Consider the following 125,248-nt stretch of genomic DNA (forward strand, 5'->3'; position numbering starts at 1 on the left):
AAACAGCCCCCTACCCTGCCCCCACCGAGTGGTAACGATGACTGCTGGTGGGTTTTCAGCTCGCACACTTTGTTGTAAGGAGTTATAAAGATTGAAGGAGGGAGCTGTAGATGGCCACTCTTTAACAACTCACTGTCTCAGATCTCAACAATATCTCAACCACAAACTGAATCATGCAACTACTCTCTGAAATATCTCCGGCCTGAGAGACCCTATCTGAATGCACTGCTCCTTACTGGGTAATGGTGTTTCTATTGTACCAGATACCTTTTCATCAGCAAAGCATCGTTTGTTTAAAAGCTCATACTTTACTTTTATATGTTCACACAACCCGATTAAACATTAATATTTGGATCATATTAGAAACATAGAACATAGAAGAATACAGCGCAGTACAGGCCCTTTGGCCCTCGATGTTGCGCCGATCCAAGCCCACCTAACCTACACTAGCCCACTATCCTCCATATGCCTATCCAATGCCCGTTTAAATGCCCATAATGAGGGAGAGTCCACCACTGCTACTGGCAGGGCATTCCATGAACTCACGACTCGCTGAGTAAAGAACCTACCCCTAACATCTGTCCTATACCTACCACCCCTTAATTTAAAGCTATGCCCCCTTGTAATAGCTGACTCCATACGTGGAAAAAGGTTCTCACGGTCAACCCTATCTAAACCCCTAATCATCTTGTACACCTCTATCAAGTCACCCCTAAACCTTCTTTTCTCCAATGATATATTCCTTAAAAATAAATCAAATAAGTTAATCAAACACAATTTCTCTTCCTTAAAGCTTCTGATAAAGGCATAACTGCTAATGGTGAAGAAATTTAACACCTAAATTTTCTCAAACTTCACCTCAAAGTGAATTGGACAAAACAGACAGGTGGGAAGGGAGGAGGGAAGCGTGGAAGGGAGGGGGTGAGGGATATCTGCTCTTTTGCTGAGGTTGTCTTATTTTCAAAAGTATTAACTTAGGAACAAATATAACTCTTACTAACATTTCAAAACCTTGGGACCCAGCAGAAAAGAAGTTCTAACTGAACAGATTTTTTAACTCTGCGGCAGTTTTTAGAAAGTTCTGGAACATTATGCTGTAAATCGTGATAATTCTATGTGAATGACGGAATATAAGACAGCTGGCAGCATAGAAATCTCCAGGATGTCAGTGTATTATTGAGGATAGTCCTGGGCCAGTTCCAACACAGGCTGAGATGAGATCAATGACAATAAGGAGCTTAGCCCCTTTCCTGAGTCTCTCTTGAATTACAGACCAGCTGCTTCTAACCCCTCATGTCTGAGTTTCGGTTTAAGATGTGCGTTTTTATTGTTTACTCTGGAAGAGTTGCTCTGCGCTTTGATCACTAACCTCACGACAGCCAAATCAGGTCAAAGCACAGCTGGGTTCTCTTCCCCTCCCCCACCCCCTCCCCCATCTCCCCACCCCCCACTCTCCCCTCATCAATCCTCTGCCCCTCCCCTTTATAATGGCGACAAAAACGCCATGAGTCTGTCTAATGACAGAGCAATTCAGTTGCTGTTGAATCTGCCTGTGTGACCACACTCTCTGGGAAGGCCAGAGTGACTACATTGTAAATCCATTCCATCCAAAGACACTAGGAATGTGTACCCTAGGAAACAGACCTCACTCACCACATTGACTTGGAAATATACCACCGTTTCTTCCATGTTGCTGAGTCAAAATCCTGGAATTCCTTCCCTCAGTGCATTGTGGGTCAACCCACTTCACATGGACTGCAGCGGTTCAAGAAGGCAGCTCACCCCCACCTTCTCAAGGGGCAACTAGGGACGGGCAATAAATGCAGGGCCCAGTGACACCCACATCCCAATAATTAACATTTTGAATTCCAATTCTCAGTAATGTTTCTCAAGTTGAATGCAGTTCAGCAATACCAGGATTATTTAAAATATGCATGGACCCCAGATCTGGAAGCCTTTGGAGAGCTTTTGCAGTCAGTACAGAGTAGAGAAGCCAGCAGTTGTTAACACTCTGCCTCCTGACTAGCTGCTTGTCGATGAGCCTGGCTGGGGTGACAGAGTGTGAGAGGAACTCTCCGTACCGCACGGTACCCACACGGGATGTGAGGGTGGAGATCACAGAGAACCTAAGAGAGAAGCAGCCAGTATAGTTTGCCTTCACGTCACCACTTCCCCATCCCACACAATACACTGATGACACAAGGTTGGGATTGAGAGGCACCAAGTCACAGGAGTGAGGGCTGCCTGTTGTTGGTGACTGAGAATCACAGCTCCTCCTGTGTCTCTGCAGCAGCCACCGATGGCCAATGGTTTGGAAACAGATCGAGAGCTGGAGCTACCTCTGTCTGGAGCTGGGACAGTGTGGCACTGGCCTCCTCTGTCAGGCTCAATGCTGCTTGAGTTCTCTCTCCATCTATCAGACATCTTTAGGACTGAGTTCATGCTGTCATCCCAGAGCCTGTCCAGAAACGTGAACACAAGAGCCGAGGAAACGTCATTCAGAGACAGCAGCAGGAATTTATTAAAGCGATATACACAGATGATCAAAAATAGAGACAGACTGTCTTAACCTGAGACACTGAGTTTGTGATTCTGTCTCCTTGATAAAGAGCATTACCAAACAAACAGCATTTTTTAATACGTTCCTAGTTCACACTGACAGTAACAACTCAAACATTTCTCCGAAGGCTTGGGGACAGACAGCTCACAGTCACAGACTCCATGGAGTTCCCCTGTCTGGAACAGAGAGAGAAAGAGACAGAGAGAGAGATAGAGAAAGGGAGACCCACCATTTCTCACCCTCTCCCTGTTCAGGTACCGCCTTGGTGGGTTGGTTTATTTCACAAGGACCTGTGGCACCCGACCCCAGTGACACCTGATCCCAGTGATTCCCAATCCCAGTGACACCTGATCCCAGTGACTCCCGATCCCAGTGACACCTGATCCCAGTGATTCCCAATCCCAGTGACACCTGATCCCAGTGACTCCCGATCCCAGTGACACCTGATCCCAGTGATTCCCAATCCCAGTGACACCTGATCCCAGTGACTCCCGATCCCAGTGATTCCAATCCCAGTGACACCTGATCCCAGTGATTCCCAATCCCAGTGATACCTGATCCCAGTGACTCCCGATCCCAGTGACTCCTGATCCCAGTGATTCCCAATCCCAGTGACACCTGATCCCAGTGACACCTGATCCCAGTGACTCCCGATCCCAGTGATTCCCAATCCCAGTGATTCCCAATCCCAGTGACACCTGATCCCAGTGACTCCCGATCCCAGTGATTCCCAATCCTAGTGACACCTGATCCCAGTGACTCCCGATCCCAGTGACTCCCGATCCCAGTGATTCCCAATCCCAGTGACACCTGATCCCAGTGACTCCCGATCCCAGTGACTCCCGATCCCAGTGACACCTGATCCCAGTGACTCCCGATCCCAGTGACTCCTGATCCCAGTGATTCCCAATCCCAGTGACCCCTGATCCAGTGACTCCCGATCCCAGTGACTCCCGATCCCAGTGACACCTGATCCCAGTGACTCCTGATCCCAGTGATTCCCAATGCCAGTGACACCTGATCCCAGTGACTCCTGATCCCAGTGATTCCTGATCCCAGTGAGCTGGGATTTTCCCTGAATCTCCACCTGATGATGTGATTGGCTGAAATGTTGGGAAGCGCTGGGGGGAGCACGAACAGAGACTGATTACTGCCGTGATCCAGCTGTTTTGTGACTGGTAGCTGGGGGTTAGACCCTCAGAGAGTGGCTGGGACAGAGCAGGAGTGTGGGCAGTGGAGTGGGGAATGGGGATGAATATAACCCCTCCTGGATTCTCATCCACCCAGCCCTGGCTGTGTTCCTGGATCTCAGGATCCAGTTGATCTCACGGAACCCATCAGGGGATTTCCAGGAGAATCCAATCAGCTTGGGAACATAAACACCCACCCCCCTTCACCTCCTTTCCCCTCTCCTCCAGTCCTCTTACCCTCCCCCCCTTTCTGCCCCACTTCCCACCCCCCCACCCCCCCCCCCCCCCACCCCCCCCCACCCCTCACCTTCCTCCCCCCCTTCCCGGCTCAGTCAGCTTGGCCAGTCGCTGTCATGGTCGAACATGACAGGGATGGGAGCAGATTCATTTCTTGTTCTTGAATTCTAACCGACTGTATTCCTGCCGGCCCGACTGTTCAATTCCCTGGAATCAAAAGGGAAGGAAATTTAAACTCCTGGAATTACAGATCCAGCATGATCCAACTGACCAGTTCTTGGGAATGACCCATTGGAGTCCCTCACCCATAGTCACCGACTCACGTCAGAAGTATCTCACCATCACCACCCCCTCCATCACCTTCCACCCCCCTGCCCCCCTCCCCTACCCCTCCCCATTCCTCAACCATTACTCCCCCTCCCCTACCCCTCCCCATTCCTCAACCATTACTCCCCCTCCCCTACCCCTCCCCATTTACCATCCATGACTCTCAATCCCCTCCCACCATCTTCACCCTCATTCTCCCTCCTCCATCACCTTGCTCCTCCCCAACTTGATTCTCTATCTGGCCTCTGCCCCCACCCCACCCCCAACCTCACCCCCAGCCTCCTTCCTTTCTCACTTTGAATTGAACTCAGTCTTCTTGCCCTGAACTGAAGCCACATTGAATGAAAGAAGTTGCACATTTGATCAGAATCCCCCAAACCTCACAGAAAGGGGATTGAATCTGGGATCTTGCTGCTCCTCTGGACTCAGGACCACAGCCCATTGAAACTTGGGACTTACCATCTTGACTCATCTGAGCTCAGAGTCACATGACCTGCAGTGGAGCTCCCATTGGATGGTTCCTTAGAACACAGAACATAGAACTGTTCAGCCCAGGAACAGGCCCTTCGGCCCCCCGATGCTGTGCCAAACGTGACGCCAAATGAAACTAATCCCTTCCGCCTGCCCTCGGTCCATATCTCTCCATCCGTTGCATATTCATGTGCTTATCTAAAAGCTCTTTAAACACTTCTAACATCCCTGCCTCCTCCATCACTCCCGGCAGCACATCCCAGACTCCTACCGCTCTCTCTGTGCTTTAAAAAGAAACCTGTCCCTCACATCTCGTTTCAACATTCCTCCTCTCACCTTAAAATGCATGTTCCTAGTTTTAGATATTTTGACTCTGGGAAAAAGCTTTTCACCATCAAGCCCTATCTATGCATCTCATAATTTTATAAACTTCTATCAAGTCTCCCCTCAGCCTCTGTTGCTCCAGAGAAAGCAAAGTTTTTCTAGCCTCTCCTTTTGGCTCATACCCTCTGATCCCGACATTATCCTGCACCCTCTCCAAAGCCTCCATATCCTTCCTGTAAGTGGTGACCAGAATTGAATGTGTGGCCTTACCAAAGTTTTATACAGTTGCAATATGACATCGTGACTCTTGTACTCAATTCCCCGCACAATAAAGGCAAGCATGTGATATACCTTCTTTACCCAGTCTCAGGGAACTGTGGACTCGAACCCCAAGATCCCTCTGTACATCAATGCTGTTCAGGGTCCTGTCATTAACTGTATATTTTTCCTTGATATTTGATCTCCCAAAGTGCAGCACCTCACACTTACCCGGATTAAACTCCATCTGCTATTTCTCCACCTATATCTGCAACTGATCCCTATCCTGCTGAATGCTTTGACAACCTTGTACACTATCCACAACTCCACTGACCTTTGTATCGTCTGCAAACGTACATCTACATTTTCATCCAAGTCATTTATATATATATCACAAACAGCAGAGGTCCCAGTGTGGAGCCCTGTGGAACACCTGTAGTCATTGACCTCCAGCCTGAAAAACACCTCCCCCCCTCCCCTGCACCCACTGCCTTCTATGGGCAAGCCGATGCTGAATCCATGTGGCCAGGTCACTGTGGATCTCATGCATCTTAATCCTCTGGATGAGCGTACCATGGGGGACCTTTGTTAAAAGCTTCACTAACTCCATGTAGACAACATCCACTGCTCTACCCTTATCGATCACTTACAGAGTAAACGACACCCATCTCATCACTTGGGACCAGGGCCTGGCGATCAGAGGCTGTGGGGACACAGGAAAAGCCACAGGTCAGAAACACAATACCTGCATTTCAATAGCGCCTTTCCCCATTTCATACCATCCCAACACATGTCAAATGCAATGCATATTCCACTCTAGTACAACTAGGAATCTCACTGAGCAGAGAACACTGCAGGGACCAAGCAGTTTCAGACAGCAGGGTTCTGTACAAGGGTCACAGACTCCCAGATTCTGGGGGGAGTCAGAGCCCCCAAATGAGGCACCAACTCTCCATTCCTTTCCCAACCCCCTGTCCATCCCCTCCAACCCCTTCCCCAGCTCCCTTTCCTTCCAAACCCTCCTTCCCCCTCGCCTTACAAAGACACCCATCTACCCACATACAGGATGGCCCCAGGGGGGTGGGGAGTGGGAATCTGGTTCCTACCTCGGTGCAGCTTCACTTTCCTGGGAGCGGATACACAGTAAACAGCGACTGCGATGAGGATTGTAGCGATTAGATTCCCCAGCGCCATCCCCAGCACAGTCCCAGTGTCAGCCTTGACACAATTCAGACAATCTACAGGCAGAAAGCATCACAACATCTCACCCAGGGCTCACACACTCCCCCACACTCCCCCACCCACACTCCCCCACCACACTCCCCCACACTCCCCCACCCACACTCCCCCACCACACTCCCCCACACTCCCCCACCCACACTCCCCCACCCACACTCTCCCACCACACTCCCCCACACTCCCCCACCCACACTCTCCCACCACACTCCCCCACACTTTCCCACCCATACTCTCCCACCCACACTCCCCCACCCACACTCTCCCACCCATACTCTCCCACCCACACTCCCCCACCCACACTCTCCCACCCACACTCTCCCACCACACTCCCCCACACTTCCCCACCCACACTCCCCCACCCACACTCTCCCACCCACACTCCCCCACCCACACTTTCCCACCCACACTTTCCCACCCACACTCTCCCACCCACACTCCCCCACCCACACTTTCCCACCCACACTCCCCCACCCACACTCTCCCACCCACACTCCCCCACCCACACTTTCCCACCCACACTCCCCCACACTCCCCCACACTCCCCCACCCACACTTTCCCACCCACACTCCCCCACTCTTCCCCACCCACACTCTCCCACCCACACTCCCCCACACTTCCCCACCCACACTCTCCCACCCACACTCCCCCACACTCCCCCACCCACACTTTCCCACCCACACTCTCCCACCCACACTCCCCCACACTCCCCATCCACACTCTCCCACCCACACTCCCCCACACTCCCCCACCCACACTTTCCCACCCACACTCCCCCACACTCCCCCACACTCCCCCACCCACACTTTCCCACCCACACTCCCCCACACTCCCCCACCCACACTTTCCCACCCACACTCTCCCACCCACACTCCCCCACCCACACTCTCCCACCCACACTTCCCCACACTCCCCCACCCACACTCTCCCACCCACACTCCCCCACACTCCCCCACCCACACTTTCCCACCCACACTCCCCCACACTCTCCCACCCACACTTTCCCACCCACACTCTCCCACCCACACTCCCCCACACTTCCCCACCCACACTTTCCCGCCCACACTCCCCCACCCACACTTTCCCACCCACACTCTCCCACCCACACTCCCCCACACTCCCCCACCCACACTCTCCCACCCACACTCCCCCACACTCCCCCACCCACACTTTCCCACCCACACTCCTCCACACTCCCCCACACTCCCCCACCCACACTTTCCCACCCACACTCTCCCACCCACACTCCCCCACACTCCCCCACCCACACTTTCCCACCCACACTCTCCCACCCACACTTCCCCACACTCCCCCACCCACACTCTCCCACCCACACTCCCCCACACTCCCCCACCCACACTTTCCCACCCACACTCCCCCACACTCCCCCACCCACACTTTCCCACCCACACTCCCCCACACTCCCCCACACTCCTCCACCAACACTCTCCCCCCCACATCCACACACCCCCACCCTCACCCACCCACACTCCCTCACCCTCACCCACACTCCCCCACCCACTGTCCCCCCACCCACACACACAGTCCCCCCAACATCCCCACCCATATTCCCCCTACCCCATACACCCCTACCCACCTCATCCTCACCTGCATTCTCTCACACCCCACCTTCACCCATACACCCTACTCTCTCACACACACACACACAGACAAATACACACACACATTTAAAATGCAATGGGGGGACAGAATAAAGTCTTTCCAGGGGGCATTACACACTGAACTGAGAACCCGGAGTAATCTTCTGGTGTTCTAAAGCATTACTTGTTCACAATGAGAGAAGACTTAGTTACATACTTTTGATGAAGATGTGAACCCAGCCGTCAGTGTCTTCCAAACACCGATACTGGGAGTGACTGTCCTCCAGCCTCGATATGTTCCAGACAGATGAGGTTGTACTCGTCCATTGTTTGCCATCGTCTGTACGCTCTATGATACTGGAGATGCAGTTGATCTCAATATGTGTGTTTAAGGTTGTTACCTCTGAGAAAAACAGATTTTCATTTTAATAGCTGCTCACACTCAGAATCTCTCAAAAAGCTTTACAACCAATCAGGTTGTTCTCACTGTTGTCATATCAGAAACAAAGCTGATCATTCACATAATTGTTGCCATGGAGCAAAGGTGAGGGATCAACCCCTCAATCCCAAGCTACCCCACCCCCCACAAAGCGACCACCATCCCATCATCTTGCAGCACTCCCTCACCTCCCTGTCACTCCCCTCCCCAGTGAAGAACTCTGAAATATATTCACTCGCTTACACCCTTTCTCTCTGTCACTCACACTCTTACTCACAATATCACACGCTCACTCACTCACTCACACTCACTCTCTCTCACACACTCACTTCAGTCACATTCCCTTTCCCAGTCTGTGATGGACCCTGAGTAAGGGCAGGATGCTCAAGGGTTCTAGATGGTTCTCTCTCTCTGCCGGAAAGTTGCTGAAGTCAGTGTTGTTCTTCCTGACAGAACGTTCCCTGTCGATTAATGAGTTTAATTCTGAACTTCACCAACAGTGAGACAGGAAATGACACTTACTGATTTCTGCTTTCACGGATCCTGCAAATAAAAGGTAGAGAAACTGTCAGAGATGGGAAATCACACCTTCGAGGACACACGGTGATACCAGCCCAGGGGATTGTCCCTAAGTCAGGAATCCCTAACCCCTGGCTCATATTTTGGGGACTAGGGCTCAAAGCCCAACACAGCAGATGGTGACATTAGAATCTAAACATAGAATGTAGAACTGTACAGAACAGGGACGGGCCCTTTAACGCACAATGTTGTGCCAAACATAATGCCTAATTAAACTAATCCCAGCTGCCTGCCCTTGCTCCATGCCCCTCTAGTCCTTGCATATTCATGTGCTTATCTAAAAGTCTCTTAAACACCCCCCATTGATCTGCCTCCAACATCATCTCTGGCAGTGCTTTCCAGCCTCCTCACACCTCCTTTGAACTTACCCCCTCTCACCTTAAATGCATTCCCCTTGTATTAGACATTTCAACTCTGGGAAAAATGATTCTGACCATCAAGCCCTATCTACGCATCTCATAATTTTATAGACCTCTATCAAGTCTCCCCTCAGCCTCTGCTGCTCCAGAGAAAGCAACCTGAGTTTTTCCAGCCTCTCCTTATAGCTCATATCCTCTAATCAAGGCAGCATCCAGGTAAACCTCTTCAGCACCCTCTCCACAGCCTCCACATCTTTTCTGTAATGTGGTGACCAGAATTGAATGTAAAAGTGTGGCCTAACCAAAGTTTTATAAAGCTGCAACATGACATCCTCACTCTTGTACTTAATTCCTTGACCAATAAAGGCAAGCATGACATATGCCTTCTTTACCACCCTATCTGGTTGCGTGGCCACTTTCAGGGAGCTACAGACTTGAACCCCAAGGTCCCTCTGTATACCAAGCTGTTCAGGGTCCTTCTACACTATCCACAACTCCACCAATCTTTGTATCGTCTCCACTATTCACCCTATCCATGCACCTCATGATTTTATAACCATCTATAAAGTCATCCATCATCCTCTGACACTCAGAGAAAACAGCCCCAGCCTGTTCAGCCTCTCCCTGTAGCTCAAACCCTCCAACCCCGGCAACATCCTTCTAAATCTTTTCTGAACCCTTTCACGTTTCACAACATCCTTCCTATAGCAGGGAGACCAGAATTGCACGCAATATTCCAAACGTGGCCTCACCAATTTCCTGTACTGCTGCAACATGATGTCCTAATTCCTATACTCAATGCTCTGACCAATGAAGGAAAGTAGACCAAACGTATTCTTCACTATCCTATCACTACCCTCTTCTTCACTAAACTAGGAAGTTCACAATATTTGATAGACTGAATTAAAGAATGGAAACCAACAGCCCAAGCATGTGGCTTTCCTTTGTAGTGATTGAATGAAATGCTGCTCATTGGCCCACTTGTGGCAGAGTGGTAATGTCCCTAACCCCTGGTCTGGGAGGTCTGGGTCCAGGTCCTGCCTACTCCAGATGTGAGTAAGAAGATCCCTGAACAGGATGATTAGAAAAATAGGTAAATTAAAAAGAAAAAAAATTTATATTGTTCTTATTCATCAGTACCAGTTCGACAAAATGCTGCCTGCCTGACCTCCTGAAGCATATTGGGAAGAGAAAAGTCCAGCCTTTTGATTGATGATCGCCAATGGCTGGGTAAATGACCTTCCCCAGTTTGTGGCACTCCATATTTAATTACAACATTGAAAAGGCATCTGGATGGGTATATGAATAGGAAAGGTTTAGAGGGATATGGGTCAAATGCTAAATTAGGTTAGGATATCTGGTCAGCATGGAGGAGTCGGGCCGAAATGTCTGTTTCTGTGCTGTACGTCTCTATGACTCTATGTGTCCTGGGTCATATATTCCATTCACCTGTCTCAGACACATGCTCAGACACGTAACGAGGTTGTTTGAAGGGGCAGGAAATGCCCGGTGACAGGTTTGCTGAGGATATCGATCAGCTCTCTCACCTTTTCTTTCAACACTCTCCAAGGTGAAAGGTCCCAGTTACTCTAATCTACCTTTGGGAACTGAAGTCTAACTCTCATAAACCTTTCCCAACACAGTCTCCAGCTTCCTTCAGAAAGAGTTATGGCCAGAACTGGGCTCAGCCCTCCAGCCAAGGACCAGACAGCGTTTTTTTTTTAAAGTCCATCTTCCATTTGTCCTATCCACCTTGAATTGTAAAGCCATGACTCCCTTAGGCCTCAAAATGATTCAATGCAAAGGATAAAATGTACTTCCCACCAACATGTAGTTGATGGACTGAATGGCCATCAGTCATTGGACTCAGTGCTGGTCACAACTACAACAAAAACAATATGTCAAACTGTTTTTTCTCACTTGATTTATATGAGCGTGTAACGGTTAATGGTTCAATCGCAAACTGAGACAGACTAAATGATAACAACAGAAGTGTTCAAAGATTGAGTTCTGGGAAAGTCGAACTGATTTCCTGGACCAATGTGGATTGAAATTTTGGAAAAGGACATCACAGTCACAACGAGGATATGGAAGGAGGGGAAAGGTGGAAGCGAATGGTTTTTTTTTATCATTCAATAAAAGCAAGATCCTATAGATGCTAAAATCTGAAGTAAAATCAGAAAGTGCTGGAGAAATTCAGATGCATCTTTGGACAGAGAAAACCAGAGTTAACATTTCGAGTTTGGGATGAGTCTTTCTCAGAATTTTTGGAAATAAGAGTCATATTGAATTTGAAACATTAATTCTGTTTCAAAGTCCACAAATGCCATTGACTTTCCACAGTGCTGCTTGCTACCATTTCAGGGTTTTACAATCCAAGGTTCAGTCTTTACCAAAATCGACCTTTCAATTCCAAATTTCTAGTTCTCAAATAGCAACAGTGAGATTTGAACTCACATGCTCTTGAACATTAGAACCAGGACACTCCCATGGTCTGAATGGAGGAACAAGACTGTCATTTCTGCAAAATTAAAAATCACAACACCAGGTTATAGTCCAACAGGTTTAACTGGAAGCACTAGCTTTCGGAGCGACGCTCCTTCAGCAGGTGGTTGTGCAGTATAAGATGAAGTTAAACCTGTTGTATTATAGCCTGGTGTTGTGTGATTTTTAACTTTGTACACCCCACATTTCTGCAGTCAGTCTGCCACTCACTTCACAGAGCAAGTGTCAAGTTCCACTATTCCAAGTTCTATTGGTGTGTAGTAACATCTCTGAACTGATTAATTAGAAAATATCTCAAGTTCTTATAGTTACCTTTGCTCTGTGCATTGGACTCTGTGACACATACCCCATGTAGAAACTCCCTGACTCCACGGGACAATTCTGCTTTCCTCGTATCAGTTTCTCATTAATACATTGTCACAATTGTTTCATGAAGAATTTGTAATTAGAAAATATTGGACAGACAGGATACAAAATTTCTCCACAAATTTCTGGTACAATCTACCTGAGTGTTAACTATTCATTTGCCAAATTTGCATTGTGTTCTGGTACGAACACACAATAACCTTTGAGAACAGGAGATCCAACAATCAGTGAACCAGGAGAGAAAATGAAGTTACCCAACAGGAGAGAAAGATTTTTCACAATCTCCAGACAGCCCAAGGTGTTCTACAATTAATGAAGCTTTCTTTTGAAATGTAGTCACTGCAGTTAAACAGGAAATTTCAGTTTAAAAAAATCATTAAAGAATATTTAAAAGTAGCAAACACTTCAACATCTGAGATAATCTGATTAGAGAAAGATTAAACATTCACTTTTAAGTGAAAAGATAGTAGCAAAGGGGATTAACCTTTTCCCTCCTGCCGATGGTAATAATAACGAGCTTAACTTTTCTGAAGGCGGCTAAAGGTGCCCGCTCGGCAACTGCGAGTAGGTAGAGTTTCTAAACTAATGGGTGAGCAGTGTTTGATATTATCTTAATCACTGAGTGAACTGCTCTGGTTAGTGACTATCCCCATCACTCGGTAGAAGCAGGAAGAGGCAGCAATACCCCAATCCCTGCTGAATGGCTTGGAATAAAACATCTATTTAATATTTATTTGGTTAGTATCCAGTGTTTATCTAGTATATGTAAATGTCAATTGTACTCCAAGTTAAATGCCAATAAGATATTGACAAGACAAGCAATCAATATACAGTACCTCTTCTCATGCAGAATCAATAGTTGATTCCTTTGAAATTTGTTATTCTTGCAATATGTCCTGACGGGTTCAACATGGAAATGACAGACAGTTTGTCTCTTTGTTCAGCAATGCTCCAGCTCTGTCAATGCAAACAGCTGTTTATTCCTGTTTAGGTCCTTTCATGATTATTGAGCATCCCAAAGTATTTTACAGCAAATGGAGAATGATTGCAAATGATCTTATAACCTGTTTGAATGCTGTCATTTGACCGACAAATACTGATCAGGGCATCAGGTACACGGTATCCCCAATTTCTTCAACAAATTGCTGTGGGATCATTCACATCAATGAAAGGAAACAGAAACAGCTTCAGTTTCAACTCTCATCCTAAAGGCAACATCTCAGGGAGGGGATGGCCTAGTCACTTCATCACTAAACTAAACTACTAATCCAGAAACCCAGATAATGGTCTAGGGGCCTGGGATATATCACAGATACATGTGAGGTGCTACATTTTGGAAAGGCAAAGCAGGACAGTACTTAACAGAAAGGTCCTAGGGAGTGTTGCTGAACAAAGAGGCCTTGGGGTACAGGTTAATAGCTCCTTGGAAGTAGAGTTACAGAAGACGGGATAATGAAGGCGGTGTTTGGTATGCTTTCCTTTATTGGTCATTGCTTTGAGTACAGGAGTTGGGAGGTCATGTTGCGGCTGTACAGGACATTGGTTAGGCCACTGTTGGAATATTGCGTGCAATTCTGGTCTCCCTGGTATAGGAGGGATGTTGTGAAACTTGTAACACTTCAGCAAAGATTTACAAGGATGTTGCCAGGGTTGGAGGGTTTGAGCTACAGGGAGAGGCTGACTAGACTGGGGCTGTTTTCACTGAGTGTCATGGATGACGTTATAGAAGTGTATAAAATCATGAGGTGCATGGATAGGGTGAATAGTCAAGGTCTTTTCCCAAAGGTAGGGGAGTCCAGAACTAGAGGGCAGAGGTTTAGGGTGAGAGGGGAAAATTTAAAAGGGACCTGAGGGGCAGTTTCTTCACAGAGGGTGGTACGTGTATGGAATGAGCTGCCAGAGGAAGTGGTGGAGGCTGATACAATTGCAGCATTTAAAAGGCATCTGGATGGGGACATGAATAGAAAGGGTTTGGAGGGATATGGGCCGAGTGCTGACAAATGGACTAGATTAATTTCGGACATCTGGTCGGCATGGACAAGTTGGACTGAAAAGTCTATTTTGGTGGTGAACATCTTCAGAATTCCTAGAATAAATGTTGCTCTAACCAATGGCACCCACATCCAGTGAATGACTAAAAAACCTCCGACAGTGCGGCACTCCCTCAGTGCTGACCCTCTGACAGTGCAGCACTCCCTCAGCACAGACCCTACGACAGTGCGGTGCTCCCTCAGCACAGACCCTACGACAGTGCGGTGCTCCCTCAGCACTGACACTCTGACAGCACGGCACTCCCTCAGTGCTGACCCTCTGACTGTGCAGCACTCCCTCAGCACAGACCCTCTGACAGTGCGGCACTCCCTCAGCATTGACCCTCCGACAGTGCGGACCTCAGTACTGACCCTCTGACAGTGTGGGACTCCCTCAGTACTGACCCTCCGACAGTGCGGCGCTCCCTCAGCACTGACCCTCTGACACTGCAGCATTCCCTCATCACTGACACTCCGACAGTGCGGCACTCCCTCAGCGCTGACCCTCCGACAGTGTAGCACTCCCTCAGCACTGAACCTCCGACAGTGCAGCACTCCCTCAGCACTGACTCTCTGACAGTGTGGCATTCCCTCAGCACAGACCGTCCGACAGTGTGGCTCTCCCTCAGCACTGACCCTCCGACAATGTGGAACTCACTCAGCACTGACCCTCCGACAATGTGGTACTCACTCAGCACTGACCCTCCGACAGTGCAGCACTCCCACAGTTCTGACCCTCCGACAGTGCGGCACTCCCTCAGCACTGACTCGCTGACAGCGCGGCGCTACATCAGTGCTGACCCTCTGACAGTGCGGCACTCCCTCAGCACTGACCCTCTGACAATGCAGCACTCCCTCAGCGCTGACACTGTGACAGTGCGGCGCTCCCTCAGCACTGATCCTATGACAGTGCAGCACTCCCTCAGCACGGACCCTCCGACAATGTGGCACTCCCACAGCACTGACCCTCCGACAATGTGGCACTCCCTCAGCACTGACCTTCCGACAGTGCAGCACTCCCTCAGTTCTGACCCTCCGACAGTGCGGCACTTCCTCAGCACTGACTCGCTGACAGCGCGGCGCTACATCAGTGCTGACCCTCTGACAGTGCAGCACTCCCTCAGTACTGACCCACTGACAGTGCAGCACTCCCTCAGCACTGACCCACCGACAGCACAGCATTCCCTCAGCACTGACCTGCTGACAGTGCAGCACTCCCTCAGCACTGACCCTCCGACAGAGCGGCACTCCCTCAGCACTGACCCTCTGACAGAGCGGCATTCCCTCAGCACTGACCCTCTGACAGTGCGGCATTCCCTCAGCACTGACCCTGTGACAGTGCGGCACTCCCTCAGCACTGACCCTCCGACAGTGCGGCATTCCCTCAGCACTGACCCTGTGACAGTGCGGCGCTCCCTCAGCACTGACCCTCTGACAGTGCGGCATTCCCTCAGCACTGACCCTGTGACAGTGCGGCACTCCCTCAGCACTGACCCTCCGACAGTGCGGCATTCCCTCAGCACTGACCCTCTGACAGAGCGGCATTCCCTCAGCACTGACCCTCTGACAGTGCGGCATTCCCTCAGCACTGACCCTGTGACAGTGCGGCACTCCCTCAGCACTGACCCTCCGACAGTGCGGCATTCCCTCAGCACTGACCCTCCGACAGTGCGGCACCCCCTCAGCAATTACCATCTGACAGTGCGGCGCTCCCTCAGCACTGACCCTCCGACAGTGCGGCACTCCCTCAGCACTGACCCTCCGACAGTGCGGCGCTCCCTCAGCACTGACCCTCCGACAGTGCGGCACTCCCTCAGCACTGACCCTCCGACAGTGCGGCACTCCCTCAGCACTGACCCTCCAACAGTGCGGCACTCCCTCAGTCTTGACCCTCCGATGGTACGGCACTCTCTCAGCACTGACCCTCCGACAGTGCGGCACTCCCTCAGCACTGACCCTCCGACAGTGCGGCACTCCCTCCCCACTGACCTTCCGACAGTGCGGCACTCCCTCAGCACTGACCCTCCAACAGTGCGGCACTCCCTCAGTCTTGACCCTCCGATAGTGCGGAACTCCCTCAGCACTGACCCTCCGACAGTGCGGCACTCCCGCAGCACTGACCCTCCGACAGTGCGGCACCCTCTCAGCACTGACCATCTGACAGAGCGGCACTCCCTCAGTCTTGACCCTCCGATAGTGCGGAACTCTCTCAGCACTGACCCTCCGACAGTGCGGCACCCTCTCAGCACTGACCATCTGACAGAGCGGCACTCCCTCAGTCTTGACCCTCCGATAGTGCGGAACTCCCTCAGCACTGACCCTCCGACAGTGCGGCATTCCCGCAGCACTGACCCTCCGAGAGTACGGCACTCCCTCAGCACTGACCCTCCGACAGTGCGGCACCCTCTCAGCACTGACCATCTGACAGAGCGGCACTCCCTCAGTCTTGACCCTCCGATAGTGCGGAACTCCCTCAGCACTGACCCTCCGACAGTGCGGCATTCCCGCAGCACTGACCCTCCGAGAGTACGGCACTCCCTCAGCGCTGACCCTCCGATGGTACGGCACTCTCTCAGCGCTGACCTTCCGACAGTGCAGCACTCCCTCATCGCTGACCTTCCGACAGTGCAGCACTCCCTCAGCACTGACCCTCCGACAGTACGGCACTCTCTCAGCGCTTACCATCCGACAGTACGGCACTCCCTCAGCGCTGACCTCCCGACAGTGCGGCACTCCCTCAGCACTGACCCTCCGACAGTGCGGCACTCTCTCAGCGCTTACCATCCGACAGTACGGCACTCCCTCAGCACTGACCCTCCGACAGTGCGGCACTCCCGCAGCACTGACCCTCCGAGAGTACGGCACTCCCTCAGCGCTGACCCTGTGACAGTGCGGCGCTCCCTCAGCACTGACCCTCCGACAGTGCGGCACCCCCTCAGCACTGACCATCTGACAGAGCGGCACTCCCTCAGCACTGACCCTCCGACAGTGCAGCACTCCCTCAGCACTGACCCTCCGACAGTGCGGCATTCCCGCAGCACTGACCCTCCGAGAGTACGGCACTCCCTCAGCACTGACCTTCTGACAGTGCAGCACTCCCTCAGCACTGACCCTCCGATGGTACGGCACTCTCTCAGCGCTGACCCTCCGACAGTGTGGCACTCCCTCAGCGCTGACCTTCCAACAGTGCAGCACTCCCTCAGCGCTGACCTTCCGACAGTGCAGCACTCCCTCATCGCTGACCTTCCGACAGTGCAGCACTCCCTCAGCACTGACCCTCTGACAGTACGGCACTCCCTCAGCGCTGACCTTCCGACAGTGCGGCACTCCCTCAGCACTGACCCTCCGACAGTGCAGCACTCCCTCAGCACTGACCCTCCGACAGTACGGCACTCCCTCAGCACTGACCCTCCGACAGTGCGGCACTCCCTCCCCACTGACCTTCCGACAGTGCCCTCTCCCTCAGCACTGACCCTCCAACAGTGCGACACGCCCTCAGCACTGACCCGCTGACTGTGCGGCGCTCCCTCAGCACTGACCCTCCGACAGTGCTGCATTCCCTCAGCACCGGCCCACTGACAGTGCGGCACTCCCTCAGCACTGACCCTCCGACAGTGCGGCACTCCCTCAGCACTGACCCTCCGACAGTGCGGCACTCCCTCAGCACTGACCTTCCGACAGTGCGGCACTCTCTCAGCACTGACCCTCCGACAGTGCGGCACTCCCTCAGCACTGACCCTCCGACAGTGTGGCTCTCCCTCAGCACTGACCCTCCGACAATGTGGCACTCCCTCAGCACTGACCCACCGACAGTGCGGCACTCCCTCAGCATGACCCTCCAACAATGCAGCACTCCCTCAGCACTGACCCTCCGACAGTGCAGCACTCCCTCAGTTCGGACGCTCCGACAGTGCGGCACTCCCTCAGCACTGTCCCTCCGACAGTGCAGCACTCCCTCAGCACTGACCCTCCGACAGTGCGGCACTCCCTCAGCACTGACCCTCAGACAGTGCCGTGCTCCCTCAGCACTGACCCTCTGACCGTGCAGCACTCCCTCAGCACTGACCGTCCGACAGTGCAGCACTCCCTCAGCACTGCCTCAGCACTGACCCTCTGACAGTGCAGCACTCCCTCAGCACTGACCCTCTGACAGTGCAGCATTCCCTCAGCACTGACCCTGCGACTGTGTGGCACTGCCACAGCGCTGACCCTCCGACAGTGCGGCACTCCCACAGCGCTGACCCTCCGACAGTGCGGCACTCCCTCAGAGCTGACCCTCCGACAGTGCGGCATTCCCTCAACGCTGACCCTATGACAGTGCAGCACTCCCTCACCACTGACCCTCCAACAGTGCAGCACTCCCTCAGCACTGACCCTCTGACAGTGCGGCACTCCCTCAGCACTGATCCTCCGACAGTGCGGCACTCCCTCAGCACTGACCCTCTGACAGTGCGGCACTCCCTCAGTACTGACCCTCCGACTGTGCGGCACTCCCTCAGCACTGACCCTCTGACAGTGCGGCACTCCCTCAGCACTGACCCACCGACAGTGCGGCGCTCCCTCAGCACTGACCCTCCGACAGTGCGGCATTCCCTCAGCACTGACCCTCCGACAGTGCAGCACTCCCTCAGCACTGACCCTCCGACAGTGCGGCGCTCCCTCAGCACTGACCCTCTGACAGTGCAGCACTCCCTCAGCACTGACCCTCCGACAGTGCGGCACTCCCTCAGCACTGACCCTCCGACAGTATGGCACTCCCTCAGTATTGACGCTCTCATGTGCCCACTATTCATTGGACTGAGTCAGTAATGTCTCAGTCTGTGGCTGAGACTGAGAAACTGACTCCCTCTCTAGTGTCTTGTGTGGCTAACTTGTCAGAAGGGCAACATTTGGGATCTTCCTGCCCCTGTTTCCACACCTCCACATACTGCCTGATACTGCCACTCAGAACGGAGTTCCTGATTGGTCTCTGCCAGAGGTGACAGTCAGCACCTGGTCTACTGATTCTTCCGCTCATTTAATTGAAGTTGCACTGACTCCCCGGGCGGATGGTGTTTGTTGGTGTTTCTGGAGCGGTTTACCTCCCACACAGTCAGGCGTGTCTCGATACTCACTAAACAGCTTCCTGTTTGAGCAGAGATCACTCATTCTTCACTGACTCGATGCAGTGTTTGCTCATATCTCAGCGAAGTTCATATCAAACTTTTGCTAATGCTGGAGATAGGAATTAAAACAGAAAGTGCTGGAGGTACACAGTTGGTTTAGCAGCATCTGTAGAGAGAAAAAGAGCATTAATGTTTCAAGTCCACTGTTCAGTTCTGAAGAAGAGCTGTACCAGACTGGAAACATTAACTGTTTCTCTCTCTACAGGTGCTGCTAGACCTGCTGTGATTCTCCAGCATACCCTGTGTTCATTGAGTGACCTTCATGTTAGAAGCCAATGTTTCAGTGACTCAGTGTCAGAAACTGACCATTCAGAAAGATGCCAGTCTGCTTTCTAACACGGCCAGATACTCAGGAATCTGTTACAAGCAAATCTAATCGAGATTTCGGTGGTTTAAATATCTTCAGCATTTTATGTTATGATTTTGGATTATTTGTGAACAGTTAATGAAATCCGAGGCAACAAGAGCAAGTCCCACATTATTTATTTCAGTGAAGGCGAAATCTACAACTTTACAAAATAACTGCTGCAAATCCATGACAAAGCAGCATAAAATATAAAAGTAGGAAGTGTGGATGGAAATCCACTGCCGGCCTGATCAAATTCAGAAAACCTGATACATAAGAGGATAAACACATCAGGAAAAGACATCAGGCAATTTCAGATCAATTGCTTGTCACACACCTGACTGTGAACACATCCCCACATGGTGTCGTCCATTGCTTTTCAAGGAGCTGGGACCATATCAGATGGGTGTGTATCGGGAGGCGCTTTAATGGATGGGTGTATAACCAGTGTTGAATATAACTATTCAGCCTATCAGCGTTATTTTTGTACAGAAAATATAATTAAATTGTAGATTTAAAGCAGAGATGAGGAGCATTTATTTCCTCAAAGGGTCATGAATCTGTAAATTCACTATGAGACTGTGGTGGGTGCTGGGACATAGAGTAAATTTATAAAAGAGATAGATTTTTAAGCAGTATTGGGTTAAAGGGTTATGGAGAATGGGCAGGAAAGTGAATCGAGGGTAAGATGAGATCAGCCAATAATTGTATTGAAAGGTGGAAAAGGGTCAAGGGACCGAATGGCCTACAGCTGCTCCTAGTCCTTCTGTTTTAACTGGTGAATGAGCAAAGATCTCTGTTTTTAATGAGATGCCCTAGTAGCAATGTTTACTCTTCCCAAAATCGTCCAGGATGATTGCTGAGTTTGTTCCTCATCCCTCTTCAGTTTTTTTTATTCTTTATGGGACCTGACCACAGTCCTGTGTATTTCATTGGCCATTGATGTGCCCCGTGTGGAATCGACAGAGTAATCTTCACTGATTGTCCGTTTCAATCCTGGCCTGCTCCTGCCCGGGGGGGGGGGGGGGAGTTGGGACCTGCACTGTAGGACTTTGGCACAAAAACCATTCTCTCCCAGCCAATGGATTTATGGTTTAAACTAAATAGATTGTTCAAATCCACATGTTCCTCAGCATTTTCAAAGGCCCCAAAAATACAAAATAACTTTTTAAAGTAAAGCTTAGAAACATACACTCCTATTTCAAATCTAATGCTGACTTTGCTTTTGCATACTTCCTGTGCACTGTAATCTTGAATGCCTCACTCTGTCTAAGCATCCTAGATTAGATTAGATTAGATTCTCTACAGTGTGGAAACAAGCCCTTCGGCCCAACAAGTCCACACTGTCCCTCTGAAGAGAAACCCAACCGGATCTTGGGGTGCAGGTACATAGATCCCTTAAAATGGCCACCCAAGTGGACAGGGTTGTTAAGAAAGCATATGGTGTTTTGACTTTCATTAACAGGGGGATTGAGTTTAAGAGCCGTGAAATCTTGTTGCAGCTCTATAAAACTTTGGTTAGATCGCACTTGGAATACTGCGTTCAGTTCTGGTCGCCCTATTATAGGAAAGATGTGGATGCTTTGGAGAGGGTTCAGAGGAGGTTTACCAGGATGCTGCCTGGACTGGAGGGCTTATCTTGCGAAGAGAGGTTGACTGAGCTCGGACTTTTTTCATTGGAAAAAAGAAGGAAGAGAGGGGACCTAATTGAGGTGTACAAGATAATGAGAGGCATAGATAGAGTTGATGGCCAGAGACTTGTTCCCATGGCAGAAATTGTTAACACGAGGGCTCATAGTTTTAAGCTGTTTGGCGGAAAGTATAGAGGGGATGTTAAAGGCGGGTTCTTTATGCAGAGAGTTGTGACAGCATGGAATGTGTTGCCAGCAGCAGTTGTGGAAGTGAGGTCATTGGGAATATTTAAGAGACTGCTGGAAATGCATATGGTCACAGAAATTTGAGGATTCGTACATTAGGTTTACCTTACATGAGGATCAATGGTTGGCACAACATCGTGGGCTGAAGGGCCTGTTCTGTGCTGTACTGTTCTATGTTCAAACAGAAATTTTAGGGTTCATACATTAGGTTTACCTTACATGAGGATCAATGGTTGGCACAACATCATGGGCTGAAGGGCCTGTTCTGTGCTGTACTGTTCTATGTTCTAAACCCATTCCCCTACCCTATATTTACCCCTAACACAGTGGGCAACTTAGCACGGCCAATCCACCCTGACCTGCACATCTTTGGATTGTGGGAGGAAACCAGAGCACCCGGAGCAAACCCGCACAGACACGAGGAGAATGTGCAAACTCCATACAGACAGTGGCCGGAGGCGGGAATCAAACCCGGGTCCCTGGCGCTGTGAGGCAGCAGTGCTAACCACTGAGCCAACGTGCCACCATATGATCTCTATGTCCTTGTTTGTTATGATCTGCCTGTACTCATTGCAAAACAAAGCTTTTCACTGTACTTAGGTACATGTGACTATAATAAATCAAATCAAATCCTAAATGCTGGTAGAGATGGATTGATGCTTATACCAGAAGGAAGTACATATAAGTCATTAGCATGGAAAAGAATTAAACACATTGCCCAACTTCAGAAAGCTGCCTCTCAGCCCATGGAACTAAGTCAATAAAGAGCAGACAGTGTTTATAAAGCAATTAAAAACCAGCACTCAATACAGAAAATCAAAATCCCTAACTGGTCTAGAAAATGAAATGCATCTTTATTGCTGAAAAACACACATATCATTAAGAGTATTTTATCTTGCACTCATCAGGTCAGAATCACAAGAATTCCAAATCCCAAAGGGAACAACAATTTATACTGCATGAGGAGAGGGTGCTGAACAGTTGGCAAATTATCTCAGATTGATTGAAACAGTGCCACAGAAAATGCACCAGAGGACGACTGTCCCATCCTTTTGTAAAAAGCTGCAATGTCTGAACAAAATGTCAGATCAGTGTGTGTGAATAGATGCAGCTTCCAGCATGTATATATGAGTTACAATGTGACCCTTCAATTGGTTGTTAGCATAATTCTTGGCACACTCCAGACTGTCCAGCAAGTGCTATCCTAATGCAGAATCAGAGCTAACTTTGCATTACCTTTGGTTGGTCAAGGCATTGCCAGTGTTGATTTGCAAACCAATCAGCATCTTTTCCTCATCAGTATAAATTGGTGTTCCCTTTGGGATTTTAGTATTCCTGTAATTCTGTCCTGATGAGTGTAAGGCAAGAAGCTTCAACAGCACCACTCTGTTTTAAGCAAGACCCGGGTTCCGTCAAATCATGCGACTAAAAGCATCTGGGGGAAACTGGAGCTAGCAGCTGAGCTGCAACTTGGAGTAGAATCATTTCCTCCAAAAGCCACCCTCTCTAACTCCCCCCACAATCACTGCTCTCCCAGAACTTTACTCCAGTCTCTTGCCAAAGCATTCTATATTCAAAAAATACCGAGTGAATAAATGGAATGAGATATCACTGACAGTGAAACCCAAACAATTTGTTACTCCACAAAATGCTCACAAAAGCTCATTTGTTCATAGCTGATGTTGTGCTAAATGACAACAGTTAACAGGGATAAGACTGTGAGTTGGACCAGTCATTGGAATTGCATTGACCTTATATAGACTCATCAACAACAACCAAAGGTCAGAAAAACATTATCAAATAACAGAAAAGCAGTGAGCAAGGTGGTAGATGTTGCTGCCACGTTCAAAGTCTGTTGTGTCAGTCTCAGGAGAGTGGGTTATATTTTCAGCCGTGGGGAGAGCTGGCTGTATTCACAGCTTCCCCTTCGTGTCCCAAGATCCTGACAAAATAGAGAAGCACAGTGTTACCATTCAGAATTCAATGATAAATGCGAAAGAGTATTTACTGCCTCAACCACACTTTCTCACTGAGGTATAGCCACAGCTTTACACATCTCTTCCTTCACAATCAGCCCATGTTTCTCAACAACAGAGCTCATGCCCTCCCCAGCCAGTTCTCTGTCACAGGGACCATGCTACATCCTCCAAACCAGCAGAGAGATACTGTGCAGGAAGATCAGCCCAGGTCAATCTCTTGTTCTGAAGGGTCATTGGACCCAAAACGTTTCTCTCCACAGACCTGCTGAGGTTCTCCAGCTATGTCTGTGTTTGTTTCAGTCTCTTATTGGCTTGGAAGAAGACACTGCAGTTACCTGGGAACAGTCCTTTCATAACATTAGAGCCCATTGGCTGTATTCACCTGGCCCATTAATTCAAGGCTTGACTGCTTTCCATAGGAAGTGCTCATTAATTTTGGAAGGGTTTAAATGTTCACTTGATTTCCACATGGAAACAATTTGGACCCTCCACTTTGGGAGAAGCAATCCATTAGCGTTGCCCATCAGGCTTCACAGTGACTTTGTTTGTTTTGAGTCTCTATCAGGAACTTGTTATTTGGACAGTAATTTGTGATTTGTATCGACTGACCTCACCATCACTAGATGACGGTGTCTCTGGCACAGCTTTGTGTTCTCACCTATTGGTCAGGTTAGGGAGGAGCAGTTGGTAACAGACAGACCATGTGTTCCACACCTGATGCCAGCTAGTTACCAAAACCTGACTTTATTAATCACTATGGCAACTGGTGCTAACACAGCAAGTGGAAGAACAACCATCAGTTGATCCCATTGACACTGGGTCTCGGTAAATCCAGCAGCCTTTACCATCATATTGGATCAGAATGTTGTGGCAGTGTCGGTGTTAATGGAGTTGGAGGATTTAATTAAAAACAAAACTCAAACTATTTGGGATGGAGACAATTTGAGAAGTTCACAGACAATACTGGGAATGAGACGCTACACTCTAACAGGACAGCAAGGTAGCTCACTGCTGCCTCACAGCACCAGGGACCCAGGTTTGATTCCGCCCTCGGGCAACTGGAGTTTATACATTCTCCCAGTGTCTACAGGGGTTTCCTCTCACAGTCCAAAGAGATGCAGGTTAGATGAATTGACCAGGGGTATGCAGGTTAAACATAGGAAATGCAGGGTTACAGGGAAAGGACGGGGGGTGGGGGATGCTCTTTGGAGGGTCAGTGTAGACTTGATAGGCCAAATGTTCTTCATTGTTGGAATTCTATGACTGTAACAATCTAATTCAAGTGTTTGATTTATAGATTGAAGCTATTCCTGTCCTTACCTGATAAAGGTCATTATGATCATAAGGAACAAGGTTTTGCTTCTCAGACTCTAAGAGAAAAATATAAAAGTGAGAAACATGCACCAGTCTGTGACTGAAACACACTTCAACTTTGCACTTACTGACATCTTAAAAGGCAATTCTTAAAGATTCTGATGTTTCAGGGTCAAGGTCAGGGGCAACTCACTGTCAAATAAACCATGAAATAAATGACCTTTTTCTCAAAGCAACTGTGTTACAGAACAAGTGGAATTTACTTCAGGTTCAACTTGACCAGGAAGTCTGACTGCTGAGGCCTCACATCCTTCAGGAAGGAGGCACTGGCCTTGAGGAGACCACTGAACACAGCCAGGCATGTATGCTGCACAGACTAAATTCCTATTCCTGACTAGTTTGGGACAGGTAAGTGGGTGAGCTAATCAAGATGGTTAAAAAGACCTTGATGGGGCAGGGAGGAGAGAAAGAGAGAGAGAGAGAGAGAGAGAGAAAGAGAGAGAAAGAGAGAGAGAGATCACTCAGGGGTGATGTCAGGAAGCACTACTCCACACTAAGGGCATGAATCAGAAATTCTGGCCCATGTGCTGGGTGAGGGGTAACTGGGGTTTGGGAGACTGAGATGGATACCTTTATGTTGAGTAAGCAAATTCAGGGATGGAGCAAATGGGGTGAATGGATTGAATTAACTTTATTGTCACATGTACTCACATGAGTACAGTGAGAAGTTTACAAGTCGCCACTTACGGTACTGAAGTACAAAGCAGAAAAATAAGGAAAACAAAGTTATTAAGTTAAACATTACAGTCCATCTTATTAATAAGTGGAAAAACAAAGAAACAACCACAGTCTGCAAGTGCCTGGCCACGCTGGGCTCACACTGGCCACGCTAGGCTCACACTGACCACCCTGGGCTCACGCTGGGCTCACACTGGCCACGCTGGGCTCACACTGGCCACGCTGGGCTCACACTGACCACGCTGGGCTCACACTGACCACCCTGGGCTCACACTGGCCACGCTGGGCTCACACTGGCCACGCTGGGCTCACACTGGCCACGCTGGGCTCACACTGGGCTCACACTGGCCACGCTGGGCTCACACTGACCACGCTGGGCTCACACTGGCCACGCTGGGCTCACACTGGCCACGCTGGGCTCACACTGGGCTCACACTGACCACGCTGGGCTCACACTGGCCACGCTGGGCTCACACTGGCCACGCTGGGCTCACACTGACCACGCTGGGCTCACACTGACCACGCTGGGCTCACACTGGCCACGCTGGGCTCACACTGGCCACGCTGGGCTCACGCTGGGCTCACACTGGCCACGCTGGGCTCACACTGGCCACGCTGGGCTCACACTGGCCACGCTGGGCTCACACTGGCCATGCTGGGCTCACACTGACCACATTGGGCTCACACTGGCCACGTTGGGCTCACACTGGGCTCACACTGACCACGCTGGGCTCACACTGACCACGCTGGGCTCACACTGGGCTCACACTGGCCACGCTGGGCTCACACTGGCCACGCTGGGCTCACACTGACCACGCTGGGCTCACACTGACCACGCTGGGCTCACACTGGGCTCACACTGACCACGCTGGGCTCACACTGACCACGCTGGGCTCACACTGGCCACGTTGGGCTCACACTGGGCTCACACTGGCCACGCTGGGCTCACACTGGCCACGCTGGGCTCACACTGGCCACGCTGGGCTCACGCTGGGCTCACACTGGCCACGTTGGGCTCACACTGGCCACGCTGGGCTCACACTGGCCACGCTGGGCTCACACTGGCCACACTGGGCTCACACTGGCCACGCTGGGCTCACACTGGCCACGTTGGGCTCACACTGGGCTCACACTGGCCACGCTGGGCTCACACTGGCCACACTGGGCTCACACTGACCACGCTGGGCTCACACTGGCCACGCTGGGCTCACACTGGCCACGTTGGGCTCACACTGGGCTCACACTGGCCACGCTGGGCTCACACTGGCCACGCTGGGCTCACACTGGCCACGCTGGGCTCACACTGGGCTCACACTGGCCACGCTGGGCTCACACTGGCCACACTGGGCTCACACTGACCACGCTGGGCTCACACTGGGCTCACACTGGCCACGCTGGGCTCACACTGGCCACACTGGGCTCACACTGACCACGCTGGGCTCACACTGACCACGCTGGGCTCACACTGACCACGCTGGGCTCACACTGGCCACGTTGGGCTCACACTGGCCACGCTGGGCTCACACTGACCACGCTGGGCTCACACTGGGCTCACACTGGCCACGTTGGGCTCACACTGACCACGCTGGGCTCACACTGGGCTCACACTGGCCACGTTGGGCTCACACTGACCACGCTGGGCTCACACTGGGCTCACACTGGCCACGCTGGGCTCACACTGGCCACGCTGGGCTCACACTGGGCTCACACTGACCACGCTGGGCTCACACTGGCCACGCTGGGCTCACACTGGCCACGCTGGGCTCACACTGGCCACGCTGGGCTCACACTGGCCACGCTGGGCTCACACTGACCACGCTGGGCTCACACTGACCACGCTGGGCTCACACTGGCCACGCTGGGCTCACACTGGCCACGCTGGGCTCACACTGGCCACGCTGGGCTCACACTGACCACGCTGGGCTCACACTGACCACGCTGGGCTCACACTGGCCACGCTGGGCTCACACTGGCCACGCTGGGCTCACACTGACCACGCTGGGCTCACACTGGGCTCACACTCCTCACAAGGTTTGACCTCTACCACTACTGCCCCCAGCTGCCTGCTCTCAAATGGATTTGTGATATCAATCTGACATCACCTAAATGAATGATCCGACAGGGTCGAGGGGCTGAATGGTCTCCTGCTGTTACTGTGCAATAGAAGGGTTGACTGAAAAATAAAATCATCCAATTGACAAACAGTTTTTTTTTTAAAAAGCTAGAATCTGATGATTTCTTGCAGTCCACCAGGTTTCTCATTGCTGACAGCTATAGACCAAGCAGCCAAATGGAAAACCAACTGGTTTTAAATTGTTGAAAAGTGCTCATGGTTTAGCTTTTCAGGGTTAAGAAGGTGGTCAAAATATTGAGGTATAGAAAATTCATCACGTTCCTAATTATTTCAACCAAAAGAAAGAGAGAGTGACTGGCAATTGTTGAGGTTAACTTCCTTTTAATTCCCTAGGGATTTGAAACAGAAATGACAACCAGAACAGGTTGCTAGGCATCAATACAAGTAACGTACCCACCTCTAATCTCACCAAAACCATTGCTTGGCTGTTTTCCCAAAGTCACTTGACTCTGTATTCAGCAGATGGCTCACAGCTAAATGTTCATTAATAAAACCTTGTCTACTCCAAAAAGTTTTTCACATAAATGTGTATCCAAACATGAGTTCAAATGGGCTAAATAGCCTCCTGATCTTATGCAGGAGATTTGAGGGGCTTAATGGCCTTATCTTGTTCCTGTGGAATAATCTCCAGAAGGTTGAATGGCCTCCTTCTGTACATGTATAACAATCTTAGGAGGAGCTGAATGGCCTCTTCCTGTTGCAGGTTCAATGGACAGAATGGCTTCCGGTTCCTGTTTGCTTTGTGAAGGTGGGGTCGAGGTGTGGGTGGGTGTGGGTGTGGGTGCGTGTGGGTGTGGGTGCGTGTGGGTGTGGGTGTGGGTGCGTGTGGGTGTGGGTGTGGGTGGGTGTGGGTGTGGGTGCGTGTGGGTGTGGGTGTGGGTGCGTGTTGGGAGAGGCGGGTGGGTGGGGGGTTTGTGTGATGTTGGATTCTGTCCAATTGAGAGAATCTGGATTCCGTTGCCCACTGTGCAGTTTTGTCAATCCCAGTGTGACGGGAGGGAGTTACTGAGGTTTCACTCAGTAATGCAGCCAGGTCTCCCATTCCTGATCACCATGAACAGACTCTTTGGGGAAGATCATCAGATCTGTGTGTGAGTGGGTTCTCGTCACTATGGGATACAAGAGTCAATGTCTTCAGTACAGGATTGAGGGAAATTAGAATAATTAATAACAAGATCGTACCATTGGAAACTTTGTCCTTGTTGGAAGAAACCACACAGTAAACAGCCAGAGCGATCAAGATGGTGGCAATGATGTCCCCAACCACAATCCCTGAGATGGTACCGGGTTCCAACTCCACACAGTTCCTACAAACTGAAATCAGCAACAGGCAACACATATCAACCTTACTCCTCTGTTTAGTTTTGTCTGGGGGAGTAATCAGTTCCAGGATTCAGACAATTCTCTCCAACTATTTAATTCCCAAATCCGTTTGAAACTGGGGCTTGGACCTTCACAACAGGAGCCTCTCCCTCCTCACAGAAATGGCGGTTCCCGCACCCACCAACCCCTCCCCAACCCAATCCCCTTTTATGGGGAGTGGAAATGAGGGGCAGATTACACTTCACAGAGGAAGCTGTCTCAGCTTGTGTCTGAAATAGGGAAGTTGGGTGTGAAAGGAGATCAAGTCAGAATGTTCTGGAATCATTTTGATTGCCAGGGTATGACTTGAAGAGGTGAGGTATCCTATTGGATATGGTCCTAGGTCAGCTTTGGGATTGTTATAAATCAGCACGTGTGTGTAGACAGTGCACAGTATCAGGATAGCGTAGTTCAGTAAAACTTAAACGCAACTTTGACAAGTGGCAAAAGGAACTGTCAAGGCATCTAAAACTTCTGCCTTTAAATATTTGGAACATACTTTATAAAATTTTATAAAATGTTTATGAAAATGTTTATGATTGCTGTTTCATTCCTTTGACATTACAGAGAGGATTATTTGGTGAGTGTTGTGACTGATCTCACAACCTTCCATTATCCATAGGATGCCTACTATTTCACAGTTTGATTGACATTTCCACTTAAGAAAGTCTGTAACTTTATGGGCAGCACGGTGGCTCAGTGGTTAGCACTGCTGCTTCACAGCACCAGGGACCCAGGTTTGATCCTAGCCTCTGGTAACTGTGGAGTTTGCATGTACGCCCCATGTCTGTGTGGGTCTCCTCCCACAATCCAAAGATGTACAGGTTGTGAAGTGGCCATGCTAAGTTGCCCATAATGTAGGTTATTAGTCAGGGGTAAATATAGGGTAGGGGAATGGGTCTGGGTGGGTTACTCTTTGGAGGGTCAGTGTGGACTTGTTGGACTGAAGGGCCGTTCCGATACTATAGGCATTCCAATTCTAACTATAAATTCCAAATGTTGGAGAAACTCAGCAGGTCTGGCAGCATCTGTGGAAAGAGAAAGAATTAAGGTTTTGTGGCTGGTGTGACTCTTCACAGAATCAGTTTTGTTTCTCTCACCGTAGATGTTTGCAGACTCCAACACTTTGTGTTTGTTCCAGATTTCCAACATCCGCAGCAATTTGCTTTTATATAAATTCCAAAAATTGTTTTTGTAAGAGATTAGGCAGTCAAACTATATTTGTTGTAATTAAGGATTGTGCGGGTGAAGAAGGGTAAATGTTGTGAATGGGTTTCCATAGTTAATGCTTTTTTAATGAAGACTGCAATAGACATTTGGAACTTCAGCACTGGGTATTCGCAGTCTCCCCAGGCTGGGTAAGGCTGAGTTGGTGTAATCAGTGTAAATGTGATAGGTGGGTGGGTGAGTGGGTAAATGGGCTGTTCTGGAGAGGTATTGGGGCTGTAAAGGTGCATGGTGGCTTTGAAGGGCTACAGGGGAGTGGGGCACAAGGTAATTGGCATCAATGGGTCACAGAGAATGTGTGGGAGGGGAGCGTGTGTGGGAGGGGTGACTGATTGAGTTAATAATTAAAGTGAAGTACAGTGGTGGAGTCTGCAGACACTTTCCATTCAGCTGAGACCCACACATGGCAGCCTCCCCCTTTCATTCAGCAACCCCCACACCCCACAACTAAAACCCCAACTCTTCTAAGGCCTCTCCTACCCTCCAGCCAATGGTTTGTGGAGTCAGGAACTCCTTCATTCTGGGCAATGGTCTCCAAGTGTGGTGATGTAGTCAGTGTGACACAGTGATAAAACAGCACCCCCCACACCTCTTCAAAACACTGCTCAGAAAAAATAACATACAACTTACGTCTGACAAACACAAAAGCTGAAGAACTTCCATGATCATCTGCACAGCTGTATTCTCCGGTATCACTGTCTGACAGCATCGAGAGCCTGACACTCCCATCGTCCGTCACCCGATCGTATACTAACCCATCCTTTCGCCAGTCTTTACCATGTGCACATTTCAAAGTGATTCCATTTGTCTGCTCCTCGATCACTGGAAAACAAAGCACAGCTCCTGAGCAACACAGAGATCCTGAATCTCAGCTCAAGGTTCAGGTTAAATGTGAGGAGGAGGAGAGGTTAAGAACAGAAAGAAAAGGAGGGGACCTCGATGGTTTGCTGTCATTTGGCATTGATTATGGCACTTGTCAAGCTCCTCTGAGGCTGGGAGTTCAAACCCTGAGTCATAGAACATTACAGCGCAGTACAGGCCCTTCGGCCCTCGATGTTGCGTCGACCTGTCATACCAATCTGAAGCCCATCTAACCTACACTATTCCATGTACGTCCATATGCCTGTCCAATGACGACTTAAAGTTGGCGAATCTACTACCGTTGCAGGCAAAGCATTCCATGCCCTTACTACTCTCTGAGTAAAGAAACTACCTCTGACATCTGTCTTATACCTATCTTCCCTCACTTTAAAGTTGTGTTTGCCGCCCCCATACTTGGAAAAAGACTCTCCCTGTCCACCCTATCTAACCCTCTGATTATCTTGTATGTCTCTATTAAGTCACCTCTCAACCTTCTTCTCTCCAACGAAAACAGCATCAAGTCCCTCAGTCTTTCCTCCTAAGACATTCCTTCCATACCAGGCAACATCCTAGTAAGTCTCCTCTGAAGCCTTTCCAAAGCTTCCACATCCTTCTTATAATGCGGTGACCAGAACTGTACACAATACTCCAAGTGCGGCTGCACCAGAGTTTGTACAGCTGTAGCATAACCTCATGGTTCCGGAACTCGATCCCTCTATTAATAAAAGCTAAAATACTGTGCCTTCTTAACAACTCTGTCAACCTGGGTGGCAACTTTCAAGGATCTGTGTACCTGGACACCGAGATCTCTCTGCTCATCTACACTACCAAGAATCTTACCATTAGCCCAGTACTTTGCATTCCGGTTACTCCGACCAAAGTGAATCACCTCACACTTGTCCGCATTAAACTCCATTTGCCACCTCTCAGCCCAGCTCTGCAGCTTATCTACGTCTCTCTGTAACCTACAACATCCTTCGTCACTATCCACAACTCCACCGATCTTAGCGTCATACGCAAATTCACTAACCCATCCTTCTACACCCTCATCCAAGTCGTTTATAAAAATGACGAACAGCAGTGGACCCAACACCGACCCTTGCGGTACACCACTAGTAACTGGACTCCAGGATGAACATTTCCCATCAACCACCACCCTCTGTTTTCTTTCAGCAAGCCAATTACTGATCCAAACTGCTGTCTCTCCCACAATCCCATTCCTCTGCATTTTGTACAGTAGCCTACTGTGGGGAACCTTATCGAACGCCTTGCTGAAATCCATATACACCACATCAACCGGTTTACTCTCATCTACCTGTTTGGTCACCTTCTCAAAGAACTCAATAAGGTTTGTGAGGCACGACCTACCCTTCACAAAACCGTGCTGACTATCCCTAACCAAATTATTCTTTTCTAGATGATTATAAATCCTATCTCTTATAACCTTTTCCAACACTTTACCAACAACTGAAGTAAGGCTCACTGGTCTGTAATTACCAGGATTGTCTCTACTCCCCTTCTTGAACAGGGGAACCACATTTGCTGTCCTCCAGTCTTCTGGCACTATTCCTGTAGACAATCTCCTCCCTGGCTTCCCAGAGGATCCGAGGATAAATCCCATCCGGCCCAGGGGACTTATCTATTTTCACACTCTGCAGGATTTCTAATACCTCTTCCTTGTGAACCTCAATCCCACCCTCAGTCTAGTAGCCTGTATCTCAGTATTCTCCTCGACAACGTTGTCGTTTTCTAGAGTGAATACTGTTGAAAAATATTCATTTAGTGCTTCCCCTATCTCCTCTGACTCCACACACAACTTCTCACTACAATCCTTGATTGGCCCTAATCTTATTCCTTAAATACCTATAGAAAGCCTTAGGGTTTACCCTGATCCTATCCGCCAACAAGTTCTCATGTCTCCTCCTGGTTCTTCTGAGCTCTCTCTTTAGGTCTTTCCTGGTTACCTTGTATTCCTCAAGCGCCCTAACTGAGCCTTCACATCTCATCCAGAGATTCCACTTCCTTCGTAAACCACGGCTCCCGCGCTCTACAGCTTCCTCCCTGCCTGACAGGTACATACTTATCTAGGACACACAGTAGCTTTTCCTTGAATAAGCTCCACATTTCTAATGTGCCCATCCCCTGCAGTTTCCTTCCCCATCCTATGCATCCTAAATTTTGCCTAATCGCATCGTAATTGCCTTTCCCCCAGCTGTAACTCCTGCCCAGTGGTATACACCTATCCCTTTCTATCACTAAAGTAAACATAACTGAATTGTGATTGCTATCACCAAAGTGCTCACCTACTTCCAAGTCTAACACCTGGCCGGGCTCATTACCCAGTACCAAATCTAATGTGGCTTCACCCCTTGTTGGCCTGTCTACATACTGTGTCAGGAAGCCTTCCTGCACACATTGGACAAAAACTGACCCATCTATAGTACTTGCACTATAGTGTTCCCAGTCAATATTTGGAAAGTTGAAGTCCCCCACGACAACTACCCTGCCTCTCTCACTCCTATCGAGAATCATCTTTGCTATCGTTTCCTCTACATCTCTGGAACTATTCGGAGGCTTATAGAAAACTCCCAACAGGGTGACCTCTCCTTCCCTGTTTCTAACCTCAGCCCATACTACCTCAGTTGACGAATCCCCTAACATCCTTTCTGCAACTGCAATACTGTCCTTGACCAACAATGCCACACCTCCCCCTCTTTTATAATCTTCTCTATTCTTGCTGAAACATCTAAATCCCGGAACCTGCAACAACCATTCCTGTCTCTGCTCTATCCATGTCTCCGAAATGGCGACAACATCGAAGTTCCAGGTACCAACCCATGCTGCAAGTTCACCCACCTTATTCCGGATGCTCCTGGCGTTGAAGTAGACACACTTCAAACCAACTTCTTGCTTGCCGGTGCCATCTTGTGTCCCTGAAACTTGATTTCGGACCTCCCTACTCTCAACCTTTTCTATACTTGAACTACAAATTTGGTTCCCATCCCCCTGCTGTATTAGTTTAAACCCACCCCAATAGCCTGAGCGAAATTCCCGCCCCCTGCCCCCACCCCGGCCAGGATATTTGTCCCCCTCTGGTTCAGATGAAGACCATCCTGCTTGTAGAGGTCCCACCTACCCCAGAAAAAGCCCCAATTATCCAAGAATCCAAAACCCTCCCTCCTGCACCATCCCTGTAGCCATGTGTTCAACTCCTCTCTCTCCCTATTCCTCGCCTCGCTAGTACGTGGCACGGGCAACAAACCAGAGATAACAACTCTGTTCGTCCTAGCTCTAAGCTTCCATCTTAGCTCCCTGAATTTCTGCCTTGAATCCCCATCTCTCTTCCTACCTATGTTGTTGGTGCCTGTGTGGACCTCAACTTGGGGCTACTCCCCCTCCCGTTGAGGATCCCGAAAACACGATCAGAGACATCACGACCCAGGCACCTGAGAGGCAACACACCAACCGTGAGTGGCTCTCTTTCCCACAGAACCTCCTATCTGTCCCCCAAAATATGGAGTCCCCAATGACTACTGCTCTGCTCCTCTTCCCCCTTCCCTTCTGAGAGGCAGGGACAGACTCTGTGCCAGAGCTCTGTGCCCCATTGCTTTCCCCTGGTAAGTCGTCCCCCCCAACAGTATCCAAAACGGTATACTTATTGTTGAGGGGAACGGCCCCAGGGGATCCCTGCACTGCCTGCCGGTTCCCTTTCCGTCCCCTGACTGTAACCCATTTGCCTTTTTCTTGTACCTGAGGAGTGACGACCTCCATGTAACTCCTCTCAATAAGTGGGAAGTGCACCCAACTCCAGCTCCAGTTCCCTAATGGGGTTTTCGAGGAGCCGGAGTTGGGTGCACTTCCCACAGATGTAGTCAGCAGGGACACTAGTGGTGACCCTTACCTCCCACATTCTGCAGGAGGAACATTCAACTGCTCTCACCTCCATTCCCAATATTCTAAATTCCCAAACAGACTGTTGAAAAAATAAGGAATAAAAAAAACTCCTTACCTTACCAATCTGGCGCACAGGTCCTTTTTTTTGGTTTTGAGTCAGGACACATTGAGAATTTATTTCATGAAACCTACAGAGGTGATGATGGAATAACCAGCGAAGCTGCTGACGTTATCGTTAATGTCCCACTGCTTCCCCAAATCCCTGGGCCCTGCCTGCATTACTCAGACTAACTCATAACCACCTTTACATCCTAGAATTTTCAAAAGGAAATTCAAATGTCCAGGGAGGTTGGGGGGAATTTAAACTCAGCTTTTTAAAAAAATATTCATGTATGGGACACGTGTGTGGCTGACCGGGGCGGGGTGGATGGTGGGGGTGGGGGTGGGTGGGGGGGGGGGGGGGGGGAGGTGGCGGTTCAGTGATGGACAGGCAAAGTACAGCAAAATTAAACAATAGTTAATGACCAGACTTCCTCATCTATATCCAAACCTTCAGATTTCACATTTCATCAACTTTTCAAATCCTGACACAAAATAAAAATAGCAAAAATAGCGAAAGGTTGCTTACCAAGTGATCCTTGAGAAACCCCTGGATTAAAAAGAAAAAACAAGAAAATCAGGCATTAGATTTGCAAATGCTTTTAGTTGAGGTTTAAATTTTAAAAAAGTAAGTGACCTCTGATGACTGTTTATAGACGCGCTGATGGAATGATAAAGTCAGGAGAGATTACAGCTTTCACAGAATCTCAGCAGGAGCCAATTCCCACACCTTCTGCCCAATGTGACAGCTCCTTGGTAAGGTTCTCACAACCAAAACTGCTGCTTTCCCTGCCTTTTTACTTCTTACTCAGCAATGTTAAAGTGAACGTTAAGAAGTCTTTATAAACTGCACCATTCTGCGGTAAAGCTCCATGAGGTTGGGCTGAGGTTTAGGAAAGAAGCAAAGAATCATGTTGGAGTAAAAAAAAACTCTCCACTAAAGACTAAATCATCACCTGGGCTGAAATATTAGTGGTTAAAAAAACATTAAAAGCAATTGTGATCAACTAATCACATTTTTTATTAGACAATATTTTAGAAGCTGGCACTTTAAGTTTGATACAAGTTTATTAGACGCTCTGCTAGAAGTCTTGGTCATTTTTGTTGTTCATTATCAATTAGATCATCTTCCAGTATTTATCCATCCAATGTCATTATTGCATTGTGTGAATCTGGCAGCAAAACAATGAAAGGTTTATTCACAAAGAGACACCCCAGTAATACAACTGACAACAAAATGCACGTTATGGAGCATGCAGAATTCAGTGATGAATTAATTTTAAATCCTCTGCAATCCAGTAGTCATTGAGTGAGCAGATGCAATGGTCTGAAGAACAAACTCAAAAAGGGCCTCTACTTCAGTCACTGTGGATTATCTGCTGTCTGTTCTTGTCTTGTTAAAAATACACCAGTAACCATGGCCAACACAACACTATTCCTTCCCCAAACCAAAAATAAAGCACAGGCAGAAAATACAACTGCTGTAAATATTATCTCCATTTCGTTAAAGACAATTACAATTAATACATATCAAACACAACCATTCTCAAAGGTCAGTGGTTTACAGCATCCACCCATCTACAGACATGACCCACTAACAATTACTGAGCGTCACTTCCCCCACGTGGGTACAGCATTGAAAAGGAATGGCTGAACAAAGCTTAATATGAGCACGTATACACCACAACAGAGTCACAACAAGACACAACCATTAGGAAATGGCACAGACCGCCTGCTAGAAATTCAAATACCTTTGCAAACAAAGAACAGGTCACCCTGTCGGAGACAGTGACAAAGGGCTGAATGTTTCTCAGGGGAAATGACTGCAAGTTGCTGCAGTTACCATCTACAATTGAGCAAAACCCTGGAGGGCTTCTCACCTCCAATCGCACGAACCGATCAAACTGACTTTTCAATACAATTTGTTTAGCTAAATTTTAGATGAAAATATTTGAAGAAAAACAATTCTTAAATCCCAACATAATCCAGGAAATTCATTTGGAATTTCTAGAGAATCCAGTTCAATCCTGGATAAATGCAAAATCCTGCTAATACTTGAAATCAGAAATTAGGAAGTGCTGGAGAAACTCAGTGGATCTGGGATCATCCGTGAGAGAAACAGTCTTATATGACTCGACTTTGGATCTAGGATTCTGGAGTTTGTTAAGGCAGAGACTGATGGTAGTTGCTGAAACAGCTGACCCTGCAGAGTGGAGTTTCACAGAATTCACACTGAAATGATGTTTCCACCGATCTCCCGGACGCAGTCTTGCGTTTGTGCTTCGAACACTGACGGCACACTTTCTTACGGCCCTGAATTTTCACCAGATTGTGTACACTCGGATTACAGAAGGTCACTGGGTATCTGGTGCCTGACGATGATGACAATCTGCCTTTCCTACTGGCTCCTGCTGAATAATCACCTCGCAACAATTTGGCAAGGCTTGTTCTGAAGTTGAGGTGATCATAGCGACTTGGAAGCGGAGGGTCATGAGATGACCTTTTGAAAATCAGCCAAGCATTCACGATGCTGATGTTCATTAAATACCACAAAGCACACCTCCACCATTTTTTCGAAGGACGGCCCACCGGGTAGTAGCTTCTCATTTGATCAGAAAGGTCAACACCTCCCATATATTTATTGTACTCAACTACAGCTTGAGGTTTGACTGTCCCACCAGACTCAACCATTGTGGCACTTTGATTTGTTGAGAGTGTTGCTACTTGTCTTTTGTCTTTCCAAATGGTTAATAATAGAGAGCCTTTCTGAAAGAAGCAGGTAGCTCCCTGTTTGGTTAGTTGGATTTTCCTGGCCACTGAGGGTAGTCCTTTGCGGTTCAGGTGAATGGTGGAACATGCTCTCGTGTCATGGAGCTGTAGATATTGCAGGAGGGCAGGGCTGCTGAAAAACCGATCAAAGTAAATGTGGTGATTGCGGTGAAGGTACGGTTGGCACAGCTCAGTCACCACGTCATAGCCTAGGCTGTGCCCTGATGCCACCCGCCGCCGTCCAGTGTAGATGTCAAAGTTCAGGCAGTAACCACTTGCTGCCTCACACAACATCCAGACTTTCAGGCCCCACTTTGTCGGTTTGGCAGGAGAATACTGTTTGAAATACAGCCTCCCTTTGTAAGCGACCATCCCCTCGTCCGCACTGAGCTCACGGCTCGGCAGGTAACTTTGACCAAAGTGGCTGCGCACTGTCTCCATCAGAGTTCGCACTTTGAATATCGGGTCGTGGTCGGGGTGGGATTTCTCGAGTGCCCCCATGTTGTCTCGCAAATGCAGATATCGGTTCACTTTCCAAAACCTATCCCTGGACATAGCCGAGGAAATCCAGGGGCAGCGCAGGGCAGTGTCCTGGCTCCAGTACAAGGAGATGCGAGGCAGCTGCTTGATGCCCATCATTATGTTGATAGCCAGGAAAGCTTTGATTTCACGGGAATCAGTGGGAATCCAGGAGGAATCCTGTTTGCCATCTCGGGCCTGGCATTGAACAGCGTAACGGTTGGTCTCCTGGGCGATGGTATCAAACACACTGTCAGGCCAGAGTAAAGTGAAGTAATCGAGGGGATCAGCTGTGCTGGCAAGCTGATGCTGAGGACCTGTCCTCTCTGTGAAGGTGGGGACCTGAATCTTTGTAACAGCTTCGGTCCAATCTCCATCGTGCTGCCTCTCAGCTTCACTCCCATTCACTGAGGGCCGCCTCTTAACCACAGAGTCCCCAAATACATCCTCATCGCTCTCAGATCCCATTGGGATGCAACTGGGCACCTGCAAAACCTTCCCCAAGCCCCAAACCGTCTCCTTCACTGAGTCAATAACAATGTGCTGTGGAAAACAAGAATGTATAATCGAATGTTAGCTGTGCCTTTTTAACATCCCCACATTCCTCCTTTGACTAGTGATAAGCTTAAATATTTTTTATGGAATCACTTTTTTGTTGAGAGTTGGTGGCATCCAATCCCAGATTCCACATGGAAAAAAATCCACACGTCACTATCTGGAAAATGTCAATTGTTTCCACGTGACATTGTCCAGTTGAATCTGTTAGAACCTGAATTCAGCTGGAAGCTGGCAGGGAGGAGGAAGATGGAGACTTCAAGCCTTCCCTCCGGCCGTCTCTTGCCCCAGCCCCCCAAGGATGCCCATGGAGCCTGTTCTTTAGCCTGGGCTATCATACCCTCTCTACCCGCTCCCCTTTCAGCCTTTATAACTTCCAGTTTTCAAATTACCACAAACTGGTAAGACCCAAAACCCTTTCCTTCTCCCTCAGGCTGACAAAAATTGTTCAATTTTACTCAAGATTCCACAGACGCCCCACATCCCACTGGCCCAAGTGAACAGGAGATGGAGTGGGATTGTGTGGGAAATGGGATTGCAGGAGCAATGGGCTCAGTCAGGGTACTGCATCAGGACTGGGCACTGGGGAGTGGGGTGGGGGTAGGGGCTGAGGGTGAGGGTAGTGGGGATGGTGATGGGGGGGGGGGGGGGGGGGTGGTGCTTAGCCCGGTGTCAGTGACATCCCGACAGCAGTTTCAATTTCCCCCTTTGCAGAAACATCTTCAGTTCCACCTCCGCCTGGTGTGTGGGCGGGCACCGGGCGGGCGGCCGGCCGGCCGGCTTCAGGAGCGCGCACAGGCTCGGGGGCGCGGCCGGAGCCGCAGTGCGCGCGGTGGGGCGGCGTGGGGCGCGTGCGCGGGGAAAGGGTTAGGGGCTTGGGGCCGAGCTGGCGCAGTCCCTGAAGTGAAACTCCTGAAAACTTGAGAAGGATTTCAATTCCTGTTCTTTTATATTATTTAAACTTTAAAGCGCTAGATGTAACCAACATCCAGAACCTCAACTTGGGCCAGTAACCTTCTCAAAACTCGCTAACTGTAAAACTGTTGGGAACAACTTTAACCCCTTTTCCAATTTGGAAAGTGATGGATTTATCATTTTCAGAATTTCATGCAGACTTTAATCAAGTCCTTGCTTTAATTTAGTATAAAATATTATTATTGAACGTGTCTGGGTTGGACAGTAACTGGGAGCTGCTGAATTTCCAGCATTAATGCCCGGCAAGGATTAGATTTCCAGCAAATCGTTTCATTTGTTGAGAACCGTCATTTCCCTTGGATTGAAATTGTCCCGAATGTTAAATCCCAGGCCGCCGAATATTCCGGAGTCCAACAGTCGGGATCTAACCCCAGTCTCAAACTCCAGGCATTCTTTGTAGAAAATGTTTATCCCCGTTCATCAAATAAAATGTTAGAGATACAAATGCGGGACTTTGCAAACCCTGCAGCGCCTGGGGTTAGTTTCTACAAAGTGGCCGTATTTGGAAGGGTTTCTTTAATCCCATTCGGAATTTATTTATTTATTTTTTTAAAACACAAATTTTCAGGTCAGAATGGACTCCGACGTATTTTGCTAAATCATTAAAAATTGTAACTTTTCGGGTGTTATTTTCCTCAGCGTTATCGCTACTGTACTGAAGCCAATAACTAAAGAAACGGCGCAATTTGTCACATTTTAACGAAAGAATGTAAAAGCCATCGCTGAGAGATATTTGACTCACCGAACAAGTGCAGAGCCACAGCTGTGACCGTTATCAGGAGAATGTGACACTTCATCTTCGGGACCCTTTTGGGGGAGATTTCAAATAAAAAATGTTAGTTTATTTTATTTTTCAAAAGCTGAGACTATCTTCAATTGAGGAAGGCAGGTGAATTTTGGTTAAAAAAAAACAGACTGACGCGATTTTTCCGCTGGGTTCAGAAAGAGCTCCGAGACAGAGAAACAGGAAAAAGCGGTTACGATGATTCTCATCTCCACCCAACGTCACGGCCCCTCTCAGAGCCGCAGGTTGTTTCTCCGCAGCTACAGGGCTCGGTTTAACCCCCACAAACTACATTTTTAATCTACAAGGAGTTGAAATAAAGTATAAAGTCTTACCAACAAAAAAACAGAAATAGCTGGAGAAACTCTGCAGGTCTGGCAGCATCCGTGCAGAGGAGCAGTGACCCCCTCTTCATTCTCATAAACATTAACTCTGCTTTCTTCCCGCAGATGCTGCTGGACCTGCTGAGTTTCTCCAGCTATTTTTGTGTTTGATTCAGATTTCTAGCATCCGCAGTTCCTTGCTTTATTTTAGTATAGAATCCCTACAGTGTGGAAACAGACCCTTCGGCCCAACAACTCCACGCTGACCCTCCACAGATTAACCCACCCAGAGCCATTCCCCTACCCTATCACTTTATATTTTCCCCTAACTCATTGATCACTGGATTATTAAACACGGACCGCAGCCTGTGGTGGACAATGACTGGGAGCTGCTGGATTTACAACATGAAGCCCCCAGCATGGGTTAGAGAGGACATTGTCCTGTTGAATGAGGTTTAAAATGCTGCACCTTTTTAACATAGTTCCTTGGGGAGTGTTGACAGTTTAACATTCAAACAGCAAAAACACAGCCTCTGGGGCCTCCTACCGATCAGGGCTGGAACTGCAGTGTCACCCACTTCTTTCATTCCCGCTTATTTCCACAGAATAATCCAACAGTCAGTGAAATGAAACTGTACTCACGTGTTACATCAGCATTGACTCATTCACTTACAACAGTGACAGCATTTTGCAAGTACTGTAACTGGTTATAGAGTCAGGCCATTTGGGCCCTCAGCATGGTACTGGGCTTTCCACTCCACATGTGACTTCACCCCACACACCCTCCCACTTTATCTCACCTCTGCTTGTATTCCTGCTTCCCTCATTTGTACACTCTGCCCCTCAGTTACTCTTTCCTCATTGTTCACCTGGGCCTCTCCGTGTGGGGGTCTCTGGGTGAAGAGGTTTCTCTTTAATTCCTGACTGGATTTGTTAGAGACTCTCCTATTTGTGGCCCAGGATTGGTCTGCCCTGCATGTGGGTTCACTTCCTCCACAGCAATCCAAAAGACTCTCTGCCTTTTGTTTCAAGAGGATAAATCCAGTGTGGATATTTGAGATCTGAGTAAAAGTCCTTAACCCTGTTACCCTCCCCGTATATACTGCCGGATCTGCTGGGACTCTCCAGCAGTTTCTCTTTTTGGTTGTACCCTGCCTGGTCTGTTTGAATTTTATAGGTTTCTAGGAGACACTCCTCATCCTTCTAAACTCCACTGAACACAATCCTAACCGACTCAATCTCTCTCATATGGAGAAAGTGAGGACTGGAGATCAGAGTGGAGAGTGTGGAGCTGGAAAAGCCCAGCAGGTCAGGCAGCATCCGAAGAGCAGGAGAATCGACGTTTCGGGCATAAGCCCTTCGTCAGGAATGAGGTTTGTGGGCTGGGGGGGGGGGGGGGCTGAGAGATAAATGGGAGGGGGCTGGGGTTGGGGGGAAGGTAGCTGAGAACACGATAGGTGGATGAAGGTGGGGGTGAAGGTGATAGGTCGGAGGGAGGGTGGAGTGGATAGATGGGAAGGGTGATGGATAGGTCAAGTGGGTGGGGCTGAGTTGGAGGCTTGGGACTGGGATAAGGTGGGGGCGAGGGGAAATGAGGAAACTAGTGGAATCCACATTAATTCTGTGCGGTTGCAGGGTCTCTCATATGTCAGTCACAGAGTCATAGAGATGTACAACATGGAAACTGACCCTTCAGTCCAACCCGTGCATGCCGACCAGATATCCCAACCTAATCTAGTCCCACCTACCAGCACCCAGCCCATATCCCTCCAAACCCTTCCTATTCATATACCCATCCAAATGCCTCTTAAATGTTGTAATTGTACCAGCCTCCACCACTTCCTCTGGCAGTTCATTCCATACACGTACCACCCTGTGCATAAAAACATTGCCCCTTAGGTCCCTTTTATATCTTTCCCCTCTCAGGAATTAATTTGATAAAACTTTGCTGCCCTCTCTCTATCACCAACAGCTTTCCTCAGATATGGATACCAAAGCCACACACAATATTCCAGGTGTGACCTCGCAAATGCCTTATATAATTGCAGCAAGGTATTCCCATTGCTCTTGTTAGGAAGGCTAATGTACAGTTTGCTTTCTTTGCTGCCCACTGCGCCCATCCCCTTTTAGTAACTAGTACATGAGGACACCCCAGTCTCATCGCACATTCCCATCTTTCAATTTACAGCCATTCAAATAATAATTTGCCTTTATCACGTTTATCTATATTATAGTCCATCTGTCATGCATTTGCCCACTCACTCAGCCTGTCCAATTCACCCTGATGTATCTCTGCGTCTCCTCACAGCTCACCCTCCACGCTGCTTTGTGTCATTTGAAAATTTGGAGATATTACATTTCATTCCCTCATCCAAATCATTAACACGTTGTGAATAGCTGGGATCCTGGCACTGATTCTTCCAGTATCACACTTGTCACCAGCTGCCATTCACTAAAACAGACAGGCAGGAGGGTGGGAGATCACAGCAAGGCAGCAGCATCAGGAGGTGCAGAAGCCAATATTTTGGGTGTAACCCTTCTTTCAGACTGGGGGTAGGTGTGGGGCGGAGCTGCAGATAAAGGGGGTGGTGGGGTCAGGTCAGTGAAGTGGCGATAGGTGGAGACGGGTAGAAGGTACGACCTGGTTGGTCAATGGGAGGAATGAATGCAGTTGGTGCCAGGGAGGAATGGAAGGGAGGGGGTTGGGCTGGGAAGAGAGTTGAGGGATGGGAAGGGAGGTTATTTGAAATTGGAGAACTCAACGCTGAGTCGTCTGGGCTGCCCAGGCGGAAGATGAGGCGTTATCCCTTCAACTTCCGCTGTGGTTCGTTGTGGCAATGGAGGAGGCCAAGAATGATCATGTCAGAAAGGGAATAGGAAGGGGAATTAAAATGGGCAGTGACTGGAAGGTCTGGTGAGCCCCCATGGACCCTGCTGAGATGCTCGGTGAGCCGTTCCCTAAGTTAACGTTCGGTCTCCCCGATGTAGAGAAGACCACACTGGGAGCACTGATGCAGTAAACTAGGTTGGAGGAGAGGCAGGTGAGCCTCTGCGTCACCTGGAAGGACTGTTTGGAGCCCTGGATGGAAGTGAGGGGAGTGGGGTACCAGCTGGTTTTGCATCTTTTCCAGATGCAGAGGAAGGTAGCTGGGAGGTCAGCTGGGTCGGTGGGGAGAGTGGCACAAACAAAGGACTGTCAAAGGGAATGGTCCTTGAGGAAGGCAGGGAGGGGTGGGGAGGGGAAGATGTTCTTGGTGGTTGCAGAGTTGGAGAAAGTGTGTAAGGATGATGTGTTGGATGTGGAGACTGCTGGGGTTGTAGGTGAGGACAGGGGGGACTCTGTCTTTGTTGCGGGGGAGTTTAGAGCAGTGGAATGAGGAGTGGAGGTGGTGCAGTGGAGGGCTGTCTGGATGACAGAGGGAGGAAAAGCATGTTGTTTGAAATAGGTGGACATCTGGGATGCTTGGGAATGGAAGGTCTCCTCATCTGAGCAGATGCTGCAGAGATGGAGGAATTGGGAGAATGGGATGGAGTTCTTGCAGGATACTGGGTGGGAGGAGGTGTAGTCCAGGTAGTTTTGAGTCTGTGGGTTTGTAGTAAACATCCGTCTGGAGACTGTCACTGGAGCTGGAAATGGAGAAATGGGAAAGGGGAGGGAGGTGCCCGAGATGAAACAAGTGAATTTGAGGGCGGGGTGGAAGTTGTGGGTGAAGTTGATGAACTGTTCCAGTTCAGCCTGGGTGTAGGACACTGCACCGGTGCAGTCATCGATGTAATGGCGGAAGAGCTGGGGCACAGTGCCTGTGTAGGTACTGAAGAGGGACTGTTCAATATAACCAACAAAGAGGCAGGTGTAGCTAAGGCCCATCCGGGTGCCCATGGCCACCCCCTGGATATGGAGGGTTTGGGAGGAGTTAAAGGGAAAGTTGAGGGTGAGGACCTGTTCAGCGAGGCAGAGGAAGGTATTGGTGGAGGGGGACTGAATGGGTCTGTTGGAGAGGAAGAAGGGGAGAGTCTGGAGGCCATCCTTGTGGGGTATGGACGTGTATAGGGACTGCACATCTGTAGTGAAGATAAAGTGCTGGGGGCCGGGGAAGTGGAAGATGCTGCAGAGGTGGACGATATGTTCGGTGTGGCAGGTATAGGTGGGAAGGAGGAGAGGATGGAGTTGAGGTAGGACGAGGTGAGTTTGGTGGGGCAAGAGCATGCCGAGACGATGGGTCTGCCAGAGTAGTTGGGCTTGTGGATCCTGGGAGTAGGTAGAACTGAGTCAGAGCGGGGCTGGGGGACTATGAGTTTGGAGGCTGAGGAAGGGAGATCACCGGAGACAATGAGGGCACAGACAGTGCGGGAGATTTTGGCCTGATGGGTCGTGGTGGGGTCATGGGCAAGGGAGAGGTAGGACGAGGTGTCGGAGAGTTGTCGTTCGGCCTCTGTGACATAGAGGTCCATTCTCCAGACTACGACCATCCCGCCTTTGTCAGCGGGTTTGACGGTGAACCAGGGGTTGTTGCACAGGGAGGGAGCACTGCACATTCAGAGGGGAGGAGGTTGGAGTGGGTGAGGGGGTGTGGAGAAATTGAGGTGGCTGATGTTAGATCAGCAGTCAGCAATGAAGGGGTCTAGAGCAAGTATAAGGCCTTCAGGGGGTGACCAGGTGGAGGAGGAAGGTTGGAGGTGGGAGAAGGGGTCATCGGAGGGAGGTTGGGAGTTTCTGTCAAAGAACAAAGCACAGAGGTGGAGGCAGCGGAAGAGCTTCACGTGGCGACAGATCCAGAATTCATTGACGTGGAGCTGGAAGAAAACAAACGTGAGCCTTTTCCTGAGGACAGACCGTTCGGCCTCAGAGAGTTCAAGGTCAGGGGTGATAGTGGGGTCCCATGGTGGCTGATGGGCTAGGGGAGGGCGGAAAGGTGATGACATGTGGTGGGGAGTGGGAGAGAAAGGAGATTGGGAGGGGGTTGGGCTGCGGAGTGGGATGGGGGTCTGAGAAGGAGTATGGGGGTGGTGAAGGGGGTGAGGTGAGGGAGAGGTGGAGGGGTAGGGTACGTTGCTGGATAGGGGATGGGTGAGGAGGAAGAGCTGGTGTTTTGTGGTGGTGGATGGGGGATAGGTGGGGGAGAGAGAGGTGGTGTGTTGTGAAGTTGGATGGGGGATGGGTGAGGAGGTAAGAGATTGCGCGCCTTTGGTGATGATCTTTGTGTCCTCACCGTCCACTGGAGTACTGCCAGATGACTGGAGGGTGGCAGTTCGAGAAAGGGAATAGGGATAATCCTGGGAATTACAGACCAGTCAGTCTTACGTTGGTGGTGGGCAAATTATTGGAAAGGATCCTGAGAGACAGGATTTGTGGAGAAGCATAGTTTGATTAGAGATAGTTAGCATGGCTTTGTGAGGGGCAGATCATGCCTCACAAGCATAACTGAATTCTTTGTGGATGTGACAAAATACATTGAAGGTAGAGCAGTAGATGTGGTGTACATGGATTTTACCAAGGCTTTTGATAAGGTTCCCCATGGTAGGCTCATGTGGAAAGTAAGGAGCCATGGGATACAGGGAAATCTGGCTGTCTGGATACAGAATTGGCTGGGTCATAGAAGATAGAGGGTGGTAGTAGATGGAAAGTATTCCGCCTGGAGCTCGGTGACCAGTGATGTTCCGCAGGGATCAGTTTTGAGACGTCTGCTCTTTGTGATTTTTATAAATGACCTGGATGAGGAAGTGGAAGGGTGAGTTAGTAAAGTTTGTGGATGACACAAAGGTTGGTGGAGTGGTAGATAGTGTGGAGGGCTATTGTAGGTTGCAACGGGACATTAACAGGATGCAGAACTGAGCTGGTAAGTGGCAGATGGAGTTGAAGCTGGAAAAGTGTGAAGTGATTCATTTTGGAAAGTTGAATTTGAATGCAGAATACAGGGTTAAAGGCAGGATTCTTGGCAGTGTGGAGGAACAGAGGGATCTTGGGGTCCATGTCCATAGATCTCTTAAAGTTGCCACCCAAGTTGATAGGGTTGTTCAGGTGTATGGAATGTTGAGTTTCATTAGCAGATGGATTAAGTTTAAGAGCCGCGAGGTTATGCTGCAGTCCTGGTTAGACCACACTTGGAATGTTGTGTTCAGTTCTGGTTACCTCATTATTGGAAGGATGTGGAAGCTTTAGAGAGAGTGCAGAGGAGATTTACCAGGATGCTGCCTGGACTGGAGGGCATGTCTTATGAAGAAAGATTGAGGGAGCTAGAGCTTTTCTCATTGGAGTGAAGAAGGATGAGAGGTGATTTCATAGAAGATGATAAGAGGCATAGATAGAGTGGAAAGCCAGAGACTTTTTCCCAGAGTGGAAATGTCTCTCATGAAGGGGCATAATTTTATGGTGATTAGAGGAAGGTTTAGGGGAGATGTCAGAGGTAGGTTCTTTACACAGAGAGTGGTGGGTGTGTGAAGTGCACTGCCAGTGGTGGTGATAGAGTCAGAGACATTAGAGACATTTAAGCGACTCTTGGATAGGCACATGGATGATAGTACAATGAAGAGTATATAGGTTAGTCTGATCTTAGAGTAGCATAAAAGGTTGGCACAACATTGAAGACCGAAGGGCCTGCTCTGTGTTGTACTGTTCTATGTTCTATGTTAACAGCAATCTAGGTTTGTCTAATACACTGCATCAGTTGTAATGACACTTTGATCTTTCACTTATAAATTCTGTTTCCTATGATCATGCCCAACAGCTACCTGACGAAGGAACAGCGCTCCAAAAGCTTGTACTTCCAATTAAACCTGTTGGACTATAACCTGGTGTTGTGTGATTTTTAACTTTGTCCACCCCAGTCCAACAGTGTTTCTCAGAGCAGCAGTAAATACAATGTATACAATAACTCCTATCTCAGGCGAGTACTGAATAAACTCCACCTACTCACTTGTTCAGCCAGGATTTGGGTGTGTACTGATTCCAGTTTCATATGAAAATAATTGCTCAGCTTGGGGCAGATCTGTACCTTACAGAGTGCCATGGTTACAGCTGTACACTAACCCGAGCATGGGGATAGTGTGATCGAATACACACAGGAGGAGGCTGCCTCTGTAACACACTGAAAAGGATCTCTCCATTTCTGATTGTTTGTGAGAAATATTTTAAAACAAACTTCTTGATTTAAAATGGCTCTGGAAGATTTGGAACATCTGGAAAAGCTGGAATTCCCTGTGTTTTCATGTCTTTGTGAGCTGTGTGACTGTGGGTAAGGATGGTTCTAAAATCCTCTTTGTTACATTGACAAGTTCACAAGGAGCATTCCTATATTCCCCTCATGTCTGGACTTACTGGCACTTCCCCCGCTATCCCCTTCCCTCCCCATTCCCACTCCCACATACCCATTTATCCCAATTCAACTCTAAACCCCATCCCACCTGCTCTGTCACCAAAGCATTTCCCTAACACTGCCATTGACCGCTAACCTTGGTTAACTGGTTACTGGTAACTAGTTAACTAGCTGATGCCATCACAATGACAGTGACATCGCAGAACAATTACCCCCAACCCCTGACAGGGGCTGGGGTAAATTGAGCTGGGATTCCTGCTCCTGAGCAGCCAATGGTCCCGACTGGAAAGTGCACACTGGTTTTAACGTTGACTGTGATCTCCCCCCACGGTTGAATGTCCTGCAGATCTCAGTTGAGTCGTCCTGCATTGGAACAATAGCTGTTTGAGTGAGTGTCAGACAGAATCCAAGCCAATTCCTTCAGGAGAGGAGGACTGAGAATTTAGAAACTGTAACACATTGGGACATCACTTTAGGTTATCCTGCAGGACGGGACAAGTGCTATATGAAGACAAGTTTTCATTATTTTAGGAATATTACCTCAGACTGTGGATTCCCAGATAAAAACAGCAATAATTCAGATCTGAAACTGAGGGAATACAGACTCTTCCTGGAGATGTTTGAAAACCTTGCTGTTAAACTGTGGGAGAAGATTCTATAACAGTTTTCAGCCAATGTTATTTTGGTGCTCCAGCCTATCCTTTATGATGTTGGAAATTAAGGTTTGTGAACTTGTATTTGAGGTTTATAATTTTATAAAATCCTTTCCTGAGATGTTGCCTGGGCCAATATTGTTACTTGTCCCAGTTGCCCTGGTAGTGAGCTGTAGTCACGTGCTGTAAGTGGACCCAGTGGACCCATAAGGTGTCGTTAGGGAGAAAGTTCTAAACTTACAAACACCTTTTAGAGTTTCCATTCAATGAGTTCCCTGCAGGGTTCCCATTCCCCCCTCTCTCTCTCTAACTCTCTCTCTGTCTTTGTCTCTCGCTAACAGAGGAACTAACAGAGATTATCTTTAATCTAAAGCTCAAGGAAGTTGAATCATATGTCAGTTGAAAGCCTCTGACATCATCTGTGGATTAGATGAATTCAGGATCCATTATCCCTTCCGTCTTGCATAGGAAGAGGGCACATTAAACTGTTGCTTCTGGGTAATCCAAGAGGGAGGACAGGAAAAATTTCTGTCTGTAACAGGCTGCTCCTTTTTTGAGGTATTTTAGGTCCTGGAGGTGATTTCCTTGAATTCCAGGAGCAACAATTACTGTTTTATATGCTGTTGCATTGTTTTCGAACTTTGGAAACAAAAAGTCAAAACAACAGCAGTTTTAAAAGGGAGAAGAGCAGACAAAGGAAGCACATGGGGAGGTCAGTGCAGGAGAGAAAGAGAGAGAGAAACTGACACTGCCTTTGCTGTTTGAATTCATGGATCACTGGACATCGGAGTGCATCCGGGAAAATTAACAAATAGTGAAATTCAAAACTGATCTTTGAGGGACTGTTGGGCAAAGTTCACAGCACAGAATCAAATAAGTTAATCATTGTTTTAAATGTGATCTACAGAAAGTCTGCAGTAGTGAGTAGAGTGGGTTCTTTCTTGATTATATGTTTTTGGAGATATATCTGTTGATTAAACTTAAAATATAAGTCATGACTATTAATTTAACCTGGGGCAGTGTTTGTAGAGGAATGAGACGGTGTTATTTTCTGGGTCTGTAGATTGTGAAGGAGCAAAAATGGCCTTTAGTACAGTGAAATGTGCTTCTTGTCAGATGTGGGAGTTTAAAGAGAGTTTAAGGGTTACTGCAGATTATATCTGCCATAAATGCTGCTGGCTGCGAATCTTATCAGATTGAGTGGATCGGTTGGAGAGACAGATAGAAGCGATGAGGAATTTGCAACAACAACAGCATGTGATGGATGGCAGTTATAGGAAGGGGGGAAAGTCTCAGATACAGTCACATAGATGGGTTAACTCAGGAAGGGTGAGAGAGGTTGGCACCTAGGGCAGGAGTCTTTTGTGAATATACCCATTTCAAACAGGTAAGCTGTTTTGGAAAATGTAGGGGGTGATGGATTCTCAGGGGAACGTAGCACAAACAACCAAGTTTCTGGTATTGAGACTGGCTCTAATGCAACGAGGGATACGTCCATAAGACCATAAGACATAGGAGCGGAAATAAGGCCATTCGGCCCATTGAGTCCACTCCGCCATTCAATCATGGCTGATGGGCATTTCAACTCCACTTACCCGCATTCTCCCCGTAGCCCTTAATTCCTTATGACATCAAGAATTTATCAATTTCTGCCTTGAAGACATTTAGCGCCTCTAATTCTAAGGCTGTGTCCATGGGTCCTAGTCTTCTCGCCTAATGGAAACATTTTCCTAGCGTCCACCCTCTCCAAGCCACGTCGGGTTCCAAGAGATCAATTGTGTTAGGGGATTCTCTAGTCCGAGGTACAGACAGACGTTTCTGTGGCCAGCAGCGAAAAATCAGAATGGTGTGTTGTTTCCCTGGTGCCAGGATCAAGGATGTCTCAGAGAGGGTGCAGAATGTTCTCACGGGGGAGAGGGGCCAGCAGGAGGTCATTGTCCACATTGGAACCAATGATATAGGAAGGGAAATGGTTGAGATTCTGAAGGGAGATTACAGAGAGCTAGGCAGAAATTTAAAAAGGAGGTCCTCGAGAATAGTAATATCTGGATTACTCCCAGGGCTACGAGCTAGTGAGGGCAGGAATAGGAGGATAGAGCAGATGAAGGCATGGCTGAGGAGCTGGTTTATGGAAGAAGGATTCACCATTTTTGGATCATTGGAATCTCTTTTGGGGTAGAAGTGACCTGTACAAGAATGACGGATTGCACCTAAATTGGAAGGGGACTAATATACTGGCAGGGGGATTTGCTAGAGCTGCTTGGGAGGATTTAAACTAGTAAGGTGGGGGTGGGGTGGGGTGTGGCCCAGGGAGATAGTGAGTAAATAGATCGATCTGAGATGGGTACAGCTGAGAACAGAAGTGAGTCAAACAGTCAGGGCAGGCAGGGACAAGGTAGGACTAATAAATTAAACTGCATTTATTTCAATGCAAGGGGCCTAACAGGGAAGGCAGATGAACTCAGGGCATGGTTAGGAACATGGGACTGGGATATCATAGCAATTACGGAAACGTGGCTCAGGGATGGGCAGGACTGGCAGCTTAATGTTCCAGGATACAAATGCTACAGGAGAGATAGAAAGGGAGGCAAGAGAGGAGGGGGAGTGGCATTTTTGATAAGGGATAGCATTACAGCTGTGCTGAGGGAGGATATTCCCGGAAGTACATCCAGGGAAGTTATTTGGGTGGAACTGAGAAATAAGAAAGGGATGATCACCTTATTGGGATTGTAATATAAACCCCCTAATAGTCAGAGGGAAATTGAGAAACAAACTTGCAAGGAGACCTCAGTTATCTGTAAGAATAATAGGGTAGTTATGGTAGGGGATTTTCCAAACATCGACTGGAACTGCTATAGTGTTAAGGGTTTAGATGGAGAGGAAATTGTTAAGTGTGTACAAGAAAATTTTCTGATTCAGTTTGTGGATGAACCTACTAGAGAAGGTGTAAAACTTGACCTACTCTTGGGAAATAAGGCAGGGCAGGTGACGGAGGTGTCAGTGGGGGAGCACTTTGGGGCCAGCGACCATAATTCTATTCGTTTTAAAATAGTGATGGAAAAGGATAGACCAGATCTAAAAGTTGAAGTTCTAAATTGGAGAAAGACCAGTTTTGACGATATTAGGTGAGAACTTTTGAAAGCTGATTGGAGGCAGATGTTCGCAGGTAAAGGGACGGCTGAAAAATGGGAAGCCTTCAGAAATGAGATAACAAGAATCCAGAGAAAGTATATTCCTGTCAGGGTGAAAGGGAAGGCTGGTAGGTATAGGGAATGCTGGATGACTAAAGAAATTGAGGGTTTGGTTAAGAAAAAGAAGGAAGCATATGTCAGGTATAGACAGGATAGATCGAGTGAATCCTTAGAAGAGTATAAAGGAAGTAGGAGTATACTTAAGAGGGCAATCAGGAGGGTAAAAAGGAGACATGAGATAGCTTTGGCAAATAGGGTTAAGGAGAATCCAAAGAGTTTTTACAAATACATTAAGGACAAAAAGGTAATTAGGGAGAGAATAGGGCCCCTCAAAGATCAGCAAGGCGGCCTTTATGTGGAGCCACAGGAGATGGGGGAGATATTAAATGAGTATTTTCCATCAGTATTTACTGTGGAAAAGGATATGGAAGATATAGACTACAGAAATATAGATGATGACATCTTGCAAAAAGACCAGATTACAGAGGAGGAAGTGCTGGATGCCTTGAAATGGGTAAAGGTGTATAAATCGCCAAGACCTGATCAGGGGTACCCTAGAACTCTGTGGGAAGCTAGGGAAGTGATTGCTGGGCCTCTTGCTGAGATATTTGTATCATCGATAGTCACAGATGAGGTGCTGGAAGACCTGGAGGTTGGCAAACGTGGTGCCACTGTTTAAGAAATGTGGTAAAGACAAGCCAGGGAACTATAGACCAGTGAGCCTGATGTCAGTGGTGGGCAAGTTGTTTGAGGGAATCATGAGGGACAGGATGTACATGTATTTGGAAAGGCAAGGACTAATTTGGGATAGTCAACATGGCTTTGTGCGTGGGAAATCATGTCTCACAAACTTGATTGGGTTTTTTGATGAAGTAACAAAGAGGATTGATGAGGGCAGAGCAGTAAATGTGATCTATATGGACTTCAGTAAGGCGTTCGACAAGATTCCCCATGGGAGACTGATTAGCAAGGTTAGATCTCACGGAATACAGGGAGAACTAGCCATTTGGATACAGAACTGGCTCAAAGGTGGAAGACAGAGGGTGGTGGTGGAGGGTTGTTTTTCAGACTGGAGGCCTATGACCAGTGGAGTGCCACAAGGATCGATGCTGGGTCCTCTACCTTTTGTCATTTACATAAATGATTTGGATGTGAGCATAAGAGGTACAGTTAATAAGTTTGAAGATGACACCAAAATTAGAGGTGTAGTGGACAGCGAAGAGGGTTACCTCAGATTACAACAGGATCTTGACCAGATGGGCCAATGGGCTGAGAAGTGGCAGATGGAGTTTAATTCAGATAAATGCAAGGTGCTGCATTTTGGGAAAGCAAATCTTAGCAGGACTTATACACTTAATGGTAAGGTCCTAGGGAGTGTTGCTGAACAAAGAGACCTTGGAGTGAAGGTTCATAACTCCTTGAAAGTAGAGTTGCAGATAGATAAGAAGAAGGCGTTTGGTATGCTTTCCTTTCTTGGTCCAGAGTATTGAGTACAGGAGTTGAGAGGTCATATTGCAGCTGTACAGGACATTGGTTAGGCCACTGTTGGAATATTGTGTGCAATTCTGGTCTCCTTTCTATCGGAAAGGTGTTGTGAAACTTGAAAGGGTTCAGAAAAGATTTACAAGAATGTTGTCAGGGTTGGAGGATCTGAGCTACAGGGAGAGGCTGAACAGGCTGGGGCTGTTTTCTCTGGAGCGTCGGAGGCTGAGGGGTGACCTTATAGAGGTTTATAGAATCATGAGGGGCATGGACAGGGTAAATAGACAAAGTCTATTTGGGGAGTCCAGAAATAGATGGCATAGGTTTAGGGTGAAAGGGGAAAGATATAAAAGAGACCTAAGGGGCAACATTTTCACACAGAGGGTGGTACATGTATGGAATGAGCTGCCAGAGGATGTGTTGGAGGCTGGTACAATTGCGACATTTAAGGGGCATTTGGATGGGTATATGAATAGGAAGGGTTTGGAGGGATATGGGCCGGGTGCTGGCAGGTGGGACTAGATTGTGTTGGGATATCTGGTCGGCATAGACGGGTTGGACCGAAGGGTCTGTTTCCATGCTGTACATCTCTATGACTCTATGACTCTCACCATAGCCCTGTACCAATCCCCAAACTCATCCCCGCTCTCCCCTCATAGCTCTATATCAATAAAATATTATAATTTTTATTTGAAAACGTACAATGGTCTTTGCTTCACTCATTGGCTGCAAACCATGAACAGAGATTTCTCCAATGAGCTGGTGCTGGGGTCTAATCAATGAATCTGATTGGCTGATAGTATGCCACTGATTTGACAACGCCATAATGAATGACATGGTGTGGGGAAGTTGAAGGTGATTAAACCAAAAGAACACACAATCAGTTCTAAAAAACTATCCTTCACTCAAACACTCGCTGTCCCTCAGTTTAATCTGAGGTGATTTTAATATGAGGAATTGGTTGCGAAGCTATTCCAATTACAGAGGAACCTCGATTATCCGAATATCAATAATCCAAATATCGGGTTACCCGAAGGTCCTGATAGAAACGTTACATCAAAGATGTGTTTCCAACACTGATTGCACCTTTTGTTTACAGTGAACTCAGCTTACTGAAATGCTGCTGAGAACAGTCCTAGACATCGATGAGAGATCAGACTCCATCTCCAAATGACTGACCTCCCGCCCTCTCTCGCTCTCCCCCACAACACTTTCCCTGGAGTTCTACACAGGGGTGTACCCTGAACCCCCCTCTTCCCCAGATAATCTCTCCAACGTTGTCCAGGGCAAAGGTGGAACTTGACAAAAAGTTGCAGTAAAAAGTTGTGTGTGTGTGCATGCATGTGCGTGTGCGTGCGTGTGTGTGTGTGCATATGCGTGCATGTGCGCGTGTGCATGCATGTGTGTGTGTAACTGTGTGTTTGTGCGTGAGTGTGCGTGAGTGTGTGTATGTGTGTGTGTGCATGCGTGTGTGTGTGTGTGTACGTGTGTAACTGTGTGTGAGTGTGTGTATATGTGTGAGTGTGTGTGATTGGGTGTATGTGTGTGTGTGTGAGTGTGACTATGTATGTGTGTGAGAGCGTGCGGGTGTGAGTGTGTGTGTGTATGTGTGAATGTGTGTGTGTGTATGTGAGAGTGTGTGTGTAAATGTGTGTATGTGTGTGTGCGTGCATGTGTGTGTGTGAGTGTGTGTGTGTAAATGTGTGTGTGTGTGTGTGTGTGCGTGGATGTGTGTGTGCGAGTGTGTGTTTGTGCGTGTGTGTGTTGTGCATGAATGTGTGCATGTGCATGTGTGTGTGAGTGTGTACGCGTGTGTGCATGCGCGTGTGTGTGAGTGTGTGTGTGTGTATGAGTGTGTGTGTGTGTATGAGTGTGTGTGTGTGACTGTGTGTGCATGTGTGTGCGAGTGTGAGTGTGTGTGTGTATGTGCGAGTGTGTGTGAATGTGTGTAAATGTGTGTGTGTGTATGTGTGTGTATGTGTGAGTGTCTGTGTCAGTGAGTGTGAGTGTTTGTGCGTGAGTGTGTGTGAGTGAGTGAGTGTGTGTATGTGTGTGTGTGTGTGTCAGTGAGTGTGTGTTTGTGTGAGTGTGTGTGTGAGTGTCTGTCAGTGTGAGTCTGTGTGTGTCTGTGTGAGTGACTGAGAGTGTGTACGTGTGTGAGTATGTGAGTGTGAATGTGTGTGAACGTGTGTGTGTATGTATGTGTGTGTGTGTGTCAGTGTGCGTGAGTGTATGTGTGTGTGTGTGAGTGTGTGCATGTGTGTGAGTGTGTGTATGTGTGAGTGTGCGTGTGTGTGAGTGCGTGTGAGTGTGTGTGTGAGCGTGTGTGTGTGTGTGTCAGTGTGTGTGTGTGTGTGTGAGTATGTGTGTGTGTGAGTGTATGTGTGTGAGTGTGTGTGTGTATGTGTTTGTGTGTGTGTGAGTGTATGTATGTGAGTGTGTGTGTATGTGTGAGTATGCATGTGTGTGTGAGTGTGAGCATGTGTGTGTATGTGTGTGTGAGTATGTATGTGTGTGAGTGTGTGTGAGTGAGTGTGAGTGTGTATGTGTGTGTGAGTATGTATGTATGTGTGTGTGTGATTGTGTATGTGTGTGTATGTGTGTGCGTGAGTGTGTGTATATGTGTGTGCGTGCGTGTGTATGTGAGTGTGTGTGTGTATGTGTGTGTGTGTGTGAGTATGTATGTGTGTGTGTGTGAGTGAGTGTGAGTGTGTATGTGAGTGAGTGTGAGTGTGTGTGTGTATGTGTTTCTGTGTGTGTGTGAGTGTGAATGTATGTATGTGAGTGTGTGTGTTTGTGTGTGTATGTGTGAGTATGCGTGTGTGAGAATGAGTGTGAGTGTTTATGTGTGTGTGTATGTGTGAGTGTGAGCATGTGTGTGTGTGTGTGTATGTGAGTATGTGTGTGTGAGTGTGTATGTGTGAGTGTGAGCATGTGTGTTTGTGAGTGTGTGTGTGAGTATGTATGTGTGTGAGTGAGTGTGCGTGTGTATGTGTGTGTATGAGTGTGAGTATGTGTGTATGTGTGAGTGTGTGTGTGAGTGTGAGTGAGTGTGTGTGTATGTGTTTCCGTGTGTGTGTGGGTGAGTGTGAGAGTGTATGTATGTGAGTGTGTGTGTGTATGTGTATGTGTGAGCATGCGTGTGTGTGTGAGTGTGAAAGTGTGAGCATGTGTGTGTGTGAGTGTGTGTATGTGTGTGTGTATGTATGTGTGTTTGAGTGTGAGTGTGTGTGAGTGTATGTATGTATGTGTGTGTGATTGTGTATGTGTGTGTATGTGTGCGTGAGTGTGTGTATATGTGTGTGTGCGTGTGTATGTGTGTGTGTGTGAGAGTGAGTGTGTATGTGTGTGTGTGTGAGTATGTATGTGTGTGAGTGTGTATGTGAGTGTGCGTGTGTATGTATGTGTGTGTGAGTGTGTATGTACGTGTGTGTGTTTGAGAGTGTGTGTGTGTATGTGTGTGAATGTGTGTATGTGTGTGAGTGTGTGTATGTGTGTGAGTGTGTGTATATGTGTCTGTGTGTGTGTATGTGTGAGTGTGTGTGTCTGTGTCAGTGAGTGTGTGTGCGTGTGTCTGTGTGAGTGACTGAGTCTGTGTGTATGAGTGAGTGTGAGTGTGTATGTGTGTGAGTGTGTGTGAGAGTGTGTGTGAGAGTGTGTGTGAATGTGTGAGTGTGTGTGTGTATGTTTTTGTGTGTGTGTGAGAGTGTGTGTGTGTGTATGAGTTTCTGTGTGAGTATGTGTGTGTGTGAGATTGTGTGTGAGTGTGTATGTGTGTGTGAGTGTATGTAGGTGTGTGTATGTGTGTGTGTAAGGGTGTGTGTGTGCATGTGTATGTGTGTGTGTAAGTGTGTGTGAGTGTGTGTATGAGTGGGAGAGTGTGTACTTGTGTGTGTGAGTGAGTGAGTGAGTGTGAGTGTGTATGTGTGTGTGTTTGAGTGTGTGTGTGTGTATGCATGTGTATGTGTGTGCGTGAGTGTGTGTATATGTGTGTGCGTGTGTATGTGTGTGAGTGAGTGTGAGTGTGTGAGTGTGTATGCGTGTGTGTGTATGTGAGTGTGTATGGATGTGTGTGTGTTTGAGTGTGTATGTGTGTGAGCATGTGTGTGTGTGTGAGTATGTATGTGTGTGTGTGTGTATGTGTGTGTGAGTGTGTATGGGTGTGTGTGTGTGTATAGGAGTGTATGTGTGTGTGTATGTGTGTGTAAGTGTGTGTGTGTTTATGTGTGTATGAATGGGAGAGTGTGAGTGTGCATGTGTTTGAGTGTGAGTGTGCATTTGTGTGTGTGTGTGTGTATGTGTGTATGTTTGAGTGTGTGAGTGTGTATGTGTGTGCGTGAGTGTGTGAATATGTGTGTGTGTGCGTGTGTGTGTGTGAGTGAGTATGTGTGAGTGTGTGTGTATGTGAATGTGTGAGCATGTGTGTATGTGTATGTATGTGTGTGTGAGTGAGTGTGTATGTGTGAGTGTGAGTGTGTATGTATGTGTGTGTGTGTAAGTGTGTATGTATGTGTGTGTTTGAGTGTGTGTATGTGTGTGTGTGTGAGTGAGTGTGCATGAGTGTGTGTGAGTGTGTATGTGTGTGTGAGTGTGTATGTGTGTGAGTGAGTGTGTGTGCGAGTTTGTATGTGTGTGAGTGTGTGTGTGTATGTGTGTGTGAGTGTGAGTATAAGTGTGTGTGTGAGTGTGTTTGCGTGAGTGAGTGTGTATGTGAGTGTGGGGGTAGTGGGGGGTTTGGGGGCACAGGGGGCGGAATGTGGATGGGGGCAGACATGGGTGGGGTTGAACCGGGCAGGGTGGGGTGTCGCACGGGGGGGGGGGCGGTCTCGGGCATGGTGTGGTGCTGCCTAGTCTCCTAAATGGGGAGCAGACTTAGCTAGTGAACTGATTTGGTGGGGGAGTGAGGGGGGCTTCAGCAATGCTGCAGGTCCCTTACACACAACTGTGTATCTCTGCTCAGAAATACACCCTGAGACAGAGAGAGGGAGCAAGGCAGGCAGAGCAAGGAAACAGGAAACTTCCCAAAACTCCAAGCCCCAGAGGAGAGGCATTGAATCAATTAACCGAATAATCAGTTATCCAAACAAAATAGTGCCTGCCCATCTCGTTCGGGATAATCAAAGTTCCTCTGTGGTGAGTTTTGAGAAGGTTTGTAGCTCAGGTTGAGATTCTGGATGTAGGTTTGCTCGCTAAGCTGGAAAGTTTGTTTTCAGATATTTTGTCACCATACTCGGTAACATCATCAGTGAGCCTCTGGATGAAGCACTGGTGGTCTGGCCCTCTTTCTATTTGTATGTTTAGGTTTCCTTGGGTTGGTGATGTCATTTCCTGTTATTTTTCTCAGGTAGTGGTATATAGGATCCAAGTCAATATGTTTGTTGACAGAGTTCCGGTTGGAGTGCCATGCTTCTAGGAATTCTCACACGTGTCTCTGTTTGGTTTGTCTTAGAATAGATGTGTTGTCCCAGTAGAAGTGGTGTCCTTCCTCATCTATATGTAAAGATACTAGTGTGCGTGGGTCATGTCTTTTTGTGGCTAGTTGATGTTTATGTACTTTGGTGGCTAGTTTTACTGCCTGTTTGTCTGATGTAATGTTTGTTACAGTCCTTGCACAGTATTTTGTAAGATGACAGACTTCTCAGACCTCTTGGCATCATGGTAGCCCACAAACCCACCCACACACTAAAACAGCAGCTAATGAACTTGAAAGACCCTATACAGACAACAAGTTAAACTATTGTCATTTACAAAATAAGTTGCAAGAAAAGTTAGCCACCAAGATACATGAACATCAATTAGCCACAAAAAGACATGACTCTCTCTCATTAGTATCCTTACATACAGATAAGGAAGGACACCACTTTGACTGCGACAACACATCCATCCTAGGACAAGCCAAAAAGATATAGCGAAAAGTGTTTTGTTGCCACAATCCGATGCCATTTTGAGTTACAAAAAGAATAGAAAGAAATTACATAAATAGAGGTCATCTTCTGTACAAGTGTCTTCAAACCCAGCCCAGCAGGGTGTCCCAGGCCTCCAACAGTCCCCACTCCAGGTATAGCTACAATGACCCTGCCAAGAGTCCATGCCTCGGGCCTACCACAGTCAGGAGCCCTCATTCCAGGCCCCCGCTCTGGGCACTGCCACTTGCTGCAGGAAATGACCCACCGAGCACTGCTCTGCCTTCCCCATGATGTCAGACGATGAAGAAAGAAAGAAGGAAAGAAAGGAAGGAAGAAAAAGATGAGAAAGGAGAGAAGGAGAAGGATGCGGGCGGTGATGCCAGTGCCATCACCATGGAGATGATAACTCTAATGATACAAAGCCTGGTTAGACCCCATTTGGAGTACTATGGGCAGATCTGGGCACCAAGCCATAGGAAGGACAGATTGGCCTTGCAGGAATACAATGTAGGTTTCCAAGAAATGAGACCTGGACTTCAGGGATGAAGTTGCGAAGAGCGATTATATAAATTATGTCTGCTTTCTCTATATTTTAGAAGGTTAAGGAGTGATCTGATCAAAATCTTCACGATATTAACAGGTGAAGACAGAGTAAAGATTTGGGGATTCCAGACTGAGGGCATCATCTGAGAATTAGGGCCAGACTGTTCAGGAGAGATGTTGGAATGCACTTACACACACAAAGGTTGGGAGAGATTTTGAAATCTTTTCCATAAATGGAAGTGGATGCTGGATCACTTGTTAATTTTAGAGAGAGATAATTTGCTGTCAGCAGAGACATTAGGGGTATGGGCCAAAGGTAACATGGAGTTGGGCCACAGATCCGCAATAATCTCACTGAATGGTCGGACAGGCTCAAGAGGCTGAATGGTCTACTCCTGAACACAAATGTAGAGAACTTGGGTTAGACTCTGTCTTGATTCCTCTGTTCAGTTCTGGACTCCATATCTCAGGTGGAGTATATCTCCATATACTTCCCCAAATCAAATTCTTAAAGATTAATTGGACATAGAAATAAAAAAAAATTGAAGGAAAATACATGAAAACAGACTTAGTGTGAAAGCTGGGTTCTGAGGAAGGGTTATTAGATCTGAAACATTAACTCTGATTTCTCTCCACAGATGCTGCCAGACCGGCTGAGCTTTTCCAGCAATTTCTATTTCTGTTAGCGTAAAAGCAGCCTGTTTTTGCTGGAAGGTAACTTTAATGGCCTTCTATTGGGAACAGGCTGTTTTGCAGTGACACCTGAATTTGCTTATGACCAACAAGCACTTAGGAATACTTGGGAAAAATACTCTGAGATGGCAATATCAGATTCAGAATGGTATTCATACGGGGAGCTTTCACCCTCGGACTGACGCCCTGGAAACTGAGACAGAGCTCCAATAGGCAGATGTCATCCAGGCTCCCTGGATGCCAGGAGGCAGTGAGGATCACTTGGTGAACATGTCTAAAGTACTTCAAGCTGATAGATTCACTCATTCATTTGCTTTTATGCAAATTAGATTAAGCTAATAAATTTACTTTCTAGCAAAGCACACATCGTGTTGTAATCATTCTGATCAGATCTTCAAAAACTCATTAGGCACTTTCAGCCTGAGGATTCAGAGATGGTAATGCCATTGAATGTCAAAGGGCAATGGCTAGATTTTCTTGTCTTGGAGGTGGTTATTGCTTGGTGTGGGATAAGTAAGAATGTTTTTGGGCACATTTTGGCCTAAGCCTGTGTAACATCTAGATCTTGTTGCATCCGAACATGGACTGCTTCAGTAGCTGAGGAGTCACGAATGATGCTGAACATTGTGCAATCATCAGTGAACATCCCCACTTCTGTCCTTATGATGGAGGGAATGTCATTGATGAAGCAGCTGAAGATGGTTGGGCCTAGGACACTACCCTGAGGGGCTCCTGCAGAGATGTCAGGAGCTGAGATAACTGACTTTCAACAACTACAACCACCTTCCTATGTGCTGGGTATGACTCCAGCTAATAGAGAGATCCCATCCCTTCCCTTAATGTCAAAGGCAGTCACTCTCCCCTCCCCTCTATGTTCCAGTCAGTGATAACCATGAGGAAGTAATGACATTATAGATCCACTTGTTTGGTTTTATGAGTCTTTGTTTTTGTTGGATTAATGAGTCTTTTGCGAGATGAATGATGATTTAACAATGTCAGGTGATTAGATAATGACAATACATCTAGAACAATGCACAGGGTTACCGATTTGTACCGGATATATTCCTGGAGATTTTATTGCACGACCACTGGCTCATCCAGTCAAACAGCAATTTCCCAACTCCCCAATATTTTCATCAACAAATTGTTCACACAAAGTGGAAAGATATTCCGTAATTTGTTGTTGATGTGATTTTCCTCTGAGTTGCAGAGTCCAGGAAAATAATCTTCAATTTGTGGACATTGCAGGAGATTCCAGAGGGTTGGTGCCAGGAATATAAAACCTCGGGACTATATGATGGAACTGTGCCCGGGTAGCACTAGTTAAGGTATGTCCAAGTTACAACTCACTAATTAACGCTTCCCTTTCTTCTGCAGTGAACACAAACACCATCAGAACTGTCGGAAGAACACATCAGCTGGAGTCACAGACCCTCTCCTGAGCCATTATCAGTCCACCTTCATTCAGCCTCTGCGTAAGAATCCTGATTTCCAGCTGCTTCTAAACTATACCTGGTCTTGGGAAAATGACATCTGCTTTGTCTCTTGCCTTTAGCTTGATGTTGGGTGACAGTGGGAAGTGCAGTGAAGGAGGAAGACTGTTCTCAACAGATTTTGAGAATCTTGGAGATGAGACTGTGATGGAGGGTGGGTGTTTTGGGGTCTCCACACACACTATTTCTGGATTCAGCTCGATTGGATAAACATATGGAGGTTAGATGGGCTTCAGTTTGGTTTCACTGGTCAGTGCAACATCAAGGGCTGAAGGGCCTCTGCGCTGTAATGTTCTATGTCCTGCCAACACTGTCAGTGACCTCCAAGTCCAGTTATTTTCACCTGAGATGAGAAGGCCGTAGTTCCTCTGCTGTGTCTGATCCACTCTGTCTGAGATTGGTAACTCTAGCACAGCATCCTCAGTAGCCAGCTGGTCTGAGAGGTACCAATTCTTCAGGACTCTACAGTTTAATCATTAATTATCTGGATACTGCAGGAGAGGGAGACAATAGGGAGAGTTGTGAGTTTCAAAATTTTCTTTAACCTAAGTAGTATTGTCAAAAGTCCCATGCATTATAGTAAACAATTTGATTCTAAAGTCCAGCTCACATTGCTGCTTTACAACTAAATACATTTAGGTAGCACCACACTTCAAGGCAATAGGCTAGAACATTGACAGAGTCATTGTAAGGTGTTATTGTGGCAGATATTGAAAATCTCAGAATATGAAGTAGGTTTTAAGGAGGGAGAGAGGGTTAGGAAGGTGTTAATAGCCTTTAGTGCCTATGCAGTCAAAGATATAGCCACTGATAAAGCATCAAGAACTCAAAGAGCCCAGGGTTGGAGGACAGCTGATATAATGGTGAGCTTACAGGATTGAAGGAGTTTACAGAGAGAACTACTGGTACCAGAGCTGAGAGAGTCAGGTCTTTCTCCCTCCAACAACATTGTGAGGACTGCAGCAAGTTTATAACTTAACAGACTATCTGCTCATTATCATGTACTTGTTTATGGAATCTCGTTTTGGATGAACTGCCTGCTATGTTTCCTGAAAAATGGGTCTTTGCTGTAAAATGCTTTGGAACATCCTGACAGTTAGATGCTACAGAATTGAAAATCAAACTCCATTTCTGTCACCCCGTTAACTGGAGCAGAGCAGGATTTAATGAGTGACAATGGAGATTCAAGCCCTTTCTGATCCTTTTCAGATCCCCAACCCCGGAGCAGCAAGAGGCCATTACGCACACCCCCGTATCAGAACCCACCCGCCATGCAGGTGGAAACCACACAGAGATCCGCTTTCAAACAGAAACCACTGGGACAACAAGGACAGCTCTGTGCCAAGGTCAGTCATTCCAGCAGCTCATTCAGTGCCTTCACTCTGCAGTCTGTTACCCAGGACAGGGGGCGGGGGAGGGGGGGAGGGACAGCTCCCCAGGACAGGGGGTGGGGGGGAGGGACAGTTCCCCCAGGTGGGGTGGGGGAGGAGGGGAGGGACAGTTCCCCAGGGCGTGGTGGGGGGAGGGGGTAGAGGGACAGTTCATCGCCACCATCACCACTACCATCACCACCACCATCGCCACAACTATCACCACTACCATCACCACCACCATCGCCACCACCATCACCACCATCACCACAACCATCTCCACAACCATCGCCACCACCATCACCACAACCATCACCACCACCATCGCCACCACCATCACCACTACCATCACCACCACCATCGCCACAACTATCACCACTACCATCACCACCACCATCGCCACAACCATCTCCACAACCATCTCCACAACCATCTCCACAACCATCGCCACCACCATCGCCACAATCATCACCACCATCGCCACAACCATCACCACCACCATCGCCACCACCATCACCACCGCCACAACCATCGCCATAACCATCACCACCACCATCGCCACAACTATCGCCACCACCATCGCCACCACCATCGCCACCACCATCGCCACCACCATCGCCACCACGACCATCACCACTACCATCACCACCACCATCGCCACCACCATCACCACAACCAACACCACAACCAACACCACAACCATCGCCACCACCATCACCACAACCATCACCACCACCATCGCCACAACCATCGCCACCACCATCGCTACAACCATTGCTACAACCATCACCACAACCATCACAACCATCACCACCACAACCATCACCACCACCACCATCGCCACAACCGTCACCACAACCATCACCACCACCATCGCCACAACCATCGCCACCACCATCGCTACAACCATTGCTACAACCATCACCACAACCATCACAACCACAACCATCACCACCACCACCATCGCCACAACCATCGCCACAACCATCGCCACCACCATCACCACAACCATTGCTACAACCATCACCACAACCATCACAACCATCACCACCACAAACATCACCACCACCACCATCGCCACAACCGTCACCACAACCGTCACCACAACCATCGCCACCACCATCACCACAACCATCGAGTATAGTAATGGGGCTCAGCACTGGGGCGACGCTGATCTCAAAACTCCGTGACCTTGGTCTCAGCTCCACCCTCTGTAACTGGATCCTCAGCTTCCTGACCCACAGATCGCAATCAGTGAAGATAGACAACTGCATCTCCTCCATGATAACACTCAACACTGGAGACCCCCAAGGATGCGTCCTCAGCCCCCTACTGTACTCCCTGTATTGCCAAATTCCAAATGAACATCATCTACAAGTTCTTTGATGAAACCACCGTGGTAAGACAGCTATCTAACAACAATGAGTCAAAACACAGAAAGGAGATAGAGAGCTTGGTGACATGGCGCAATGATAATATTTTCTCTCAATGCTGCCAAAACGAAAGAACTGATCAGTGACTTCAGAAAGAAAGGAGGAGAATACGTCCCCATCTACATCAATGGAGAGGAGGGTGAGAGGGTGGAGAGTGTCAGGTTACCAGGAGTGGTGCTAACTGGCAATCTGTCCTGCACTTCCCAAGTAGATGTGATGGTCAAGAAGGCACAACAACGTCTCTTCTTCCTCAGGCAGCTGAGGAAATTCAGCCTGTTCCTGAGCTATACTGTTCCTTGCACAATTCTACAGAAATCTATTGTATTATAAGTTAAACTTTGATAATGTTTCTTCCTGTTTATTCTCTGCTGATTTGAGTTATTTTACAGAAGAAACATTCAGCAGTAGGGCAGGAATCCGCCCGCGGTAAAGCAGTAATGCTGAAATGTTCAAGAAGCAGCAGCCTCCACTCCAGCAGCTCAGCTTCCTGTCACAGCAACAAGAAAGCAACATTTCCAGCAAGGCCTCCTGCGACTGCAGGTGAAACGCTCCAATATTCCTTTAATGTTTCTCTCTCTCCTTCACTGAAGAAGTCCTCTCCCCAGAAAGCCAAATGCACTCCGATCCTCACTCCCTGTGCTCCTAGAGCTGAGGGTTGGACAGTTCCGCAGAAACAGGTGACCTGATGTGTCAGGGCATGTACAGAACAGGAAGGGGTGAGAGATCAGGTTTAATGTAACACTGAAGCAGCATCAACTGATCAGAGACTAATAAGGCAGGTGAGGACTCCCTTTGTAAATGTGAACATCCAGAAGATTCTGCATCAGGATCATTCATAAAAATGAGATCATGTGGGTTCAGGAAGTGGAGAGGACATTGGGGTTGATGGGAACCTACTCTGATTGATGGGAGATGACAGCTGGATTATGGCTTGGATGAAAGATATAGGAGATTGGATGCCTTTGCCAATTGCATACACAATTGGTTGAACAGCAGGAGACAGAGAGTGCTGGTCGAGGTTAGTTTTCGAATTGGAGGTCTGTCACCAGCGATGTTCCACAGGGATCAGTTCTGGGTCCTTTTTTGTTTGTCATTTATATTAATGATTTGGATGAGAATATAGAAAGCATGGTTAGTAAGTTTGTGGATGACACCAAAATTGGTGGCATTGGAGAGAGAGAAGAAGGTTTTCTAAAATTACAAAAAGATCTTGATCAAATGGTTCAATGGGCTGAAAAATAGCAGATGGAATTCAGTTTAGATAAATGTGAAGTATTGCATTTTGATACAACAAAGGTGCAGGACTTAGACAATTAATGGCAGGGCCTTAGGTAGTGTCTCAGCCTGCTCCTGCCCCACCGAACCCATCTCTGCATACCTCGACACGGTCCTGTCCCCCTTAGTCCAAGAACTCCCCACCTACGTTCAGGACACCACCCACGCCCTCCACGATTTTCGCTTCCCTGGTCCCCAACGCCTTATCTTCACCATGGACATCAATCCCTATACACCTCCATCCCCCGTCACGAGGGACTCAAAGCCCTCCACTTCTTCCTTTACTGCCGTACCAACCAGGACCCTTCCACTGACACCCTCCTTCGACTGACTGAACTGGTCCTCACCCAGAACAACTTCTCTTTCCAATCCTCCCACTTCCTCCAAACCAAAGGAGTAGCCATGGGCACCCGCATGGGCCCCAGCTATGCCTGCCTCTTCGTAGGATATGTGAAACAGTCCATCTTCCGCAGCTACACTGGCACCACCCCCCACCTTTTCCTCCGCTACATCGATGGCTGTATTGGCACTGCCTCGTGCTCCCACGAGGAAGTTGAACAGTTCATCCACTTTACCAACATCTTCCACCCTGACCTCAAATTCACCTGGACCGTCTCAGACTCCTCCCTCCCCTTCCTAGACCTTTCCATTTCTATCTCGGGCGACCGAATCAACACGGACATTTACTATAAACTGACCGACTCCCACAGCTACCCAGACTACACCTCCTCCCACCCTGTCCCCTGTAAAAACGCCATCCCATATTCCCAATTCCTTCGACTCCACCACATCTGCTCCCAGGAGGACCAATTCCAATACCGTACAACCCAGATGGCCTCCTTCTTCAAGGACCGCAATTTCCCCCCAGACGTGGTCGACGATGCCCTCCACCGCATCTCCTCCACTTCCTGCTCCTCCGCCCTTGAGCCCCGCCCCCCAACCGCCACCAGGACAGAACCCCACTGGTCCTCACCTACCACCCCACCAACCTCCATATACAGCGTATCATGCACTGTCATTTCCGCCACCTCCAAGCAGACCCCACCACCAGGGATATATTTCCCTCCCCTCCCCTATCAGCATTCCGAAAAGACCACTCCCTCCGTGACTCCCTTGTCAGGTCCACACCCCCAACCAACCCAACCTCCACTCCCGGCACCTTCCCCTGCAACCGCAAGAAAACTTGCGCCCACACCTTCCCCCTTACTTCCCTCCAAGGCCCCAAGGGATACTTCCATATCCGCCACAAATTCACCTGCACCTCCACACGCATCATTTATTGCATCCGCTGCACCCGATGTGGCCTCCTCTATATTGGGGGACAGGCCGCCTACTTGCGGAACGTTTTAGAGAACACCTCTGGGACACCCGGACCAACCAACCCAACCACCCCGTGGCTCAACACTTCAACTCTCCCTCCCACTCCACCAAGGACATGCAGGTCCTTGGACTCCTCCATCGCCAGACCATAGCAACACGACAGCTAGAGGAAGAGCGCCTCATCTTCCGCCTAGGAACCTTCCAACCACAAGGGATGAACTCAGATTTCTCCAGTTTCCTCATTTCCCCTCCCCCCACCTTGTCTCAGTCAAATCCCTCGAACTCAGCACCGCCTTCCTAACCTGCAATCTTCTTCCTGACCTCTCCGCCCCCACCCCACTCCGGCCTATCACCCTCACCTTGACCTCCTTCCACCTATCGCATTTCCAACGCCCCTCCCCCAAGTCCCTCCTCCCTACCTTTTATCTTAGCCTGCTGGACACACGTTCCTCATTCCTGAAGAAGGGCTCATGCCCGAAACGTCGATTCTCCTGCTCCTTGGATGCTGCCTGACCTGCTGCGCTTTTCCAGCAACACATTTTCAGCCTTAGGTAGTGTTGCAGAACAGAGGAATCTAGAGGTTCACAGACATGACCCCTTGAAGCTTGCGTCACATATGAACAGGGTGGTTAAAAAGGTGTTTAGTACGCTTGCCTTCATTGCTTAGTCTTTTGAGTATAGAAGTTGGGAATCATGTTGAGGTTGTACAGTACGTTGGTGAGGCCCCTCCCAGAATACTGTGTCCAGTTCTGGTCATCCAGTTATAGGAAGGATAGTTTTAAGCTGGAGAGGGTTCAGGAATGATTTACCAGGATGTTTTTGGGTATGGAAGGTTTGCATTATAAAGAAAGGCTGAATAGGCTGTGATTTTTTTCACTGGAGCGTAGGAAGTAGAGCGGTGAGCTCATAGCCGTTTATAAAATAATGAAAGGCATAGATTGCATTAATGGTGGTTGACTTTTCCCTAGGGAGGGGGATTTCAAGATGGGGGCACATTTTTAAGGAGAGAGATTTGAAAAAGACATGGGGGGGGGGGGCAAAGTTTTTTCACAACTGTTAGTTTGTGTGAGGAATGATCTTTGGGAGGAAATGGTGGATGTGGGTATAGTTACAGTATTTAAAAGATATTTGGATAAGCGTATGGATAGGAAAGGTTTGAAGGGATATAGGCCAGGAGCAGGCAGGTGGGACTAGCTTAGTTTGGGATATGCTCGGTCTGGACTGATTGGACTGAAAGGTCTGTTTGCGTGCTGTATGACTCTATGATGCAAAATGAGGAGGTTACAATGGGGAAAAATGACACAATAATGGAAGATGGAGAGATACACCAAACTATAAAAATGAGGTTTGATGCAGGAAAATGTGAAATCATCTCTTTGAAACTTAGTGAATATTTTAATAATAATGAGAGACCAGAAACCAAAAAGAAGTAGAGCTTTAGCAAGTGACTACCGGCGAGCAGGGAGAAGGTTAACAAAGGTCATTGGAATGTTAATCTCATTCCAAAGTGAAACTGGTTGTGCACAGCCTTGATAAGAAACTCTCTGGAGACAGCAATATTCTATCTACTGTATATATTTGTAATAACTGCTTCAAAGTTACACACACAGCACAGAACCGAGATCACAAACATACTAGAAAATAAGACTTTTAATGTTCTATTTCCATCCTCCAGGATCTCAATGTTCCAAATACCAGAAACAAAAGCAGCTAAGTACCACACCAGCGGAAATTGCTGAGAATTCATGCTACAGGGTAGAACGAGGAAAGGCAATGCCAGACAACTTAAAGTTTCAAGGTATGGTGACTCAGAGTCACCAAAAAGAGCAGGATGCCCAGGGACCCTCGGGAAAGATTGAGAAGGTCAAGCTGCCAGAGTCTGTAATGAGTCAAGCTGAGAAATATCCAAGGGGAACACAACTGCATCAGTTTTCATGTAACCTCATATAGTCACATCTGTCTGACTTCATGCAGCTTTCATTCCAACACAGCCAATTATTGACTTAGTCCCTCAATTCTTCTCAACAATGAACCCATCCTCCTGAATGACAAAAGAATTTTCCAGGTCAGCTGCACAGGGGGGTTTGATACAGAGTAAAACTCTCTCCACTCCTTTAAACTGAAGGTAAAGCTTCCTCTACACTGTTCCCATCAAATAGTCCCAGGGCAGGTACAGTCCGCGGTTAGGTACAGCGTAAAGCTCCCTCCCTAAAGCCAGGAGGTCAGAGAGAAATAGTTTGAGCATTTTTTCAGGAGTTTGTGCTGTTGCTGCGAATCAAATGAATATTCACATTGTTTTACTCTGTTATTCAAGGTGTTCATGATCTGAATACCACTTACAAAATCACATATCAGCCTTTACCTATTGAGAAAGGGAACCCACCCAGCAAGAAACGAGCCAAGCCAAAGTCTGCTCCCATTGAGTCGATCAGCACCTATCGCAAAGACTATCCCATCTACACAACTCAGGCTTTGAGACGCCGACCACTAATCTTCCAGGTGGACAACCTGCACATCAACCGGCATTTACCGTAAGACATGTACCGTCCGCACTGGGTTACACAGTCACACACACGCACCTGAGTCCTCACTCTGGGGATCTGTCTCATCAGTAATTTTGTGACAAATTCTTGATGCTTTGATTCTTTAATTTCCTGTATTGTTCTTTGTCATTTTGATGATTTGTCTCGTGTCTGTTTTCCCCACTTCCCAAAAAACCTACCTGTGATCACTGCTTCCTCCTGGGAAGGTGTATAAGGATAAGGCTCAGGAATGAGGCACCCCATGGTTGCATGGCTTGTTGACACTTTTGAGGGGATGAATATGATGTAGTTTTAATTGTCTGGGCTAATAATCCATAAGCCCAGTCTACTGCTGTAGGACTCACTATGGGAGGTTGTAAACTTAAATTCCTTTCATAACTAAGTGTCATGAAGGTGTAAAAGTGTACTGTACCTTTAAGCAAGTTCAAGTGTTCTGAACAAGGGAACAATGTAACCTCTTGGTCCAGCAGCCAGTGTAGCTGGTTGCCTGGAAACAAAAAACAAGGTTGAATTGGGCCAACCAGTTTAAATTATCTCCCGAAAAATACCAAACTCCAATCAAGTTTGAATTTAGAATATTGACAATATTAAAAGCCAATGACACACTCCGATGCTTTGAGAGTGTAAGACCGGGGAAAATTGAACAGTTGAGAGAGAACTGCCAAAAGACCAACAGTACCTGTCCAGAGGAGGAGTTTGAACAGGAAAACCATCAACATCAACCTGGAGTACAAATCTACAGAGGAAGATATAAAGAGAAGATTCGACAGTTGGCTGATTTGAAATTTGAAAGTTTCAGTAAATCTTAATCGAGGGTTTTATTGGACAAGTATTATAAAAGGGAAAGTAAAAGATAGGTTAGAAGAAGGAGTTGTAAATAGTTGTTAGTTAATTATTCTCTGTTATACTTTAAGAAATAAAGTTGTTAATTTTTAAGTCGTTCTTGGCCTCTCGAATTTTCACAGATTACTGCACAGGATAAATCTTTTCTGGGTTGCTTGTTTAAATTAAGCAGGAGGGTTTGCCCTGTGAGGTAACGCTAAGTTGGAAATTGAAAGCTGTGACTGTGACTATTGTTTGTGGTTAAAAGCCCATCTGGTTCACTAATGCACTTCAGGGAATGAAATCTGCCTTCCTTACCTTGTCTAGCTGACATACAGCTTTAACCCTACTGCCATGTGGGTGACTCCTGTTACCCTCCGAGAGTGCCCAGAGAGTCCCTCAGTTCAGGGGCAGTTAGGGATGGGCTCAATGTGACTCTACCAGCAATGCACATATTCCATTCAGCTCTATGCTGTTAAGTCAGCAACCAAAGTGAGGTACTTCACTATCCCGCAGCGTGGTTACGGAGCTGGTGAATTCAATCATTTGGAGCCAGAATTCTGAGGAACTGAGTGGCGTGTGATTGTAAAGGCCAGGATCAGACCATGTTTACAACAGAATCAAAAAGGTTAGCATCAATCTGTCCCAACATGATCATGTCAGAATATTAATTCAAAACCTGATCATATTCAGAAATGTGCTTCCTCCACAATACACAGTCATCCCAAACATTCTGACAGAATCCCAGTAATGTGGAAACAGGCCATTCAGCCCATTAGTCCACACTGACCTTCCAAAGAACATCCCACCAAGCCCACATTCTACCCTATCCCTGTAACCCTGCATTTCCCATGGCCAATCCACCTAACCTGCACATCCTTGGACTGTGGGAGGAAGCTAGAATATCCAGAGGAAACCCACATAGACACAGAGAAACTGTAACTCCACACAGAGAGTTGCCCAAAGGTGGAATTGAACTTGGATCCCTGGCGCTGTGAGGCAGCAGTGCTAACCACTGAGCCACTATTCCTCCACCTTCCTAAGGCAAACACCCCATCCTCAACTCACAGCTCTAAGCCAGCAATTCCAATCAACACAGATAGATGTAATGAAAGTCTCACACTGCTGAGGAGTTTAGAGGTCTTCATACATGAATCTCATAAAGTAAGCTCCCAAATTCAGTGGGTAATAGAGAAGGAAAACAGAATTTAGGTCTTTGGTTCAAAAGGAATGGATTAAGATGTAAGGAGTAAAATAAAACAAAGAACTGCAGATGCTGGAGATCTGAAACAAAAGCAGAAATTGCTGGAGAAATTCAACAGCAGCTGTGAAAAGAAAGCAGAGGTAACATTTTGGGTCCAGTATCCCTTCTTCAGAACACTTCTCTGAGGTTGGCAATAGATTTTTATTTGTGCTTCCAAGGGTGCAGCAATACCGATGGTTCAGAAACACAAGACACAAGGTTACTTCCTAAAATTTGTACATGGGATGTGGGGGTCGTTGATGAGCCTGGCGTTTGTTACCCATGTGTAGTTGCTCTTTTGCTGCAGTCCATGGGCTGCGGGTTGACCCACAATGTCCTTAGAGAGGGACTTCCAGGATTTTGACCCAGTAACAGTGAAGGAACAGTGATACAGGTCGTTCTGCTAGAATGAGCGTTTTGTTAATGCAAATTCACTATAACACAATTGACAAATTGGGGACGGTGTTTCTAAAGCACAAACTTTTAAAGCATGTATTGGTTAAAACACGATTCTGGGCCCATTAGTTTCAACAGTGTCGCTATTACACAATTTTCTTATAACACAGGATTGCACAAGATGGAACTACTGCATTATAGCAGAACCAATTGCATATTTCCAAGTTAGGGTGCAGGGGAACTTGCAGATGATGGTGTACCTATGTATCGGCTGTCCTGTCCTTTGAGGTGGAAGTGGTTTTGCTTTAGAAGACGCTATCTAAGGAGTTTTGGTGAATTTCTGCAGTGTATCTTGTAGATGGTACACACTGCTGCTACTGAGTGTCTGGTGGGAGGGGGTGATGTGGAAGGTGGTGGATATGACCCCTGTCAAACCAGTGGCCTTACTTCTCTCTGTTAATTGATGTATTTCCAGTCTGAAGGTGCAATGTAAATGCAAGTTGTTGGTATAGAAAAGCAACAGACCTGACATCCTCAACTCCAACACGTCTTTTCCCTTCTCTCCTCAGTGCGGACTTCAACACGATTCAGCGAGATTCATACATTGGCTGGGACACTAACAAATACCCCCGACGTGATCCAATCATATTAAAGAACCAGTTGAAACTGGAAGGGACCATTGATACCAACACAGTGACAAAAGTAATTATAAACCAATTATATTTGTACACAATTCACTGAAGAGATATTCATAGAATTTGCAATAAGCAATGATCATTCTGCCTATAAATCTCATGCATTCCATAATATGTACAAAATCTCCGAGGTCATGAACTCAATCCCATCCTTTTAATCCTGGTGGATAGATAGAAACATGGAAACTAGGAGCAGGAGTAGGTCATTCGTCCTTCAAGTCTTCTCCACCAGTTAATAGGACTGTGGAAGATCCCATGATTCCTTTATATATAAAAATGTACCTACCTCTTTCTTGAAGATATTCAGTGACTGAGCCTCTAGAACCTTCTGTGGTACAGAATTATCCAGGTTCACTATCATCTAAGTGAACAGATTTTCCCTCATCTTTGTCCTCAGTGGTCTAACCCATATTCTGAGGCTGTGTCCCTCAGATCTGGACACACAACCAGGGGAAACAGGCTCCAGGATCTAGTCTGAAGTGTGTACTGCAGATGCTGGAGATTAGAGTCAAGATTAGAGTGGTGCTGGAAAGGCACAGCAGGTCAGGCAGCATCCTAATGAAGGGCTTTTGCCCGAAATGTTGGTTTTCCTGCTCCTTAAATGCTGCTTGACCTGTTGTGCTTTTCCAGCACCACTCTAATCTTGACTCCAGGATGTAGTCTGTCCACCCCTGTTAAACTTTTATATCTTTCAATCCGATCCCCTCTCATCCTTCTAAACTCCATCGAAAACAGGCCCGGTCGATCCAATCTTGCCTCATTGGACAGTCCTGCCATCCCCAGTATCAGTCTGGTGAACCTCCACAGAAAGCAAATATATCCTTTCTTCAACAGGGAGACCAAACCTGCACTCAATACTCCAGGAATAGTGGCAGATTCTTGTTAGGCAAAGGAATCAAATGTTATTGGAAAGGGGATGTGAATGTGGATTTCAAAACACAAACAGATTGAATGTTGGAGCCAAATGACTTTCTTCTGATCCTGTTCTGAGCATTCACACATTGATCCAAGATTCAACCCCGATAATGAACATCCTGAACTCTCACTCCTTGCACATCGATGAAGATTAGTTCAATCCATTCATTGTCACCTTCACTGCCTGGTCTCTACCCTGCTCCTCTTTAATCCTTCATTTGCAGTCCCTGACAATCTACTTCCCTCCCCACTTTGTACTACAATGCTTTTGTGAATCCAACTATAACTGCTGATATTTATCTCTTCCTCAGCTAACATATACAGGGGAACCATTCAATGACGTGCAAGATCTGAACCGACCCATGACGATGCAGAGTGCTTGTGGTGGTAAATTCCATAGTGGAACAGCTTATACAAACTCCTTCAGGCCTTGGGAGATGCGCTCCAGGGTTCGCCACGGCGACGTTCATGATGGAGCCTATGTGCCTCCTCCAGTAAGCAGCCTCTTGGTTTAATTATAGGATAAAGCTTTCTATATGCTGTCCGGCCAAATGTTCCGAAGGCATGTTCAGCCTGGATTAGGTACAAAGTACACAAGGAATTAATCACCTAGTGGACTGACGGTACTCTTACATTTCCTACTTGGGATATACCTTTCTCTCGAGGGAAATTTCTGATCTTCACCAGTGTCCTTTTCATACTGCTCTCTGTTCTGCTGTCACAAAACAATTTCCAGTCAGAAACAAAAACAGAAATTGCTGATAAAGCTCTGGCAGGGTCAGTGAAAAGAAATCAGAGTTACCATTTCAGGAGCAGGGAGCCTGTCTCAGAACTGATGGGAGCGAGGAAAATGTCCATTTTTATGCAGAAGGTAGGGTGGGGGGAGGGGGTAAGGAGTAAACAATGGGTTGGCATAGAGCCCAAAGAGAGAGAAGAACAGTTGGACAGACAAGAAGGTGGATAACAATCAGGCCAGGAGCTGATAATGGCAACTGTTAGTGGCTAATAATGGGCATAACCTCCAATCAGACTTTGTCTTTGAGATGAACCTTGATGATTTTGAGCAAATAAATTTTGCTATTCTTCTATTTCTTGATTTTAAAAGGATATTTAATAACTTCCAGCAGTGGGAAAGAAAAATTATTTTTGAAGGATGTATTAACTGTGATTAAATAGGGAAGCCATGAATTACCACAAAAATAGAGGGATAAAGCGGGGTAATGGAAAACTATCTAATAATATAAAAAGACAATAAAAGTTTCTATAGAGAAAGAGTAATTGAAGCTAATGAGGGAGTTTGGGAATCTCCGATCAGAAAACAAAGGGATTATGAGGGCATTTAACAGGAATTTTGTGTCAGCCTTCACAGTAACAAACTTTGAATACTTCCCAAAGATACTTCAAAATCATGAGGTAAACAAGAGAAAGGGATTTAAAATAAATACCTCTCACCAGGGAAAAGTTGCTGGAAAAGTTATTAGACTTAAAGACTGACAAATCCCAGAACCTGATGGCTTGCATCTTATGCTCAGACAACGAGAGGCTGCAGAGGTTGTTAAAGCATTGACATAATCTTATGTCCATTCTTTTATCCACATTACTTCCTGAACCATCCTGTGTAGCACAACCTTTGATAGACCACCTCATCAAACGTCTTTTTGAGATCTAAGCACATTACATCCACAGGCTCTCCTTTCTTCAACTTGTGTCACCTGACAGGCCGCAGTCACGCAAGGCTGACTCGATCATGCAACCCAGACCTTACACTTATGCAAATCCCACCATGTAGGGGAGATTTCATATAATACACTCACTTTATTTTGTAGTTATTTACTCATATTTACCATACTTGCCGGTTAGTTTCACAAAACATTCTAATACATCAATGAAACACATCTTCCCTTCCACAAAGCCACGTTGACTCCACCTCATTATGCTAGATTTTCTAAATATCCGACTATAACCTTCTTAATAAGATTCCAACATTGCCCCTACAACAGGGAGAAAAAGCACAAACTACATTCTGGTTACTGGAATACGGGGTAGTTTCAGAACAACTGTTGTAAAGGTAAGTGCTGGAATCTTATTAAGGAGTTTATAGTTGGATTCTCGGAAATCATTGTATGATGAGGCACAGTCAACATGGCTTTATGAAAGGCAGAATGTGTTTGAGGTCTCGGCTACTTACAATCTATATAAATGACTTGGACGAGGAGAATAAATGTACGGTAGGCAAATCAGTAGAGGGAGGAAAGGAAGGAGGAGCTGGGGAGTCTGAAAAGGGATGTAGACAAGTTCAGTAAGTGGTGAAAGAATATAATGTGGTAAATGTGAACTTGTCCACTTGGGCAGAAAGAACAGAAAATGTGTATTAATTAAATGGAGAACTCAGTGATGTATAGAGAAATTTGAATATCGTGATATTGTTTTTTCATGCACATGTGGGCCCAGCATTTATTGCCCACCTCGCTGACATTGAGGATTTGCTAGTGAGCTGCATGAAATACAAAATGTTAGCGCTCAGGTACAATAAATATTCCTGATGAAGGGCTTTTGCCCGAAACGTCGAATTTACTGCTCCTCAGATGCTGCCTGAATTGCTGTGCTTTTCCAGCCCCATTAATCCAGAATCTGGTTTCTAGCATCTGCAGTCATTATTTTTACCTACAATAAATTATTAGAAAGGCAAACAGAATACTGATATTTATTCTAATGAGACTGGAATATAAAATGAGGGAAGTTTTACCGCAAATGTACAGGACCTCAGTGAGACCACATCTGGAAATCTGTGTACGGTTTTGGTCTATTTATTTGAAGAAAGGTATAATTGTGTTCGTCATTCAGAGAATGTCCACCCATGGGATGAGAAGGTTACCCTGTGAGGAAGGGTTGACAGGCTGGAAGAACGAGAGGTAGTTTTATCAAAACTTTTAACATTTTGAAGTGACTTGATGGGATGGACCTCGGGAGGACGTTGCCACTTGAAGGGGTGGGCAGACCCTGAGGACTCAGTTTCAGATTAAGGGGGTCTCTCCCTTTTAAGATGGAGATGAAGAGGAACCTTTTCTTGAACAGTTGTTAGTGTGTGGAATTCTCTTCCCCAGACATTAGTGGAGACTTTGTCACTGAATTTATTCAGGCAGAATGAGAGAGAGTTTTGATGGATAAGGGAGTCAAGGGATATGGGGAGTGGACAGGAATAAGACCACAAACAGATCAGCCAAGATCTTATCAAATGACAGGTCAGTCTCAAAGGACCAAATAGCCTAATCCTGTTCCTAAATCTGAGATTTATTTGTTCCTTTATGGTTATTATTGTGAAGACCACCCCGCTCTCCTTAGCTATTGCCCTAACCACCACCAAGAAGGTTGTGGTGAATAACCTTCTTGAACACAATGCAGTATCTTGCTCAGCCATTTCATGGATCAGTTCAGAGTCGACACCAACTGGGTCCAGAGTCACAAATATACCAAAAACGCCAGCTCGCAGATACCTCCTCCTACTGCCCCCTTGACCATGACCCCACCCCTCACCACCAAACCATCATCTCCCAGACCATCCATAACCTCATCACCTCAGGGGATCTCCCATCCACCGCCTCCAACCTCATAGTCCCACAACCCCGCACCGCCCGTTTCTACCTCCTGCCCAAAATCCACAAACCTGACTGCCCCGGACGACCCATTGTCTCAGCCTGCTCCTGCCCCACCGAACTCATCTCCGCATACCTCGACACGGTCCTGTCCCCCTTAGTCCAAGAACTCCCCACCTACGTTTGGGACACCACCCATGCCCTCCACCTCCTCCATGATTTTCGCTTCCCCGGTCCCCAATGCCTTATCTTCACCATGGACATCCAGTCCATGTACACCTCCATCCCCCATCACGAAGGACTCAAAGCCCTCCGCTTCTTCCTTTCCCGCCGTACCAACCAGTACCCTTCCACTGACACCCTCCTTCGACTGACTGAACTGGTCCTCACCCTGAACAACTTCTCTTTCCAATCCTCCCACTTCCTCCAAACTAAAGGAGTAGCCATGGGCACCCGCATGGGCCCCAGCTATGCCTGCCTCTTCGTAGGATATGTGGAACAGTCCATCTTCCGCAACTACACTGGCCCCACCCCCCACCTTTTCCTCCGTTACATCGATGACTGTATCGGCGCCGCCTCGTGCTCCCACGAGGAGGTTGAACAGTTCATCCACTTCACCAACACCTTCCACCCCGCAGGTCTTTGGACTCCTCCATCGCCAGACCACAACAACACAACGGTTGGAGGAAGAGCGCCTCATCTTCCGCCTAGGAACCCTCCAACCACAAGGGATGAACTCGGATTTCACCAGTTTCCTCATTTCCCCTCCCCCCAGCCTGTCTCAGTCAAATCCATCAAATTCAGCACCGCCTTCCTAACCTGCAATCTTCTTCCTGACCTCTCCGCCCCCACCCCAGTCTGACCTATCACCCTCACCTTGACCTCTTTCCACCTATCACATTTCTGACGCCCCTCCCCCAAGTCCCTCCTCCCTACCTTTTATCTTAGCCTGCTGGACACACTTTCCTCATTCCTGAAGAAGGGCTTATGCCCGAAATGTCGATTCTCCTGTTCCCTGGATGCTGCCTGACCTGCTGCGCTTTTCCAGCAACACATTTTCAGCACAAATATACCAGACCCTAATGGAAATTGGTGAATCAGATTTGGTTGTTACACACTCACCATTACTGATACTAACTGTCTTTTAATTCCAGATTTAATTAACTCATTGAATTTAAATTTTCCACCTATTATGATTTGTTTTGAATTTGTCTCCCTCGTTCATCAATCCTGCCCCAGTTTATGATTCTGCTAACATAACCACAATCTTACAGTAGGGCTTTACTCAAAATATCAATGCTTCTGCTAACAGGGAAAGATTGACAATACAACAATCACCAAACAAGACTTCACTCCAAAAAATGTCTGTGAGCCAAAGGACTCAACTGGCCAGAAAACCAACAGCTGGACTGTCCGGAAGGAGGCGTCCAGGTAACAAGGAGACACCAATCTCTTGGCATTTATCTGTGTCTTGCTTCAGTCTCACAGATGCACAGAGTTGTTTAAAGGAAGGTTGTGTCTCAATAATTTGTTTGAAACATTTGAGGAGGATTGATGAGATTCACACGTTTGATGTAGACCATTTGATTTTAATTAAGCTGTTAACATGGTCCGACACTTCAGACAGGGCCTGTGGCATCCAAACGAAAGTGGCAAGTTGGATCTTAAACTGCATCAAGAAGCCAAGGAGAATGATGAATTAGATGTTTCCAGTAGGATTGTTTTTGTGGTGTGGAAAAATGATTTGGACTCAATTGTAGAGAACCTGATTACAAAGTTTGCAGACAATTCAGTAAAAAGGTCTATCAATGTGATTAAGAGTGAGATTAAAAAACAGCAGATTGCAGGAAGATATTGATGGACTCGTCAGGGCTTAAAACTGATAAAATGGAATGTAGTCCTGAGAAATGTGAGGGTTTGCATTGGGGAGAGCGAAGAAGGTAAGACTCTTGAGTGTACAGAGCATCAGAAGTGTATTTCCATAGGATCCCTGAAGATAGTAGGACACATGGTTAAGGAAGCGTGTAGCATACTTGTATTCATTAGCCAAGGCACAGAATATGAGAGGAGGGTGGTTGTGCTGTACTATTTAGGCTGCAGCTTGAGTACTGTCTACAGTAGTGGTTACTGCATTACGCTGGGTTCCCTATTATTCAGGACTGGCTTATTTGTGGAGCCGCCTCCTCCAGTGAGTTGTTTAATCATCCACCACCATTCACAACTAGATGTGGCAGGACTGTGGAGCTAGATCTGACCCATTGGCTGTGGGATTGCTTAGCTCTGTCTATCACTTGCTGCTTACTCTGTTTGGATGCAGCTAGTCCTGTTTGGTGTCTTTACCAGGTTAACACCTCATCTTCTGCTCCTGGCATGTCCTCCTGTAGTCTCCATTCAGCTGGGGTTTAACCCTAACTGGGGATCGTTGGGGGTGGGGATTCATTCCTTCTGAGAGTGGACACCAGGCTGTAAGGTTCCAGATTGTGGTTGAATATAATTTTATTGCTAATGGCCCACAGTGCCTCAGGGATGCCCAATGTGAGTATCCTCAATGCAAAGATGAGATTTTGTCTCCACAAGGATTTTGCAATGGTCACAGATTCAGTCATGGAAGGTTGCACCTGAGACAGGTAAATTTAGATTAGATTTAGATTACCTACAGTGTGGAAACAGGCCCTTCAGCCCAACTAATCCACACCAACCCTCTGAAGAGTAACCCACCCAGACCCATTCCCCTTAACTAATGCACCTAACTCTATAGGCAACTTAGCCTAACCAATTCACCTGACCTGCATATTTTTGGACTGTGGGAGGAAACCCGAGCACCCGGAGGAAACCCACGCAGACACGGGGAGAATGTGCAAACTCCACACAGAGTTGCCTGAGGCAGGAATTGAACTCGGGTCCCGAGCACTGTGAGGTAGCAGTGCTAACCACTGAGTCACCGTGCTGTGGTAAGGGTGAGGACAAGTTGACATTCCTTCTTGTTGTTTCTCTCTCTCACCACCTGCCATAGGCCCAGGCTAGCAGCTTTGTCCTTTAGACTTAACCAGCTCGGTCAGTGTGGAGCTGCCAAGTCACTCACGTGATGAACACTGAATCCCCCTTTGAACATAGAACATAGAACAATACAGCACAGAACAGGCCCTTCGGCCCACGATGTTGTGCCGAACATTGTCCTAGCTTAAGCACCCATCCATGTACATATCCAATTGCCGCTTAAAGGTCACCAAAGATTCTGACTCTACCACTCCCACAGGCAGCGCATTCCATGCCCCCACCACTCTCTGGGTAAAGAACCCACCCCTGACATCTCCCCTATACCTTCCACCCTTCACCTTAAATTTATGTCCCCTTGTAACACCCTATTGTACCCGGGGAAAAAGTTTCTGACTGTCTACTCTATCTATTCCTCTGATCATCTTATAAACCTCTATCAAGTCACCCCTCATCCTTCGCCGTTCCAACGAGAAAAGGCCTAGCACTCTCAACCTATCCTCGTACGACCTATTCTCCATTCCAGGCAACATCCTGGTAAATCTTCTCTGCACCCTCTCCAAAGCTTCCACATCTTTCCTAAAGTGAGGCGACCAGAACTGCACACAGTACTCCAAATGTGGCCTAACCAAAGTCCTGTACAGTTGCAACATCACTTCATGACTCTTGAATTCAATCCCTCTGCTAATGAACGCTAATACACCATAGGCCTTCTTACAAGCTCTATCCACCTGAGTGGCAACTTTCAAAGATCTATGAACATAGACCCCAAGATCCCTCTATTCCTCCACCTCACTAAGAACCCTACCGTTAACCCTGTATTCCGCATTCTTATTTGTCTTTCCAAAATGGACAACCTCACACTTGGCAGGGTTGAACTCCATCTGCCACTCCTCAGCCCAGCTCTGCATCATATCTAAGTCCCTTTGCAGCCGACAACAGCCCTCCTCACTATCCACAACTCCACCAATCTTCGTATCATCTGCAAATTTACTGACCCACCCTTCGACTCCCTCTTCCAAGTCATTAATAAAAATTACAAACAGCAGAGGACCCAGAACTGATCCCTGCGGAACTCCACTTGTAACTGGGCTCCAGGCTGAATATTTACCATCTACCACCACTCTCTGACTTCGACTGGTTAGCCAGTTTTCTATCCAATTGGCCAAATTTCCCTCTATCCCATGCCTCCTGACTTTCCGCATAAGCCTACCATGGGGAACTTTATCAAATGCCTTACTAAAATCCATGTATACTACATCCACTGCTCTACCCTCATCCACATGCTTGGTCACCTCCTCAAAGAATTCAATCAGACTTGTAAGGCAAGACCTACCCTTCACAAATCCATGCTGGCTGTCCCTAATCAAGCAGTGCCTTTCCAGATACTCATAAATCCTATCCCTCAGTACCCTTTCCATTACTTTACCTACTACCGAAGTAAGACTAACTGGCCTGTAATTCCTGGGGTTATCCCTATTCCCTTTTTTGAACAGGGGCACAACATTCGCCACTCTCCAGTCCCCTGGTACCACCCCCGTTGACAGTGAAGATGAAAAGATCATTGCCAACAGTACTGCAATTTCCTCTCTTGCTTCCCACATAATCCTAGGATATATCCCGTCAGGCCCGGGGGACTTGTCTATCATCGAGTTTTTCAAAATGCCCAACACATCTTCCTTGCTAACAAGTATCTCCTCTAGCTTACCAGTCCGTTTCACACTCTCCTCTTCATCAATACGGTCCCTCTCATTCGTAAATACTGAAGGAAAGTACTCATTCAAGACCTCTCCTATCTCTTCCGACTCAATACACAGTCTCCCACTACTGTCCTTGATTGGACCTACCCTCGTTCTCGTCATTCTCATGTTTCTCACATACGCATAAAATGCCGTTGGGTTATCCTTGATCCTATCCGCCAAAGGTTTTTCATACCCTCTCTTAGCTCTCCTAATCCCTTTCTTCAGGTCCCTTCTGGCTATCCTGTATCCCTCCACTGCTCTGTCTGAATCCTGTTTCCTCAGCCTTATGTAAGCCTCCTTCTTCCTCTTTACTAGACATTCAACCTCCCTCGTCAACCAAGGTTCCCTCACACGACCATTTCTTTCCTGCCTGACAGGTACATACATATCAAGGACACGTCGTATCTGTTCCATGAAAAAGTTCCACATTTCCACGACATCCTTCCCCGACAGCCTATGCTCCCAATTTATGCTCCTTTGGTTCCTACTCCAAGTGTTGTTCAACTTGGGGTGGTGGTGCCTGTGTGTGTGTGCGCGTGTTGAAGATAGGTTACATGATTGGACAAAAGCCTGGCCAATGAGATATAATGTGGGAAAATGTAAAATGGTTCATTTTGTCAGGAAGAATAAAAAAGATTAAACCGTGAAAGATTGCAGAGCTGAGATGCAGAGGGATCTGGGAGTCCTTGTATACAAATCACAAAAGCTTAGTATGTGGGACAACAAGTGATCAGGAAAGTTAATACAATACAATATTCAATTCCTCCTGCACCAAATGATAACAGATACACAGCATTAAGGGAGACCACAACTGGAATACCATGTGTGCAAGTCTCCTTCTTTAAGAGCAAAGTTTTATGCATTTTGATAGTTTAAGGATAAGAGAAAAATGAAAAGATGTAGCTTAAAGAGACTATATACATGGAGTCAGCTCAGAGCCACCAGCGCCTGACCAGACACAACTAACATCAGAGTCACTGATTCTCAGGCTCCCTCTTTCACCACAGGGTCTACCTCGCTGTCATCAACTCAGGCTCACCTTCCTCCCCGCCAGACTCCCTCCCTCTCCCCTATGCCAGGGCTCATTCTCCCCATTCCCTGCTCCCTTCCTCCATGTTGGGCTTACCGCTCACCCCCTCCCCACCAGGGCTCGGCCGCACCCCCCCCTCAGGCCAGGGAGGAGTAGCTCTGTTGCTGCTGCACATCCTCAGGAGGCCACCCCAGCCCTGCAGAAGATGCCGATAAAGGCTTTAAAAGAGGAAAGAAAAGACAAAGGAAAAGGAGCAAAAGTAAAAAGATTAAAAAAAACACAAAGAGAGCAGTCAGCAGCAGGTGAGCCCCAGACCGGGAGCTGGACCACAGTGTTGTGAGAGGGTCGATAAACTGAGCAGAGATTTAATATAATTGGCACGAACTAGGTTTGATGGGAATCCTTACTATCTGTTGATTTTTATCTACAATGTGTCGGTTAAAAGAGGTGGAAGTGGATTCAGTGAAAAGTTTCTAAATGTGGCTATAGGTAGAGTGGGGAAGGAGGACTAAAGATTTTCAGCATGGGACCATCTGATGGGCTGATTGGTCTTGTTTCACTTTCTTATAAAAATGCTTCATGATTTTGAATAATGCATCTCTTCTTCTTCTCCAGTCCAGCCCGTCTCCCCATGTGTCGACTCGAAGCCTACCTACTTTACCAGCGCCTCAAGGGTATGAAGATCTCACGACCCCCATCTGTCGCTATGCAATGACACCAAGACTAGCCCTCAATACCATGATATAGAGACATCCAGCACCAAAACAGCTCTCGAGCCACCAAGGCATATTGAAACAAAAAATAAAAATGAAGAAGAACCAAATGCCTTCAGTGTCATCACTAGCTGAGTCCGAGAACACTCTCCAGTTCTTGAACAGCATTGATAGGGGAGCCTCACCTACAGATTGCTGCTGTCAGGCCAACAGCTCACAACACCACCTTAGGCTAACAGTGACGTTCCCAGCTGAACCCCATTATTTCTTCCTGAGAGTAATGAAGAATGTTTATTTGGTGTTGACTTTTTGAATGCCCATTAGTGCTGCAAAGTTCCTTCAAAACAGACGTGGTGACTGTACCTGCTGATTTAGGGCCAATATTATGTACATTTGATCTTTATCCAAAGACTAGCAGCTCTGCTGTGGTGCTGCAGAAGCTGAGCTCAGTGTGTTTTTGTCATATTGGCTCACTCTCTGATGTGTCATTAAAATAACTCATCAATTTGTGTCACTGAAAAACTCACTCTTTAGTTTTCTAGCCCACTCTGTGAGTGAATCTGAAAACTACTCAGTGCCTCAATACTCAAGCACTGATCTGAACTTAATCTGTTCTGGGCTGAAACTGTAACAGCAGAACTGCTGAAATATTTTGTTAATCCTTGTCAGGTACTCAGATAATAATACAAGATACAGTACCTTGGAGTTCAGGTGCATGGTTCTCTGAAAGTGGAGTCCCATGTGGACAGGGCATTGAAGGCGGCTTTTTGGCACAGTGGCCTTCATCAGTCAGGGCATTGAGTGCAGAAGTTGGGAAGTTATGTTGCATTATACAGGACATTGGTGAGTCCACACTTGGAGTTGTGTGTTCAGTTTTGGTCACCTTGCTATAGGAAGTGTGTCATTAAACTGGAAAAAGTGCAGAGGAATTTACAAGAATGTTGTCAGGACTCAACAATGAATTATAGGGAGTGGTTGGACAAGCTAGGACATTTTTCTTTCGAACATAGGAGACTGAGGGGGCATCTTTTTCCCAGGGTTGGGGAATTGAGGACTAGAGGGCAACAGTTTAAGGTCAGAAGGAAAAGAATAAAAGAGAACCTGGAGGGCAACTTTTATTTTAAACACAGAGGGTGGTACGCATATGGAATGAGCTGCCAGCGGAAGTGGTTGAGGCGGGTACATTAACAACATTTAAAAGGCACTTGGACAAATACATGGATAGGAAAGGATCAGAAGGAGATGGGCCAAGTGCAGGGAAAGGGGGTTAGTGTGGATGGACATTTTGGTTGGTATGGACCAGGTTGGGCCGAAGGGTCTGTCTCCTGCTATAAAACTCTGACTCTAGCACTCTAGAGGATGCTTGGTTGGGGTAGTTGGGATTATTTGCACAATTTGACCCTTTGACTAATCTTGCTGGAAGAGAGACATCAAAACTACAGGAACTCAAGCCAAATATTTGGAAGAAAGCTTAAACTGTTTCACCCAATCAAATGGAATGTTGCTAAGTGCATGGCATGAAGTCACAGGGTCATAGAGCTGTACAGCACAGAAACAAACCCTTTGGTCCAACTCATCCATGCTGACCAGACATCCTACATAAGTCTAATCCCATTTGCAAGGATTTGGCCCATATTCCTTTAAATCCTCCCTACTCACGTACCCATCCAGATGCCTTTCAAATGTTGTAATCATACCAGCCTCCACCATTTCCTCTGGTAGCTCATTCCATACATGCACCATCCACTGCATGAAAAGGTTGTGCCTCAAGTCTCTTTTGCAACTTTCCCCTCTCACCTTACATCGATGCCCTCTAATTCTGGACTCCACCATGCCAGGAAAAAGACTTTGTCTATTTACCCTATCCATGCCCCTGTATTAACCTCCAAAAGGTCATCCCGCAGCCTCCCACGCTCCAGGGAGAACAGCCCCAGCCTATTCAGCTTCTCCCTATAGCTCAAATCCTCCAACCCTGGCAACATCCTTGTAAACCTTTTCTGAACCCTTTCAAATTTCACAACATCCTTCCTCTAGCAGGGAACCAGAACTGCACACAATAATCCAAAAGTAGGTGAATCAATGTCCTGTACAGCCGCAACTCCTGTACTCAATGCACTGACCAATAAAGGAAAACATACCAAACTCTTTCTTCACTATCCTATCTGCCTGTGTCTCTACTTTCAAGGAGCTATGAACCTGCACTCAAAGGTCTCTGTTCAGCAACACTCCCCAGGACCTTAACAGTAAGTGAGTAAGCCCTGCCCTGTTTTGCTTTTCCAAAATGCGGCACATCATATTTATCTAAATTAAACTACATCTGCCACTCCTCAGCCCATAGATCCTGTTGTACTCTGATGTAACCTTCTTCACTGCCCAATTCACCTCCAATTTTAGGGTCAATGCAAACTTACTTACCTCTTATGTACACATCCAAACCATTTATATAAATGACAAAAAGCATGACCCAGCACCGATCCTTGTGACACACCACTGGTCACAGACCTGCAGTCTGAAAAGCAACCCTGCACCAACATCCTCTTATCTTCGAGCCAGTTCTGTAAATAAATGGCTCATTCTTCCTGTATTCCGTGTGATATAACCATAAGACATAGGAGTGGAAGTAAGGCCATTCGGCCCATCGAGTCCACTCCGCTAACCTTGCTAACCAGTCTCTCGAGTCTACCACTCGGAACTTTGTCCTATGACTTACAAGTCTTCTCAAGGGGGGTATGTAAATGCTGACAGAGATGGTGGGCAGGTGGAGCTAATTTACTAAAACTGTTGGCGTTACCCTGAAAATTTTTAAAATGCCTTCCATGTATTTAAGGATATCACAGAATGGGTAATTGTAAATAGTATACACTGCCTTCAATGTGACTTAGAACATAGAACATAGAACAATACAGCACAGAACAGGCCCTTCAGCCCATGATGTTGTGCCGAACATTTGTCCTAGCTTAAGCACCCATCCATGTACCTTTCCAAGTGCCGCTTAAAGGTCATCAATGGTTCTGACTCTGCCACTCCTGCAGGCAGCGCATTCCATGCCCCCACCACTCTCTGGGTAAAGAACCTACCCCTGACATCCCCCCTTATACCTTCTACCCTTCACCTTAAATTTATGTCCCCTTGTAACACTCTGTTGTACCCGAGAAAAAGTCTCTGACTGTCTACTCTATTCCCTGATCATCTTATAAACCTCTATCAAGTCACCCCCTCATCCTTCGCCGTTCCAATGAGAAAAGGCCTAGCACTCTCAACCTATCTTCGTACGACCTATTCTCCATTCCAGGCAACATCCTGGTAAATCTCCTCTGCACCCTCTCCAAAGCTTCCACATCTTTCCTACAATGAGGCGACCAGAACTGCACACAGTACTGCATCATATCTAAGTCCCTTTGCAGCCAACAACAGCCCTCCTCACTATCCACAACTCCAATCTTCGTATCGTCTGCAAATTTACTGACCCACCCTTCGACTCCCTCTTCCAAGTCATTAATAAAAATTACAAACAGCAGAGGACCCAGAACTGATCCCTGCGGAACTCCACTTGTCACTGGGCTCCAGGCTGAATATTTACCATCTACCACCACTCTCTGACTGTGACCAGTTAGCCAGTTCTCTATCCAACTGGCCAAACGTCCCACTATCCCATGCCTCCTGACTTTCCGCATAAGCCTACCATGGGGAACCTTATCAAATGCCTTACTAAAATCCATGTACACTACATCCACTGCTCTACACTCATCCACATGCTTGGTCACCTCCTCAAAGAATTCAATCAGATTTGTAAGGCAAGACCTACCCCTCACGAATCCGTGCTGGCTGTCCCTAATCAAGCAGTGTCTTTCCAGATACTCATAAATCCTATCCCTCAGTACCCTTTCCGTTACTTTGCCTGCCACCGAAGTAAGACTACCTGGCCTGTAATTCCCGGGGTTATCCCTATTCCCTTTTTTGAACAGGGGCACAACATTCGCCACTCTCCAGTCCCCTGGCACCACCCCCATTGACAGTGAAGACGAAAAGATCATTGCCAACGGCTCTGCAATTTCTTCTCTTGCTTCCCACATAATCCTAGGATATATCCCATCAGGCCCGGGGGACTTGTCTATCCTCAAGTTTTTCAAAATGCCCAACACATCTTCCTTGCTAACAAGTATCTGCTCTAGCTTACCAGTCCATTTCATACTCTCCTCTTCAACAATACGGTCCCTCTCATTTGTAAATACTGAATAAAAGTACTCATTCAAGACCTCTCCTATCTCTTCCGACTCAATACACAGTCTCCCACTACTGTCCTTGATCGGACCTACCCTCTGTCTCGTCATTCTCATGTTTCTCACATACGCATAAAAGGCCTTGGGGTTATCCTTAATCCTACCCACCAAAGATTTTTCATGCCCTCTCTTAGCTCTCCTAATCCCTTTCTTCAGCTCCCTCCTGGCTATCCTGTATCCCTCCAACGCTCTGTCTGAACCTTGTTTCCTCAACCTTATGTAAGCCTCCTTCTTCCTCCTTACAAGACATTCAACCTCCCTCGTCAACCAAGGTTCCCTCACACGACCATCTCTTTCCTGCCTGACAGGTACATACATATCAAGGACACGTCGTATCTAATCCTTGAAAAAGTTCCACATTTCAACGACATCCTTCCCTGACAGCCTATGCTCCCAATTTATGCTCCTCAGTCCTGTCTTGCAGCATCGTATTTACCCTTCCCCCAATTGTAAAACCTACCCTGTTGCACGCACCTATCTCTCTTCATAATCAAGGTGAAAGTCACAGAATTGTGATCACCATCACCAAAATGCTCATCCACTAACAAGCCCATCACTTGTCCCGGTTCGTTACCAAGTACCAAATCCAATATGGCCTCCCCTCTGGTCGGACAATCTACATACTGAGTTAGAAAAGCTTCCTGGACACACTGCACAAACACCGCCCCATCCAATCTACTTGATCTAAAGAGCTTCCAATCAATATTTGGGAAGTTGAAATCGCCCATGACTATTACCCTGTGGCTTCTGCACCTTTCCAAAATCTGTTTCCCAATCTGTTTTTCCACATCTCTGCTGCTATTGGGGGGCCTATAGTAAAGACCCAACAAGGTGACTGCTCCTTTCCTATTTCTGACTTCAGCCCATACTACCTCCAAAGGCAGATCCCCCTCGAACTGCCTTTCTGCAGCCGTTATACTATTTCTAATTAGCAACGCCACCCCCCTCCTTTTTTTACCATCCCCCCTAATCTTACTGAAACATCTGTAACCAGGAACCTCCAACAACCATTCCTGTCCCTCTTCTATCCATGTTTCCGTGATGGCCACAACATCGTAGTCCCAAGTACCGATGCACGCCTTAAGTTCACCCACCTTATTTCTGATACTCCTTACGTTGAACTATACACACTTGAGCCCATCTCTGTGTCCGCAAGTATTCCCTGTCAGTGCTACCTTCTCCACAGCCTCCCTATATTCTTGGACATCCTGACAAACAGCTAACCTATTTGCTGGACTACAACTCCGGATCCCATCCCCCTGCCAAATTAGTTTAAACCCCCCCGAAGAGTGCTAGCAAACCTACCTCCCAGGATATTGGTGCCCTTCTGGTTCAGGTGCAACCCATCCTGCTTGTACAGGTCCCACCTTCCCCAGAATGCAGTCCAGTTGTCCAAATACCTGAAGCCCTCCCTCGTACACCATCCTTGCAGCCACGTGTTCAACTGCACTCTCTCCCTATTCCTTGCCTCATTGTCACGTGGCACCGGCAACAACCCAGAGATGACGACTCTGTCCATCCTAGCTTTTAGCTTCCAGCCTATCTCCTGGAGCTCCTGAATTACCTCCCCACCCCTCTTCCTACCTATGTTGCTGGTGCCAATGTGCACACCCTCCCCCTTAAGGATTCTGAAGACACGGTCCGAGACGTCTCGGACCCTGGCACCCAGGAGGCAACAAACCATCCGAGAGTCTCGCCCATGTCCACAGAACCGCTTGTCTGTCTCTTTAACTAAAGAGTCTCCTATAACGAGCGCTCTCCTCCTCTCCCCCTTTCCCTTCTGGGCCTCAGAGCCGGACCTTGTGCCAGAGACCCGGTCACTGCAGCTTACCCCTGCTAGACTGTCCCCCCCCCCCAACAGTATCCAAAGCGGTATACTTATTGTTGAGGGGAACGACCACAGGGGATCCCTGCACTGCCTGCTTCCTCCCCTTCCCACCTCTAACTGTTACCCAGCTACCTCTGTTCTCTGGCGTAACTATGTCCCTGTAGCTTCTGTCTATCACCCTCTCAGCCTCTCGAATAATCCTCAGTTCATCCAGCTCCAGTTCCCTAACGCGGTCTGTGAGGAGCTGGAGCGGGTTGCACTCCCTGCAGATGAAGTCGGCAGGAGCATCGGTGGTCAGCCCTACCTCAAACATCCTGCAGGAGGAACATTCCACCGCCTGCGCTGCCATTACTCTACACTTAGTCTCCAAAACAAGAACACTAAGTAACTTACCTGTTCAGCCGACTGAGTCCTTTTTTTTAGGTTAGAGGAGGAGGGAGGGTGGGAGACACGACACGTGTAGTGTCTCGGGTTCCTTCTCCACTCAAACTTCTCACCTTCCCAGACGCCTCTGTTGACGACTTCCGGGTTCCTGCTCCTAGTTGGAAAAAAACACAGACTGCGAATAGAAAAACGTTAATTTAAACTGGTCTCCGCTTACCTTCCGGCTCCCCTCTCTGTGCGCCTGCTGTAGCACTGTAGCACTTGGTAAGAGTTAGTTCCTGTCTAATTCCTCCGTTGAAGTGCATCAGTTGTTATTGGCAAAGTTGCTCCAAAACAGATTCGCTAAGAAATTTGTGCATTAATTAGATTACTCAGCCCTCAAGAATTTAGGTTGATTTGACTCAGTCTCCCAAGGATACAATAAAAGTGTTTGTGCCTGGCAGGTAGATCATTTATATCTTAGTGGCAAAAAAAAGGTTCAAGATGTTGAATGATTTCCTCCTGTAAACTGTTAAAACCTGTTGCTGCAGGCATTCAGGGCTCAGTCACCGCTGAGAGAACCTACCTGAGTCAACAGGAGAGGTCCAGTATTTGTACAGCCAGTTCAGTTCGATTTCTAGTCCACACTAGACCTGGAGTTTTGATGGTAGGGAATTTGGAAATAGTTATGCCATTGAAATTCAAAAGCACAGGGTTACATTCTCTCTTGCTAGAAATTATATTTCCCTGATACTTGTGACATAGTATTACCACTACACATCAGCCCAACATTGAAGGTCATCCAAGTCTTGAAGTATTACAGAGAACAAAGTAAATTACAGCACAGGAACAGGCCCTTCAGCACTCTAAACCTGCGCTGATCCAGATCCTCTATCTAAACCTCTCACCTATTTTCTAAGGATCTGTATCGCTCTGTTCCCGGCCCATTCATGTATCTGCCTAGATATATTTTAAATGACACTATCATGCCCACCACTATTACCTCCACTGGCAACACATTCCAGACACCCACCACCCTCTGCATAAAGAACTTTCCATGCATATCTCCCTTAAATTTTTCCCCTTGAACTCATGACCCCAGTAATTGAATCCCCCACTATGGGGAAAACGCTTCTTGCAATCCACCCTGTCTATACGTCTCATGATTTTGTAGACCTCAATCAGGCTCCCCCCCAACCTCTGTCTTTCTAATGAAAATAATCCTAATCTACTCAACCTCTCTTCATAGCTAGCACCCTCCATACCAGGCAACATCTTGGTGAACCTCCTCTGCACCCTCTCCAAAGCACCCACATCCTTTTGGTAATTAGATTAGATTACTTACAGTGTGGAAACAGGCCCTTCGGCCCAACAAGCCCCGCCGAAGCGCAACCCACCCATTCCCCTACATCTACCCCTTACCTAACACTACGGGCAATTTAGCATGGCCAATTCACCTGACCTGCACATCTTTGGACTGTGGGAGGAAACCGGAGCACCCGGAGGAAACCCATGCAGACACGGGGAGAATGTGCAAACTCCACACAGTCAGTCGCCTGAGGCGGGAATTGAACCCGGGTCTCTGGCGCTGTGAGGCAGCAGTGCTAACCACTGTGCCACCGTGCCGCCCACCAGAACTGTATACAGTGTTCTAAATGTGACCGAACCGAAGTCCTATGTAATTATAACTTGTCCTGCCAATTCTTGTACTCAATACCCCATCCGATGAAAGAAAGCGTGCTATATACCTTCCTGACCACTCCATTGACCTACGTTGCCATCTTCAGGGTACAACTGACCAAAACCCAGATCTCTCTGTACATCAATTATCCCCAGGGCTTTTCCATTTGCTGTATGGTTCGCTCTTGAATTCAATCTTCCAAAATGCATCACCTCATATTTGCCCAGATTGAACCCATCTGCTACTTCTCTGCTCAACTCTCCAATCTATCTATATTCTGCTGCATTCTCTGACATTCCCCTTCACTATCTGCTACTCCACCAATCTTAGTATCATCTGCAAACTTGCTCATCAGACCACTTATACCTTCCTCCAAACCATTTATGTATATTGCTAACAACAGTGGTCCCCACACAGATCCCTGTGGACCACCACTGGTCACAGTTCTCCATTTTGAGAAACTCCCTTCCACTACTCTCAGTCTCCTGTTGTCCAGCCAGTTCTCTACCCATCTAGCTAGTACACCCCAGACCCCTTGCGACTTCACTTTCTCCATGGGGAACCTTATCAAATGCCTTACTGAAGTCCATGTATATGACATCCTCAGCCCTTGCCTCATCAATCAACTTTGTCACTTCAAGTTGTTAAGACATGACCTTCCCTGCATAAAACCATGTTGCCTATCACTGATGAGCCCATTTTCTTCCAAATGGGAATAAATCCTATCCCTCAGTATCTTCTCCAGCAGCTAACATCAGGCTCACCGGTCTATAACTACCTGGCTTATCCCTGCTACTCTTCTTAAACAAGAGGAGACATGAGCAATTCTCCAGTCCTCTAGGACCTCACCAGTGTTGAAAGATGCTGCAAAGATATCAGTTAAGGCCCCAGCTATTTCCTCTCTGCTTCCCTCAGTAACCTGGGATAGATCCCATCCGGACCTGGGGACTTGTCCACCTTAATGCCTTTTAGAATGCCCAATACTTCCTCCCTCCTTATGCTGACTTGACCAAGAGTACTCAAACATCTATCCCTCACCTCAACATCCATTGTGTCCCTCTCCTTGGTGAATACCAATGCAAAGTACTGATTAAGAATCCCACCCATTTTTTCTGACTCCACACATATCTTTCCTCCTTTGTCCTTGAGCGGGCCAACCCTTTCTCTAGTTACCCTCTTGCTCCTGATATATGAATAAAAGACTTTGGACTTTTCTTTAACCCTGTTTACTCAAGGTATATGGTGTGTCAGGTTTTATTGGTAGACGGGTTGAGTTCCAGAGCCAACTCTCAAGTCACTCATTCATCCTGCCTATTATTTTATTCCTACTCTGACTAGCACGTGGCACTGGTCGCAATCCTGAGATTACTACCGGAGGTCCTACTTTTTAAACTTGACTCTGAATTCCCTCATCCCTTTTTTTTAACCTATATCACTGGTGCGTACATGCAGGGCGTCAGCTGGCTGTTCACCCTCCCCCTTCAGAATGTTCTATAGTCGATCTGAGACATCCCTGACCAGTGCACCTTGGAGGCAACATACCACATTTCGCACCCATAAGCAGCAGCAGAGGCACTATGAACAATTCTACTGCAATCAATAAATAAGCATCCTCAATTCTGATAGAGGAAAGGTCATTGATGAAGCAGCTGAATGCGACACTACCCTGAGGAGCTCCTGCAGATCAAAACTCAAACCCTGCCACATCCACTGGGTAGTGGAACATTAAACAGCTCACTGGAGGGGGGGAGGGAGAGCGCGAGTGAGAGAGAGAGAGAGAGAAGACAGGTCCCAGGGCAGCAGGCAGAATGGGTGGGGCTTGGTGCAGAGTAGGGATAGTTGTTGGACTCGGGTCTGACACAGGAGGTCACACCTCATGTAGAAGCTCCTGGGCTGATCTACTGTAATGTAATGTTTATTTAAATATTTTTAAAAATCTGACTGTAATATCAATCCTTTAACTATGTCTTCTAACTTATTCTTTAAACATTGCAAAGTAATGCAACTACTTTTCTTTTTATTTCTGTTTTGTATCTAAGATCTGTACCTACGTACTTGTACCTAAGATGGTGCCACAAGAGATGACATTGTTCCCTTTTCACTGTACTCCTATACTTCAGTACCTGTACATGTGAATAAAGGATATTGTATATTAGTTGTTTTTCAATCTAAAGGAACTTTTCCTGACTTTGCTAAGTATTAAAACTAACACATCCATTATTTCTTTTAAGATCCTAGGATTAAGTCCATCAGGACCCAGGGACTTGTCAGCCTGCAGTTTCAACAGTGTACCCCCTGCACTCAGCACTCCTTCCAATTTTTAAGTTACTTGTTCACTTTCAATTCCTGATTTACAGCTGTTTCCAGTTGCTTGGATCCTCTCTAGTGAAGACCAACAACATATTTGTTCATTTCATCTGCCAACTCTAATGCTCCATTACCAATTCCTCAGACTCACTTTCTAGGGACCTACATTTACTTTAAATATCTGAAGAAACTTTTCATGTTTTTTTCTCATTCTACACATTTTCGCTCATTAATCTTTTACTAAGTTTTTGCTTTATGTTCCATCCAATCTGTCACCTGTCTTTGCACAATGATGTCTTTTTTGAATTTATCGAAGTCATACAACATGGAGACAGACCCTTTGGTCCAATCGACCATAATCCCAACTAAACTAATCCCACCTGCCTGCTCCTGACTCATATCCCTCCAAATGTTTCCAATTCATGTATTTATCCAAATGTCTTTTAAACGTTGTAACTGTATCACATTCCCCACTTCCTTTGGCAGTTCATTTCATACACAGGTGTGTATATAATTACCCTCATGTCTTTTAAAAAGCTTTCTCCTCTCACCTTAAAACATGTCCGAATCTTGAAATCCCCACCATAGGGAAAAGACATCTGCCACTCATCTTATCTTTGCCCCTCATGATTTTATAACTTTCTGTAAGGTCACCCCTCAACCTCCTACGTTCCAGTGATATTATCAAACTAGAGAGGGCTCAGAAGAGATTTACTAGGATGGAGGATTCAAGTTATAAAGAATCTCTTTATAACTTGAATCCTCCATCCTAGTAAATCTCTTCTGAGCCCTCTCTAGTTTGATAATATCCTTTCCATAACAGGGTTACCAGAATTGGACACAGTATCCAGAAGAGGCCTTACCAACCTTGCGTACCACCTCAACATAACATCCCAACTCTCATACTCAGACACCTGAGCAGTGAAGGCTAGTATGCTAAATGCTTTCTTAATCACCCAGTCCACGTGTGATGCAAATGTCAAAGAATTCTGGACCTGAACCCCTAGGTCTCTGTTCTATATCACTACCCAAGGAATTACTTTTAATTGTCTAAGTCCTGCCCTTGTTTATTTCACCAAAATGCAACACTTCACATTTATCCAAATTAAACTCCATCTGCATGCCTCAGCCCATTGACCTGATTGATCAAGATTTCTTTGTAATCTTAGATAACCTCCTTCACTTTCAACCAATTTTGGTGTCATTCACAAACTTACTAACCATGCTTTCTATATTCTCATTTAAACTATTTATATAAATGATAAACGTTGACCCAGCACCAACCCCTGTGGAACACCACTGGTCACTGGCCTCCTGTCCAAAAAACAACCATCCACCACCACCCTCTGTCTCCTGCTGCGAAGCCAGTTTTATATCCAACTGGCAAGCTCACCTTGAATCCCATATAATCCTAACGTCAAAGTTGGATACCTACTTTTTTTTGTTAATTGACCACAGATGTACGTTCAACTTTCTTCCCAGAAGTCAATTTCTAAATCACAAAAACTCCAGGCCATAATAAAATGCATGGCAAGTATGGGGACTATCTTCCAGAAGAGGTGGGATGTGCACCTGCTGGATTGAGACGTTGATAATGATGGGTGCAGCACAGTAGCCTCTCAAACTGGGACACTTGGCTATGGTAAAGGTAATCTAAGTGCTATTAAACAAAATCCAAAACGGAATCACAAATGGATATATTGGGACAGATGGTCAGAGTGTGGTTACTGCACAAGACATTAGCCCATCATGACTATCTTCATCCACAAGATTAAGATGCATAGAATCCAGAGTAATTTGGTCGCTTGGAGTCAGAGTTGGCTTGCCCATAGAAGTCAGAGGGTAGAGATAGAAGGGAGTTTTTCTGATTGGAGGTCTGTGACTAGTAACATTCTGCAGGGATCAGTACTGGGACCTCTGCTGTTTGAGATTTACGTAAATGACTTGGATGAAAATATAGCTGGGTGGGTTAGTAGGTTTGCAGACAATACAAAGATCGTTGGAGTTGTGGATAGTGTAGAAGATTGTCAAAGGATGCAGCGGGATACAGATTAGCTGCAGATATGAGCAGAGAAGTAGCAGACGTGAGGGGCAAGTCTTTTTACACAGAGTGGTAGGATTCAGCAATGCGCTGGTGGTGGTGGAAGCAGATACGATAAAGTCCATTTAAGGGACTTTAATACAAACACATGACTATGTAAAGAATGGAGGGATATGGACCAAGGGCAGGCAGAAGAGATTAGTTTAATGTGGCGTCATACTCAGCATCAGCTCTCTGTAGGTACAATTCATCCCTTTCCCCAGTCTCCGACCTCTTCCTGTGGCTCTTCAGATAAACATCACACTCACTTGAAAGAGCCAGGACTGAATCTATCACCTTCACTGTGAAGAGGGGCTTTTCCTCATTCACCTTAACTCATTGGTCTCTGACTTTCAACCCTACCACCAAAGGAAAGTTTCCCCTCGTTTAGAACCCTCAATTTTGAGCACTTCTGTCAAACCTCTCAAACAGTAGCAGCTTCTCCAAACTATCAACATAACAAATTTCAACCCTGGGACTATTCACATTAATCTTTTCTACACCCCTGTCCAACATCCTAATCCTTCCTGAAGTGTGGTCTGCAGAACTGGATGCAAATTACTAACTGACATTGACCCAGTGTTTTATAAACATTCAATATAACTTATTTCGTACTGTACTCTCTGCTTATCTTTATAAAGCTAGGGCCCCAAAGCACCTTATGCATCAATTTCTCAACCTGTCCTGCTACTTTAAACCATTTCTGCATTTGGTCCCTGAATTCGCACAATTCTCAATGAGAATTCCCTTGAGAATTACACCCTTTGTTTGATAAAGCCTCTTCAAAATAAATCACTTAATTCTCCTCAAATTAAGTTTTATCTGCCACATTTCTACCCATCCCACCATACTGCCGATGCAGTTTTGAAATCTATCACTATCCCTCACAGTTCAAAATATTTCCAAGTTGTGTCACCTACAAATTTTGAAACTATGCGCTGAACAACTCAGACTAGAACATCAGTATAGACCAGGAAAAGTAATGGCTACACTTAGCACTGGGGTCAATAAAGATTATTTTGAGAAAAATCTTAAGTAGTGCAGAAAAAAGAAAGGTTTACAAAGGGAACTTCAGAGTGTAGGGCCCAGAGAGCTGATGATGTAGCCACAAATGAGGAGTAATAAAAACTGACAATGACCAAGGGATTATTCTGAGAAATTGGGATCTTTCAGAGTTACTGGAGGACGTTACAATGACACAAAGAGGTGAGGCAACAAATGGATATAGAAACAGGCATAAGGATTTCAACTGGGTGCCAACACAGGACAGTAAATAGAACCTGTTTAGTTAGACAGCAGACCTTTGGTTAATATTAAGTTTAAGTGAGCTGTTGGTATAGTCGAGTCTTGAGATAACAAAGACAATGGTGGATTTTCAACAGCAGCTAAGAGGAAGCGGGGAGCATGTTCTGGAAGTAGAATCAAGTGTCCTCATTGATAGTACAAGTCATCAAGTTATATCGAAACATGGCGAACAGTCTAATGTCCTTGTTTTCAAACATACTTCCAAAAAACATTTTACTGATTTGCTTCCACTTATTAAAATGGAACAAAATTGATCTCAGCATTCAAGAGAATGACTAGAGAATGTTAAAACATTCAGATTTTCAGCCACAAAATATTAAAAACTTAAATTCAAATAAATTCCAAAGTAAATTCAGATTTGGAAATAATGGCAGCAGAGTATCGAATAGGGTATTGGTGACAGGGGAAGGAGAAGAGAGAGCGAGCATCTGACATGAATTGCCTACTCAATTAGAACCACAGGTATTCGCTGTCTGAATGATAGATGATCAAAATGACAAATCTCAGAACAGACTTTACCCATACAGTACAAACTTTGTATTCAAAAAGAACAGAATGTTAACAAGAGTAAAAAGATTTTCATCATAATTGTTCCCAGATATTCGGACCCCACAGTTTCAGTGAAGGTTTTGTATATCTTATTCTGCAGAGAGCCTCAGGAGACGCCGAATCTCAATCAGCAGTTTACATGTCCTCCACACTCCATTTGTATGCAATCTCCTGCACAGCCTTCTTGTCTGCCAATCTCGCATAACGTTTCTGTTCAAAGCCATTTGATCTGAAAGTTTAAAACAAATGTTCTTTTAGGGGTGTAGTGTGATCAGATACGTTATAACGCATGACTAAATATAATTTTTCACACTAAAGTAAAGGACTGCAAATGCTGTAAATTTGAAAAAACCAAATTGCTGCAGAAAGTCAGCAGGTCTGGCAGCATCTATGGTGAGAGAAGCAGAGAATATTTTGGGTCCAGCACTGGAGGGTCATTGGACCCGAAACACTAACTCTGCTTTCTCTCCATAGATACTGCCAGACCCACTGAGTTTCTCCAGCAATTCCAGTTTTTATGTATCATTTTTACAGTTAGGTTATTTAGATGCAAAGTCTGGACAAGTTCCTCTTACCTAGAGAGACCTGGGCCGTGTGTGAGAATATTCACAGCTTCCAGGATCGTCCTTCAACTGAACTCAATCAGCATGATCATTTTCAAGGATCCACAATACTCCTTACCAACAGTAAAGGTTTTTTGTGTTACTTTCCACACTCTGGATCACTTTTTGTATCTCTTGGCACCTGTTTTGTCAACCGCTGCTGCTCTTTAAATTTGTTCTATTTTCTAAAATCTATCTTTGCGTGTTTTTTTTTGGTTTTGGCTTTTTCTTTGGTACGTAGTGCCCTTGCCCTTGAGGGATATAGATTTGTTTCAATTGATTCAAACTGTATTTTGAACTCTTCCAACTGGTCTTTTTTTAAAAACCCATAAACAGATTTGCTCGGTTTATTGTAGACAAGCTGTGTGATTATTACACTGACAGCAATTTTACCTACATCTGAATCAGTAGTTGCTTCACAATTCTCCTCGTTAAGCATACTGAACATGATCACACTTTGGTTACTATTTGATAAAGGTCACTGCACACATTTAGGTTGTTAATTAAATTACACATTACAAAATCAGGAAACAACTGAAATTATAAATCATGCTGAACTAGAGACATTTCTTGTTGTAAGCTCATTACAAACTGAAATGAGATGAGCTAGAGATTTTAGCTCCTGATAAACATTATCAACTGCTGCCCTGCCAATGTTTCAGATAGAGTCATTCCTACACCCTATAGGTCACTATAATGGGCTGTTAAGCTGGCTAAGACTATGGATCATCAGTGACAACTCAGTGATTTCATGTATGTTTCCAACTGAAGTTGTGTCTAGATCAAGATTAAAACAAGCTCATGCCATGGTTAACTAGGCTGCTGAATGAACAGTTAGTGTGTTTAAACCAAGCTTAAAGTGTAACCTGCAGGCAGGATCAGATGAATAACTATTCCCCAACTCCCAACTTACACATTTTTGGCAGTACATTGAAATGAAATGTCTTAGTCACAGGTTCAACACTACCCAGCCGCGGCTGCAGATAATCCCTTTCAAAACTGAGATTGAATTTGAGCTCAGAGGTCACCTTGACGAACATGTCACAAGGCAGACATCTGCAACATTGTGAAGAAGTGCAGCAGTCCCTGGGACTAGGTGCTGCAGAGGAACTGCCTGCTTCGTAGTTTACGGACACATACAAAACACTGACCCACTCTCTCCCACATTCTGAAAACACTGACCCACTCTCTCTCACATTCTGCTTTCCATTGTTCTCAACTTCCATGGGTGATCCAATCTGTGTACCACAAATGATGGTGGAATCAAGCTTAAATGAATTGAATTAGTGGAATGGAAAAATGGTAACCATGATAACTACTGATGATGACCATAAAAACCTATCTGGGTCACTAACATCCTCGAGAGGAAATTGTCAGTCTACATGCAACCCCAGACCTAAGGAAGGTAGTTAACTCTTTACTGCCGTTCAGTTCAAGGGCAGTAAGATGTGAGCAATGAATGCTGACCTTGCGAGCAACCTCCATCCTCCTGACATTTCCTGTCATTGTGTTGCATTCTGAGGTCTGTACACTGCAGCAGCATCAGGAACCGGACGTCAGGATATGCTCGGTCGATCACTGAGCACGGACAGGGCCATGCAGCTTACAGTGAACATTACCATGACAGGCACATCCTGTGGAAGGCTAAATCAAAACCTCGACTCTATTGACCTCCTCCGTGCCTGATCCCTTGCTATTTCAGTCGATCTTTGCCATTTTTATCATTACCCTTCTAATTCAGTAACTTCCAGTTACACTCTGATCCTTCAACCCATCAGGCATTTCTGGAGCAATTCCTGCTGAACCTGTTCAGAAAGACTGACCACAACAATTTGTTTAATTTGGAATGATACAATTACTCCATCCTACATTTTACTGTACTTTTAAAATTTGAAGTTGTACTGTTACCTGTCGACACCATCCCAGCGATATCCAGGTTGGAGATTAAACCTGTTTGGAGGGGGCGCAGGGCCACTATACACTGGTCTCGCTGTAAAGTAATTAGACTCATTTAGCAAGAAACTGTCCCAGCCCTGTACTCAGTAAAAGTACCATGCCTAAAATTCAGCCCCCCACCACCCTTGGACAGTACCATGTCTAACACCTCCAGTCTTCTCCATATCTACAGACTGCATCATGTCTAAACCTATCCTCCACTCCAACCCCAAGCCCTTGGACAGTACTATGTCTAAAACCGCCAGCCCTCCCTGCACTGTCAGACTGCACCATGTCCAAATCCACCCCACCCCACATGCTTGGACAATACCATGTCCAAAAGCCCACCTCCACATCCTTTGATTACACCACATCCTGCCCCACACCCTGAGACAGTACAATGTGGCAGCCATGTTGGCAATGTGTTTACCTGTTGACACCATCCTAGCGATATGCAGATTGGAGATTAAATCTGTGTGGAGGGGTTGCAGGGCCACGATACAGTGGTCAGGGGAAGGCAATGGCCTAGCAGTATTATCACGGGACTGTAAATCTAGAGGCGCAAACGTGAGGACTGCAGATGCTGGAAATAAGAGTCTCGATTAGAGTGGTGCTGGAAAAGACCTTCACCAGGGCTTTTGCTCGAAATGTCGATTTTCCAACTCCTCTGATGCTGCCTGACCTGCTGTGCTTTTCCAGCACCACACTAATCTAGACTGTGTTAATCCAGAGACCCAAGTAATGTTCTAGGGACCTAGGTTCGAATTCCATCACGGTAGATGATGGCGGTAGGTGGGCGGCACGGTGGCACAGTGGTTAGCACTGCTGCCTCACAGTGCCAGAGACCCGGGTTCAATTCCCGCCTCAGGCGACTGACTGTGTGGAGTTTGCACATTCTCCCCGTGTCTGTGTGGGTTTCCTCCAGGTGCTCTGGTTTCCTCCCACAGTCCAAAGATGTGCAGGTCAGGTGAATTGGCCATGCTAAATTGCCCGTAGTGTTAGGTAAGGGGTAAATGTAGGGGAATGGGTGGGTTGCGCTTCGGCGGGTCGGTGTGGGCCGAAGGGCCTGTTTCCACACTGTAAGTAATCTAAAAAAAAATCTAGATGGTGTAATTTGAACTCAGTAAAATCTGGAATTAAGAATCTAATGATGACCGTGAATCCATTGATGATTGTTGGAAAAACCCATCTGGTTCACTGATGTCCTTGAGGAAGGAAAGTGTCATCCTTACCCAGTCTAGCCTACACACATGACTCCAGACCCACAGCAATGTGGTTGACTCTTAACTGCCCCCTGGGCAACTAAGGATGGGCAATAAATGCTGGCCTGGCCAGTGATACCCTCATCCCATGAGTGAATAACCAAAACACCTATGCACCATTTTTATTTTTGGCTTCTTTCTCCTTCTTCTTCCCGAGTAGGCCAGCCATTGGGTCTCCATCTCGCAGTTTCTCACGGAGGAAGCGATCCAGGTCCTCGTCATCGATGTGCCGAGCAAGCGGTTTCTGCATCTCGTGAAGAGCATCCTGGACATTCTTTCTCTGCTGCTCTTCCTGAGCCACTCTGAAACAGAGATCAGAGAGTGAGGGCGGGAGGGGTGGGAGAACAGAGAGCGAAGGGGGAGGGGACAGAGAGCACGAGGTGGGGGAGGGGGACAGAGCGAGCGAGGGGGACAGAACGAGCGAGGGTGGGGAGGGGTCAGAGACAGCGAGGGTGGTGAGGGGGACAGAGAGCACAAGGAGGGGGGAGATAGTGCCAGATTTAGGGGAAAGATCAGGGCATTGCTCTTTGGCTGAGGTGGATAAACAGCAAAATGAAATGGTTTGAAAGGGGTTGAGGTGTGAATGAATTGGGAAGAGGGAGGATCCAGGAAGAAACCCAACATTACAAATTGAGTGTGTGACAGAGAATAAACCAGAGGGGAAAGTTGGGTAGAATGTTAAAATGTAGAATGGTGAAGAGAGTGAAGCAATTATTTTCCAGAGAAAGCTAAATAGAGCAAACAAAAATGAAAAATGGTGGCCAATGTAAAATTTTAAAAACTGAAGGCATACAGACTCCTCGAAGAATAAAAAGCAAGCAAGAAAGAAATTAAACAACGAATTAGAGGAGCTAAAAGGGCCATGAATTGTCCTTGGCTAACCGGATTAAGGAAAATCCCAAAGTACCATATACATATGTAAAGAGCAAGAGGGTAGCTACAGAATGGATTAGCTCACCCAAGGACAAAAGGAAACGTATGATGGGAGCCAGAGGAAGAGGATGAGGTCCTTAATGAATATTTTGCATTGTAATTCACAAAGGGCATGGTGGATGGGGAATCCAGAGAGTGTATGTTAATATTCTGGGACATGTTGATGTATTTAGAAAACAAAAATGGCAACAGTGGGTAACTTGAAAAGTATTTAGGTAGGCAGATCCCAAGGACCTGATGGGATCTATCCAGGGAGGGGAGGGAGGAAATTGATGGGGTCTTCTATAAAATCTTTGCATTCTCTTTAGTCACAAGAGTTGCCAGAGGACTGGAGAACAACCAAGATTGTTCCTTTGTTTAAGTAGGACAACAGGGATAATTCGAGTAACTTCAGGCCAACGAGCCTTAAGTCAGTGGTAGAAGAATTATTGGAAAAGGTTCTTAGAGACAGAATTTATTCACATTTGGAACAATATGGGCTTATTAGCAATACATAGCATGGCTTTGTGTGGGGAAGATGTATGCCACAGACTTGATTGAGTTTTTTAAGGACGTGACAAAGACAATTGATGAGAGCAGGGTGGCAGATGTTATCTATATAAACCTAAAATCCTTTGACAAAGTTCCTCATGGCAGGCTGATACAAAAGGCAAAGTCACAGGGGATCCTCAGTGAGCTGCTCAGATGGATACAGAACTGGCTTGGTCAGAGAAGACAGAGTAGCAGTTGGCACTTCTCTGATTGGACCAGTGGTGTTCTGTCTGTAACAGAAAACTCTATCACAGTTAAATTTTCCCAGAGTCGCCCACAGCTCAGGTAGTGGCCATTGCTCAGATTACGTGCTCTCTTACTCTCACCCTTTGCCCCACTGGGCATATTTTTCTTGCTTTGCTGCTTTCTCCTCTTCTTTCTTCTTACGCTGAATTCTCTCCTGGTCTAAGTCCCTCTTTTTTCCTGATTTGTCTCGAAAGACAGTAGTAGCATGCCTAGAATCATCTTCAAAAGCAGAAGAAGAAAAGATTTCAGCATCATCAGACAGTGGCCCTAGCAAATATCCAAAACCCTCATTCCGAGGGATTTCACATTGTTAACTACTGTCATGGGATGAAGCAGAAGCAGCAGTGAAATGGTTCAATGGGCGTAGGGAAAATATAGCCCAGGTTGTTCTGGAGTAACAGGGGTGGCAGCTGTCCATCGCTCCCCTTTTTAGGGGCATTATCAACACACACAATCACATTTTCCCACAGCAGCTAGTGTGAAGCAACAACGTAAAGTCACGAGTAGACAGGACTGGTCAACTTCCAGCAAATACACACTTACTTCATTACCACAAGTTTAACTTGCCTATGAAAATTTCAGGTCTTTTCCTGCAACCCTTGTGTAAAACAACTTTCAGATCTCCCATTATTCACATTACTCCTGAACAGGTATTTGACTTCACTTAGCTAAAATGACCTCTCCAATTTTCTCATAAAAGACCCTGCCTCATTCTGTGAAATATTGAACGCTCCTGTGTATATAAATGTCTTACAACTTCCTTTCCATTCCTTTTTAAAAGCATAAAATGGATACAGAATAAGAGGCGGCCATTTGGCCTATCAAAACCTTGTCCAGCCACTCGTATAGTCCCATCCCAACCCTTTCCTCAAAATGGTGGACATTCTTGGGTTTTTAGAAAATTATCCAATTCTCTCTTGAAAGCCATGATGAAATCTGCCTCCATTGAAGCTCAGTCAGTACATTCCTGGGCCTAATTACTGGTTGCATTAAAAAGCTTTTCCCCTTTGGTGCTTTTACCAATTAGCTTTCATTGCTGTATTGTGGTTTACATTCTACCAATGGGAACTGGTTATCTCTATCTTCTCTGACAGAACCCTGATGATTAGGAATATCTCTATTTAATTTCCTCTTCTCTTGTGTTCTCCATAGAGAACAGCTCCATCCTCACCAATCTAGCCACATGCTTCACTCCCCAAACTATTCTGGTGTATCCTTCCTCCACTAGTCAAAGTCTTGCCAAAACTCTGCGCCATAACTTTACATAATATTCAGGTGAGGTGAAAGTAATGCATTAAGAAGGTACTAAGACATAAGCCCCTTGTTTTTTGTATTTAATTGCCCCTCTATTTCTAAAGCCCAGGATCCCATATACCTTATTAAACTCACAGTACAGACGGTTTTACACAAGTCAACCCTCACTACTGATTTCCCCCACCTGAGGAGAAACTTAATTTACTAATGCAATCCTCTTCAGTTTCAGACCCATTTTTAAATCTCCTCATTCCTCTGCTCCTGTGAGAACAGTCTTCAGGGCTGCAAACTAACTGTATCCTATTCATGGTTTGTACAAGATTTTTTATTACCTCAATCTTCTTGAATATAAGGTACACATTGCATTGGTTTTTTGCAAGACTTCAAGCTGCATTCACACTTTCAAAAACATTACTGATTTAAATCAGTAAAGTTCTTTGTCCTTCCAATCCCTCAGCTTATTTCGTCCATGCACACATTCCTGTTCTCCCTCTCACACTTTTGCCACTTTAAATTGCAACTGCTTCCTCTCTGACCATTCCACAAACCTGGTCGTGTCCTTCTGATGTCTTTAATTGTTCTCACAATTGTTATTTAATGATTCAGTAAACTTCTAAAAACTGCTTAAACCCCTATGCAAGATTTGCCTAACCAATAGTGTTATTGGGTTAGGCAAAATTACTGAGCTGTATACTAGGTGATATCAGCAGTCTCACCCAGTCTGTGCTGTCAGGGAAGGAAAATTATTGAACAGACGAGCTGGAAAGGTCAGAAAAACAAACGGATTTTGGGGTGCCTGTCCACAGGTCCCCGATGTAACAGGACAGGTTAATAGGGTACTTAAGAAGGTGTTTAAGACACTGTCATTATCAATCAGGGCACAGATCATAAATGCATGGAGGTTATAATGGAGCTGTACAAAACTTTGGTTTGGCCAACTTTGAAATACCGCATGCAATTCTGGTCACTGTAGTACAGGATGTGATTGCATTAGACGGGGTGTAAAGGAGGTTCACCAGAAGTTGCCTGGGATGAAGTAGCTTGGCTACAAAGAGATGCTGGATAAACGGAGGTTTTTTTTCTTTCGAGCAAGAAGTTTGAGAGGGAACTGATTGAAGATTAGGAGGGGCACAGGCAGGGTGGCCAGAAAGCAGCTGTTCCCCTTAGTTGAAGGGTCAATAACAAGGCAGCATAATTTTAAGGGGAAAGGCAGGAGGTTTCAAGGGAACTTGAGCAAAGGTTCTCACAGTGAGGGTGTGGAATACACTGGCTGAGTGGATAGATGAGGCATGCAATCTCCCAACCTTTAAAAAAAATACATGGACAAGCATTTAAAATGTCATCACACTTACGCCCACCTGACTGCAGAGTTAGTGTATCTTTGGCAGTACAAACCCAACAGGTTGAAGGGTCTCTTCTGTACAGTATGATTCTATACTGGAGCTATAGTTAGTCTTAATTATGACTACGCAGGATGATTACTTCCAGGGTTGAATATTCAGCAGATACTAATCAGCTTCAAACATAAAAAGTAAGAATCCAAGAGGATGAGATAGGTGTTGAATGCTGGGGGAGGGGGTCATGCAGAGATAGGGAGATCCAGACAGGAAGAATCATCAGGGGAAAGAAGAACACAGGAGGGTGTAACTGTGTGCCTGTGGGGATGGCCTTGAGCTCAGTCAATACCTGCGAAACAATCTGCTGCTCGCTCCCTTTGCCTTCGGTGTTCTTTCTCTTTCCTCAGAATCTCTGTTGATATCAGACCAGTCTGACCCCCCGAAAGCATCTCATTCCCTTGTGACTGAAACACATTTTAAAAAATTGTCAGTCCATCAAAATTTCACAAATCTGTTTTTGTGTTTATTTATCAAACACAAGACCAAGACCGTCGTGTCTTAACAATCAGCCACTGATTCAATGCCAGCACCTCCATGCTCCATCAACTCCCTGATCTTCATTTGCAAATGACACAAAAATATGTGGAAAGTCAAGTTGTGAGATGGATACAAGGCGTTCCCAGAGAGTTATTGATAGATTAAGTGAATGGGCAAGAAGTTGGCAAGTGGAGTATAATGTGGGAAAATGTGAAGTTGCTCATTTTGGAAGGAAGAACAGAAGAAAATGGAAGAAAACTGGAGAAAGCTGCAACACAAGGTGACTTGGGGAGAATTGTACACAAAACTAGCGTACAGGTGCAGCAGGTAATCAAGAAGGCGCACGGAATGTTGGCTCTTATTTCAAGAGGTTTAGAATACAGTGGTAGGGAAGACTTACTGCAACTTGTACTAGGTGCTGGTGAGACCACATGTAGAGTACTGCGAGAGTTTTGGTCCCCCTATTTAAGGGAAGATCGTATTTCACTGGAGGTAATTCAGAGAAAGTTCACTGGGATGATCCCCAGTACAGAGGCACTGTCTTATGAGCAAAGATTTAACAGGTTGGACTTTAGAAGAATGAGAGGTGATTTCATTGAAAAAGTTTGATTAAGGGGCTTGACAGTAAATGCAGAAAGGATATTTCACTTCAGTAAAGAGTCTAGGACAAGAAGTCATAGTTTCAGAATAAAGGGATACTAATTTAAGACTAAAGTGATGAGAAATTTCTTCTGAGAGTGAAATGCCTTTGGAACTCCTTATCACAGAGAGCTGCGGGGGCAAATTCCTTATGTATATTTAAGATTCTTGATCAGTTGAGGAATCAAGGGTTATAGGGAAAGGGCAGGAAGGTAGACGTGAAGAATGTCAGATCAATCTTCATCTTACAGAATGGTGGGGCAATCTTGCAGGGCAAAATGACCTATACCTGCCCTATTTCTTCTAGTCCTACAGTCACTAGAAGTACCTTGTTTGAGAGTAATGGACATAAACAAGAAACTCAATTAATTTATGAGGGTAACTTGGCATCATAAAGCATCTTTGATTTGATCTGAAACCCTTATAAACTTTTTAAGTCTACTTTGCAAAAATGTACCGAAATCAACCACTTGGCTTGGCAGATCCTTGCTGGTGTTTATTCAGCTATACTGCACTGGTTTTTTAATGTCAGCCCAACAACATACCTTTATATTTATGTAGCTTCTCCTTACAGGTACTGAAACAATTCAGCTCACATAGGAGCGGGTTCCATATTCTCATCAGTCTCTGGGTAAAGATGTTTCTACTAAACACATTATTGGATATATTAGTGACTGACTTATTTACGGCCCGTGGCTTTGGCCTTGTACACAAGTGGAACCTCACCACTCAGTCTCCCTTAGCAACCACTTTGGTAATTGTGGTCAGGTCACCCTTCTCTTTCCGAAACAGGAGTGTTTAATCTTCCAAAAAGCAGCTTTAACTGTCATGAACAGTCTTCAGGATGGATAAACTAAGGACTGGGAGCATGGAGAAATGAACTGGGCCTATAAGGTTTAATGTAGTAATCCCTCTTAATCCCCAGTTATTGACAATAATAGAGCTTAGCTTCCAGACCGAGGGAGAATCCAACAACGAACCAATAGCATTCTATCTAAATTGTCAACCACACAACATTTAAACAGTACAAAAAAGCAAATGACAAATACAACAATTCACAAACCTCGCAACAACAACAATTTTGACTGCATTGTCACAGCCTTGAGGATGCGTCGTCATCCTTGAGGTTTTATATACCTGTTCCTGTGTGTCACCGAGGGATCAGGGCGAAGTGCAGCATAAATATATTTTAAATGTTTCACCCCTGAATCTAGTGACCATCACTCAAATTCTTTATTTTCTGCTTGTAACTAAGATTCAGTACCTAGGTATCTTTGTACTCAAGATGGACTCGTAAATCTCATTCAATTAAATGAGAAACAGGTACATGGCAATGGAGAGTCCCTAAGTTAAGGGAAGAGCACCAGTCATATGAAGAATAGTTCTTACAAAGTAAGGAGGAAAACTAAAAGCAACTAGACAAATATTTATGAACACAGTCCTTTTGTTGATAAATAAACCTCTGCCTCAGTAAAATACACTGATGGCATCAGCACTGATCTATTAAGGATCAAATCTATCTACCCCACAGGAACTTTATGGGCGGCATGGTGGCACAGTGGTTAGCACTGTTGCCTCACAGCGCCAGAGACCCAGGTTCAATTCCCGCCTCAGGCGACTGACTGTGTGGAGTTTGCACATTCTCCCCGTGTCTGCGTGGGTTTCCTCTGGGTGCTCCAGTTTCATCCCACAGTCCAAAGATGTGCAGGTCAGGTGAACTGGCCATGCTGAATTGCCCGTAGTGTTAGGTGAAGGGGTAAATGTAGGGGAATGGGTCTGGGTGGGTTGTGCTTCGGCGGGTCCGTGTGGACTTATTGGGCCGAAGGGCCTGCTTCTACACTGTAAGTAATCTATATCTTTGCCTCCAAATCCCATCAGTTTGATAAAACACCCCAAGATACTTCACAGAAAACATCTTGAGAATGCGAAGGTCTAATGCTAACAGACCACGTTTGCAGTTTCTGTTTACAGTGGTTTTCCTCACAATTTCCTGTGAAACCTCAACTCTTCAGAGTGACCTTGAAGTTTATAAAATCATGAGGGGCATGGATATAATGAATGACAAAGGTCTTTTCCTTAGGGTGGGGTTCAAATCTAGGGGGCATATTTTTAAGTGAGTGAAGAATTTATAAAGGACATGAGGGGAAACATTTTTATTTTTAAAAAAAGTGGCTCGTGTGTGGAATGAACTGCCAGAGGAAGTGGATGCAGGGATAGTTACATTTAAACTCAAAAGGATTGGAGGAATATGGGCCAAACACAGGTGGGTAGGAGTAGTTTAGTTTGGGAATATGGTCAACGTGGACTGGTTGGACTGAAGGGTCTGTTTCCATGCTGCATGACTCTAACGGCTCATCAGTTGACAAGTTGCTCGCTACTTCCAACCACTTACCTTTCTGCTTGGACTCATGTCCCAACTGGCCCCTTGTCCCCTTGAGGAAGCCAGCTTACTGGAAGGCAGGCCGTGCCGAGCAGGTGACAGCTCAGAGCTGTCTGAGCAGAGCGTATATTCCGTATCAGCTGCCCCTGGCCTCTTCCTCCGTGGTGGTGACAAGTCAGAGTCAGAAGAACGCTGACCCCTCTTTCGTGGAGGTGAAAGGTCAGAATCAGGGTGCTGCCATCTCCTTGGAGACCCAGTGGTTCTCCTATTCTTTTGTTTTCTGGGGGACAAACCTGGGCAGGAAAATTTGCCAAAGAATAAATGTTTTAAGTCCTTTACTTAGAAATACTGCTAAAGCAGCAAGCAGATTAACCGCACCCCGCATCATCAACACAAAGTATTTCATTTCCAATTTCATTTCTATAGAACATTTGTATAATTTTTAACAACATATGTGATCTAAGTAGGGTCAAGATGTTGAAATGTCTATTCCTACTCCAATTTTGGATGTTTTATAAAACTGTCAAGATTATGAAACTAATAGAATAGCCCTTGCACAGAGTCCTCATAGGCACAACAGACTGAATAACCTCCCTCTGCAACAATCAATGATGCAGCACCCCAAACTTTCCAAACAATTATTGCCAAGTCAGAAAGCCTCACCAGGGACTTGCTAATACTCAGATACCTTGTGCGTTAGCTCCCCTCCTTCCTGCAGCTGTTTGCAAATCCAAGGAACCACTTTGTCTTTTCCGAGGAGGAGACAAGTCAGAGTCAGAACAGTGTGCAGCATTCCCAGCTGACGAGGAATCTGAGGAATCATGACGTTTACATCGAGCTGGTGATAAGTCAGGGGAACTACTACGAGTTCTTCTAGGAGGCAAGTCCGTAGATTTGATGTATTTCTCTGTGTTTTTAGAAAGTTTTCTGGGAGGTGAAAGGTCAGGAGAACCGTGGCGACGCCTCCTGGGAGGTGAAAGGTCAGGAGAATCGTGGCGACCCCTCCTGGGAAGTGAAAGGTCAGGAGAATCATGGCGACCCCTCCTGGGAGGTGAAAGGTCAGGAGAATCGTGGCGACCCCTCCTGGGAGGTGAAAGGTCAGGAGAATCGTGGCGACCCCTCCTGGGAGGTGAAAGGTCAGGAGAATCGTGGCGACCCCTCCTGGGAGGTGAAAGGTCAGGAGAATCGTGGCGACCCCTCCTGGGAGGTGAAAGGTCAGGAGAATCGTGGCGACCCCTCCTGGGAGGTGAAAGGTCAGGAGAATCGTGGCGACCCCTCCTGGGAGGTGAAAGGTCAAGGGAATTTCTCCTTGTTTTTCTCTCAGGAACCTGAGGATCAGTTTCAATCTTTTTTCTTTGTGCAGACTCAGAACCTGTTATCAAGCTAAAGAAAATAAAGAACACGTCAGTTTATCAAAATAAAAAGCACAAAATAAAAACTACAAGTTCAATAACCAGAAATATTATTGCTTTTATTTTAGCTTCCCTCAATCTGGTAAAATTAGTTGGGAAAGATTCCAAATAGAAACTACAAGGCACATCCACACAGAGACCAGAAACAATAGATTAATCACCCCAAACACAGAATTTGCTAAACTCTACAATACAACCTGAAGGATTCTCGTGATACAGTGGTGGTGTCCTTACTGCTTGCCCATGAGATCTGGGTTCAAGCCCTACTTGCTCCAGAGTTGTGTAATTATCTGTCTGAACAGTTTGATTAAAAGTATATATATATATAATACAACTGGCCACTTGGTCCCACTAGTCAATGCCAATATTGATATTCCATTTCTTCTCACCCCTCTTCATCAAACCGCATCAAATATCCTTCTATTCCTCTCTCCATTACCCAGCTTCCCTTTAGACATTCCCTGCTTTTCATCTCAGCCAGTCCAAGTTTCACATTCGCACCACTCACTGAGTAAAGAAATTTCTTCTGACTTCTCATTTGGAAATTTTAGTGACTGTTTTTAAATTATACTCCCCCTGGTTCTAGTATGCCCTACAACTGAAAACATTTTCTTGATATAGCCTGTAACCAACTTCCTTCATACAGATGCAAAGACGACAGTGAGCACCTGAATCTTCAAACACAGATAACATAGCGACAGTTATACAGTACTCACCCATCTTGACTTGCGTGTAGGAATACATCAGGATCTTGGAATTCTTCATTTGCATCTTTAAAGAAAATAAATCACAAAGCTAATGATGAATGCAACAATGCACTTTTCTGTATTTTGTTTTAAAGAAATCAAAAGATCACTAAAAAGGTGTGATTGGGCTGGTTTCCATCTTTTTCTCTTATGTAGTGGGAAGAACTGGTCTTAGCTACCAATTCAATTATCACGGAATTAGACTGAACTTCATTCCAGTGAGAACAGGCACAACAAATTGCTCAAACTACGGGCAGCAGAGGAAACAGCATGTTACTAAATGCTGAAACAACCCGAAAAGCATGTTGCTGACCCACAGAGTTAAAGCTTCCAGCTGCAGAAGCAGTGCTGTGTTAACTGATAACAGCATCAAACTGCTGTTTAAGTATCTCTGCCCTAATAATGTTCAGCCATGTTGCTTCTGCTTATTACTGAAGCAGCATTCCAAAGACTTGCAAACCGCTGTGAGAAAAAGATTCTCATCACTACCTTAAGTGGATGATTATTTTCAAACAGTGATCCCTCATTTTAGAATCTCCTACAAGCTGCCTGTTCACAATTTGTTTCCTCTCTAATTGACCAGGAGAAGGAGTTGGTGGGACTCCTTCTGGCACTTCTTTAATCCTTGTGCTAGAGTTACATGCATAGTGGCGCCAGGGAGATTGTTACAAGATTTGGCACAATTGCTGCCCCACAACTGGACGTATTGATGGTCATCTTTCAAATCTCCATAAACTTCTGGAGCACTTTTTATAGAATGGAGGGTGGAAAATGTAACCCACTATTCAAGAAAGGAGGGAGAAATAAAGCAAAATAACTGACCAGTGAGCCTGACATTAATAGTGGGGAAAATGCTCGAGTCTATATAAAAAGACAAGATAACAGAACATTTGGTAAGCATTAACTGGATTGGCCAAAGCCAGCATTGGTTTATGAAAGGCAAATTATGCTTAGCAAATCTAACTGACATTTTTTGATGATGTAACTAACAGAATTGATAAAGGAGGGCAAGTGGATGAGATGTATTTGAATTTTCTGAAGGCTTTTCATAAAGTCCCTTGTAAGAGGTCAGTGGGCAAAGTTAATACACTTGGCATAGGGGGTAATATATTGATGTGGATTGAAACTGGCTGGCAGGCAGGAATCAGAGTGTGAAAATACATGGGTCTTTTGTTTCGAGTGGCAGGCAGTGGTGACTGGTGTACTGCAGGGTCAATGTCTGGGCCCCAGCTATTCATAACATATATAACTAACCTGGATGCTTTGCCACATAGATTAGATTCACTACAGTGTGGAAACAGGCCCTTTGGCCCAACAAGTCCACACCAACCCTCCGAAGAATAATCCACCCAGACCCATTTCCCTCTGACTAATGCACCTAACACTGAGCAATTTAGCATGGCCAATTCACCTGAACTGCACATCTTTGGATTGTGGGAGGAAACCAGACCACCTGGAGGAAACCCACGCAGACACGGGGAGAATGTGCAAACTCCACACAGACAGTCACCCGAGTCTGGAATTGAACTTGGGTCCCTGACGCTGTGAGGCAGCAGTGCTAACCACTGAGCCACTGTGCCGCCATCACTGTATCTCAATACATGTGTCAATAATAAATCAAATCAAAATTGTTTCTCTTGTAGGCTGTCATGTCTCATTATACAGTTATTTGGGCTGCTTTACACTGTTCAGCTTTTGCTTTGGCATTTCTCATTGCTTCCTTATTTCTAGGACTTTACATGTAGATTTGGCTCAGTTTGAAACACTCTTCTGTGTATCAGAAGTTAATTAGTTCAAACCCAAATACAGGCATCAGTGCCATTTTGACAGCTTCACTGTCACAGATGCTACCTTTCTGAACAGATATTAAACAAAGGCCTTTCATGTATGTTTAAGTGGAAGGAAAATCATTCCTGATACTTGCATTCCCTCAATGTTCTGCAAGACATTTGTCTCTCATGCAATGTCACAAAACAAGTAATGTTCAATTCCTCTTCACTGTCAACACTCACTTCATTCATTATTAAATAGTGGGAGCAAGGATACCGGAAACTCTTCACTCTTGGTCTTAATAAACCAACAGCAATGAAAAAAGCAATTTGGAATAAAAAAAACTAACATTGGCTGATTATGGGCACTGCAAACTTCATCTCTTCTGAGGAAACATGACAAAAGACAAGCAACTGGGACTTGGGTTTCACTCTTACAACTCAGATACACTAGTAAACTGTAAACTGCAAGTGCCTTTATCTTCTTGTCTGTATGACATACACCCCCAGCCTCTTTGTAAAATGTGGAGCTTGAGAAAGTACAGCAGGTCAAGCAGCATCAGAGTCGATGTTTCGGGCAGGAGCCTTCATCAGGACCGAGGAAGGGGAAGTTCATTGTGTGTCTTGCGCACGTTTCTTGTAACTTTCTTTTGGCGGGGGGGGGGGGGGGTGGCATTGGTAATAAAACTCCACCCTCTTTACTCAAGAAAATCTTGGAAATGGCTCTCTTCCGTTTTTGATCTTGTTAGCTATTGTACTTCAATTAAAATTAGTTAACTGTTTAAAAAAAACACTTGTTGCAACTGACCAACAGGGTATGAAGACAAAAGAGCCATGCCCCTCCTCACCTTGCTGCAGTGGGGGAAATGGGGGTTTGGGGGAAGGAGTAGCCTCTTAGAGGAGAAGAGAGAGACGGCTATGAACGTGAGGCGATAGATCTCACTTTCACACTTCTAACTTATTTTATTTATGTATGTGATTTCCCAACCCTTACTTTTAAATATTTTTATATCTTAAAACCCTCCTCCTGGGTCTGACTTAAGTTTCAAATTATTGCTTAAACAACATCAAAAGAAAGAAGTTAAATCCTTTCCAATGGTTTTCTTCCTCCTACACTATATCCTACTGTAAGTAGATACTGGACAACACACTTTAACACAAATATATATGCTATGAGGAAAGATTGGTAGTCACTTGAGCTTAGAAGGATGAGGGGGAATCTGATTGAAACATAAAAACATTTTAACAGGGCTGGTCAGACTAATGGAAGGGAGGGCATTTTCCCCTGGTTGAGGAGTCCAGAGCTAAGGGACAGGACTGAGAAGAAACATTTCTACATTCAGAGGGTACTGTACCCGTGGAACACTATCTTAGAAGGCTGTCGAGGCCAAATCACTGAATATATTCAAGAAAGAGATAAACTTTTATATTTTAAAGGCATCAAGGAGTAGGGAAAAAGTGTGAATATGGCATTGAGATAGAGGATCAGTCATGATCATACTGAATGCTGGAACAAGCTCAAAGGGCTGAATGGCCCGGTGCCGCTTTTTTCTTTGTTTCTGTACTTAAGCTCCTATGTAAGAGGATGCTTCATTGCCACATCCAGGTCTTTCAGTCAAGTCACTTTTTACTTTTCTAAAATTTAGCCTATTCAATCATTCCTCATAATATGGCTGCCCATTCCAAATCTTAGTCTGGCAAACTCTCTGAACTGTATCCAGTGGCTTTACTCTCTTCCTAAAATAAGGAGAATATAAGAACAGGAGTGGGTCATTCAGCCCATCGAGAATGCCCCACCATTTAATATAATCACAGCTGATCGAACACATCAGTGCCTTTACCCACTTGCACCGTAACCCAAGACGCCACTATTAAGCATAAACCTTTCTCTACATTAAACATGCTCAAAAACCAAGTTTTCACAGTCCTTGTGGTAGTTAATTCCAAAGTTTTACAATCCGGAGTTTAAAAAAAAACTTTTAATATGTGACTCCTAAGTTGCATGACCCTTCCTTGTAAATTGTGCCTCTGGTGCTGGAATCCCCAACCAGAGGAACCATCGTACCTGCATGTACCCGGTCTATCAAAAGAATGTGGTATGCTTCAGTGAAATCACCCTTCACTATTCAAAAACTCTAGACAATGTACAGACCCAGTTTGGCATCTCTCTCTTTAGGACATTCTCACCATCTCAGGAACAATCTGGTGAACCTTCACTGCACTTCCTTTCTGGCAATATCTTTCATGAGCTAAGGAGACAAAACTGCACACATGGTCAAACCAAATTCCGACACAAGTGAAGCAAGACTTTACCACTCCAGCACTCAAATCCTCTTGCAGTGAAGGCTAACATTCCACTGGCCTTGCTAATAGCTTCTGTACCTCCACATCAGCCTTCAGTGACATATTGACGAGGATGCTTAGGTTCCTTTGTACATCTATACTTTATAACTTCTTACCATTTCAGAAAACTTACATGTGTTTCTCCTGCCAAACTGGAGGGTTTCACAGTTTTTCTTCATTATATCCCATCTGCCATTCTCCACCCCCCCCGCCCACCCGCTCCATTCGCTAAACCTGTTCAAATCCTCCTGAAACTATTTTCCATCTTCCTCACAACACACATTCACACTAAACTTTGTATCATCTGCAAATTTGGAAATATTACATTTGGTGCCTACTCCTAAATCATTGATATATAGTGAACAGCTGAGCCCAAGTACTGTTCCTTGTGGTACCCCACCACACAGCCTGCCAACGAGAGAATGATCTATTTATTCTTACTCTGCACGTTAGCCAATCCTTTAGCCATGTGTCTTAATTTTGTTAACTGACCTTGTCTTATCATTTTCCATTCACAAATCCATGCTGACTGCCATCTCAGATTATCACAACCTTTATAACAGATTCCAGCATTTTCCCACCTTGAGATGTAATACAAACAGGCCTGCATTTCTCTATTGCCCCTCGCTCTCTTCTTAACTACAGTGTCATTTGCTAACTTCCAATCTGCAGGAACCAAAGTAATACTGTACACAGTATTCTATACCTGATCTCCCCAGTGCTCTGTATAACTGATGCATAATTTCCATGCTTTTGCATTCATTTTGTCTTGTCATAACTGAGAACATTCTCGCTAATGTTTTCAGATTCATGTACTAGGACACTCAGATCCTTGTGCATCTCAGCTCTGCAATCTCGTAATATTTACATAATTAAGTTTTTTTTATTCTTCATCCCAAAATAGGCATCTTCTTGTGTCCCCATATTATACTTCACTTGCCAGATGACTGTCAAGTGGATTAGAGCTCTGTGCCAAAACCCAACAAGGCAACTGACAATTACTTTTTTTGTACTAAATTGTAAATGAAAGTGGTGGATTATTGCAAAAGCCCAATTGGCGAATGCCCTTTTGAGAAGGAAACCTGCCATTCTCACCCAGTTTAGGCCTCAAAGCAGCTCTAGTTCTTCACCAACATAGTGGACTCCAAACTGCCTTGTGAAGTAACCCAGTCAGAGTGAATATATCAAACCACTTGCATCAGCTCAAAGGGGCAGCTCACTACCAGCTTGTCAGGGAAATGAGATGAATGACAATGCTAGCCTATCCAACTATGTTCACATCCAATTAATGTATTGATAATACAATAGCCAATTCAAAATTCAATGCATAGAATGAAACCCAAGTCTTTTTAAAAATGGCACCTCACTACTTACCTCCTAAGATTTTCCACTTATTGCTCAGACGGAATTCCTCCATTTGTTGAACAATTTCAGGCCTTTCATCAATGAACTCTGCCACCTGAAGCAACAGGCTGGAGATCAACACAGAAGTATAATACAACAACAATCTGCATTAACATAGCATCTATCATGTAGTAAAAGAGCCCCAAATTGTTCTCAGGAATGTGATCAAATAAATCCTGACACAAGACATTAGGTCAAATTACCAAAAGCCTCATAAAATTTAGGTACAAAGCTGGACCCAAACAGTTCAAAGCACAGCATTATGGAGTGAATGTACACAGTGATAATTTTAAACATCCGCTGTCATCCAATACATCAAACAGCATATGGGCAAGTTCAGAGAATAAGACTCCTTCTCCACTGTACCTATCAAAAAGCCAAAGATTACATACAGTGATGCTCCATCTACACTGTTCCCACTAAACACACTGAGCAAAGCATTCAAACTCAGTCCTAAGGTCAGTTGTTTCCTAATACACAGCAAGACATTTTCCACAGCAGTCTCTCACAGAATCTAAGAGTACAGATAGAAGCTTTTATTTCATTCTACCTGTATTGGGTCTATTAAAAACTTATCTAATTTGTCTTGCATCCTCACTCTTTCCCTCATTATCCTGTAAAACCTTCCCCTTTGAATATTTATAAAACTTCCAATGGAAAGTCACTTCTAAATCTGTGCCCACCACCCATTTTAAAGTACAACAACTTTCTGTATTAAAAGAAATTCTCCTGTCACTTCTGCTCTTAAGTGAGAGTTATCGAATTGGTTATAAGCAAATGTTCAGCAAGCTTTAGAGAAACTGGGATTAGCTTTAGAGACTGGTCAGATGGACCATAAACCTTTTCCAGCTTTGTACTTCCTCCTTTCCCAATCTTGCAGGATATTGGCAATTGAATTTAAAAAGTCTCATCATTATTGAAGTAGCTTCAGCAGCATTAACAGTAGTCACAGTGTTGAGTCCTTAGTTATTTGCTGTCAAGCTCTGCAGTCAGTTAGTCCTCTGAATAACCTGTTCCACCTACCACAGGGGCTTCATCATCCTCATCCTCTGCTGCCTCTTTCTCCTTCTCCTTTGCAAGGCTCTTCCAGGTCACATCATCATCCACAATCCGCATTCTGTAATATAACAAAACAGAGGCTTTCAACTGACAGACCTAGGCCCAACACTGTCCCTGATCTAGGGCAGGCAGAGTACAAGTAACACCTAACATGAGGAGAACAAGGGGAAGCTGACAACACCAGATTACAAAACCAACAAGCAGTGCGTATACAGCCCCGCTCAGACACGAGCTGCAGCATCTGCTGATAGTTTACTGTTGGATACGGATGAAGATCAGACCCGGCCCCTGGCTCCCTCCGCCTGTGGCGTGAGGGACAGTGGCCTCACCCACAGGTGAGAACCAGGCCTCAGGCCTCAGGCCTATCCCGGTCAGACCGGCCGCTTGCGCTGCTCCCTCTGCGGGCCTCACCCTCCGCCTTTAATCTTCACTTTCCGCTTTCTCCTGGTCCGCTTGTGGCCCGGCTCCGCGCCGCTCAGGTACCGCTTCAGGTATTCCTCCTTACTCAGGCCGGCCATGGCCGCCCACACCGAGGCCCGGGCCCGGGCCCCGCGGTAACTAACCCCGAGGCTCCCCAGGCCCCGCTCTAACGGCACTAGGCCTCAATCTTGATCACTCTCTCCTTGAGCTCCCCCGACACTAACGGCCCCACCCCCACGCGCTGCCGGCCCCACCCCCACGCGCTGCGGCCCCACCCCCGACACTAACGGCCCCACCCCCACGCGCTGCCGGCCCCACCCCCACGCGCTGCCGGCCCCACCCCCACGCGCTGCGGCCCCACCCCCGACACTAACGGCCCCACCCCCACGCGCTGCCGGCCCCACCCCCACGCGCTGCGGCCCCACCCCCGACACTAACGGCCCCTCCCCCACGCGCTGCGGCCCCGCCCCCACGCGCTGCCGGCCCCACCCCCACCCGCTAACGACCCCTCCCCCACGCGCTGCCGGCCCCTCCCCCACGCGCTGCCGGCCCCTCCCGCGCTGCCGGCACCGCCCCCATGCTCTAACGGCGCCCCTCCCCCCTCGCTCTACCGGCCCCTCCCCCTCATGCGCGACCGGCCCCTCTTCCCCAAGCGCTGCCGGCCCCTCCTCCCACGCCTTGCCGGCCCCTCCCCCCACGCCTTGCCGGCCCCTCCCCCCACGCGCTGCCGGCCCCTCCCCCCACGCCTTGCCGGCCCCTCCCCCCACGCCTTGCCGGCCCCTCCCCCCACGCCTTGCCGGCCCCTCCCCCCACGCCTTGCCGGCCCCTCCCCCCACGCCTTGCCGGCCCCTCCCCCCACGCCTTGCCGGCCCGCCGCCGCCATCTTGCTGCCTCATGCCCCGCCCCCTCCGCCGTGAGGAAGCTGCCGATGGTGTAATGGCCGCCGCGTCCCGCTCTCTGTTTAAATTACAACAATAACAGCAGCTCCTCCACATCGGGAATATTGTTGTGAGGGATACATCCCTGTCCATGGACACCTTCCGCGGGTGATCACAGAGACCTTGGGATCGATGGCACTGTTTGTTTACTATGTTCAACTGCATTTATATAGCGCACTTTATAGAATTCAACAACCGTCTGTCTCCAACAAGGAAAGGAAGACAAACTGAGCAGATTGAAAAACTCAAACTGGGCGTTCATAAACTGGGACATTAGCAGGAGAATTACTTTTAGTCATTTTATTAATTCATAACACCTTCAGGGTAAGGGGCTTCGACGTTTCGGGCATAAACCCTTCATTAAGTAGGAGCCTCATTCCTGACGAAGGGTTTATGCCTGAAATACCCATTCTCCTGCTCCTGGGATGCTGCCTGACCTGCTGCGCTTTTCCAGCACCACACGCTCCACTCTGATCCCCAGTATCCGCACTCCTCACTTTCTCCTAATGTCAGGGTAAGTAGTACCAGAGGTACGGACACCATCACTGTGCCACAAGGTGCTAGAAGAGAAATTAGATGTCAGCATCATTTGTAACTTTATTTCCAGGTGTGTATCTCAGTCCCTGATCAGCACCACACCCACACATCAACCATGAATCAATTACCGCAGGATATCTGAATGCCAACACAGCTAGTGGACACACCTCTGGTAGTGCACTCAAGTCAAAACATGTGGGGCTGGAAAAGCACAGCAAGTCAGGCATCACCCCAGGAGCACAACAGTCAAACAGTTGGGTATAAGCCCTTCATCAACAATTTGGGGGAAAGAGGGCTGAGAGATAAATAGGGGATTGGGTGGAGGTAGCTAGGAAGGCAGGTGGGTGGGGGGGTGATAGTGATAGGTCAGATGAGAAGAAAGATGGACAGATTGTACAGTTGGATCTTGGATGAGGTAGGAACTGGGGAGATTTGGAAACTAGTGAAAGCAATGTTGATGCCATGTGGTTGAAGGCTCCCATGATGGAAGATGAGACGTTCTTCGTCCAGGAGTCAGGTGGTTTGGATTTGGCAATGGAGTCGGCCTAGAACTTGCATTTCCTTAGCAGAGTAGAAGGGGGATTTGAAGTGGTCGGCCACAGGACGGTGAGGTTGTTTGGCGTGTTCAAAGTTTGTGAGAAGATTTGTAGCTCGGGTGCTCGTTGTTGTGGCTCTGTTCACCGAGCTGGGAATTTGTGTTGCAGACATTTCGTCCCCTGTCTAGGTAACATCCTAAGGGAGCCTCCTGTGAATACTGGCCAAGGGACTCAACTATAACCACAGGGACGCTATTCCCTCACCACCAGACGCCTGGAGGAAGAACGCCTCATCTTCCGCCTTCAACCCCAGGGCATCAGTGTGGACTTCAACAGTTTCCTCATTTCCCCTTCCCCCACCTCACCCTAGTTCCAAACTTCCAGCTCAGCACTGTCCCCATGACTTGTCTGGACTTGTCCTACCTGCCTATCTCCTTTTCCACCTATCCACTCCCCCCTCTCCTCCCTGACCTATCACCTTCATCCCCTATCACAATGCATTACCCCCCATCTGCATCTACCTCTTGCCTTGCCAGCTGCCTTCCTCCCAACCCCACCCTCCAATTCATTTTTAAGCCCCCTTTCGCCCCCTCCCCATTCCTGATGAAGGGCTTATGCCTGAAACATTGACTCTACTGATTCTCGGATGTTGCCTGTCCTGCTGTGCTTTTCCAGCATCTGCAGTCCACACTTTCTCCTACTGCAGTTGAGTGTCAGCCTTGCTTTTTAAGCTCAGGTCATTGGGTCAGGCTTAAACTCACAACTTGGACAAAGGCAAAGGCAAGAGACACCATCCAAACAAAGGTTATAAAATGAACAAATTTTGCCATTGCTGCCATGAATACCATAGCTACATTGAGCAATAGCAGATGGAAAAAGGAGACAGGTGATTGAGTCTATTTGGAGCACTTTAGAATTTCCAGTGTAATTGTGCAAGTGCTGCCATTTCCCATATTGGCTCTTACCAAGAATTCACATTCTTCACGATGTCGAGTTTCAGGTGTTAGTTACACTATGTGCCATTTTCTTTTGCATGGTAAATTATAGCATGTTTTAGAAAAAACATAAAATAGAGGAGTTTGCAAGAAGTAACAAGTGAAAATTAGAGATGTTAGCAAAATAGCTTGCGAAGTGGAGGATATATGTTTTTTGATTGTCCACATAAGCATTTTCCATTAAAGAACTTATGTCATCACAGTGCAGGATTCTGGGGTCTAGCCCAGAATGCACAGAGAAAGGTTAATTGTACAAGATACATGCTTGAATCCAGGCTACATAGAAAAGCAAGTGTATCAGCAAGCCTGCTTAAAAATAGAGTAGATGAATTTATTACAGCGTTGCCCATTGAGAGTTAGCATACTTTGTGCTATTTCTCTTCACGGGACTGGAATAAATTAAGCATATCAATTTTATTTTGTGTATCTTTCCCAAATTTTCATACACCCACCTAACTAGATGTAAAAACATTGCATTTAGCCAAAGATAAGGGATAATTTTCTGCAACCAACATCAAATCAGTATATTATGTTTCAGTTGTTGCTTCTACTTTTCAAAGGTAGTTAACTCACTATGAAGTCATACAGTCATGGAGTTGTACAGCATGGAAACAGACCCTTCGGCCCAACCCAATCTAGTCCCACCTGCCAGCACCCGGCCCATATCCCTCCAAACCCTTCCTATTCATATACCCATCCAAATGCCTCTTAAATGAGTTGTTGCAATTGTACCAGACTCCACCACTTCCTCTGGCAGCTCATTCCATACACGTAACATCCTCTGCGTGAAAAAGTTGTCCCTTAGGTCTCTTCTATATCTTTCCTCTCTCACCCAAAACCTATGCCCTCCAGTTCTGGACTCCCCAGCCCAGGAAAAAGACTTGCATATTTACCTTATCCATGCCCCTCAATTTTGTAAACCTCTATAAAGGTCACCCCTCAGCTTCCGACGCTCCAGGGAAAACAGCCCCAGCCTGTTCAGCCTCTCCCTATAGCTCTAATCCTCCAACCCTGGTAACATTCTTGTAAAGTTTTTCTGAACCCTTTAAAGTTTCACAACATCTTTCCGATAGGAAGGAGACCAGAATTACATGCAATATTTCAACAGTGGCCTAACCAATGTCCTGTACAGCCGCAACATGACCTCCCAACTCCTGTACTCAATACTCTGACCAATAAAGAAAAGCATACCAAACGCCTTCTTCACTGTCCTATCTACCTGCGACTCCACTTTCAAAGAGCTATGAACTTGCACTCCAAGTTCTCTTTGTTCAGCAACACTCCCTAGGACCTTACCATTAAGTGTATAAGTCCTGCTAAGATTTGCTTTCCCAAAACGCAGCACCTCGCATTTATCTGAATTAAACTCCATCTGCTACTTCTCAGTCGATTGGCCCATCTGGTCAAGATCCCGTTGTAATCTGAGGTAACCCTCTTCGCTGTCCACTACACCTCCAATTTTGGTGTCATCTGCAAACTTACTAACTGTACCTCTTATGCTCGCATCCGAATCATTTATGTAAATGACAAAAAGTAGAGAACCCAGCACCGATCCTTGTGGCACTACACTGGTCACAGGCCTCCAGTCTGAAAAACAACCCTCCACCACCACCCTCTGTATAATACCTTTGAGCCAGTTCTGTATCCAAATGGCTAGTTCTCCCTGTATTCCGTGAGATCTAACATTGAAAATCAGTATCCCATGGGGAACTTTGTCGAATGCCTTACTGAAGTCCAAATAGATCACATCTACTGTTCTGCCCTCATCAATCTTCTTTGTTACTTCTTCAAAAAACTCAACCAAGTTTGTGAGACATGATTTCCCACGCACAAAGCCATGTTGACTATCCCTCATCAGTCCTTGCCTTTCCAAATACATGTACATCCTGTCCCTCAGGATTCCCTCCAACAACTTGCCCACCACCGAGGTCAGGCTCACCGGTCTATAGTTCCCTGGCTCGTCTTTACCGCCCTTCTTAAACAGTGGCATCACGTTTGCCAACCTCCAGTCTTCCGGCACCTCACCTGTGACAATCGATGATAAAAATATCTCAGCAAGAGGCCCAGCAATCACTTCTCTACCTTCCCACAGAGTTCTCGGGTACACCTGATCAGGTCCTGGGGATTTATCCATCTTTACCCGTTTCAAGACATCCAGCACTTCCTCCTCTGTAATCTGGACATTTTGCAAGATGTCACCATCTATTTTCCTACTGTCTATATTTTCCATATCCTTTTCCACAGTAAATACTGGTGCAAAATATTCATTCAGTATCTC

At 46.5% G+C, this 125,248-nt stretch overlaps 3 protein-coding genes and 1 long non-coding RNA gene across 16 annotated transcripts; 1 reads left to right on the forward strand and 3 right to left on the reverse strand.

Annotated features, from left to right (window-relative positions):
- Positions 1 to 4,058: 4,058 nt before the first annotated feature.
- On the reverse strand, positions 4,059 to 41,812 carry LOC122540561 (T-cell surface glycoprotein CD3 delta chain). 8 transcript variants are annotated; one of them, XM_087976284.1, is made up of 7 exons: positions 41,765 to 41,812; positions 41,040 to 41,104; positions 9,167 to 9,187; positions 8,423 to 8,608; positions 6,474 to 6,605; positions 6,018 to 6,070; positions 4,059 to 4,194 (listed from the first exon to the last, which is right to left on the reverse strand). In XM_087976284.1, exons 2-7 carry the CDS (start codon positions 41,092 to 41,094, stop codon positions 4,135 to 4,137), a joined length of 507 nt encoding a protein of 168 aa, XP_087832410.1. In that variant the 5' UTR covers positions 41,095 to 41,104; positions 41,765 to 41,812; the 3' UTR covers positions 4,059 to 4,134. The 8 variants fall into 8 exon arrangements, with proteins under 8 accessions (XP_087832410.1, XP_087832409.1, XP_087832408.1 ...); XM_087976283.1 differs by lacking the exon at positions 41,765 to 41,812 and adding an exon at positions 41,218 to 41,343; XM_043676428.2 differs by lacking the exons at positions 4,059 to 4,194; positions 6,018 to 6,070; positions 6,474 to 6,605; positions 8,423 to 8,608; positions 9,167 to 9,187 and adding exons at positions 20,115 to 23,813; positions 25,171 to 25,220; positions 29,219 to 29,350; positions 31,256 to 31,447; positions 36,009 to 36,029 and having other exon boundaries at positions 41,765 to 41,783.
- A 6,630-nt stretch (positions 41,813 to 48,442) lies between these two features.
- Positions 48,443 to 85,266, forward strand: LOC122540566 (uncharacterized). 4 transcript variants are annotated; one of them, XM_043676432.2, is made up of 9 exons: positions 48,446 to 48,636; positions 62,563 to 62,660; positions 63,888 to 64,024; positions 65,871 to 66,021; positions 70,391 to 70,607; positions 73,650 to 73,782; positions 75,002 to 75,184; positions 79,596 to 79,714; positions 84,665 to 85,266. In XM_043676432.2, exons 1-9 carry the CDS (start codon positions 48,557 to 48,559, stop codon positions 84,762 to 84,764), a joined length of 1,218 nt encoding a protein of 405 aa, XP_043532367.1. In that variant the 5' UTR covers positions 48,446 to 48,556; the 3' UTR covers positions 84,765 to 85,266. The 4 variants fall into 4 exon arrangements, with proteins under 4 accessions (XP_043532368.1, XP_043532367.1, XP_043532372.1 ...); XM_043676437.2 differs by lacking the exon at positions 62,563 to 62,660 and adding an exon at positions 62,434 to 62,513 and having other exon boundaries at positions 48,509 to 48,636; XM_087976285.1 differs by lacking the exon at positions 48,446 to 48,636 and adding an exon at positions 49,362 to 49,439.
- Positions 62,221 to 91,451, reverse strand: LOC148142235 (uncharacterized). Its single transcript, XR_015751952.1, has 4 exons — positions 91,264 to 91,451; positions 71,299 to 71,355; positions 71,032 to 71,106; positions 62,221 to 63,169 (listed from the first exon to the last, which is right to left on the reverse strand). It is a non-coding gene; the product is annotated as an uncharacterized LOC148142235 (long non-coding RNA).
- Positions 91,452 to 99,128: 7,677 nt separating this feature from the next.
- bud13 (BUD13 homolog) lies at positions 99,129 to 120,172 on the reverse strand. Of its 3 annotated transcripts, none has more exons than XM_043676429.2 (11): positions 119,956 to 120,170; positions 119,509 to 119,602; positions 118,456 to 118,540; positions 112,940 to 112,994; positions 111,500 to 112,194; positions 110,824 to 111,104; positions 107,605 to 107,719; positions 104,745 to 104,883; positions 103,072 to 103,256; positions 101,666 to 101,747; positions 99,129 to 99,384 (listed from the first exon to the last, which is right to left on the reverse strand). In XM_043676429.2, the coding sequence occupies exons 1-11, from the start codon at positions 120,060 to 120,062 to the stop codon at positions 99,291 to 99,293; spliced, it is 1,932 nt and encodes a 643-aa protein (XP_043532364.2). In that variant the 5' UTR covers positions 120,063 to 120,170; the 3' UTR covers positions 99,129 to 99,290. The 3 variants fall into 3 exon arrangements, with proteins under 3 accessions (XP_043532364.2, XP_043532366.2, XP_043532365.2); XM_043676431.2 differs by having other exon boundaries at positions 118,456 to 118,553; positions 119,956 to 120,001; XM_043676430.2 differs by lacking the exon at positions 104,745 to 104,883 and having other exon boundaries at positions 119,956 to 120,172.
- Positions 120,173 to 125,248: the final 5,076 nt, after the last annotated feature.

Source organism: Chiloscyllium plagiosum, unplaced genomic scaffold (genome assembly GCF_037043375.1).
Source record: "Chiloscyllium plagiosum isolate Xiang-an unplaced genomic scaffold, Cpla_swu_hap1 HiC_scaffold_29, whole genome shotgun sequence".
Classification (NCBI taxonomy): Eukaryota; Metazoa; Chordata; class Chondrichthyes; order Orectolobiformes; family Hemiscylliidae; genus Chiloscyllium; species Chiloscyllium plagiosum.

What these genes read in the sequence shown, in the direction of transcription:
- bud13 (XM_043676429.2), bottom strand. Translation starts at nt 120,062, where the DNA reads ATGGCCGGCCTGAGTAAGGAGGAATACCTGAAGCGGTACCTGAGCGGC. An exon ending in AGGATGATGAAGCCCCTGTG is followed by an intron (nt 118,541 to 119,508) that starts GTAGGTGGAACA and finishes CTGTTGCTTCAG; the next exon opens with GTGGCAGAGTTCATTGATGA. An exon ending in CTACACGCAAGTCAAGATGG is followed by an intron (nt 112,195 to 112,939) that starts GTGAGTACTGTA and finishes TATTTTCTTTAG; the next exon opens with CTTGATAACAGGTTCTGAGT.
- LOC122540566 (XM_043676432.2), top strand. Translation starts at nt 48,557, where the DNA reads ATGGCTCTGGAAGATTTGGAACATCTGGAAAAGCTGGAATTCCCTGTG. An exon ending in GAGCCTATGTGCCTCCTCCA is followed by an intron (nt 75,185 to 79,595) that starts GTAAGCAGCCTC and finishes TTCTGCTAACAG; the next exon opens with GGAAAGATTGACAATACAAC. An exon ending in GTCCGGAAGGAGGCGTCCAG is followed by an intron (nt 79,715 to 84,664) that starts GTAACAAGGAGA and finishes CTTCTTCTCCAG; the next exon opens with TCCAGCCCGTCTCCCCATGT.
- LOC122540561 (XM_087976279.1), bottom strand. Translation starts at nt 39,235, where the DNA reads ATGGGATCTGAGAGCGATGAGGATGTATTTGGGGACTCTGTGGTTAAG.